Raw genomic sequence first — 144179 nt, forward strand, 5'->3', positions numbered from 1 at the left:
TTTTAGTCTGTTGTGTAAAATGGGAAAATAAGCAAAAACTTGATAATCCAGTTTATGAAGCAAAATCAGTTTTGCAGTTTTCCATGATCCAACTGAACACTGGCAACATTAATTTTACATATAAGGCATCACATAATTTAAAGTATAATTTTTCAGAACAATTTATTTTAACAAAATAATGAGTGAGTTTGGTGACATGTAAGACCAATGCACAAAGTCTTTTGGTAAGACTGTGTATAAATTTGAATGTGCTATTGAAATTACTCTCATAGTTGTGTGCAAAAATCTAGATTTGCTTGTTCTTTTTTGAAGTCTCCTGTGCTTTCAGCATTTGAATTTCATGACCTGAAATCAAGAAGGTGGTTATTGTTTACACAAAGAAATATAATGAACCAGTGTTAAAAGATGATGTTAACATAAATGGTATGCAGAAAAAATATGGATATTTACCCCAAATTCTTGTACTCAGATATTCACCAAATGTATATGTCACCAGTGTCCATACATATATTAGGAGTACTAAGGAAATACGAAGTGGCCAGGTAGATGTTATAAATATTGGGTAGAGCCATACTCCATCAAAGTAGTATGTTGAAAAGAAGCTGAAATTATGAAAGATAATAGTTTAATTTTGTCTGTGAATAATGATTTATGGAGTGATCATGTGTTTCATGCTGGATTACGTCTCACATTTTTAGAAGTATAGTTTTAAGAACCACATCCAGCAGAGGAATATTCAAAATTCAGAGGAATATTCAGAATTCAGAAAATAGTAAAAATTGTATGTTAATTAATTTATTATTATATCCAGGTCCTCGTCATATTGGCTATTGACAAACAGTAATTCACATGTAATGGTAATCAGGAGTTTATCTTTGTTGGTAAATTGCAGAGAACCATGGACAATAATTGGTTGTGCAAGGGGCAGTGACTTTCTCAAGGGAAACTTAACACAACTGATAATGTTGCACATGACAGCAAATAGCCTTGGTTGTTAGACCAGCAACTGCTTTCACACAGAGTTCATAAAATTTGTTTGGAGCTTTTGCTAGTATTCCACAGTGGTATTTTTTTTTTTTCAAACATCGTAACAAGTCCAGTCGAAGTGAGGAGGCTTAGAGATTTTATCCAGTATAAGGAATAATTATTATGAAAAAATTCATTTTTTCTTGCTGTCAGTGAGTTTCAAATATTATCAGAGGGTGAAAGAAGTTGCAATTTGCCATTGGACTAATTCTACTCATTGATATGACTTTTTTTAAAGCTGGAGATAGAGTGAATGAATACTGTAGAAGGATCACCCACTATGGTCATTAAAACTCAGTTACCAGAAAGTTATTCATATGTTTAAAGATCTGAATAATTAAACTTACAAATTTAGAAATTAGTGTACATTATTATAATATTAACAGAAAGGAAATGTAGTAAAGTTGTATAGCCAAGAACCTCACTAATATTTTGTTATGGAATAATGAACATCATGGTGTTGCTTGTACTGTCGTCATTGGCTGATACTCGTATCCGAGTTTTCATTTCTCTCCTGAGATTTCCTTTGTCACGGTTCAGGCGTGGAAGTGTCGTTGATGGCTTAGCAATCCAATCCTAGTGTGGAACAGGCAGCCACAGACATTACAGCTGATGGAAGGTGGAGGACGTGGCTGAGCCTGGAGGAGTTTACGTCTCTGGCGTTTGTCATTCTCCATTCTTCGACGTTCCAGCTCAAAGTTTTGAAGAGCATTTGAGGTAACTGAGCGCCAGCGACTTTGGCCTTCTGCTATTGTGGACCAGTTACTCGGATCGATGTTCAAGTTTTTCAGATTTTTCTTGTACTGATCCTTATAATGTTTGAGAGGGGCACCTCGTGGCCTTTTACCTGTGCTCACTTCGCTGTACAGCATTTGGCATGGAAGTCTGTCATTTTTCATCCGCTGGACATGTCCAACCCATCTGAGTTGATGCCCAATGATAAGAGCTTCCATGTTATACATTTTTGCTTTCTCAAGAACAGCCGTGTTGGATATGAAGTCGTCCCATTTCAGGTTCATGATATGTTTTAGCTTCTGTTGATTGAAGCGTTCTAGTTTCTTCAGATCACAGCGATATAATGTCCAAGTTTCACAAACATATAGCAGGGTGGAAATGATACAGCTTTGTACACCATCAGTTTGGTGTACAGTGTTAGGTCTTTATTCAGGAAGACAAGCTTTGCAAGACGTCCAAATGCTACATGGGCAGCACATAATCTATTCTCCACATCTTTCCCAGATGAGCAGTTAGATGACAGTATGCTTCACAGGTAGAGGAAATGGTCCACATGAACATCATGGTGTTAATTGTACTGTAATAATATAGAAAACAGAGATTTATTTAAGATGCAGCAGCTCAAAAATAAGTTGTCAGGAATTAATAGAAATTAATGGAGAGTCTTCGGACACAAGTACATCAAAACTGATGCTTTGCAGATAATGAAGATTGAGAAATTGCATACATGGAGACAGGTCCTATTGCACTATTGGAATCATACCCATCCATTTCCTCAAATTATAGCTCTAGAATTTGTTCACTGTTAGGGTATTAAAAATAGCAATTCATGTGATATAATCTATGCCCTATTGGTGTCAGATTGATGAATCTGTGTGGCATAGGATCATGAAAATACTATACAGACATACCTGTGTTACCATTAGTGTGTGGTCATGTACTGTACGCTGGAAAATATTTCTGAATTCCTTGCTATGCAACAATCATCAAAAGGGCTTCAGACATACAGGTGGTTATCATCACTGACCAATAGCCTCATTATCTTCAAGGAACTATGTCCATCTTAATGACAATATGGTTTCATTCAAATGCTTTCCAGCATGCTCTTTCTTGACACCATTAAAAACAGAAGTGACAAAGAATAGAAGTCTAGTATCAGGAAATAAGTCACCACTTCTCATTATGCTGTTCACTTAAAAATACTTTTTGTGTACATGCTGAATATAGTGGTATTACTATCTCAGCCTGGAAGGTGTACAATGGGGCCCTTGTATTTGCTTGAGCTTGTTGGTGTATCAAATGGTCTCTTTCAGCCACCTGCTACCAATGTCCAGAACTTTCTCATTATGTACCCTTGCCCTCATATAACCAACCACAGTTCTGAATCTATCAGAGCAACTGGTAAAAATTAAGTGGCAACACATAACTATTTGTAGTATCGTTCCCAGAACCGATCGTGGTCCTCTGGTATGAAGCCGAGTGGAAGGCTTAAACCAGAGGCTCAGACGATTCTGCGGAGATCTGGGGTGCAAATTTCTCAACCTCTGTTATCAGGTGGAGAAATATAGGGTCCCCCAGAATAGGTCACGCGTGCACTACACGCCGGAAGTGGCTACAAGGGTAGCGGAGTATGTGTGGCGTGTACATGTGGGTTTTTTAGGTTAGAGAATTCCCTCCCTAGGCACAACAAGATGCCTCCTGAGACGCGGCAAGGTAGGAGTAGGCAAAATGCAATAGGGAATAACAATATTAATGTGCTAATAGTAAACTGCAGGAGCGTCTATAGAAAGGTCCCGGAACTGCTCTCATTAATAAACGGTCACAATGCCCATATAGTACTAGGAACAGAAAGTTGGCTGAATCCAGACGTAAACAGTAATGAAATCCTAAACTCAGACTGGAACGCTTACTGCAGAGACAGGCTGGACGGTGAAGGGGGAGGCGTGTTTATAGCGATAAGAAGTGCAATAGTATCGAAGGAAATTGACAGAGATCCGAAATGTGAAATAATTTGGGTGAAGGTCACGGTTAAAGCAGGCTCAGACATGGTAATTGGATGTCTCTATAGGCCCCCTGCCTCAGCAGCTGCTGTGGCTGAGCACCTGAAGGATAATTTGGAAAATATTTTGAGTAGATTTCCCCACCATTTTATAGTTCTGGGTGGAGATTTTAATTTGCCGGATATAGATTGGGAGACTCAAATGTTCATAATGGGTGGCAGGGACAAAAAATCCAGTGAGATTTTTTCAAGTGCTTTATCTGAAAACTACCTTGAGCAGTTAAACAGAGAACTGACTTGTGGTGATAACATATTAGACCTTCTAGTGACAAACAGACCTGAACTATTTGAATCAGTTAACGCAGAACAGGGAATCAGCGATCATAAAGCGGTTACTGCATCGATGATTTCAGCCGTAAATAGAAATATTAAAAAAGGTAGGAAGATTTTTCTGTTTAGCAAAAGTGACAAAAAGCAGATTACAGGGTACCTGACGGCTCAATGCAAAAGTTTTGTCTCAAGTACAGATAGTGTTGAGGATCAGTGGACAAAGTACAAAACCATCGTACAATATGTGTTAGATGAGTATGTGCCAAGCAAGATCATAAGAGATGTAAAAGAGCCACCGTGGTACAACAACCAAGTTAGAAAACTGCTTTGGAAGGAAAGGGAACTTAACAGCAAACATAAACATAGCCAAAGCCTTGCAAACAAACAAAAATTACGCGAAGCGAAATGTAGTGGGAGGAGGGCTATGTGAGAGGCATTCAATGAATTCAAAAGTAATGTTCTATGTGCTGACTTGGCAGAAATCCTACGAAATTTTGGTCTTATGTCAAAGCGGTAGCTGGATCAAAACAACATGTCCAGACAATCTGTGACCAAAATGGTACTGAAACAGAGGATGACAGACTAAAGGCCGAAATACTAAATGTCTTTTTCCAAAGCTGTTTCACAGATAAAGACTGCACTGTAGTTCCTTCTCTAGATTGTCATACAGATGACAAAATGGTAGATATCTAAATAGACGACAGAGGGATAGAGGAACAATTAAAATCGCTCAAAAGAGGAAAGGCCACTGGACCTGATGGGATACCAGTTCGATTTAACACAGAGTATGTGAAGGAACTTGCCCCCCTTCTTGCAGTCGTGTGCCATAGGTCTCTAGAAGAGCGTAGCATTCCAAACGATTGGAAAAGAGCACAGGTCATCCCCGTTTTCAAGAAGGGACGTCGAACTGATGTGCCGAACTATAGACCTATATCTCTAATGTCGATCAGTTGTAGAATTTTGGAACACGTATTATGTTCGAGTATAATGACTTTTCTGGAGACTGGAAATCTACTCAGTAGGAATCAGCATAGATTTTGAAATAGATGATCGTGTGAAACCCAGCTCGCGCTATTCATCCACGAGGCTCAGAGGGCCATAGACACAGGTTCCCAGGTAGATGCCGTGTATCTTGACTTCCGCGAGGCGTTTGATACAGTTCCTCACAGTAATTTAAGGAACAAAGTAAGAGTATATGGACTATCAGACCAATTGTGTGATTCGATTGAAGAGTTCCTAGATAACAGAACGCAGCATGCCATTCTCATTGGAGAGAAGTCTTCCGAAGTGAGAGGGAATGGCAATTGAATCTCAATGTAGACAAGTGTAATGTGCTGCAAATAGATAGAAAGATAGGTCCCATATCATTTAGCTACAAAATAGCAGGTCAGCAACTGGAAGCAGTTAAGTCCATTAACTATATGGGAGTACGCATTAGGAGTGATTTAAAATGGAATGATCATATAAAGTTGATCGTTGGTAAAGCAGATGCCAGACTGAGATTCATGGGAAGAATCCTAAGGAAAAGCAATCTGTAAACAAAGGCAGTAGAATACAGTATGCTTGTTCGCCCACTGCTTGAATACTGCTCAGCAGTGTGGGATCCATACCAGATATGGTTGATAGAAGAGATAAAGCAGATCCAATGGAGAGCAGCGCGCTTCATTACTGGATCATTTAGTAATCACGAGAGCGTTACGAAGATGATAGATAAACTCCAGTAGAAGACTCTGCAGGAGAGACGCTCAGTAGCTCGGTACGGGCTTTTGTTGAAGTTTCGAGAACATACCTTCACCGAGGAGTCAAGCAGAATATTGCTCCCTCCTACATATATCTCGCGAAGAGACCATGAGGATAAAATCAGAGAGATTAGAGGCCACACAGAGGGATACTGACAATCCTTCTTTCCACGAACAATACGAGACTGGAATAGAAGTGAGAACTGATAGAGGTACTCAAGGTACCCTCCACCACACACCATCAGGTGGCTTGCGTAGTATGGATGTAGATGTAGATGTAGATGAAATATGATCAGCTGTATCATATAGCCTAAATGATGTATTTGCCACCCTTTAAACACAGTTAAACAGTTGAACACTTGTTACCATCAATGTATACTCAGATTCCAGAATGAGATTACTTGGTAGTACTCTTCACAAATTGAAGCAGAGCTTGCACTTATTCTTATCAACCTTGGTGTCAGCACATTCAGTGTGCAACTCTCGAACATTCCAAGAAATCTAATGGAAAAAAGGAATATTAGGGTTTAGAAATCTAATGGAGTATGAAATTCAAGGACAGTTAATCACTAAATTTAAAAACAACTATAAAACAGGGACACTATGATCTTTTATGCACAATGCAGTGCCTTAGTGTTAGTATAAATTCATAAAATTAGTGTTTAAAGTTAAAGACAGGTGCAAAATTCTTTCCACAGGAATAATTAGTATTCATCATTCAAAGATAATAGAGTTGGAAAATGCAGCAATCAGAAAGGTTAGGTTAATACAGAGGAAAGATAATAATTGTGATATCCAATTTCAGAATTGTTGTGAATACAGTTGTCATTGGGATTTTTTTATTATAAATTAAACATAAGAATGAAATTGGCTAACATGTTACTATATTGTTATAGTTACAAAATGTATTGTTTTATAAAAATGAGAATAGAACGATCAAAACACACCATTTGGGAGCATATTGCAGGGCACCAACTGTGTACTCATCTCCTTCAAGTGAGCAAATCCACTATTACAGATCATTGCATTTCAATGGGCCCTTTGATGAATTATAGCAATGTTAAATTTGTGGGTCATAAACCAATTCTGGGAGGCTACCATTAAGGAGTTGGTGGAAATTTGACTGTCAGAATATCGTATCATCACTGGTGGTTTCAAGGTGGATACTACATGAAATGTTGCCAGTAGACAGCTCCATTTTCTGTGTAATTTGAATTTATTTATTAGTTCAGTGAATAAGAATTAGCAATCTGATACTGAAACTGTGAGCTTTCACCAAGGGTTATGACTGAATCAACCTCCTCAAGTAACCCATGAGAACACCACGCATTTGTTGGTTGGAGCTTAATAAAGAAGCTCAATGTATTTTCATGAGTTTACAACTAAAGATGACCTGAAGACTGGACCAAAATACCAGATGGTATTCTTTGGATTCTGGCAGTTTTCCCAAGTTTGCAGAGCTATTACTATGCTGGGAAAGATTTAAATGTCTCGTATATCCTGAGCACTGAAAAGCAAGTCTCAGCATGTTCAACTAATCTGGTGCCATTCAGCCTTTTTCTCTGATACTTAAAGATAAAGCCTGTGTGCCAGTTAGGACAATTCTAGGTGATTTAAACCATCACATTGTCACAAGATGTGAAACAATGTCAATAGAAACTCTCCAGTCTACCCAGTTGTACCCACATGAGTGACTCCAAATACATATTGTAGATGACAGCTGGAATATTAAGCACCTGCTGAATTTATTTTAGGAAAGTGTTCACCACCACTTTTTATTATCAACTGAAGACATAAAATCTGTATATAAGTCCCTGACTGTATTTGGCACTTTGTTCATAATTGTCCATTTGATCACACATTATTATTCTCTAATATTATATTATATATTGTTTTATGTAACTTATGCTGCATATTAATATGTAATAATGTGTGATTAACACACACACAAATGCAAAGTTGCATTTGTGTGTGTGTGTGTGTGTGTGTGTGTGTGTGTGTGTGTGTGTGTGTGTCTGTTTTTGACAAAGGCCAACAAACTTATTTTGTGGTAGTCTTTTTGTTGTACCTATCTGTGTCTCAGCATCTCCGCTATATGCGCTCTATGGTGAGTAGCAACTATCCTTCTCATCAAATGGTTACATTCCATCCTGAACTTTCCATTGTTTGATTTTAAACTTGTTAAACTTTTAGTCCATTGGAAGTTATTACTTAGGAAACTTTATAACTATAGTTCTTGTTGTAAATGTGCATTTAGTTTGAGATTCTCTGTTTCATAGCTCAGACTGCAAGAAAAGAAAACAGTCACCACATATAATACAGTGCTGGTGAGTTGTTGCTAGAAGCCTTATTCCTGTTTTCCAGTTGTAATGTCATATAAAGTAATGTAGTCACTGTGTTGATTAGTTTTAAATCAGTAGACTGTCCCTCGATTCTTTAAGGAATTGAACTCTCACTTATAAAACATCTTGAATCCTCTGACAACTTTGCAAATGAGTAAATGTGTTAAATATTTGACATTTAGTATGTAAGTGAGAAAAAGTTTAGAACAGGTTTGAAATTATGTTTAAACTTTGTTGTAAGTTTTAAACCAGTTGACTGCCCCCCCCCCCCCCCACCCCCACCCCCCCCTCCCATTTTCAATACACTGAATGGCTGTAGTCTGGTTAATTTGCACTCTGGTTTAAGCTAAAGCTAGTTTTTCACAACATCTCAATATTGTCATGTCTCTTGAACTCTGTGTTGTATAATGATATAATTTTGTAGATACGTTCAGTGGTATATAAGGTTATTGTTATAAAATGTGTTGCAAATAGAGTTGATAAAAGAAATTATAAATTAAAATGTCATGCTTGATGCTGAAATTGTACTGCAAAAATGGCAGAAATATTGTAAAATCAAACAATGGAAAATCCAGGATGGAATGCAACAATATAATGAAAAGTATAGTTGCTACTCACCATATAGTAAAGATGCTGAAGACACAACAAAAAGTGATTCAACATCTCCGGTATATGGTGAGTAGAAATATTGTAAGTGATAAGCTGTCTTCCTTTTATTAGTTTGTGGGAATGCCAGTGAGGAAAAGTTTTGTAAAGATATGAAATTATCATTGGAAGTCACTAAATGCTCTCTGTGACAAATACTGGATTAATATATTGTGGCTAATTTGCACGCCATGAGTTCCACTACATTAAGTCCTGTACACAATTTCTAACTGTGATATTTGTCTTATTGTGTTAAACCTTTAACATCGGCTTATTGCTCTTAATAAGTAGGTCATGATAACAGTAAAATAAACAAATAAACACCATCCCAAAAGGCTTTGAAGGCCCAACAGTACTGCCGTGTCATCCTCAACCCTTAGGAGTCATTGGATCCATATACAGAGGAGCATGTGGTCAGCACACCACTTTCCCAACCTTCGTCAGTTTTCACGACCGGCATCACTACTTCTCAGTCAAGTAGCTCCTCAATTAGTGTCACAAGGGCTGAGAGCACCCAGCTTGCCAACAGCACTCGGTAGACCCAGACGGTGACCCATCCAAGTGCAAGCCGAGCTAAACAGTGCTTAACTTCGGTGATCTGACGAGAACTGGTGTTACCATTGTTGCAAGGCCATTGACAAATTCATTCAGTAGTTATATGAAATTTTTGTTGCCAATTACATAGGCAACCTGCAACTGGGACCATGCGCCATGAGCCAGGGTAACAACTTGGTATCACAGATTACCCTTCCTGCTAGCATGTCTAACTTTTAATTAGGATTGAAGGTGAAGCTGTGTGGAGACAACATCAGAAAAGTGTGACCTATTGTATTACATGAACTTCCACATGAGACAGCAATTCATTTGATGTCCAAAAAAAGAAATCCTATTGTCTAAATACTGTAATTACACTGATTAGACAGGTAAGATTTTGGAGAGTGATACGCAATTGAACTCTTCTCTATCATATGAGTAGAAATAGGAAAATAATTACTGCATTTATATCTAAAAAAAATTAAATTGAAAAATATGCTTCTCTTAATATTTCTAAACCAAGAAATTAAATGTTTTTCATGAGGACTTTTGTTATGATTCATCTGGATAATAACTGAATAATGGCATCTTCAACAGTTATATTTATGGTTAATAACTTAGGTGGCTTATCTTGTATATTGCACTTGTATATATATGAGGGAGACAACCAAGGAATGCAGAGGAATGGAGGGAATGTGTGGTAGTGACTAAAAACAAAAGGGACATTTATTAGATATCATAACTCTATTCATCTACATCTACATACATAGTCTCCAAACAACTGTGAAGTGCATCATAGAGGGTATTTCCTATTACAACACTTATTAGATCTTCATACCATTCATTTTGCATATGGAATGCAGGAAAAATGATTGTTTAAATATGTCTCTGTCTGGTGTAATTAGTCCAACCTTATCTGTACAGTGAGATGCATTGGTGTGGTTTTGTGTGTGTGTGTGTGGGGGGGGGGGGGGGGTAATAAATTTCTATGTTCCTCAATTAATGTTGCTTTCATATTTTGTAAGTATGTTACCTTGGGGTAGATGGTGTCTGTCTTCAAACAGCTGCCAGTATCTCTGTGACCCCGTACCATGGGTCAAACAAACCTGTTGCCACTTCTGCTGTCCTGTGTACATGTTCAATGTCCACTGTTTGGGCTATCTGATATGGATCCCACATGCTTGAGTAATATTCAAGGATGGGCCAGAGTGAATGTTTTGTGAGCAGTCTTGTTTGTACACTGATTGCATTTTCCCAGTAGACTACCTATGAACCAAAGCTTGGTATCATTATGAATTAACTGATTCAGTTGTGACTTACTGCTATTGTAGTCACAAGTGTTCACACAGATGCCTTTATAGACTCAAGGCAACAAACATGGAACTGTCTAGCAGCTGCAGAAGGAGCCTGTTGAACATGCAGTAAGTTCCATTGCAGAACACTGAAAGCACACTGGTCACACTGGGAATTGCTGTGGAATGCCACTCTGTGAGACAGGCCATGAGTGTGTTCTAGTATAGTGTTCTGAACAGCTCACTGTCCTGGTTTCACCCACTCACTTGATATTAATGGTAGTGGGGTATTGAGCTGCAATAAAATGCAGCTGATCACAGAAACTTCCCTGTTTCTTGATGGGCATGTGTCGCACTGGGATGAAGTTCAGCCAGAGACTGCATTGCGGCATAGTGGCTTGCACAACTTGAATAGGATGTGCGGCATGTCTAGAAAGGAAAGGTATAATTACAATGCGTTTGGAAGAAGCATCTATTTATCACAATTGGCCCCACTGCTGTTTCCTCTGTTAACTGCATGACAAGCCACTATTCACTAAACATCAGCAGTAGAGCTGCTGTTGAGTGTGAGTACAAAATGCTGCCAGGTGCAAAGTTGGTACTGAGATTCATCTTCCATGCTTCAAAGGGAAAAATTATTCTCCATATCAATTCTGTTTACACTGGGAATGCTGTGACTTTATAATAGCAAATGGCATCATGAATAAGGGAGACCAACCTATGATAGTAAGGTGAAAATTTCCCCGGCCTGCCAGAAAGATGGCTTTAAAATCAAAGAAATATTTCTGTGATGAATTTGCACTATAATGTAAGTGTAGTGTCAATTTGATCTTACTATAGTCCAATCAAGGCACTCGACTTCATGCCCGAACTGTTTGCCATCATCAAACTTCCACAATGATTTGTCAGTTCACTTCCAGTTCCTTGTCCATCTCTCTTTCTTGGTGTGCTCACATCTTGAATCCTGGGTCTGACCCTTTTATTTCATATTTCATCACACATCATAACCACACCAAAAACTACATACACACACATCGATGCTAACAAAATTCAACACTGTCCAAACACTAATAGATCCTTTCATACAAGATGCAATTCAGCATAACATATACAGTTATTATAATCACAGAGATCAGCTACATCAGATAAGCTTTGTACGACATTGGGTGAAGATGAATTTTTGAAGGTCACAGTTATTGTTGCAACTGGGTCACCATAGTCGTAAGTATAACAACTTAACATTGTATACTGGCGTAACAATAAACCTGCAGTGTAGAAGGTTGCAGGTTGCAATTCTTTTTATTTATAATTCTAATCTGAAACTGTGATTATTATTTTTATTTGGTTAACTGTTTAAATGTATTTTTTTTATTTCTAGTGCTTTGCCATGCTCTTTTTATCATTGTATTGACTTTTTTATTTTCTCTTATTTTTCTTCCTACTATTATGTTTTCATTTGGAATCTGCTAGTGTCACTTATAATATACAACCTATTGCCAAGCACAACTGCTCATCAGTTGGTAACATGGCAGCTCATATAGCCAGTGTGAGGATGGTTTCAGGTAACCAGTGACAGAGAAATATTCCAGTTTGCTTCTAGAGTTAGTACTGAAGTTTTCTGTTGTGAGTTTGCTTGTAGTGGAAATTGCTGTGTACAATACAGTTGTGATTTTAGTTCTGCTGCATATTGTTGACTGCTGTTATCTCAGAGGCATTGCACATTACAAGGTCATGCTTAAGTTAGAACATGAGTTTAAAATGAGGGCTACAAAACTCATCATTTGCTGTGGTTCAGTCAATGGGCACTTAAAATCAGCTGTTGAGAGAGCATATCACATTTCTGTCATATATTGTGAGAGCTGTCTCCAACATTGCTCCACATTACACATTAACAGCATTTGTGAAATGAGTGGCCATGTTTTTGTGTTGCCTATAACTGAGTGGTAGCCAAAAGCTGATGTGGAAACACTGCAGTGGCAAGTGACAGATGTCAACTATCAAGTAATTTTAATTGGTAGTTATGTTTGCACAGCTTTTTAAAGTAACAGTGTTGTGTGTACTTCATTGATATGGATAAACTGGAGTAGGCCTACTGTACAATCATAAAATTCTGTATTATTTATAAGTTGTCCAAATAGACCTCCCCATGAGTCAGATCCATGGCCTGGGATGGCTTGTGTGCCTCAGTGACATAGATAGCCTTAAGGTAGTTGTAACCCCAAGAGACCAAACAAATGTGGTTCCTGAAGAGGGACAGCAGCCTATCTAGTAGTTGCAAGGATGACTGACTGATCTGACCTTGTAACATTAGCCAACATGGCCTTCTTATGCTTGTACTTTGAACAGCTGAAAGCAAAGGGAAACTACAGCTGTTGTACTACTTGAAGGTTAAATGATGGCCTCCTCTAGGGTAAAGCGTTCTGGAGGTAAAAAAGTCCCCCATTTGGATCTCCATGTAGGACTACTCAGGGGGATGTTGTCATCACGCAAAACAAAATTGGCATTCTACAGCTCAGGTTGTTGAATGTTAGATCCCTTAATGAGATAGTAAAGCTAGAGAGCTTAAAAACAGAAATGGACAGGTTGAAGTTACTGTAGATACAGTGGAAATTAGTGAAGTGCAGTAGCAGGAAGAACAGGACTTCCGGTCAAGTGAGTAGAGAATTATAAATACAAAATCAAACAGGGATAATTCAGGAGTAAGTCTAATAGTGAATAGGAAAATAGGAATGTGTGTAAGCTTGCAAGTATTAAAAAAAAATAGCTGAAATTGCCAAATTCATAGTGCACCGGGTGGCAGTAGAATGTACACCCCTACTTGTGCTGTAGCAACTGTGCATGCACAACTAGGCACACACACAGCCAAGGTTGGTGGTGCATTTGTAAACAGGAGACATGACAAAACCTGATTGTAATTTGTAAAGGACATTTCAGGTTACTATTTGTTGATAGTTTCTCTGACGCTACAGTACACAGTTGCTATTCTCAGAAATTAGCTACTCAAGTAACATCTATGACAAATTATCAGTTGCTCTTTGGAGTACTGGTAACTACTGACAATACAGATAAAGCTGAATTAATATTTATTGTGCTATGTAGCAATGATGAAATATGAAGAATGTGGTTTCCAGTCAAATTCATCTCTTCTCCTGAGAATGTACATTTGTGTCATTTGTTTGTTGATTTCCTTGACATTCATTTAAATGATATTGACATTTCATTTGGAATTGTAGGTATGTTAGAAGAAACAGGAAATAACTGTGATGATTCCATGAATTGTGATTTGGACAATGTCAGTTGTGCCAGTAACAGTTCTGAAAAAGAATACCTAGCCTAAAAAACATGTACTGCAGCAGCCCTCAGCAACAAGGAAAAAGCAGTAAATAGCAAAGTTTCCCATTGTGGCTCTAACAAGATAGAGCTTGTTAAATGGAGGAGGGAGAAAACACTTGAAGTTATACAATGTGCAAAGGTGTTCTCATTTTGTAAAATCAGAGCACGAATTGTACAAATGGAAGAATGAATTACATGAAATAAAAAATATGTGCAAAATGGGAATCTGAAAATGTCTGAATGAAAAACTGTTTGAAAGAGGCTGTGCACCATTACCGATGGAGACCTACGAGACTGGGCCTCCAAATTACATCTGATACAGGCATTGTTAATTTCCAGGCTTCATCAACCTGGCTCCACAGATTCAAGAAATCATACAGAATAGGAATTCACAAAATTACCAAAATTGTGTCACGCAAACATGTACAGCAGCTGCCAGTGATAGACAATGTTATAGAGAAATTGATAGCTAACATGAAGACAAAACTTACTGTTATTCCCACAACTGCTATTTATAATGCTGATCAGTCAGGTTTCATGAAAGAACTGCATGCACACTGCTCTTTATTATTTTAGGGTGAAAAAAAAGACAGAGTTGGTTGCCAAATCAATGAAAGCAATGAAACATTCTTATACGATAATGACAGTGATAAGTATGAGTGGTTTCTGCAGCTGTATATCTGTCTTCAAGAACCGCAAAGCAAATTAGGTCCAAAAATAAAAAATTGACTGTTTAGTTGCAAAAATCTCGTAATCAATGTATCAAAATCTGGAAAAATGGGAAAGAATAATTTGCAACATTTTGTTCAAAATGTATTCCTACCAGCTGCAGAAACTAATTCATTGCTTTTGTTAGATTCATGGTCTGGACATAACGACATCTCTGTTTTTGTGGTGGATGATGAAGAATCTGTAGATGTAATGTGGATTCTGCCTGGAACTACTAGTGCGATTCAACCTCTCGATAATGAAATTTTTCGACAGTGGAAAGCATTTTTCAGGAAATTAACAGATAAGATAATTTCTGATACCTCTCCTCATTTCAGGTTTATCAGTGGGACAGTATTCTTAAGCTCCAGTCATTTGTACATTACCAATTTTCTTTGCCATGTTTAAGAATTTGATCAAGTATGACTGATATGCCGCAGTCGATACACCAGTTCCCGTGAAATCACCGATGTTAAGCACTGTCGGGCGTGGTCAGCACTTGGATGGGTGATCCTCCAGGCCACCATGCACTGTTGCCATTTTTTGGGGTGCATTCAGCCTTGTGATGCCAATTGAGTAGCTACTCGACTGAATAGTAGCGGCTTCGGTCAACTATACCATCATAATGACCGGGAGAGCAGTGTACTGACCCCATGCCCCTCCTATCCGCATCCTCCACTGAGGATGACAAGGCAGTTGGATGGTTCCGGTAGGCCGCTCGTGGCCTGAAGATGGAGTATGTTTATGACTGATATGCAGCACAATATGCAGAACAATGGCCGGGATCATTTCTGACTCCATTCCAGTTCTGTTTAAGTAAAACTAGTGGTTACCATGAAGTGCCTGACTGCTTCAATTTTGCCTTTGTTCAATGTGTCTGTTGCAAGAAAAATGTTACCATTCAAAAGACATCACATTTTTGTGCCTACTACAGGGAATAAACAAACAACAGTTTGACTGATAGTCTAATGTACAACACTCAAACATTATTATAAGGAATGGCCTACGAAGTTACAACTTCTCATTGATGGAAGTCATCTGTGACATCAGACACTGCCACGATTTTATTTCCTCTGGTAGCCCCTTTTACCAGAATTACATGTGCAAGAATTGAACTGTCAATATCAAGTTGTTGTTGTTGTTGTTTTGGTCTTCAGTCCTGAGACTGGTTTGATGCAGCTATCCATGCTACTCTATCCTGTGCAAGCTTCTTCATCTCCCAGTACCTACTGCAGCCTACATCCTTCTGATCTGCTTAGTGTATTCATCTCTTGGTCTCCCTCTACGATTTTTACCCTCCACCCTGCCCTCCAATACTAAATTTGTGATCCCTTGATGCCTCAGAACATGTCCTACCAACCGGTCCCTTCTTCTTCCCAATTCTATTCAATACCTCCTCATTAGTTTTGTGATCTACCCATCTAATCCTCAGCATTCTTCTGTAGCACCACATTTCGAAAGCTTCTATTCTCTTCTTGACTAAACTATTTATCATCCATGATTCACGTCCATACATGGAAGTACTCGATGTTAACAAATTTCTCTTCTTCAGAAACGCTTTCCTCACCATTGCCAGTCTACATTTTATATCCTCTCTACTTCAACCATCATGTTATTTTGCTCCCCAAATAGCAAAACTCCTTTACTACTTTAAGTGTCTCATTTCCTAATCTAATTCCCTCACCATCACTCGACTTAATTCAACTACATTCCATTATCCTCGTTTTGCTTTTGTTGATGTTCATCTTATATCCTCCTTTCAAGACACTGTCCATTCCGTTCAACTGCTCTTCCAGGTCCTTTGCTGTCTCTGACAGAACTACTATGTCATTGGTGAACCTCAAAGTTTTTATTTCTTCTCCATGGATCTTAATACCTACTCCGAACTTTTCTTTTGTTTCCTTTACTGCTTGCTCAATATACAGATTGAATAGCATTGGGGAGAGGCTACAACCCTGTCTCACTCCCTTCCCAACCACTGCTTCCCTTTCATACCCCTTGACTCTTATAACTACCATCTGGTTTCTATACAAATTGTAAATAGCCTTTTGCTCCCTGTATTTTATCCCTGCCACCTTCAGAATTTGAAAGAGAGTATTCCAGTCAACATTGTCAAAAGCTTTCTCTAAGTCTAAAAATGCTAGAAACATAGTTTTGCCTTTCCTTAATCTTTCTTCTAAGATAAGTCATAGGGTCAGTATTGCCTCACATGCTCCAACATTTTTACAGAATCCAAACTGATCTTCCCCGAGGTCGGCTTCTACCAGTTTTTCCATTCGTCTGTAAAGCACTCGCATTAGTATTTTGCAGCTGTGACTTATTAAACTGATAGTTCAGTAACTTTCACATCTGTCAACACCTGCTTTCTTTGGGATTGGAGATATTATATTTTTCTTGAAGTCAGAGGGAATTTCGCCTGTCTCATACATCTTGCTCACCAGATGGTAGAGTTTTGTCAGGACTGGCTCTCCCAAGGCTGTCAGTAGTTCTAATGGAATGTTGCCTACTTCCAGGGCCTTGTTTGGCTTAGGTCTTTCAGTGCTCTGTCAAACTCTTCATGCAGTGTCATATCTCCCATTTCATCTTCATCTACATCCTCTTCCATTTCCACAATATTGTCCTCTAGAACATCGCCTCTGTATAGACCCTCTATATACTCCTTCCACCTTTCTGCTTTCCCTTCTTTGCTTAGAACTGTGTTTCCATCTGAGCTCTTGATATTCATGCAAGTGATTCTCTTTTCTCCAAAGGTCTCTCTAATTTTCCTGTAGGCAGTATCTATCTTACCCCTCGTGAGAAAAGCCTCTACATCCTTACATTTGTCCTCTAGCCATCCCTGCTTATCCATTTTGCACTTCCTGTTGATCTCATTTTTGAGACATTTGTGTTCCTTTTTGCCTGCTTCATTTACTGCATTTTTATATTTTCTCCTTTCATAAATTAAATTCAATATATCTCCTGCTACCCAAGGATTTCTACTAGTCCTCGTCTTTTACCTACTTGATCCTCTGCTGCCTTCACTACTTCATCCCTCAGAGCTACCCATTCTTCTTCTACTGTATTTATTTCCCCATTCCTGTCATCATTCCCTTATGCTCTCCTTGAAACTCTGTACAACCTCTGGTTTAGTCAGTTTATCTAGGTCCCATCTCCTTAAATTCACACCTTTTTGCAGTTTCACCAGTTTTAATCTACAGTTCATAACCAATAGATTGTGGCCAGAGTCCACATCTGCCCCTAGAAATGTCCTAAAATTTAAAACCTGGTTCCTAAATCTCTGTTTTATCATTATGTAATCTACCTGAAACCTTCTAGTATCTCCAGGGTTCTTCCATGTATACAACTTTCTTTCAGGATTCTTGAACCAAGTATTAGCTATGATTAAGTCATGCTCTGTGCAAAATTCTACCAGGCGGCTTCCTCTTTCATTTCTTAGCCCCAATCCATATTCACCTACTACGTTTCCTGCTCTTCCTTTTCCTACTGTCGAATTCCAGTCACCAACGACAATTAAATTTTCATCTCCCTTCACTATCTGAATAATTTCTTTTATCTCATTATACATTTCATCAATTTCTTCATCATCTGCAGAGCTAGTTGTCATATAAGCTTGTACTACTGTAGTAGGTGTGGGCTTCGTGTCTTCCTTGGCCACAATAATGCGTTCACTATGCTGTTTGTAGTAGCTTACCTGCACTCCTATTTTCCTATTCATTATTAAACCTACTCCTGCATTACCCCTATTTGATTTTGTGTTTATAACCCTTTATTCACCTGACTAAAAGTCTTGTTCCTCCTGCCACCCACTATATCTAACTTTAACCTATCCATTTCCCTTTTTAAATTTTCTAACCTACCTGTCCAATTAAGGTATCTGACTTTCCATACTCCGATCCGTAGAACACCAGTTTCCTTTCTCCTGATAATGACATCCTCTGAGTAGTCCCTGCCCAGAGATCTGAATGGGGGACTATTTTACCTCCGGAATATTTTACCCAAGAGGACGCCATCATCATTTAACCATACAGTAAAGCTGCACGCCCTGGGAAAAATTATGGCTGTAGTTTCCCCTTGCTTTCACCGTTCGCAGTACCAGCACAGCAAGGCCGTTTTGGTTAGTGTTACAAGGTCAGATCAGTCTGTCATCCAGACTGTTGCCCCTGCAACTACTGAAAAGGCTGCTGCCCCTCTTTGTCGGCCTCTCAACAGAAACCCTCCATGGTGGTTGCACCTGTGGTACAGCTATCTGTATCACTGAGGCACGCAAGCCTCCCCACCAACAGCAAGGTCCATGGTTCATGGGGGGGGGGATATCAAGTTACTAAAAAAAAGTGTATAATTTAAGCCAGGTTTTCACCAGAGAAAACAAACTAACAAACATGAGCAAAAGAGAATTGTGTCTGGTGTACCCGGTAGGCCTCTTGCAGGTCTTTCAACTGGATGCCACTGCAGCCACTTACACATCCATAACCTTCCCCAGTTACATAATTGGAAAATGTATACCTGTATTTTAACGTGGAATCCAAATTTCATGTCTTTCATAGCCACTCCAACATCTGTGAGAATGAATGCTTGGTTAAAAATCAGAGTGAAAAAGTTGTGGTCTGAATGGTATTTGAACCCATGCTCTCTGGATCATGAAAAGCACTCTTTGCCACTGGACCATTTTTGTCTAAAAGAGATTATGACCATTAGGCCTTACATGCGTAATGTGTCACCTCTTGAGATGATGCCCTATGTGGGTAATTAATCTTCTGTTTATAAATTTCCCCTCATTGGTAATGAGAAGCCATGGAAAAATGGCAGCCGACATACAAGGAAAATTTTGGACCAGTGCTAAGGAGAGATTTAGATGCAATTCTGTGTAAAGTGCATGATCTCCACACATGTCATGTTTCCATACAAGTTGAGACACTTAAATTCTTCCTCCCCTGTGCCATTTTGCATGCTCCATCAAGAACAGTGCACTTGCCATGCAAAAAAATCCTCACTGAATAGCAAAGTTTCACACTGTGGCTCTAACCAGATAGAGTTGTATCCTTCATAGGCAACATTTGCTACCTCGTGTTCTCTCCCTTTTCCTCTAGCATAAATGAATGTACCCATATACAAGTGAATAGTCGTGAATTTTCTGCAGATGTTCATTTGAATGTATTCACTTCCATTCACTCCATTGTAAGTCAGACTTTAGGTGCTTAAAATTGGTGTCTGTGAACTTTGGATAATTCTGCTCAAGCAGTGCTGTGTGAATGATTTGCCGAGTTGCGTGCTAGGTGGGCAGAGCTGTACAAATGCTGCTAGAAGCTGTTCTTTGAGCAAAAAAAATGTGTAACTTCAAATTTTTTTAAAAAATACTTGCAGTGCCTCTTAGCAGCTAAAATTTTGTCAGTGCACTTCTTTCGTTGTCTTCTTCCTGTGTATAAAATTTCAGGGTAGCTTTCAACATTTCTTATTGGACCATTTCCTTGTCAGTGTATCATTAACTCCAGAAGGATTCATTGGGTGGAGTACAGTAAAAGACATGCACTGTCCTTAGATTCAGTCAGTTTCCTGCGCATCTGAAAAAAAAAGCTTCAGAGTACAAGTTCCAGTTCCACTGTGACTTTTATGGCCTGCCAAAGAAACATAAAGAAGACCTTCCACTTCATCCATTTATAAGGAGTATGGGAGCCCCAATACACAATCCAGCAAAACATTTGGCTTCTCTTTTCAGCCTTTTGGTAAGGAAATATGAACACCATACTCAAAATTCAGAAGCTTTTACATGGCAACTGAAGAACCTTCATCTCAAACCACAAATACATTACCAAGTTTCAGTGTTGTGTCTTTATTCACACAAGTGCCGCTGGTGGATTCAGTACAACTCATAGGAGGAGGAGGAGATTAGTGTTTAATTTCCTGTTGACAACAAGGTCATTAGAGATGGATCATAAACTCAGATTAGGGAGGGACAAGGAAGGAAATTGGGTGTGCCCTTTCAAAGGAACCATCTCGGCATTTGCTTGAAGTGATTTAGGGAAATCATGGAAAACCTAGATCAGGGTGACCAGATGTGGGTTTGAACTGTCATCCACCCGAAAAGAAGTCCAGTGTGCCAAACACTGTGCTACCTCACTTGGTCTGCTCATAGGGACTAAGCTGAAAGGAGACATCTTACATCTTTTCATACATGTGCTTAATTTGACTTATTTTGTATTTGACAGTCAATATTTTGAGTAAACTGATGGTTTTCCTGTGTGTAGATCACTGTCTACCAGAGTAGGTAAACTTTATGTCGAAAACTCCGAGGACAAAGTACTTCAGTCAGCAGTTTTGAAACCTAAATGCTTTCAGAGATAAGCAGGAAATATTTTTGTATTAAGGCTACAAGGAACAGTAATGCTTCCTTCATTTTTGGAATATCTTAAAACTCCCTCTGTACAACAATCTTCTTCACTATGGAAGTGGAGAAAAATGGAGACCCATTTCTTGATGACATGGTTCTTATGAAAGAAGATGACTCCTTGGATCACAGTGTGTTTCATAAACCAACACACACCAACCTATATCTATGAGCTACAAGGGTCATCAACACCCCAATGCAGTGATGTATTATAGAATCTTGTTCATAGGCTAGAACTGTCTCAGATCCAGAGAGGTTATCAGCAGAGCTTAACCATCTGGACTCTGTTTTTTTGTTTTGTTTAAATGGATATACTGATAAGCATATTCAAATTGCATTTTGACCAGCATGCACTAAACCTCAAGAGCAGCCAGAAGACATGGAAAACTCCACAAAGATGGTTTTTCTGTTTTTGTACCTTATGTTGATGGCATCTGCTTTAAGATCAGCAGCAATGCTTCCTTCATTTTTTTTAAATATCTTAACTCCCTCCACACAACGTTCTGCTTCACCATGGAAGTAGAGAAAAATGAAGACCCCTATCTAGATGTCATGTTTCGTAGAAAAGAAAATGGCTCCTTGGGTCACAGTGTGTTCCAGGAAACAACACACACTGACGTATATATATATATATATATATATATATCTATGAGCTACAAGCTGTCATCAAGTATCCCTACACAGTGGTGTACTATGAACTCTTGTTCTTAGGGATAGAGCTATCTCAGGTCCAGAGAGCTTGTCAGCAGAGCTTAGCTGTCTCTAATCTGTGTTTGTTTGAAACAGATACTCTGATAAGCATATTTGAAATATATTTTGACTAGCCATGTACCGAACCTCAAGAGTAGCCAGAAGAAGTGGGGAACTTCACAAGGATGATTTTTCAAACTTATGTTTATGGCATGTCCTTTAAGATCAGCAGCTGTTTGGCATGAATGCAAATGATGCTGGGTTCTGTTAAAGATGATCTAGGTCTTGTGATGTTAAACTGCTTCTTTATTATTATACTGATTGGTAAGGTACAGTTTGCTTGGGAACTACAATTTACTAGTGTCCATATTTTCCCATCTTGCTATTTTTTCACACTTGAAAATATTTATGGAACAGACTTTGTTTCTCAAACTGCTGCAGTTATTGCTGGATGTTAAGAGTACAAGAGCACCAAAATTCTTGAAATAAATATGATGTTTCTCATAAACAATATTTTTTTTATTGTACTGTCATTTATATCTACATCTACATATACACTCCGCTAGCCACCAAGCAGTGTGTGGTGGAGGGCACTATTCCTGCCAAAGCCAGTGGTAAGAACACTTTCCCCTTGGGTTGGTGTCAATCCTCGTCTGTCCTGGTTGTCAGTCTAGGGTGTAGTGCATGATCCATCTCTCTGTTGGAATACCCATTCTTCTTGAAGGTCGCTCTATGGTGTTCAATCTCACCATCTAAGTGAGCTAGTTCACATATTTTGTGTGCCCTGTCTACTAATGTTTTAATCACCCCTCTTTTATGTCTTGGTTGGTGGTTAGAATCTTTCTGCAGATAATGATCAGTGTGTGTGTGTGTCTTTTCTGAAAACCTTATGACCCAATGATCTGTCCTCTCATTTGATTACAGACACATCTAAGAAGTTCAGATGACCACCGATTTCCTTTTCCATAGTGAATTGAATTCTTGGATTAATACTATTCAGATGTAACAGGAAGGCATCCAGTTCCTTTTCCCCATGGGTCCATATAACAAATGTATTGTCTACATAACGATACCATCTCTCTGGTCTTTTTCTAGCTGTTTGCAGTGCACATTGTTCAAAGTTCTCCATGAACAAGGTAGCCACAACTGGACTGAGAGGACTTCCCATAGCCACCCCATCAATCTGTTCATAAAAAAACATTATTATACCAAAAATAAGTTGTAAGGCAATGTCTGAATAATGCAAAAATATCACTAGGAACAATGCCCGCTATACATGTGATCGCTTCATTCACTGGGATCATGGAAAACGACACCACATTAAAACTGACCAGGATATTATTAGTGCTCACACTAATTTCCTTAATAATATCAATGAAATGTTATGAATTTTACATGACTGTCAGTTCCACTAACATGAGATTTCAGCAGTGAGGCAAGGTGTCCAGCTAATTCATGAGTGGGAGACCCTATTGCGCTAACTATAGGTCTCAAAGATATCAGTGGTTTATGGACCTTGGATAACCCATAGAGTCTGGGCGAGTAAGCTTCTGATTTAAAGAGTTGCTTCTTGTTGAGTGAAGAGAGGGAAGACGCTTTCACCAATTGATGGGTCATTTTCAAAATCTTCGATGTCGGATCCTTCTGAAGTTGTTTGTAATTGTTGGGATCCACAATGTCCATGATTTTTTTCCTGATAATCTTTACTCTTCATTATGACAGTAGCATTGCCCTTATCTGCAGAAAGCACGATGATGTTTTCATCTGCATTGATGTCCCTCAGTGCCTTCCTTTGTGCCTGTGATAGATTACTGTTAGGTAGCTTACATGTGTGCAAAATTCTAGCTGTTTCCATTCTTATAACATCAGTGGACTGAAGTGACACCTGATGGATACCTGCCTCAACATTAGCCACAATATCTTCCGTACTGAAACTTCATCTGCAGTCAAGACTTTGTCTGACACGTTAATAACTGTCTGAGAATTATCCTCTCTTGTGCCTCCTGATGTGTTCTTCTGTAAGCTATCAAACTTCCTCTTTTGTCTAATCACTGATATTTCTGCGCTTAATTCCATAGTTCCAAATGTAAGGTTGTCAATCTTATTCCAATCATCATACTGCATGGTATTACTAATGATAATATGAAGCTGAAATAGCTTACTATTGGCTTCTGCCAGTGCTCGCCGCACCAGGTGAATCCTCTCTCGTAACACTGCTGTTTCCATATGGCTGTAAATTCGATGAGCTTGTGCTGAACAGAACATCCTCTTCACTTGCAGAAATTTTGGAACAGTTGACGTGTCCCTGCAGCATAACAGGAAGGTGAGCGAACACAGTTGTTGTGACTTCTTCTTGTGCATGCTCTTGAACCGTTGAACCGATGCTGACATATCCTCCCCGTAGAGGTGTTTGATCATAGAATGAAGGCTTTCACGGCAGGTGTTGTCATCACTTAACACTTCCGGGCTGAGATGCTGTGGTCCATACCATGAAAATAAAAGAATGTTTAAGATCCATAAAAGATAAACGACATCCTCTAGCTACACCAGGTGTCTATAAAATTCCGTGCAGTTGTGGAAAGGTCTATATAGGCACAACAAAAAGAAGCATCAACACCCGTCTAGGTGAACATAAAAGGAACTGCTGCCTCAGACATATTGATAAATCGGCTGTAGTGGATTATGTGTTTCAGGAAGGTGATCATGAAATAAAGTTTAGTGAGACAACCATCATAGCAAAGACATTGCATTGTTGTGCATGAATGTACAGAGAGGCTATTGAGATTGCCAAACACTGCAATAATTTTAATAGAAAAGATGAAGGCATTAAGCTGGATAAGATATGGATGTTAACATTACAGCAACAGCGTGACAATCAATTAATTTCAAATGAGCAAGTTGGCAATATCAGAGATTATAGCACAGCCAACGTCACATGATTGACGGTGGCACCCTCTGGATGGATTATGTATACGGCACTCACTCGCGCTCTCATTGCAGGTGAAACATCAGGGGAGAGTTTTATGCATGGACCACGGCATCTCAGTGCAGAATTGTTAAGTGATGACTACACCTGCCATCATAGCCTTCATTCTATGGTCCCACATTCTGTTTCTTGAAACCCGCTTGTCCCTTGGAGTTACTCCAAAAGTCCTATCACTGAAAGTCCCCATTTCTGGATGCAATCCTATCCTATGCCAAGATCTTCTACAGTTTCCAATATAGCAATCTCTTGCTCTTACCTGGATAATCTGTGACCTATATGCCTCATCAGCAATTTTCCACTCTACCAGACATCTCTCCTACAAAATCCTGTAGTTATTTGACCCTCATGTTTCCTAGAATCATATCATCTGCCAAGCCAACTTCAAACTGCAACAACATGCCAACTTCTCCTAAACTACCTGTATGGTGTTATTTCCCTTCCTGTACTTCTGCAGCTCCCTAAACAGCCACACCATCAACCACCACTCCTCTCCTACAAACCGAGTTTGGCCAACCTTCTTAACATTCCACAGCCTTCACCACTGGCTCCCAGACCAAGAATAACCCATAATACCAAAAAAGTCACAACTGCACAGTGTCCTCAACATCTCATCTAAAGCACTCTCCCATCCTGAATTATCTATATTATCTAAGGGCCTCACTTCCAGCCCTAAACCTGCATTTGATCATACTACTTTGGTGAAGGACCTCCTTTCCTTCAAATGTAATATCCATTGGAAATATCACTGTGCAACCAAACCCCAAAACCTTTCAAGCCTGACATTAAACGCTGCATTGAACAGTTCACACCACGATCTCAACTTGATCCACCACCACTACCTCAGAATCATCCCTTACAAGCCTTTCGAGAATTCCTCACGTCCAGCATTGACTCACAACCCTTCCTCACGTCCCTACAACATGACTCTAACCTGTCCTCTGCAGAACTCCCTAAAAGCTGATGACTCCATCATTATCCTCCCAGCAGACAAAGGATCTATCACTGTAGAACTTGACCAAAAAGGAGTATGTTAGTGAAGGCCTACGTCAGTTGTCTGACACCTCCACATACAGCATCTGCCATCAAGATTGCATCCCTGTGATTCAAACTGACTTGCAGTCCCTCCTTAAAACCTCAGGGCCCTCACAAGGACTAACACCTTAATCCATTGAACTTCTCACCCCAACCAAACCACGCACCCCCACCTTTTAGCTTCTTCCTAAGCTCCACAAATCCAATCATCCTGACCATACCATACTTGCTGGCTTCAAGTCACCCACCAAATGTATATCTGCCTTAGTTGATCAACACCTGCAACCCATAGTACAAGAACTCCCAAAGATACCAAGCATTTCCTAGGTTGTCTGAAATCTGTGACTGTCCCACTCCCAACACACACATTGCTTGCCTCCATTGATGCCATATCCCTCTGTACCAACATCCCCAATGTATATGACTCGTCTGCTGCTGAACATTTCCTCAGTCAGCACCCACCTGATTCCAAACCTATGACATCCTTCCTACTCACCTTAATCAACTTTATACTTACCAACAATTACTTCACCCTTGAGGAGCAGACATACAAACAGATCAAGGGTATGACCATGGGAACTAGAATGGCTCCTTCCTGCGCCAACCATTTCATGGGTTGCTTGGAAGGGGCTTTCCTGGGATCCATCTGTGTTCAGTCTCTGGTTTGGTTGAGATACATTGATGACATCTTTATCATATGGTCTCATGGTGAGGCCGACCTGCTAAGATTTCTGGAATCTCGGAATACCCTCTCCCAATTAAATTTCACATGTCCTAATCCGAATCCCATGCCACTTCCCTTGATGTTGATCTTGTCCTCACCAAAGGCCAGTTACACACATCCATCTACATTAAACCTACCAACAAACAACAATATTTACATTTTGACAGTTGCCATCCTCTCCATGTCAAACATTCCCTCCCATACAGCCTTGCCATCTGAGGCAAACATATTTATTCGGATGCAGACTCCTTACAGCAATACACCACCATTCTTACCTCTGCCTTCACTGCATATAATTACACCCCCAGTCTAGTTAAATGCAGATTTTCCAGGCCATCACTTCCAATCGAGATATTTTTGATCCCTCCACAAAACAACTTCACAGCACTCCATTGGTGACTCAGTATTATCCTGGTCTGGAATGTGTTAATCAGCTATGTCAACAGTGCCATGATTTCTAAAATCATGCCCTGAAATGAGATCCATTCTGTTTGAAATTTTTCCAACCACACCTAGAATAGCTTTTCATCACCCTCCCAATCTCTGCAATATTCTTGTCAGACACTATGCTCCTTCTGCACCCATCTCCCTACCCAATGGCTCCTACCCGTGTGACCATCCCTGCTTCAAGACTTGCCCTATGCACCCTCCTACCACCACCTTAATAGAATGAGTGAGAAGAGTCTAGTTTTTAGAGGCAAGCCGCCACCCTCTATAAGCTCCATCGGGATGCTGTCAGGTCCAGGAGCCTTCCCAGGTTTCACACTCTTGAGTGCCTTGCAGAATTCTTGAAAAGTTGGAGGATCAGCCATCCAGGGTTGTGGAGGGTGCTGTGGGACATTTTTGAGAAAATCTCCAGCGGCAGTAGAAGGGCGGTTTAATAGTGAGCTGAAGTGCTCTTTCCAACGATTTAAGATGTCCTGACTTTCAGTAAGAATGGTGGAGTTGACAGCAGCTTTCAGTGTGCCTGATGAGGAGCGGATAGGTCCATACAGCTCTTTAATACCAGCGTAGAAGCCACGCAGGTTCCTTGCATCGGAAAGATTTTGGAGTTCTGTGGCTTTCTGTTGCCACCATTTGTTCTTGATTGCTTGTATTTCACTTTGACATTTCTGCTTGAGTTCTTGAAAGCGTGCTTTCTTTTCAGGGCAGAACGGATCTTGAGCAAGGGACACATAAGCATCCCGCTTCACATTGATGATGGTTTGGATTTCTCCATGGTTGTCATCAAACCAGTCACTTCTTTTCCGTGCACTAAAACCAACATTCTCAGCAGTTTCTTTGATGATGTTCTTTAATGTGGTCCATTCTTGTTCGACGTCATCTGTGGTTGCTGGAGCTTTGTTAAGTTGTTCAGACAGTATGTCATGGAAGTGTGAGTAAACGTTTTTGTTGTTCAGGTTGCTTATATTGAATTTTCTGCGTGGTGGGTTTGAAAAGTGGGATCGTGGCTTGCGATACTTTGGTACTCTCAAACGGCTGACTAAAAGTCTATGGTCAGTCCAGCACTCATCGATGTTTAGTACTGCTTTTGTGATGAGAATGTCTTTCTTGTCACGCTGTCGAGTAATAACGTAGGCTATAAGATGCCAATGTTTGGAGCGTGGGTGCATCCATGTGGTCTTACAATAGTTAGGCAAGTGGAATTGGGTATTGGAGATGAAAAGCTCATGCTCAGCACATCTACATCTACATCTACATCCATACTCCGCAAGCCACCTGCATTACAGTTTCCAACCCCTTGTTTACCCATGACGTCTCTCCAAAAACGGTTGTCCCTTCCCACTCTGGCCTTGAAATCACCAAGTAAAATTAATTTATCTTGAATGGGTATCTTAGAGAGAGTACTGTTCAATTGGTGGTAGAACTGATTCTTTGTGTCTTCATCACTGTCTAAAGTAGGAGCATATGTAGAGATGAAGGTGATGAAACTGTCTGAACCAATGGGTACTCTAAGAGCCATCAGTCTTTCATTAATTGAGACAGGTGTAAGTCGAAGATCTTTCACTATTTTCGTTTTTATGGCAAATCCTGCACCATGGATGCATGGTTCTCCTGCATCCTTTCCCTTCCAGAAGATGGTGTACCCTGAACGTACCTCACTAATGTGTCCCTCACCTGAGAGTCTTGTCTCACTCAAGGCAGCTATGTCTATACCTAGCCGGGCTAGTTCTTGGGTGATAAGAGCGGTTCTTCTCTGTGGCCTGTAATTGTTCACGTCCAGGAGGGTCCTGACATTCCATGTCCCTATTGTCATAACCATTTCATTCTTCTTTTGTTTACGTCCACAGTATAAGGAGTGACATACTGGGTGCGGAATCCCAGCCCGGTTCAAGTGTGACTTCCAATGTTTACCCCACATTTTCTAGGGCCTTCCCCATTCAGGATGGGCAGCGGTCATCCTAAATAGGTCTGCTCAGTCGCAGATGCAGGACCAGATTCCTGAGTAGTCACACGGGTTCTCAGGAAGGTGATCATCACACACCTGCCGCCAATGTGCAGGTCCAGACTAGTAGCTTCCAGCCTCACTTAGAGCCTGCTACAATCGTCCTTATCCCATCGCCATTGGTCTTTAGAGAAAATGACTGGAGAAACTGCCATTTGTGTGAATTTGTTTAAGGTGGATTACAGCTTGTGAGGATGTGACCCACACACTATGATTCTGGAACAATTCATCACGGCACATATGTATGTGACATGTGACTTCAGGTACCAGAACTGCAACGAACTGCCACAAGCTCAATGATGGCTGAGCGGTGCCTTCACAGCCAGTTCGTATGGCATGACCTCTCCCGCCTCCACAATCGTTGAAAACCTGGGATATAAGATCCTTCTTCTGCTCGCTTTGCCATTGGGTCGAAGGGTAGATAATAGATACTAGAGAGGAAAGTGAAAGACACCGTTGGGCCTCGGAAACCTAATACCTTTGGGGTCGAAGAAACCAAGAGTTGGCCAAGGGAGGCCGGATAGGAAAGGAAACAGGAGAAGACTGACACAAGTAAGTGGAAATAATGCCAGGCTTAGCTAAGGGCCCGTGTGGTTGCCAACCACACACTCCCCAGATGGGAGCCCCCTGCGGGGGCATATAATAAGCATAATTTGTTGAAATGTAAGAATTAATGTTTGATTTTTGGCCTGGAAGGTAATTCATTAAATAATATGTATGCTGAGGATTGTGTACATTTGTCTGAAAAAATAAAAAATTGCGTAAACTCCCACTTTTGCAAAAATGTGGAACGGAGAGTAGCTTAAACTTAAAACATTATTTTGTTGTTGCCATAAACTGTATTCATTATGTGCAAAATAACAAAATTCCACAAAAACAGTTTTTTCTTTTTTGAGACAAGTTGTGCATATTATTATTATTATTATTTTATTGTTATTGTTATTATTGTGGGTGGCAGTGGCTGCAGTTTAAATATACTGATAAGCATTAATGTTATAAGCAGATGCTGTTAATTTCACACTCTCACATTTATCTGACACTAAAAATTTGTGAACACCCAAAATGCATATTAACGAGCCGCCACTGTTTGAATTTACCTGATTATAGAGCTTACAATAGGTGTAACACAGTCAGCCTACTCCAGTTAATGTCTAATGTCAGAAATGTACATGTTCAGATATATTTAATGTGTGGCTGTTGGCTATTAAATGTGAGTTACTGGGTTGTGAGTTGAATCTGAGGCTGTATTTCATTTTATGCTGGTGTAACATGCTGTAATTTCCCACAGTTCTGAAGATGCTTGCATGTGATGAGTGAAACAAGTCAATAATGGAATGTTGTATAAAACTTGTGGCTGCTCCAAAATATTAATATTACCGTTATGTTAAATTTCTATGCAGTTGAGCTATCAAAATATTATTAAATAACAGAGTAATTAAAATTGTAGCATGATCAGAATCTAGTAACTAAAAATCATAAATGATTACTAAAAATGTTTGTTATTAAGAAACAGAAGTTTTCATGTAGCACTTACCATATAGCATAAGCAACTTGACTTGCTGTGATTCCCCAAACAGCCTTCCGCCGTGAAATAGTATACCAGTTAGATGTTATAAACATTTCAGTAAATACACTCACACTGCTAACTGTATGGAGGCCATGGTTTAACCAAACAGAAAAACACTGATCCAAAATTTTAGGAAATACCAGTTCACGGTCTATTAAATATATACTCCAAAATACCAATGATATAGCCTGTGTAAGAAGAAATGATTGTATAAAAAAGTGTCTCACTTCTACCTACTCACATTAGAAGATGTTTTGCATTCATCCCAGTTCCCAGAACTCCTGAAGCTAGATGTTGACTGTGGATATTGTATCACAGACACAGTCCCTTTGATTGTTCAGAGATGTCACTAAACCTGCTGAATATGTAAACAACCATGCATGAGCAGCACCTATTAGATGGAGGGGTTCCAACAGCTGATCAGTTCCAGTCATTCCACCAGGAAGGAGGTACACGGCTCATGTTGTCTGTAGTTCAACCATGCCTAGATGGTCAATACCACAGTTTGATCATGTCCACATTGTTACTTTATGCCAGGAAGGGCTCTAAACAAGGGAAGTGTCCAGGCTTCTCGGAGTGAACCAAAGCAAAGTTGTTTGGACACAGAGGAGATACAGAGAGACAAGAACTGTCAGTGACATGCCTCACTCAGGCTGCCCAAGGGCCACTACTGCATTGGATGACAGCTATCTATGGATTATGGCTCAGAGGAACCTGACAGCAATGCCACCATGTTGAATAATGCTTTTCGTGCAGTCACAGGACATCGTGTTATGATTCAAACTGTGCATAATAGACTGCATGATGTGCAACTTCACTCCCGACATCCATGGTGAGGCCCATATTTACAACCATGACACAATGCAGTGTGGTACAGATGGACACAAGAACATGGTGAATGGACTTGCTCAGAATTGGCATCACGTTCTCTTCACTGATGAGTGTCGCATATGCCTTCAACCAGACAATTGTCAGAGATGTGCTTGGAAGCAACCCGGTTAGGCTGAACACCTTGATTACAGTGTTGTCCAGCGAGTGCAGCAACGTGGAGGTTTCCTGCATTTTTTGGGGTGGCATTATGTGGGGCCAATGTACGCAGCTGGTGGTCATGGAAGGCGCAATAATGGCTGTATGATAAGTAAATGCCTCCCTCCGACCAATAGTGCAACCATATTGGCAGCAGATTGGCGAGGCATTTGTCTTCATGGCCAATGATTCACACCCCCATCATGCACATATTGTGAATGACTTCCTTCAGGATAACGACATCGCTCAACTACAGTGGCCATCATGTTCTCCATACATGAACAATATAAACATGCCTGGGATAGATTGAAAGGGGCTGTTTATGGACGACATGACCCACCAACCATTTTGATGAGCTGTGATGAATCACTATTGAGGAGTGGGACAATCTGGACCAACAGTGCCTTGATGAACTTGTGGACAGTATGCCACAATGAATACAGGCTTGCATCAATGGAAGAAACTGTGCTACTGGGTATTAGAGTTACCGATGTGTACAGCAATCTTGACCACCACCTCTGAAGTTCTCACTGTATGGTGGTACAACATGCAATGTGTGGTTTTCATGAGCAATAAAAAGGGCAGAAACGATGTTTATGTTAATCTCTATTCAAATTTTCTGTACAGGTTCTGGAACTCTCAGAACCGAGGTGATGCAAAACTTTTTTTGATGTTTGTATCTGCAGTTGTGTATGGGACTACCATATCTCTCAAAAGTGACATAGTTTTCCCATCATTGTTATGTAATCTTAAAATATTCATTGAATTACACATTTTTATGTCAGTCACTTATATCATAGGATAATGTAAAGTTCTCCTGAAAGATCTTCCTACATTAGATAAGAGGGTAAACAAAAACTGAGGTTAGCATCTGTATAATCAAGTGTCATGTAGTTCCTGCTCAAGATGATTGAAGAAAATATTTAAAACCAAAGTATCAACATTTTCAGCATATAATAATTCAGTAAGAACTTATTCAGTTGTTGAATTTAAAGAGATATGATTTATAGCAACTGGTCTGCACCATTTTCAAATTTATCTTCACGCCTTTCCTGCACCAGGCTAATAATATAACTCAAGTAACTCTATGCCTAAATAAAATTCATGGCTTAATACCAGAATATCTGCTTTGATTCTTGGGTTAGTCCATTCATGAACCATGGACCTTGCCATAGTGGGGTAACTTAACATGACTCAGTGACACATGAAGACCAAACTAACATATGGTTCCTTAAGAGAGGCAGCAGCTCTTCCAGTAGATGCAGGGCAATCATCTGATGACTGACTTACCTGTCCTAATAACATTAATCAACATGACTTTGTTAAGTTGTAGTGTGAACTGCTGGAAGAAAGGGAAAATTACAGCTGTTGTATTCCCAGAGACATGCAGTTTACCTATATGGATCAATGGTGACGACATCTTCTTGAGTAAAATGTTCCAGAAGTAAAACACTCCCCGATTCGAAACTGTGGGAGGATCTTGTCATTAGGAAAAATTCTGATGTTCTATGGGTCAGGTCATGGATTGTTAGATTCTTGATCAGTTAGATACATTATAGAATCTAAAAAGGGAATGGGATAAGTTGAAGTTAGATGTAGTGACAATTATTGTAGTGCAGTGCCAGGAAGAACAGAACTTCTGGTCCATTGAGTACAGTGGTTTCAGTGTATAATCAGATATGGGTAATGCATAAGTAGGACTATTCATGAATAAGAACATAGGACTGTGAATGAACTACTGTGAAAGGGAAAGTGAAGACATTGTCATATCTAAGATAGATAAAAAGCCAAAGCCCACTACAATAGTACAAATATATATGGCCACTGTCTCAGTAGCTGATGAAGAGGTACAAATAATAATGCATGATGAGATAAAAGAAATCTGTCAATTGGAATGTGATGGAGGGCTTTAATTAAATAGTAAGAAAAGGAATTATTCATCATTTGTCTTTACAGCTCTTCCAGTAGCCATGTTGCACACAGAATTGCTCGACATCAGGCCCACCTGTTACTCAAACAACTATTTATACATATACATAAACCCAAACATATTCAGCACCTTTGTATGAAACAAAATTACATTTATAGATAAAGTGATTTGTCAACTCACAAGCCAAACTCAGAGTAACGCCATTTAATTGTGGATGACAAGCTACCAATACCCAATAATGTATAAAGGGTCCTATGTAACCAAGTAATGTGGAAAAAATAGAGCAAATGACAACAAACAAAAACTGTTTTGGGGCCTAATTTCATTATAATAATTTTTTACGTTTTATAGAACTGAATAAACAAAACATACTGATGCGGGCACAAAGGTGCTGAAACATCTTTGAGTTTATCTAAAAAATACAGTTGCTTACATAACAGGCAGATCTTACATCCAATAATTTAGGGAAAGATAGAGAAGGAAAAATAGAAGGAGAGCATGGACTGAGGAAACACAGGGAAAGAGTAAGCCACCAGATAAAAGTTTCATCTGAACACAATTTAATGATTATAATCACTTGAATTAAGTCTCATGAAAGAAGGTTGTACACAGGGAAGAGACTGGGACACATCAGAAGATTTCAGATAGGTCATATACCATAATGATAGGAGAGAGATTTGGAAACCTGATTCTACCATGTTATTCTTATGTTTTGTAGCATGGGGGTTTTCATTATATGTAACAAAAAATATTAATGGGTAAATGTACTGGAATGTTAGTGTAAAAATTCCAAGATCCTTAAAGAAACCTCTGAAAGATAAGTGGTTCTGTACTTTAAACACTGTAATAAAAAAATGATATTTTCTCCAAGTTTTCAATTGCTAGTAAGCTACAGAATCACTTCTCGAGAAACTCAACTTACGTTGAGTCATTCATCATGTTCCATAGATTCCATCAATATGGATAATTTTCCGAGATGTGGAACAGATAAAGGTACAAAAATTGAACTAAACTCACAAACAAGTCCTGCTTAACTGCAAGTTATATCAATAGTGCCAATATGCAAGCCATGAATATTTTTTTAAAAAATCTTGTAGAACAATGAAGTTAAAACAGTAATGACACATTTTTTGTACTTCAAATCTTTACATACAGCAGAGTCCTGCTGATCTGAACCCCAGTAATCCGATCGTTTGGTTAATCTGAACATGAAAAATGTTAGTCTAAGTATGGAAAACTGGGTGGTAAACTGCTGTACATACACATTATTTTAATTTACACAGTACAGTAAACATTTATTAGAAAAATTGGCAAGAAAACATTAGGTTTAAACAATGCATAACAATGAAAGAAAAGCTGTCAAACTTACTTAAATACAGCAGATATTTTATACCTACTTTTTAGATAACAAAAACTCAGTCATTGATTTTTGGCGTAATAAAGACAGTCTGTTATAAGATGTATAGTTGCGCTATCATCTCATAAACATCAAATCAGAGGGTGTAGCAGTGGGCTGTTGTTCCAAATAGTGAAGTGGAAGGTCAAGGGCGTCTGCTGCATCAACGTGTGGCACCAGCTCACCTTTGTCGCTTTCAAGTTTATTGTCACCTCCATCACAGGAGTCCACTTCTTCCTAGTCTTGAGTCACAGCAGCAACTAAATCAGTGTCAGTAAGGTTCTCCTCTACACATGCCCCATTCACTGCCATCCACTCATTTACACCTCCTACACTAATGTCTTCACATCCAGAGATTGTCTGTTTTATTTGTCATAGATTTTCGTCTTCATTTTCAACTAGGTTGTCCTGAAATTCGATAGATGTCCACAGTTTTCTCCACAATTTTCTCCACAATGTTCTCAGAGTATTTTCTGAAATATTCTGTCATGCTTCAGTGGCCCAATAAACAACATCCTTCACGTTGGTATTTTTATTTTGTCCACTAAAGGAATGCGATCATCTTGGATCAGCATTCTTAAAAATTGTTTTCTGTAAGTCAGTTTTAATGTTTGCAATACGCCCTTGTCCATCAGCTGTAGAAGTGGTGTAACATTCGGCGGCAAAAACTTCGCCACAATTTCTCCATCACATAATTCCTTAGTGCTGGGGTGACATGGCACGTTATCAATCGAAAGGATTGGTTGGGGAGACAAATGACTTTCCTTAGTAAACCTTCAAATGGAGGGAACAAACTGGTCATGAAACTATTCTTTGAACAGCTTACCATCCATCCATGCATTCTTCTGGTTGTGATAATATAGAGGCAGGGATGTCATGTTGCAGTTTTTAAAAGCTCTGGGCCTAGCAGATTTGCTGATCAGCATTAAAGGCAGCTTGTAATTACCAGCAGCATTGCTGCATGCTAATAAAGCCACACAATTTTTGCACATTTTAAAACCAGGAGCATTGATGCCAGGCTTTTTATGCCATCAAATTAAGTCCAGTCTCATCAGCGTTATAAATTTTTTGGGGAGAATACTTTCACTCTCTTATCATTTTTTCAAACTCACCCAAGTATTCCTTCACTGCATCATGATCAGAAGAAAGCTCCTATCCAGTAATTGTTAGCTAACGAATTCCATGACATTTTTTGAATCTGTCCAACCATCCCGTACTTGCTCTAAAAGACTCATCACCATTCATTAATTCTTTCAGGTAAGCAGCCTTCTCCTGAAAAAGTTCTCCACTCAAAGGAGTTTCCATTTCTTTCCTGCATAAACCAAAGGAAAAGGCCTTCATCCACTTTATCATACTGGGACTGTTTCAAAGTCTGCTGAATTTCGAATGTTTTACCTGGAGATGTTGCACAGGACTGTTCAAGCTTCACTCGGTTCTTCTTCCAATCACAAATGGTTGCTTTACCAACACCCAGTTCCATTGCCAATTTAGATACATTCTCGCCATTGTCTATCTGCTTCAAAGCATTCAGTTTTTCTTTGAGAGTTAACATTGTATGTTTCATTTGACTCATGACAAAAATGTATACACCACTACACCTGAATGAATACAATACAACTGTTAAATGTATCAGCAATCAAGAACTAGCATAACCAAGTGCTTTGCGAGCCAACTGTCAGCACACCGACCTCAGACACTATAAAAGTATCCACAATGCTCAACACTAAGGGCAGGGAGTGAAAGTGAGTCATTGTTCACACACTTGTTCCCATTTGTTACCATTGTGTTCCTACTTATCTGCTTGGTATAGTTCATTCTAGAAACTTATCACCATAATTCTGGCTAATCTGAACAAATCGGTAATCCGAACAAGGTTCAGTCCCAATTACTTCGGATTAATGGGACTCTACTGAACTCTGATAAATAAATCAGACTATTTAATTTTGTTGCAAAAATTGCATTTTCATTGGCAGTAAGAGATAAGTAATTATATTTTTGTATTACGCAGGGCCTGTTTGAGGTCCAAGTGACACAAGCCACTGCTTGGGGGCCAAACTGAGAAGAGCACTAGAGGTGCCACAATTGTAAGATTTCTACACAGGGTGTATCACAATTAGTGGCAGCTGCTTCGGTGCAAAGCTGAAAGGCAAGGCAAGATTTGTATACAGTATGTATCACAATTAATAGCAAAAACCAACATGGGTGAGAATGTACAAAGGAAAAGAAAGGAGAGGGGCATCAAATGGCAAGTCACTTGTTTGGAAAAATATTCTCAAACTGGCCTGTGTGTGTTTTTACTCAAAATCTTTAGGTATTATGATAAATAATTTTGTTTTGGTACAAATATCATATTTTTGAGAAACTGAAAACTTTCCTCTCTGTATGGAACTTTGTCCACCATTGTCTTTGCCTCTGTTGTACGTTTACATTTCATATTTGGAGTATTATGAAGTCATCTTTTTGTATTACAAAAGTATGCAATTTAGGTGTTACACCACATGATCTAGTCAAAACACATTATATTTAGTATGATCAAACAATGGAAACCTCAGGTAGGAATATCAGCAATGTGGGAAAAGATTGATTGCTACTTACTGTAAAGGTGACATGTTAAGTTGCAGACAGGCACAATTAAAAGACACTTACTCAAAGCTTTTGGCCACAGTCTTCATCAGCAAAACAGAAACACACACCATTTGTACACACAAGCAAGTGCACCTCAGACACACATGACAGTCAACTCTAGCATCCCAGGCCAGAATATAACTATCAGGTGGAATGCAAGCAACAATCTGGGAGGGCAAATCAGAAACACACACCATTCATACACACAAGCAAGTATACCCCATACACACATGACTACCATCTCTAGTGTCTCAGGCCAGAATGCAACTATCATGTGGAATGCAAGCAGCAATCTGGGAGCGGCAAGGAAGGGGAAGGGGTAGTAGCGTATGGGTGGCGAGAGAGACAAACACTGTCTGGCAGAGTCTGCAAGGACTAGAATACCAACAGGTGCAGCATGAGGAGGTTGTGGGGTAGAGAGGTGGGGATAAAAGGAGAGGAGTGGGAAAAGATGGGTGGCTGGGTTGGCAGACAGGGGAGCAAGCAAATAGGGTAAGAGACAAGATTTCTGAGGAGATGATGAGGCAGAGGGGGTGGAAAAAGTTGGGTGGAGGGTGTAGGGACAGTATCTTACCAAAGGTTGAGGCCAGGATACCTACAGGAATGGAGATTGTTTTCTAAGGATAACTTCCATCTGCGCAGTTCAGAAAAGCTTGTGGTTGAGGGGAGGATCCAGGTAGTTAAGCAGCCACTGAAGTCAAGCATGTTATGTTCAACCACATTTTATGCCACAGGGTGGTCTACTTTGTTCTCAGCCACAGTTCAGTGGTGGCTGTTCATCTTGGTGGACAGATGGTTGGTAGTCATACAATATGAAAGGCTGTGCAATGATTGCAGCAGAACTGATAAATGTTATGGCTGCTTTCACAGTTGGTCAGGCCTCTGATGGGGTAGGATAAAAATGTGACAGGACTGGAATGAGAAGTGCTGGGTCAGTGGATTGGGCAGGTCTTACACCTGGGCTTTCCACAGGCATATGATTCTTTTGGGGAGGGGTTGGGATTGGGAGTGGCATGGGGATGGACTAGATATTGTGGAGGTTGGGTAGGCATTTGAACACCTCTTTAGGAGGGGTGAGAAGTATCTCAGACAGAAAGTTCCTTATTTCAGGGTAAAGCAAGATGATTGGTAATCAAAGCCCTGGCGAAGGATGTGGTTCAGTTTTTCCAGTCCAGGGTGGTACTGGATGACAAGGGAGACACTCCTTTGTGGCTGGTTTTTGGGGGTGGTGGGAGGACTGCGGTTGTGAGGGGAAATGGCATGGGAGAGCATTTTGCAGGCTATGTCTTGAGGATAGTGCCTGTCCTTGAAGGCATTGGTGAGACCTTCAGCATACTGAGCAAGGGTGTTCTTGGTACTGCAGATATGCCATCCCTGGATACAATTGTTTCGTATCTTAAATTTTATTGTTGACATATAAACAAATATAAACCCTGTAATAATTGTAAACACTTGGAAGATGAAATGCTACTATTCTTAAAGGATCTATTTGGTTCTAGTTGGAAACATGTTAGCAAAGCAATGTAATTAACAAAGCAAAGCAAAGCAAAGCAAAGTAATTAACAGTTTTGTCAAAAGTATTGTTTGTGTAACTTGTATATATGGTATTTCCATGATTTAAACAAATAATTTGGCTTAATCCTTGTAGTAGGAGAAACTGAAAAAAGAATCAATTTTTTCAAAGTATTCAGTTAATTTAATGAATTAAGTTTTAACTGTAAGTTCTGTAAATTTAACTTTGAACAATGTGTAGTTTCAGCACCTATTATTGTGAGGACATATAAGGGCACAATTTTTGACCCAGACACAGTCAGTCCATGGCTGAGTTTAAGACGAGAAACCCTGTGTGAGTTAGAATAACAACAATGCTTCAACTTAACTATGAAATAAGTGTTATACAATTAGGCCATGTGTTAAAACAATGACTGTGTCTGCTCCATACGTACCTTTCTATTCTTCAAGAACTGTGAACTTTGTGGTTAGGTTTTTACTGCTCATAGATGTTCAGTAGGAAACTAATGTAGCAGTTTGTGGATGTTTGCCAGAAAACTATTAATGAGTCTTATCGAAAGCTAAACAATAGTGCACTGGCCATTTTAAATGTGTATATGCGGGTTGTGAAAAGTGAAAGTAAACAACTGTGAAACGTAAATGTGCACCTGTTGGCTACATTATTTACACTTCCACCCCCTATTTTTTCTGATACCGAGGACAACAAATGAAGAAATAAAAGAAGATGACATCATCACAATGTACAATAAACTGCCACCATGGGGCATCCAGGATTGTTGGATTTGTGGCTTTGGGGAGCATGTAGAAGGTTGGTGTGTGGGTTGTCATAGGGATGAGGAGGGAAAACTATTCAGGGGAGATGATGTGGGAAGGGTGTAAGGCCTTAAGCAGAGATTGGAATTTTTGTTGGACCTCTGGAAAAGTTTATAGGTGGAGAAGTCAGACAATTGGCATAGACCATCTGCCAGGTAGTCACCGTGATTCAGCACTACAGTGGTGGATCTTTGTCTGCAGATAGCTGATGATTAGGTCAGAATTAGTTTTTAGGTTGTGTGTGGCTGTTCTTTCTTGTACTGAAAGATTGGTGTTTCAAAGAAGGAACATGGGGAAGGATGGTGAGGCTAAGTTGGATGTAAAGAATTCCTGGAAGGTGACCAATGGTTGGTTAGGATAATGGGGGAGGATAATGGTTGGCTGATGGTACGAATGGAAGAGGCAGTGTTCAATGTTGCTATTAGGATGGGTTTGGTTGGAGGGATTGGCACTATTCCTGGCACAATGGACCCTTGCTCAATCTTTCTGCATCAATTTAGAAAAGTATTCCTTTGTCTGGCTAATACCCAGTCCCACATCCTGTTTCTCAAATACTGCCTAAACCATGGAATCCCCTGAAATGGCCTAAACATAAAGATTCCTTTCTCTGGATCCCACCCCCCTTTCACAATGGCCTACACTTCTTCATATTCTACCAATCCCTGGGTCTCACAAACGTGGTGCTGCAAGCACACATATTCATGGCACAGGCATCCCAGAATCACCTTTGCTCCCTCTGCAAGGTACTATTACTCTGCAATCTCTACTCCGTACATCACATCTCCGAAATTGAATCCCTTTCTCTCTAGCACCTGGAGGAGCATTCCAGACACCACCTTCATTAGTTATTCAACCTGCTGACATCCTACTGCTACCTCAGTCACCACTATCCAACTCTTATCATATCCACAACGTTCCTCCTCGTCTGCCCCTCATAGCAGCTAAATCCGGCCTAGCTGACCTTTTCAACACACCATGTTACCAAAACTCCCTACCAATGCTCCACCAAATCCAGAGCTAAAACATTCCCAAAACACTGTTGTTAATCTTTCCACCAAATCGTCAGCTGCAGAGAAGTTTCAGTCCTATTCAAAGGCCTTGCGTTTAGCCCTACACCCAAATTTAACCGTGCTAGACTTGTCAAAGACCTACTCTCCTTCTCCCAATCCCTGCAATGGAAGCACATATTTGCTGCCAATTCCTCCAATGAAAACCACCCTAATTACAACATTGAATCCTGCCTCTTCCAGTATGTACCACCATCCAACAGTGATCCTGCCTCCCCCCCCCCCCCCCCCCTCCCACTCACGCACCCTGCTAACCATCTACTGGTATCTTCCAGAAAATTCTAACCTCACCAACCTTCCCTAGGCCATTTCTCAGAACACCAACGTTTCAGTACAAGAAAGAACAGCCATACACAACCTCAAAACAAATTCTGACCTAATCATTCTACCTGCAGACAAAGATTCTACCACTGCTGTGATGAATCACAGTGACTAGCTTGCAGAAGGCCTCTACCAATTGTCTGACTCCTACACCTATAAACTTGGTGAGACTGATCACAGCCCAGAAGTCCAACAAAATCTCCAATCTCTGGTTAAGGGCTTAAGGCTTCAGGCTCTTGCCAGAACATCTTCCCTGAGTCCATTTCACTCCTCACCCCTATGACATCCCACACACCCATCTTATACATGCTCCCCAAAATCCACAGACCCAACAGTCCTGAACGCACCACTGTGGTTTGTTGTTGTGCCCCCATTGAAAGAATATCAGCCCTCATTGACCAACACCTCCAGTCAGTCGCCCATAATATAGCCTCCCACATCAAAGACACCAACCACTTTCTTCACCGATTCTCCACCATCCCCACCCCTTTACCTCTTTGATATCTGCTTGTCACTTTTGATGCCACCTCCCGATACACCAAAATCCATCATGCCCTTGGTCTTACCACTATTGAGACCTACCTTTCCCAAAGTCCTTCAGACTCCAAACCAACTACCTGGTTCCTCATACATCTTACTTACTTTACCCTAATCCACAACTACTTCACATTTGAAGGGAAGTTGTATAAACAAATCGATGTCACAGCCATGGGCAACTACATGGCACCCTCCTATGCCAACCTTTTTATTTGACATCTAGAGGAAACCTACCTAGCCTCCCAAAAACAACTACCTAGTCTGGTTCAGGTTCATTTATGATATTTTCATGATCTGGACCCAGGGCCAAGACACCCTGTCATCATTCCTTTGCAAACTCAATATCTTCTTTCACATGCACTTCAAGTGTTCCTCCTCAATCCAGTGTGCCAGCTTCCTAGATGTTGACCTCTTTCTCTCTGATATGCACCTCAGTCCACCCACAGTCACCAACAATACCTGCATTTTGACAGCTGTCATCCATTTCACACCAATAATCCCTCCCACATAGCCTGGCTACCCAGGGATGGCACATCTGCAGAGACTAAAACTTGCTTTCTCGGTATGCTGAGGGTCTCACCAAAACCTTCATAGACAGGCACTTTTCCTCAGACCTAGACCGCAAATGGATCACCTATGCCATTTCCCCTCAAAGCCATCAAAATCCAGCCACAATGGAGTGTCCCCTTCAACCCCCAGCACCACCTGTGATTGGAACAACTAAACCAAATCCTTCACCAGGTCTCTGATTACCTATTATCATGCCCTGAAATGAGAGACACCATACCCAAGCTAATTCCCACCCATCCTAAATGGTATTCTGTTGTCCACCCAACCTCCACAACATCCTAATCCATCCCTATGGAACTCCCAATCCCAACCTTACACTGCAAGGATCGTATCACTGTGGAAGACCCGGCTGCAAAACCTGCCCAATCCACCCACCCAGCACTTCATATTTCAGTCCTGTTACAGGTTTATCTTACCCCATCAGGAGCCAGGCCACTTGTGAAAGCAGCCATGTCATTTACCACATCTGCTGCAATCCCTGCACACCAGGATCAACAGCCACCACCAAACTGTGGCCAAGAACAAAGTAGACCATTGTGTGGCACAAAATGCAGGTGAACATAACACACTTGATTTCAATGGCTGCTTCTCTACCCAAGCCATTTGGATCCTTCCCTCCACCACCAGCTTTTCTGAACTGATCAGATGGGAGTTATCCTTACAACACATTCTCCATTCCTGTAACTATCCTGGCCTCAACCTTTGTTAACATACTGTCCCCACACCCTCCACCCAACAGTTTCCACCACCTATGTCCTATTATCTCTTCCTCATTCTCACCTCCCACCCTGTATATTTGCATTCCTCTGCCAATGCATCCACCTCTACTCTCAGTTTTTGTTTCTTTTATCCCCCACCTCCCTGCCCCACAACCTACTGAAATCCTAGTGGGCAGCTGATTGGTAGTAATACCAATATGAAAGGTTGTGCAATGATTGCAGCAGAACTGGTAAATGACATGGCTTCTTTCACAGTTGGTCAGGCACCTGATGGGGGTAGGATAAACCTGTGACAGGACTGGACTGGGAAGTTCTGGGTCAGTGGATTGGACAGGTCTTACACCTGGGCCTTCCACAGGCATATGATTCTTTTGGGTAGGGGTTGGGATTGGGAGTGGCATGCGAATGGACTAGATGTTGTCGAGGTTGGGTGGGCATTGGAACACCTCTTCAGGAGGGGTGGGAAGTATCTCAGACAGAATGTCCCCTATTTCAGGGTAAGGCAAGATGATTGGTAATCAAAGCCCTCACAAAGTATGTGGTTCAGTTTTCTAGTCCAGGGTGGTACTGGATGACATCTGAGACACTCCTTTGTGGCTGGTTTTTGGGGGTGGTGAGAGGATTGGGGTTGTGAGGGGAAATGGCACAGGAGAGCATTTTGCAGGCTATGTCTTGAGGATAGTGCCCGTCTATGAAGGCCTTGATGAGATCTTCAGCATAGTGATCAAGGGAGCTTAGTCACTGCAGATACAGCGTCTGTTGGTAGTCTGGCTATTTGGGAGGGACTTTTAGGTGTAAAAAGGATCACAGCTTTCAAAATGCAGGTGGTGTTGTTGGTTGGTGGATGTAATGTGACTGGAGCCATCAGAGAGGAGGAGGTCAACATCTATGGAGGTGGCACACTGGGTTGAGGATGACCACATGAAGCAGATGTGAGAGGTGTTGAGGTTGTGAAGAAATGAAGATGGGGTGTCTCGGCCCTGGGTCCACATCGTTAAGAAACCATCAATGAACCTGAACTAGAGTAGGAATCAAGTGTTCTGGGAGGGTAGGAAGGTCTCCTGTAGATGGCCCTTAAAAAGGTTGGCATAGGAGGGTGCCATGCTGGTGCCCGTGGCTTTACTGTGGATTAGTTTATGCACCTTCCATTCAAGTGAGAAGTAATTGTGGGTTAGGATAACGTTAGTAAGGTGTATGAGAAATGAGATTGTGGATATGGATTCTGAAGGACAATGGGAAGACCATGGGCATGAGTAATACTGGTGTATAGGGAGGTGGCAGTAACAGTGACGAGTAGGGATCCAAGAAGTAAAGTGCTGGGGATGGTGGAGAGTAGTGAAGGAAGTGGTTGGTGTCTTTCATGTGGGAGGCTAGATTATGGGCAATTGGTTGGAGGTGTTGGTCAATGAATGCTGAAATTCTTTCAGTGGAGGTTGTGACGAAGCAAGCTGGGATATTTTTACTTCCCCTGTTGTTTTGCCATCTGCCTCCTTAAAATACATTTTTTTACTTTTAACTGATTACCATTAACATATGCGAGTATAATCTGTTTTAAAGAATATAACACCAGATGTAATTTTGTGCTTAGTATTAAGTATGTAATTGATTTTCTAATTTATTTAGTCTATTCCTAGTTAGTAACTTTCATCATAGGGTGAAATCAACAATTGTTTTGTTACTTAAATTCTATTGTTGACATATAAACAAATATAAACTCCGTAATAATTGTAAACACTTGGAAGACGAAATGCTAGTATTCTAAAAGGATCTTTTACTGAAACTGTGCCTTTTGGAGTCTAGTCCCTGCACATTCCACCAGATAGCATTTGTCTCACTCCCCACTCGGTACTTTCACCTCCCTGCGCTCAACATCCTGACACTGCACCTGTTGGGGTCTAGTTCCTGTGCACTCCACCAGACAGCATTCATCTCTCTCCCCACCCATACACTACTATCCCTTCCCCTTCCCCTTCCCCTTCCCCTTCCCCTTCCCCTTCCCCTTCCCCTTCCCCTTCCCCTTCCCCTTCCCCTTCCCCTTCCCCTTCCCCTTCCCCCTTCCATGTGTGCGTGAGGTGTGCTAGCTTGTGTGTGTGTGTGTGTGTGTGTGTGTGTGTGTGTGTGTGTGTGTGTGTGTGTGTTGGGGGGGGGGGGGGGGGAGGCTGTGGCTGTAACCTACATGTGAGTGTCTTTTAACCGTGTCTGCAACTTGATGGGTCTTCTTTATGGGAACTAGCAATCTATCTTTGCGTACATTGTAGAAATTCATAGAGGTATACCTATCGCTGTAGATGAAAGTGTAACCTAATTTAAATTCCCTAACATGAAATGTATGTGTATGGGAGAGGTATTAAGCAACATTCCTCTAATGAAGCATTTGGCCCAGATCTCTAGTATACTTTATGATAGAAACTGGACTGAAATTTATTACAGGGTTTAGGTATCTGTTATCTGTTTGTAATAATATAACTAATTTCATTGAAAACATGTTAGTTAAAGAAAAAAACGCAAAATGACAACATAACCAAAATGGAGGTTATGTATATTTCTGTGCAGGCAAAAATTAATTCAATCAGCTGTCATACATGACAATGGGTAAAGCATTGCGCTATCTACTGATGAAAATAAATTTCAGAAATACAGTTTTCAGAAGAAACTTTTGAATGTGTGAAACTTTGATTATAAATTTGAACTTTAATTTAAAAAACAAAAAATATTTATTATTTATTTTGTTGTAAGTTCTGTTGAATCTGATAGCAATGGAGTTGCAAGGATATGGAATGAGTCAGTATTTTTAGTGTTAACAATACAGCAGCCGAAAATTTCAACTCCTGGAAATTGAAATAAGAACACCGTGAATTCATTGTCCTAGGAAGGGGAAACTTTATTGACACATTCCTGGGGTCAGATACATCACATGATCACACTGACAGAACCACAGGCACATAGACACAGGCAACAGAGCATGCACAATGTCGGCACTAGTACAGTGTATATCCACCTTTTGCAGCAATGCAGGCTGCTATTCTCCCATGGAGACGATCGTAGAGATGCTGGATGTAGTCCTGTGGAACGGCTTGCCATGCCATTTCCACCTGGCGCCTCAGTTGGACCAGCGTTCGTGCTGGACGTGCAGACCGCGTGAGATGACGCTTCATCCAGTCCCAAACATGCTCAATGGGGGACAGATCCGGAGATCTTGCTGGCCAGGGTAGTTGACTTACACCTTCTAGAGCACGTTGGGTGGCACGGGATACATGTGGACGTGCATTGTCCTGTTGGAACAGCAAGTTCCCTTGCCGGTCTAGGAATGGTAGAACGATGGGTTCGATGACGGTTTGGATGTACTGTGCACTATTAAGTGTCCCCTCGACGATCACCAGTGGTGTACGGCCAGTGTAGGAGATCGCCCCCCACACCATGATGCCGGGTGTTGGCCCTGTGTGCCTCGGTCGTATGCAGTCCTGATTGTGGCGCTCACCTGCACGGCGCCAAACACGCATACGACCATCATTGGCACCAAGGCAGAAGCGACTCTCATCGCTGAAGACGACACGTCTCCATTCGTCCCTCCATTCACGCCTGTCGCGACACCACTGGAGGCGGGCTGCACGATGTTGGGGCATGAGCGGAAGACGGCCTAACGGTGTGCGGGACCGTAGCCCAGCTTCATGGAGACGGTTGCGAATGGTCCTCGCCGATACCCCAGGAGCAACAGTGTCCCTAATTTGCTGGGAAGTGGCGGTGCGGTCCCCTACGGCACTGCGTAGGATCCTACGGTCTTGGCGTGCATCCGTGCGTCGCTGCGGTCCGGTCCCAGGTCGACGGGCATGTGCACCTTCCGCCGACCACTGGCGACAACATCGATGTACTGTGGAGACCTCACGCCCCACGTGTTGAGCAATTCGGCGGTACGTCCACCCGGCCTCCCGCATGCCCACTATACGCCCTCGCTCAAAGTCCATCAACTGCACATACGGTTCACGTCCACGCTGTCGCGGCATGCTACCAGTGTTAAAGACTGCGATGGAGCTCCGTATGCCACGGCAAACTGGCTGACACTGACGGCGGCGGTGCACAAATGCTGCGCAGCTAGCGCCATTCGACGGCCAACACCGCGGTTCCTGGTGTGTCCCCTGTGCCGTGCGTGTGATCATTGCTTGTACAGCCCTCTTGCAGTGTCCGGAGCAAGTATGGTGGGTCTGACACACCGGTGTCAATGTGTTCTTTTTTTCCATTTCCAGGAGTGTAGTTAATTCATGACAAGACTTATAGTAACAACATGGAACACCAGAAGAAATAAAAACATATTGCATACATCAGAATTAATACTTATGTGTACTCATTCAGATTAACAATATCAAAGTATTTGAGCAACAATGTAACACTACAGCAACATATAGTTTACATTTATGCCTACATTGAATGGCTAACTCAGTTTTGTAATAAAAACTTGCCCCTATGCACTAAAAAATTCATTAATTGAATAGAATGACTTTTGTATTAGGTATTTCTTCAGTTTGCTCTTGAACTTTGGTGTTCCAGGAGCCAGACTTTTGATGACACTGGATAAATTTTGATGTCTGTATAATTTACTCCTTTCTATACAAGGGTATAGTTTGAGCGGTTGCTATGAAAGTTCTCTTTTGACAGTGTCTTGTTACCATGATATTCACTATCTGTTTTGAAGAGAGAGTGGTTTTTATTAATGAAACATACAAGGGAGTATATTTACTGAGATATCATTGTAAATGCCTGTAGGTCCCTAAACAGATTCCTGCATGAGTGGCTTGGTTGCACACCACTCATGATGGGTATAGCTCTCTTCTGTGCAATAAAAACTTCTTGCCAAAGTCTGGTTGCCCCAAGAGATGATTCCGTAAGCCAGAAGTGCATGGAAATATCCTAAATAAGCAGCTCTTATGGCCTCCTTGTGTGAGGTTGATGCAATCATACATAAGGCAAATGTTGCAGAATGTAGGCTTTTTTCTACACTCAGTAACTTAGCTGAGTTGATTACTTTATGTGTTGTCCATTACATCCTATATTTATATCCCCCAGTTCTTTATGTGCTATGTGAAACTGCACATAATGAGCTTTTCAATATTTAGAGAGAGTCCACTACATTTAAAACATTTCAGAATGTCATCAGATGCATTGTTCACAGATGTTTCCTGGTTGTTTGTTGCTTTGTCAGCTAGAATCATCAGCAAATATGGTAAACTTGCTCACTGATGTGGTGCAGTGTAGGAGGTTATTTATAAATATAAGTAATAGAAAGGGTTGCAATACTGAGCCTTGAGGCACTGTCTGTAAAGTAGGATTTAATCCATGTCCGCATTATTACAATTAAACCATAATAGTCTTCTTTATTTAGCAGAATTTCATGGTTGACACAGTCAAAAGCCTTGAATAGATCTCATAGGATTCCATCTGGTGCCACTTTTCTGCTAAGAGATTCAAGAATTTGATTGGTGAAACAGAAAATAGCATCATCAATTGATAGGCTTTGCCAGAAACCAAAGTAACATTGACTGAGAATGTTATGGCTGTTCATGTGATTAACAATTCTCCTGAATACCAGTTGCTCAAGGACCCTCAAAAAACTTGTTAGCAGGGATATTGGGTGGTAGTTTGTTACATCAGTTTTTTCACCTTTCTTGAAAAATGGTTTCACTCAGGTATATTTTAATCTAAATGGAACAATACCTTGTTTTAGGGATTCATTAAAAATGTAACACTAGACTGTATTTATATAGCCATGATGGTATTTAAGCATCTTAGCTGAAATATTACCAACCCCACCACAGTTTCTTGACTTTATCTCTCTGATTGTCTTATTGATCTCACTAATTGTTATGGATGTTATCTGTATCTGGCAAACTCTGGCATTGTTAAATTTACACACAAGGGCTATTGCATCCTCTCTGAGCCTTCACAGCCAATTTTTTCAGCAGCTGTTAAAAAAAGTTTATTGAAGATATTAGCAATTTCCTCATTATTTTTTACAATATTTCCATCCTGAATTAATTCTATGTCAGTCCTGTACTCTACTTTTTTTTAACATTATTCCTTTTTATAACTTTCCAGATAGTTTTTGCTGTGTTATTTGAGTTATCAGTTTCTAATACTAAATAATAGGTTCTAAAATATATACTATTTAGTGAAATTTATGTATTATTTAGAAAATAATTCTAATTAAAAACATGTATATTCTAGAAGGTTCTGGGTCAGCCAGTTAGCTTGTAAATAGGTTAAAAGTCACTGCTGGTTTAGACAATTACACACTTTTGATGTATTAAGATATTCAAATGTTATTTAGCAGTTCAGATGTTAGATTGTGGGAGGTTTATTCACTCTGTCATTCTTAACCCATTTGTGTACAATGATGAGTGCAGCCATTATAGTGCTGTTGACACAACATGCGACTCTTCTGTAGCTCGCTGCTTTCTGTAATAGTTCTGTAGCCGTACCGTTAGATGGCAGTAGTTGTACATTTTTGAAATTGAGGCCCACGTTTGAGCTTCAAGCATTTAGTCAGTATCTTAGTACATTTCCCCTCTCATGTATTTCTTGTGTAAAAACCATTCCCTTTTTGAAATGAGCAGCATGTATCATAACTATGACACTAATGTAAAAAATGATCTACATCTTGAACAAAAGAATCTAAGTATTGTACAAAAAGGAGTACAATACTCTTGCATAAAAATATTCAATGCTCTCCCTCAGGCAATAAAAATGTCAGTTACTGATCCACCTACTTTTAAAGATCAACTTAAACAATATCTTCTGAGTGAAACCAATTACTCACTGGACAAATTTATGTATGAGAATATGTGAACTGATTTTGATCCATTGTAAGTCTGTTCAATGTAATTTGTAACTTTTTACAAAAAACAATTCTTGTAAACATTTTTTTCTATGTAATATATTATTCGTTGTACAACCTATTATTATAAACAAATGTCTCAAATCTATGTAAATGACCCATTCTACACCCAAGTGATTTATCGCTAATGGGTCTACAGAACACGAATGAGATAAATAAATTAATTAATAAATTCATGGGTTCAGTAAGTGGCAACATATCAGATGCCCATGAAGCAGAATCTGAATCTTTCGAATAATAGTGCAGGCTACAACACTACATATGATACTTATAGTATAGTGAATAGTGGGTCATCAAGTGAAGAAAAAAGTGGCATTCTGGGAACAACAGGGAAACTGGAAGAATGCAGCAAAGCACAGTGATGCAAGAAATATGTGCCAATGCAACAGCAAGGCACACTATGAACTATTCAAAGGTGATTTGTTGGGACTCAGACAATGAAGCTAATTGTCATAAAACTAATATTTGCACTGTGAAATCTGAGACAAAATCCTAAGGAACTCCCAAGTCTAAATGAATCTCTAACAATGATTTTTTTAACTCTATTACAAGAGAATCAAATTTACACTGCAAAAGCTGGAAGCTGAGGACTTATTCCAGTGAAAATATTGCTGACTCAGAAAGTGTAAAGTTTTTATGATCAAGGGGATAATGAGGAAATTGGTTTTGGTTGTAACATATGCAGAAGTTGCCTTTCATATGGACAAACGTTTCATGATGTCCCATATAGAACTAATGGAAATGAAGTCCCATGCTTCTTAACAGAGTGTAGGGGAACGATGCAGGAGACCCACACCGCCATACTAGGCCAGGCCCTAATGGATGTAGTTTTCTGTTGCCTTCCTCTGAGCATAATGGGGGTGAATGATGATGATGATGACACAACATCCAGGCACCTAAGGGCAGGTGAAAATCCCTGACTTTGGCGGGAATCAAACCCGGGACCCCATGCTGGGGAAGCAAGAATGCTACCAAGAGACCATGAGCAACAGACATACAGAACTAAACTGTGTGAATATTGTATGAAAAACAGTTCATGGTGTACCACAAAAAAAATTGAAGTTTGTGTAAATGGTTATGTTGTTATAGGTTCTTAGACAAGCCTTTTTCTTCTTGTTTGCCAAATAATCATCTATATATGAGAAACATAAACATGCATTGAAAATAATCATATACCGATGACAAATCTGTTCTCAAAAAATAATATGTATTAAACATGCAGCTGATTCAGTTGTTATAAAGAGTATTGTCAAATTTTTTTCTGATGTGTATTTTCATTGTGTTGATTTTTTGAATAAATGTCCACATTTAAAACAACAAATAGTGTTTCAATCAGTACAATAACAAATTTGGGATTATAGGCATTGAAATTGAAATGGACTGCAAATGGTCTACAAGAGACCCAGAAAAGATAAGTACAACATTTTAGTATTTGTAATTATTTCTTCCCAGTTATAATTATATGGTGCAACATGACTCGTGATATAACTCATTGTAAAGATGACTCATGATATGTTAAGTTGCAGACAGGTGCAATGAAAAGCCACTTACACTACGATTCTGCCAAAGCCTTCATCAGCAAAGGAAGCACGCACACACATTCACTCACACAAGCAAGAACACGTTATGCCCACATGACTGCCATCTTTGGCAGCTCAGACCAAAATGCAGCTGTCATGTAGAACAGTAGCAGCTATCTAGAGAGCATGGGGAAGGGAAAAGGATAGCAAGGTACAGATGGGGTCAGACAATAGCACTGTCTGGTGGAGGGTGTAGGGACTAGACTGCCAGTAGGTGCAACCCCAGAAGGCTCTGTGGCGGGGAGGTGGGGAGGGGCGAAACAGGGAGCATGAAAGGAGGGGAAAGATGGGTGGTGCACAAAGAGAGTGGGAAACAAGAACAGGGAGGAGGTGATTGGACAGAGAGGGTGGAAACTGTTGGGTGGAGGGTGGAGGGCAGTAGATTAACATAGTTGAAGTCTGGGAAGATTTTTTGAGCAGAGAATGTGTTGTACGGATAAGTCACATCAGTGCAATTCAGAAAAGGTGGTGGTGGAAGGGAGGATCCAGACGACTTGAGTAGTGAAGTAGCCATTGAAATGAAGCACGTTATGTTCCACTGTATGTTGTGCCACAGGGTGGTCTACTTTGCTCTTGGCCACAGTTTAGCAATGGCTGTTCTTGCTGGTGGACAGCTGGTTGATAGCCATACCAATATAAAAAACAGAGCTGTTATATGTGATGGCTGCTTTCACAGGTGGCCCAGCCTTGATTGAGTGGATGAGCTGTTGGCATGACTGGAGTAGGAAGTGCAGGGTGGGTAGATTGGGTATGTCTTGCAACTGGTCTTCAACAGGAGTATGATCCCTTTGGTGAGGGGTTGGGATTGGGAGTGGCATAGGGACAGACTATGATGTTTTGAAGGTTGGGTAGGTGAAGAAATACCACTTTATGAGGACTGGGAAGAATCTTGGGTAGGCATGATGCTAGGTAATCAAAGCCCTGACAGAGGATATGGTTCAGTTGCTCCAGCCTGGGGTCATACTGGGTGAGTAATGAAGGAGGCACTCCTTTGTAGCTGGTTGTTGCAAGTGGTGGGAGGATTGGGTGTTTCAAGGTAAATGGCATGGGGGATCTGTTTGTGGACTGGGTCTGGGGGATAATACTTGTCTGTGAAGGCATTGGTGAGATCCTAGGCATACTGAAAAGGGAGTTCTTGCTACTGTAGATAAGCTGTCCACAGATGGTCAGGCTGTATGAGAGGGATTTTTTGGTGTGAAAGGAATGACAGCTGTCAAAATGCATTTCTTGCTGATAGTTGGTGGGTTTAATGTGGACAGAGCTGTGGATGGACCTGTCAGAGTGGAGGAAGATGGCAAGCTGGGTTGAGGAACACCAGCTGATGCAGATGGGAGAGAAGGGGTTGAGGTTGTGAAGGAATGAAGATAGGGTGTCTTGGTCCCAAGTCCAGGTCATGAAGGTATCATAAATGAACATGAAACAAACAAGGGGTTTGGCTTTTTGGGAAGTTAGGAAGGTCTCCCCCATAAGATCCATAAATAGGTTGGCATAGGAGGGTGCCATGCAGGTGCCCATGGTTGAGCCATGGATTTGTTTGTTACCTTCCCTTCAGTTGAGAAGTACTTGTGTGTTAGGATGAAGTTAATAAGGTATATGAAGAATGATGCAATGGGCTTGAAGTCTGAAGGATGTTGCGAAAGGTAGTGTTCAATAGCGGTAAAACCACAAGGACGAGGGCTGTTGATGTATAGGAAAGCAGCGTCAGCAGTGATGAGTAGGGATCTAAGACGTAAAGGGGTGGGGATCATGAAGAATCAGTGAAGAAAGTGGTCAGTATCTTTGATTTGGGAGGTTAAGCTATGAGCAGTTGGTTGGAGGTGTTGGTCAATGAATGCCAAAATTCGTTCAGCGTGGGCACAATAACCAACAACATTGGGGGGGGGGGGGGGGGGGGAGGGTCCTGGATTGTTGGGCACGTGGGTTTTGGGGAGCATGTAGAGGATGGGCATCCAGGGTGTTGTAGGGGTGAGGAGGGAAATGGATTCAGGGGACAGGTTGAATGAAGGGCCTAAGGTTTTAAGCAGGGGTTAGAGGTTATGATGGACTTCTGGGATGGACTCACTCTGGCAGAGTTTATAGTTGGAGGGATTATATAATTGGCTGAGGCCTTCCATCAGGTACTCACTATGATTCATAACAACAGTCACATTCCCAAACTATGGCCAAGAGCAAAGTAGACTACCCTATGGCACAACATGCAGCATAATACAGTAAGATTGAGGTCAATGGCTGCTTCACTTCACAAGCCATCTGGATTCTCCCTTCCACCACCAACTTTTCTGAACTGTGCTGATGGGAGCTGTCCTTACAACACATTCTCCAGTCTCAAAACTCTCTCAACCTCTACATATGGCAAACTATTGCCCTCAACCATCCACCCAACATTTTCTAACCCCTTTGTTCTATCACCTCTTCCCTATTCTCATCTCTCACCTTCTTTGTGTGCCGCTCTCTGCCAGTGCACCTGCTCATCTTTCCCCTTTCCTACGCTTCTTCTTTCTCACTCCGTGTTTCCCCACTCACCACCAACCTGCTCCTCAGCCTCCCAGGCTGCTTCTGTTGGCAGTCTGGCACCTCCATACTCTGCCAGACAGTGCTCTTCTCTCTGCCCATCTGTACCCTGCTATCCCTTCCCCTTCCCTGCCCTCTCCAAATTACTGCTTCTGTTCTACATGATAGTTGCATTCTGATCCGAGCTGCCAGAGATGGCAGTCATGTGTGCGTAATGTGTGCTTGCGTGTTTAAATGAATACCTACATGTTTCCTTTGCTGATAAAAGCTTTGGCAGAATGCTAATGTGTAATTGTCTTCTTGTTGTGACTGTCTGTCAGCCAATGTGTCATCTTTATGGTGACTAGCAATGTATCTTTTCCTTAAATTGTTGGTATTCCAACCTGGAGTTCTCATTGTTTGATTTAATGTTAGCAACAAGTTTCACCAAAAATGCAATACATTATTTAATGTTGAGTTTTGTGGCTATGACTACTTGGGAAGGAATATGTTACAGTTGTGGTAGCTTGTCAGTATGAAATATTATGATTGGGTTACTTGTAACTGGGACAGAGATATATTACAACTACAGTGGATATAATGACAGGATGTCGACAGGTACTATAGCTGAGGAAATTCACTACTATTCAGCTTTTTTTATTTGAAAGGAAAATGTATAAATTCAAGAATTTTTCATTTGGACCAAGTATTTCTGTATGCACATTTATATGATAGGCCACAACATATGTTCTACTGTAAGAATTGATAATGTATTACTCTTTCCTTGTTACAAAGAATGCTAATCTAATTACATGAAAAGAACATTGCTATCTAGGTACCAAAGTCCATTTTTCCCACCAACAGGTAAAATTTTTGGAAGGTTTAGATAAGGTATCCACATTTAGTTGAGGTGCTCATGAAACAATCATATCTAGAGAAAAGGGGAAATATTAAGGAATGCTGGGAAACTTAAGATGTTAGACAGTTATGTTCCTTTTTATGATTGGTTGATAATTATATAAGTTTTTGAAGGGAGAAGTAATGAATTATGCTAGAAATAATACTTTTGAAACAAGGATCACATTGGGAATGGGATGAAGGCCAGTCGCAAACACATCAGGCAGTTAACTAGAATTTTGGATGAATATCACATAAATTATGTGATGACAGAGAAATAATTACTTTTGATTTTCTGGAGACTGCATAAATTCAAACATTTAATAGACTGTTTGGAAATTATAATTTATACTGACCACAAGGCAGTCTCCTTTTCAACAGGTAACAGATTGTTATTAGTGATGTTATCTGATGGGTTCTGTTCATTGAAGTATTCCAACAGAAATTAAGTACTGGTATGTTAAATGATATTATAAATGTAGTGCCAGATGCACTGTCACATTTTCATATAGGAAAGCAAAGCAACTGTTGATCAAAAGACCCAGGGGCCATTTTTAGGTTGGATCTTATGTAACAGAGAAGACTAGTCATAAAAGTAAAGAGCTTGCAACCATCATAAAGAAAAGAATAAGTAAGATCATTTATGACATACAAAATAACACTAGAGGTTTTGAAGAAGAAAGCTAAGTTGTTTTGCAACAGTTAATGACTTATTGTTCCAGAAAGTGACAAGTGTTACATAAAATTTCTGAATTTCATGTATCTAGAAAGGATGTTATACTCTTAATGTGACCTCTGCATGAAGGATGTGGCCATTATGTTATACAGGCCCTATATTTTCTACAGATGTGCATATGACACATGTCATTATTTTATCATTTTGAAAATTTGAATAAACAAGTAAAAGCTATTACAAGAACTTGCGAACTGTACCGGAGAATGAAATTTTCATGACCAGTCACATATTAAAGGATGCACCCTATAATCCCAAAGAGCATTAATAACCTAGCTGCAGTAGATATTACTGTATCATGTCGAAGAAGATGAAGTTGTGTGTCATATAATTCTAGTGTTGACAGACTTTTGTTCTAAATGTAAATTAGAACACTTGTTCTGCACTTATTTTGCAGACAGATTTACTTGGTGGCCACATGTGGTACATGAATTTTAGAGGATCTCAAATGAGCTTCCTGATTTCATCAGTAATTAGAAACAATGAAATGAAAATTAGTAGGTGAACCTTTACTAAAACTCTGTAAGTGCCAAAGTGTGTAGAGGCCCTCACAGGTAATATAAAGTCATATATATAAAGAAATACAGAAGAGCATTTGCACCAACATCTACATCTACTTCCACTTCCTTCACCTCTACCTGTTCCTTTGGGAATGTTTCTTGTCAAGAAAGATTGCTGATAATCCCCCATATGGACTTGAACCTCTATAATTTTATTCTCATGGTCTTTTCATGATATATTTATTGGAAGAAGTAATATAGTGTTAACTCTTCTAGGAATATACGCTCTCAGAATTTTAACAGTAAACCACAGCATGATATACACTCCTGGAAATGGAAAAAAGAACACATTGACACCGGTGTGTCAGACCCACCATACTTGCTCCGGACACTGCGAGAGGGCTGTACAAGCAATGATCACAGGCACGACACAGCGGACACACCAGGAACCGCGGTGTTGGCCGTCGAATGGCGCTAGCTGCGCAGCATTTGTGCACCGCCGCCGTCAGTGTCAGCCAGTTTGCCGTGGCATACGGAGCTCCATCGCAGTCTTTAACACTGGTAGCATGCCGCGACAGCGTGGACGTGAACCGTCTGTGCAGTTGACGGACTTTGAGCGAGGGCATATAGTGGGCATGCGGGAGGCCGGGTGGACGTACCGCCGAATTGCTCAACACGTGGGGCGTGAGGTCTCCACAGTACATCGATGTTGTCGCCAGTGGTCGGCGGAAGGTGCACGTGCCCGTCGACCTGGGACCGGACCGCAGCGACGCACGGATGCACGCCAAGACCGTAGGATCCTACGCAGTGCCGTAGGGGACCGCACCGCCACTTCCCAGCAAATTAGGGACACAGTTGCTCCTGGGGTATCGGCGAGGACCATTCGCAACCGTCTCCATGAAGCTGGGCTACGGGCCCGCACACCGTTAGGCCGTCTTCCGCTCACGCCCCAACATCGTGCAGTTCGCCTCCAGTGGTGTCGCAACAGGCGTGAATGGAGGGACGAATGGAGACATTTCGTCTTCAGCGATGAGAGTCGCTTCTGCCTTGGTGCCAATGATGGTCGTATGCGTGTTTGGCGCCGTGCAGGTGAGCGCCACAATCAGGACTGCATACGACCGAGGCACACAGGGCTAACACCTGGCATCATGGTGTGGGGAGCGATCTCCTACACTGGCCGTACACCACTGGTGATCATCGAGGGGACACTGAATAGTGCACAGTACATCCGAACCGTCATCGAACCCATCGTTCTACCATTCCTAGACCGGCAAGGGAACTTGCTGTTCCAACAGGACAATGCACGTCCACATGTATCCCGTGCCACCCAACGTGCTCTAGAAGGTGTAAGTCAACTACCCTGGCCAGCAAGATCTCCGGATCTGTCCCCCATTGAGCATGTTTGGGACTGGATGAAGCGTCGTCTCACGCGGTCTGCACGTCCAGCACGAACGCTGGTCCAACTGAGGCGCCAGGTGGAAATGGCATGGCAAGCCATTCCACAGGACTACATCCAGCATCTCTACGATCGTCTCCATGGGAGAATAGCAGCCTGCATTGCTGCGAAAGGTGGATATACACTGTACTAGTGCCGACATTGTGCATGCTCTGTTGCCTGTGTGTATGTGCCTGTGGTTCTGTCAGTGTGATCATGTGATGTATCTGACCCCAGGAATGTGTCAATAAAGTTTCCCCTTCCTGGGACAATGAATTCACGGTGTTCTTATTTCAATTTCCAGGAGTGTAGAATGCCTCTCTTGTAGCATCTGTCACCAGAGATGGTTGGTCATTTATGTGAAATTTTTGTGCTTCTAAATAAACCTACGACAATATGTAGTGCACTTCTTTGGATCTTTTCTGTTTCTGCTAGCATTCTTGCCTGGTATGTATCCCATGCCAGCATCAGCGAGCGATGTTGAAGTTTTGGTTGAGTGGTGAATTTGTAAAAGTTACCTCCTTTGTTGATCAACTACATTTCCTGAGGATTCTTTCAGTGAATCTCAGTCTGGCTTCTGGCTTTCCTATAGTTAGTTTTGTGGTAATTAAACTTTAAATTGTTCGATATACATATTCCCAGATATTTTATAGAAGAAATAGATCCCAGTGTAACTACTCAATAATGGGTCTTTCTGTCTATATACATGAAGTACATTACATCCATTTATGTTGAGGTTCAATTGAAATTCTCTGCAGCAAGTGTTGATCCACTGCAGGTCTTCCTACATTTTGTTGTAGTATTCTAGCATTGCGACTTCTCTGTATAAAGTGCTACCACATGTGAAAAGCCTCATGGAACTTCCAGCAATGCCTACTGTATCACATATATATATGAGGGTGGTTTGAAAAGTTCTCGGAATCACCATGAGAGGTCAGTGCTAGCACAATCAGTTGTTCACCTGTTATTCACTGGACTGTTGCCTGTAAACATGTGCCACATCAATGCTCTTAGAAGAGAGCTGTTTGTGGTGATGTGGATCTATTGTTGTTCCCGCGTAGTGATTTGCAAAGATGGAAAAAATTGAGATTCAGGCAGCGATTAAGTACTTTGTAAAGAAAGGTATGAAAGCAAAGGACATTCATGCCAATTTCCAGAATACACAGGGGACTCTGCTCCTTCACATTCAACTGTTGCCAGGTGGACAAATTAATTTAAATTTGGTTGCGAGAGCTTAAATGATGATCTATGCAATGGTCAGCCAAGACATGTCACTAACTCAGAAATCATTGCAAAAGTGCACAAAATGGCCATGGAAGATTGCCGATGAAAATGCATAAAATTGCTCATTCTTGCCAGATATCATCTGAAAGGGTATGTCACATTTTAACTGAAGAATTGAAATGAAAAAATTATGTGTAAGATGGGTGTTCATGAGAATGGACATTTCAGAACAATGTTTGGCCCATTTGAGGAGAAACAAACAAGGATTTTTGTGCCAGTTTGTGACCACAGATGACACTTTGGTGCACTACTATACCCAGAGAGAGAGGGGGAAAAAACAGTGGAAACATGCTAATTCACCACCACCAAAGAAAGCAAAGACAGTTCCTTCAGCGGGAAAGGTCATGGCATCAGTGTTCTGGGATGGGAAGGGGATTCTGTATGTAGATTATCTCCCCACTGGGTGAACAATTACTGAAGAATACCATCTAACTTCATGGAAAAATTGCAACAAAAGGTATGCGAAAAAAAGGCCAGGTTTAGCAAGGCAGAAAGTCATCTTGCGTTAAGACAATGGCGCCCACACACACATGCCATCGCTAAGGCAAAATTACACAAACTATGGTATGAATTGTTGCCACACCCATCTTATTCACCTGATATGGTTCCATCAGACTTCTATCTCATCCAAAAACTGAACATTTTTCTTGGTGGATGAAGATTCACTTCAAACGAAGAACTGATAGCTGGAGTTGACAACTATTTTGCAGGCCTGGAGGAAACTCATTTTTGAGATGGGATCAAGGCACTGGAACATTGTTGGACCAAGTGCATTAACCTACAAGGAAACTACATTAAAAAATAAAAAAAAATTCAGTGATGTAAGTACTTTTTGTCTATTCCATTCCAAGAACTTTTCAAACCACCCGCATATATTGTGAAAAGCAATGGAACTATAACACTGTCTTGGGGTATGCCTGAAGTTACTTTTAGGTATGAAGAATTCTCTACATTGAGAATGACATACTGTGCTCTGTTTCTTAAAAACTCTTCAGTCTAATCAGACAGTTGGTCTAATGTTCCACATGCTCAGGGGCAGTACAAGTCTGCATCAAATGCATTTTAGAAGTTACAGGACATGGCATCTACTTGGGCACCTGTATCTACTGCTTTCTGGGTCTCGTGGATGAACAGAGTGGGCTGTGTTTCACAAGACTGCTGTTTTCAGAACCTATGTTGATTCCTAAGAGGAGATTTCACTCACCAGAAATGCCATAATATGTGAGCATAAAACGTTTCAGAATTCTACAACAGATCTACATCAGAGATACAGCCCTATACTTCAGTGCTTCTGTTGAATGACCCCTTTTGAAAACAGGAATGACCTGTGCTTTTTTTGCAATCACCAGGAACACTTTGCTCTCCAAAGGCATATGGTATAGTGGTGCTAGGAAAGGGGAAAGCTCTTTTGCATACTCTGTGTAGAGTCAGATTGATATCCTACCAAGTTCGGTGGCCCTCCCTTTGTTGAGAGATTTCAGTTGCTTTTCTATCTCATGGTTACTTACTTAAATCCCAGCATTTTGTAATTCTTGCAACAATTTAAAGGAGCTACTGCAGTGCAATCTTCTTCTGTGAAACAGTTTTTGAAGAAGACATTTAGTATTTTGGCCTTTTCTGTCACACACTCCATTTCACTGACATTATGTCATAGAGTGGACAAATTCCTTCAGTCTGTTTACTGATTTAACATAGAACTAAAATCTCTTAGGATTTTCTGTCAAGTTGATAGCCAGAATTTGACTTTCAGATTGATTGAACACTTCATGCATGGCTCTCCTTACACTAATTTTGGCCTCATTTAATTTGTTGTTTGTCTGTGATGCTTTGGCTACATTTAAATTTGTGGTGAAACTCACTTTCCTTTTGTAGCAGAACATAGTTGTCAAACCATGGTGGGCCTTCTCCATTTCTCACAACTTTGCAAACACACAAAATTTTTCAGTCTTGATTGCACTTTATTATTTCTGACATAAATTACGTGTTTTGGCTAACTGCTGTCATCAGATCTGTCATGAGACAGAAAACATAAATATGGGATGTACAGTCCTTTGCACAAATTACAAAAATATTTTTGTAAGAAAAAAATAGTCACAGGATGCATGTTATTTCATGAGATTACAAAATGAGAAGTGCTTGCAATTAATAGGGTACAAATACAATAACACAGATTCACAATACACATCAAACTACATGAATTCATGGTGTCTGTTCTTTCAGACATATCATAAGGTGGCGCTGAAAATACCATAATAGTGTAATCTATTTGATATATGACAGAAAAATGGAAACATGAATAAAATTTAAATTAGATTAAAAATATAATTTCCTTTTATTATTAATGTGTTAAGTAAACATTAAAAATGACAAATTCATATGCGTTGATACATGTGCATCTGTATGGCTCATGTGTGATTTTAACAAACTTAGTGTGAGACAAGAGTAACAAAACAGTAAAAGAGCTTAGAGTAAAATATTGAAGCTTCAAATGCATCACTACAGACCAAACAGAGAAATCATGGAGCACTAAACAAACAATCAGCAAATGATATAGTAAAAAGCAATGATAAAATTGTAGGTCAAATATTCCAAGGCAACCAGTGCATAACCTATGTGGATCCAATAAAAAATAATGTGAGGGTGGCGCAGTTGGTTTGTTAAAGTACTCAAATGTATTTTAAATGTGATCTTGCTCAAGCATTTGATTGTGCAGGTAAAAAAAATTTAATAAGCACACAAAAATTGTAGGCATTAAAAACACTCCACTTCCATAGTGGTTGTCTTATCTTAACAATTCAAAGCACAGGGACACATTAGCAAATGATAACAAACTAATAAGACTAATTTCAGAATAAGGAAACATTAAATATAATGTTCCTCAGTAAATAAAGCAAAGCAGTAAGAAAGTCATGTAAAACAGATAACCGTACATCTTTTTAATGATTTTAGAATTCTTACACTCACTTCAGAACATACCTTAATGGTTTTGTTGCTGATAATAAAAAGGAGTTTGCGAAACCATATCACTCCAAATGAAACTTAAGAACATAGCACACCAGCCACCATTCTTTCTACAAATTATCTGATATCTAGATTCAGGGATTGAAAACTTCTGTTAGCTACAAGGCAAGTTATACAATTTTGTTATACAGCTATGTGGCAAGTAGAAATATACTGTAAATAATACTCAGAATTTACAGATGTAAAAAATACTTTCTTTAAAAAATACCAGTGTAACCAAGTAAACATAACCTGCTAATAGTACATAAACTGTTGCTATGAAGTAAAACTGAAGATGCAGGAGCATTAAGAAATATACTGATAGTTTATAGTTAATACAGTAAACAGCTTATGTTTATATGATTTTTTTTTCTCTCTTTCTTGATGGGGTATATGGAATGCAATGAATGAATGGGTCTTTGGCACTTGGCTCACTTTTGTTCTTGGTGTACATAAACGGGGCACTGGAAGATCCTTCAAAAACTGTATTTGCTGATGACACACTGAATGATAAAGGACCCAAACACATCCAGACCAAACACAGCCAATAGAATGATGGATAAGGCATACAACTAATTCTTAACAAACACGAAGTATTCACATTATAAAATTCTAAGCACATAACAATTATTTACAGTAACCAGAAATACAAACAAATGGATTCATATTGTATGAGGCTGCATGTATAGAGTGTCTAGGTGTCCAGATGGATAATAAACTGAAGTGGTTGCAGCAAGTGCATAAGTTAACCAAAAAACCAGCACTGCCTGTTCTGGACTTAAAAAATCTCTCTCACTGTGTTGATATGCAGTCAGTATTGCAAACTTCCACTCAGTACCGTCACAGTCTAATATAACAGTCATGACACTTTGTCTGGATTTTGTTACCTATTGCACCAGCAGCACGCCAAGCGACCAGTAAGTTAAAATGTTGAGTTTGCCGTGATCGTGAAAGCGAAAGCAAATAGTAGTTGTTTATTTTGGTTTGTACAATGGTTTTTACAAATGGGAGCATAGCGCAATAAATTGTAGTACCAACAAGAAGAAGATTTTAGGTTTCGAAAGGACCCTGAGAGGTATATACCATCATGTTGCTAAACTGAATTGTCAGGATTTGCTTGCAAATTTCATGATATGTTAGGCTGTGGTACTGTCCTATGGCATAGTCTTCTGAGGTATGTAGATAAGGTCAAAAATATTCTACCTAAATGTGCAGTAAGCAAATTTTGTGCAGTTGATAGTAGAAGATCTTTCACAAGCCTCTTCAGGCACTGAGAAATTCTTGCAGAACCAATACACTCACTCCATAATGAAATTTGTGGTTAAAAATAAGATGAGTTTAGGATTACTGGTAACAATTTAATTCACACTTACAACAGTAAGAATAAAGATAGTTTCGATGTAGAGACTGCATCACTCTTTATAATTTCATATTCTTTTACAAAGGTTCATTTGCTGCTGATATGAAGCAGGAAACTGGATATCCTTTGATATTTAAAACATGTACACTTATACCCCAGAATCAAATAAAATTTACTTCAATTCAGTTCAATGGCTTACACTGCAATATGTGCTTGATTTAGGGAATAATTAGTGAAATAAAAATAAATAAGTGATTTTTTCAAAATGTAATTCTGTCAGTTCTTTACCTTTCATTTCACTTTGTTTAGTAATCATATCAGAAATGGAGCCTTGTTATAAAGGAGAATTCTAGTGAACACGCTCAACTACTGAAATATATAAAGAATAGAGAGAACTAAAAACTGAAGTACCGATTAAATCTCTTGCACTTCCTGACTGATCGAAATTTGACAGCTTTTCATCACCAGTATGCAGTAGGAAATATCACATTCATACAAACTAAACTACATTTTTACAAATTTATACTTACAGGAGATAATGGAAATACAAAGGCCTGGAAGATATAACTGTTGAGTTTCCTTATATAGTGATTCATTTGTTGCAAATGATTACTTGACTTCAGTTCTAGTGTATCTTGCAAAATACACACAGTGTAATAAAATGCCTGCATTGCCTGGAAGAAAAGCAGAAACTAACTTTGAGACATATGCTATAATATTATTGTAGAACTAAATATGTTATACAGCTTGTTTTAAGTCATGAAAACTATCAGTATAAGGAGTTCTTTAGTTTCAACAATAATTATAGAAATGAGGGAAATATAAATCAAATGGCAGATTTTATTTAAAATTATACATACCTCATAATTATTTTAATGTAAGACTTGTGTAAATATTGCAAATAGTTCTCCTGTTATAGAACGTAAAAGAAGAAACTTACATTGAACAAAAATATTATCATAGCTGTAACTTCTAGAAAAGGGTGGGAATAATAATCTCAAGTTAAAAAAATTACAGGGACAGAGAGATGCTAATGGATCTGAGAGCTAGGAATAATTTCTTCACTTTGAAATGTAGGCTATCTATTGGCAGTACTGGAATTTCTCCCCCTGAATGTGTGTGTTTGCTTCCCAGCCATTCTGTCTCTTTTTGTAGGTATCTCAAGTGAATTTTCCTTTTATCACAAAAAAGCTAAGAAAGGCCATAAGCAATCAAACAGAATTAACAAAGGAACTTACAAAATTCCACATTGTTAAAAATCTTCCTTGAAATCTTTCAAGGCGCTGAATCCAGGGATTATTTATCTTTCTCACACAGATTACAGCATCAGCTAAATAATAAATTACCAAAGCATGATGCAAAACTGTACCTAAATGAAAAATTAAGCGTAATGTATTAATTTTATCTCCTGCCATTTTATGTGAATGCTGCATAGGGAAGTGTTGTTCCTTGCAAGAATTTGATTAAAAATACTGAAACAGCCACTTTGTCGATTTCTTAGCAACATTAGCACATAAGAATGAAGGACAGATTCTTGTGTTTTTCTGCCTAAATGCATCAGTTGCACTATTTACACAACACTGCCACGTCCAAGCAGTATCTTAAAAAGAAAACAGGCAAGTTCATCTCTCCTGAGCAACAACATTTCATGACCTTGAAAGAGCTTGCTTCGAGTGCTCCCTATACAGCTCAGTCTGTTATTTAGATGGGATACTTACGCACTTACTAAGTATTTAGAAACACACTTTACTTTTATTCCATTCCTCTTTCTTATAATTATTTTGGTGAAGTGTAGAATTGAGTTATAAACTAAACAATATGGATATGCCTTATGCAGCCACAGTACAAGGGTTCTGGGTGGGGTTCTCTGTTGTGGTATAAGGATCTTCAGTGGCTTCCTCCAGCATAAAGGAGGAAATGAGGAATCACTATAATATTAAAGAAAAATTAACAACACTTTGCGAAAATTATCTAATTATTTACATTCAAAGACTCAAAATATCTCTTATCTGAGTAACAGTTGCCAATTCTTTGGCACACAGATAGGGCATTGTTCAATTATAAATGCTCTTGTGATCATGTGAATCTAGCAAAAAGAGATAAACTGCTTACACTCAATATAACTGAAAAGCTGCAACTTTTTTCAGTGTACAGAGTTAACGCTTACTTTTACTATGTTAATTTTACTTGAGTAGGCACAATTAAATGCTTAGTTGTTAATGCAGTTCCCAGTAAACACTTCATTTTGTTGATGGTTGCCTTGATTTGTACAAAATCAGTGAAGGTTTACTTTTATCACAGTATGTGAATAAATAAATAAATAATGAATGAATTATTTAATAGAAAATAATGAATGAATTATTTAATTAACTATCCAGAAATTATTTTTACAGGTTAATGAAAGACATGAGAGTTTTTATCCTGGCCAACTTAATATACGTAATTTGATTTGTTAAACATTATATTTCTAGTTTTTTTTTAATAGCAGTACTAATAACATGTTCAGAACCTTTTACTATGAGAATAAAGGTCTTTGATTGATTGAAAATATTATACTCAAAATATTTCGTGTAGACCTTGCCAGTTGTTCTCCACAAAACATGAAATGCTTTAAACAATTACTTAATCTCCCTTCATCATCAAAACATGTGCTTCCTCTTCCTCATGAGACCTGAGTGACTTGTGTCACATTTCTAACCTTTGCCAAGTTACATCTCTTCCATTTCATTCTTTTATACACTGATTAACCAAAACTTTATGACCACTGTCTATCATGATATTGTATTCCACCTTCTAACATTGTGGGTATGTGACTCAATAAGGAAAGTATATAAGTGTAGCAGAAACAAATGTGTAATTATTTTAGTGATGTTACAGTCTACAATTGTGGAAACCCACTCTCATAAAAGACTTTGACAGAGGGTAAATTGTTATAGACCGGTGCCTGGAAAAGAGCATCTTTGAAACAGTGATGTTGGTTGGCTATTTGCACGCTACTGCCTTGAACATCTATGGAAAGTGGTTGAAGGATGGTGAAATAACAAGTAGGTGCAACATGTTGGACATCCACTCCTTATCACAGCATATTGAGGTCAGAGACATGAGCACTCTGGAAATCAGTATAGGTGACAGTCTGTGGCAGAACTAATAACAGAGTGCAATGCTGGTACAAGCACAATTGTTTTGGGGCACTCCATTTAGTTGGCACGGTTAAAAAAAAGAGCTCTGTGATAGATGGTCGCTATGTGTTCTTATGTTGAGCCAATGACTTCAACAATTATGATTGCACTAGGCATAGGGTCATTGAGATCAAACTATGGATCAGTGAAAATGTGTTGCCTGGTCAAACAAATCATATTTCTTGTTAAACCAGGTCAATAATCATGTCCAGATATGCTGTTATCTACGCAACTGATTATTGAAATACACACTACACCATGGATGCTGACTGGTAAGGGCAGTATATGCTGTGGGTGTCTTTACCTAAGTTTCCAAGGGATCTGTGGTAGTAATCAAAGGTACCTTGGCTGCTGTTTGTATGTGTGTCTCTGTGTGTGTATGTGTTTCTTTTCCCCTTAATTTTCAACACTTGGCTGTAGCATCACATCTCAGATGCTTCATTCTCTTCTTTTCTGGTCTTCCCACAGTCCATGTTTCACTACCATACAATGCTGTGGTCTAAACATACATTCTAAGAAATTTCCTCCTTAAATTAAGGCCTATGGTTGACAATAGTAGACTTATCTAGTCCAAGAATGCCCTTTCTGCCAGTGTTAGTCTGCTTTTTATCTCCTCCTTGCTCTGTCTATTATGGGTTATTTCCTTCCCAAGGTAGCAGAATTCCTTAACTTTGCAAACTTCTCATTACTTTCATCTGTCTTCAGTACTCTCAGTCTGTATACAGCACTTATTAGACTGTTCATTTCATTCAACATATCCTGTAAATCTTCTTCAGTATCACTGAAGCTAGAAATGTCATCAGAAGATCTCATCACTAATATTCTTTCACCTTGAGTTTTAACCCCACCCTTGAACCTTTCTTTCATTTCAACCAGTGCTTCTTTGATGTATAGATTGATCAGTAGGGGCAAAAGACTGTATCCCTGTCTTACACCCTTTTTAATCCAAACTCTTTGTTGTTGGTCTTCCAGTCTTATTGTTCTCTCTTGGTTCTTGTACATATTGTCTGCTACCCATCTTTCCCTGTAACTTACCCCTGTTTTTCGTGTAATTTCAAACATCTTGCACCATTTGAATTGTTGAACACTTTTTGCATGCCAACAGATCCTATGACTACATCTACTTTTTCCTTCGATCTTGCTTCTATTGTCAACTGCAACATAAGAACTGCCTCTTTGGTGCCTTTCCCTTTCCTACATTCAAACAGATCATCATGCTAGAGATCTCCAATTTTCTTTTCATTCTTCTTATTATTATTCCCCCCCACCCAAGAACCATGGACCTTGCCATTGGTGGGGAGACTTGCGTGCCTCAGCAACCAGAATGGAGGGGTATCTGTTGAGAGGCCAAACAAATGTGTGGTTCCTGAAGAGGGGCAGCAGCCTTTTCAGTAGTTGCAGGGGCAACAGTCTGGATGATTGACTGATCTGGCCTTGTAACACTAACCAAAACAGCCTTGCTGTGTTGGTACTGCGAACCGTTGAAAGCAAGGGGAAACTACGGCCGTAATTTTTCCCGAGGGCATGCAGCTTTACTGTATGATTAAACGACGATGGCGTCTTCTTGGGTAAAATATTACAGAGGTAAAATAGTTCCCCATTCAGATCTCCAGGAGGGGACTACTCAATAGGACGTCGTAATCAGGAGAAAGAAAACTGGCGTTCTACAGATCGGAGCATGGAATGTCAGATCCCTTAATCAGGCAGGTAGGGTAGAAAATTTAAAAAGGGAAATGGATAGGTTAAAGTTAGATATAGTGGGAATTAGTGAAATTCGATGATGGGAGGAACAAGACTTTTGGTCAGGTGAATACAGGGTTATAAATACAAAATCAAATAGGGGTAATGCAGGAGTCGGTTTAATAATGAATAAAAAAAATAGGAGTGCAGGTAAGCTACTACAAACAGCATAGTGAATGCATTATTGTGGCCAAGATAGACACAAAGCCCACACCTACTACAGTAGTACAAGTTTATATGCCAACATGCTCTGCAGATGACAAAGAAATTGAAGAAATGTATGATGAAATAAAAGAAATTATTCAGATAGTGAAGGGAGACAAAAATTTAATAGTCATGGATGACTGGAATTCGGTAGTAGCAAAAGGGAGAGAAGGAAACGTAGTAGGTGAATATGGATTGGGGGTAAGAAATGAAAGAGGAAGCCGCGATAGAATTTTGCACAGAGCATAACTTAATCATAGCTAACACTTGGTTCAAGAATCATAAAAGAAGGTTGTATACATGGAAGAAGCCTGGAGATACTGACAGGTTTCAGATAGATTACATAATGGTAAGACAGAGATTTAGGAACCAGGTTTTAAATTGTAAGACATTTCCAGGGGCAGATGTGGACTCTGATCACAATCTATTGGTTATGAACTGTAGATTAAAACTGAAGAAACTGCGAAAAGGTGGGAATTTAAGGAGATGGGACCTGGATAAACTGACTAAACCAGAGGCTGTACAGAGCTTCAAGTAGAGCATAAGGGAACAATTGACAGGGTTGGGGGAAAGAAATACAGTGACGAAGAATGGGTAGCTTTGAGAGATGAAGTAGTGAAGGCAGCAGAGGACCTAGTAGGTAAAAAGACAAGGGCTAGTAGAAATCCTTGGGTAACAGAAGAAATACTGAATTTAATGGATGAAAAGAGAAAATATAAAAATGCAGTAAATGAAGCAGGCAAAAAGGAATACAAACGTCTCAAAAATGAGATCGACAGGAAGCGCAAAATGGCTAAGCAGGGATGGCTAGAGGACAAATGTAAGGATGTAGAGGCTTATCTCACTAGGGGTAAGATAGATACTGCCTACAGGAAAATTAAAGAGACCTTTAGAAAAAAGAGAACCACTTGTATGAATATCAACAGCTCAGATGGAAACTCAGTTCTAAGCAAAGAAGGGAAAGCAGAAAGGTGGAAGGAGTGTATAGAGTGCCTATACAAGGGCAATGTACTTGAGGACAATATTATGGAAATGGAAGAGGATGTAGATGAAGATGAAATGGGAGATACGATACTGCGTGAAGAGTTTGACAGAGCACTGAAAGACCTGAGTCGAAACAAGGCCCCGGGAGTAGACAACATTCCATTAAAACTACTGACGGCCTTGGGAGAGCCAGTCCTGACAAAACTGTACCATCTGGTGAGCAAGATGTATGAGACAGGCGAAATACCCTCAGACTTCAAGAAGAATATAATAATTCCGATCCCAAAGAAAGCATGTGCTGACAGATGTGAAAATTACCGAACAATCACTTTAATAAGTCACGGATGCAACATACTAATGCGTATTCTCTACAGACGAATGGAAAAACTGATAGAAGCTGACCTCGGAGAAGATCAGTTTGATTCCGTAGAAATATTGGAACATGTAAGGCAATACTGACCCTATGACTTACCTTAGAAGCTAGATTAAGGAAAGGCAAACCTATGTTTCTAACATTTGTAGACTTAGAAAAAGCTTTTGACAATGTTGACTGGAATACTCTCTTTCAAATTCTAAAGGTAGCAGGGGTAAAATACAGGGAGTGAAAGGCTATTTACAATTTGTACGGAAACCAGATGGCAATTATAAGAGACAAGGGGCATGAAAGGGAAGCAGTGGTTGGGAAGGGAGTGAGACAGGGTTGTAGCCTATTGCTGATGTTATTCAATCTGTATATTGAGCAAGCAGTGAAGGAAACAAAAGAAAAATTCAGAGTAGGTATTAAAATCCATGGAGAAGAAATAAAAACTTTGAGGTTCGCCGATGGCATTGTAATTCTGTCAGAGACAGCAAAGGACTTGGAAGAGCAGTTGAGTGGAATGGACAGTGTCATGAAAGGAGGGTATAAGATGAACATCAATAAAAGCAAAACGAGGATAATGGAATGTAGTCAAATTAAATCAGGTGATGCTGAGGGAATTAGATTAGGAAATGAGACACTTAAAGTAGTAAAGGAGTTTTGCTATTTGGGGAGCAAAATAACTAATGATGGTCGAAGTAGAGATGATATAAAATGTAGACTGGCAATGGCAAGGAAAGCATTTCTGAAGAAGAGAAATTTGTTAACATTGAGTATTGATTTAAGTGTCAGGAAGTCGTTTCTTAAAGTATTTGTCTGGAGCATAGCCATGTATGGAAGTGAAACATGGACGATAACTAGTTTGGACGAGAAGAGAATAGAAGCTTTCGAAATGTGGTGCTACAGAAGAATGCTGAAGATTAGATGGGTAGATCATATAACTAATGAGGAGGTATTGAATAGGATTGGGGAGAAGAGATGTTTGTGGCACAACTTAACCAGAAGAAGGGATCGGTTGGTAGGACATGTTCTGAGGCATCAAGGGATCACCAATTTAGTATTGGAGGGCAGCGTGGAGTGTAAAAATCGTGGAGGGAGACCAAGGGATGAATACACTAAACAGATTCAGAAGGATGTAGGTTGCAGTAGGTACTGGGAGATGAAGAAGCTTGCACAGGATAGAGTGGCATGGAGAGCTGCATCAAACCAGTCTTAGGACCGAAGACCACAACAACAACAACATATTATTATTCTAGTCAGCAACTTTGATGCATGAATTTTTAAGCTGACTGTGCAGTAATTCTCACACCTGTTGGCTGTTGCTATCGTCAGAATTGTGTGGATAATGTTCTTCCTGAAATCTGATGGTACATCACCAGTCTCATAAATTCTACAAACCAAGTTAAATAGTCATTTTGTTGCCACTTCCCCCAATGATTTTAGAAATTCCAGTTTAATTTTATCTATCCCTTCTGCCATATTTGATTTTAAATCATCCAATGCCCTTTGAAATTCTGATTCCAATAATGGATCCTGTATTTCTTCCCTGCCGACTCCTGTTTCTTCTTCCATCACATCATCAGAGAAGTCCTCCCCCTCACAGAAATCTTCAATGTGCTCTTTCCACATATCCATTCTCTTCTCCACATTTAACAATGGAATTCCTATGGCACTGTTAATGCTCTTAATGTTACTATCCTTGCTTTTAATTTCACCAATGGTTTTTTTTACTTATCTATATACTGAGTCAGACCTTCTGACCAACATTTTTCATGATGTCATTTCACCTTAGCTTCCCTGCACTTCCTATTTATTTCATTCTTAAGTGACTTGCGTTTCTGTATTCCTCACTTTTCCTGGACATTTTTGTGTTTCTTTCTTTCATCAATTAACTGAAGTATTTCTTCTTTTACCCGTGGTTACCTTCTTTGTACCTATGGTTTTCTTTTCAGCTTCTGTGACTGACCTCTTCATTATACTTTATCTATAGCCTCATAGAGCTCAGAGCATTTCTTTTCATTCCTCAGCACTTCTACTATGTCCCACTTCTTTGTGCATTAATTCTTCCTGACTAGTCTCTTAAACTTCAGCCTACTCTTCATTATTACTAAATTGTGATATGAATCTATATCTACTACTCTGCATAAATTACAATCCAATATCTGATTTCAGAATCTGTTCCTGACCAAGATGAAATCTAATTGGAATCTTGCCATATGCCCTGGCCTTTTCAAAGTATGTCTCCTCCACTCAGGATTTTTGAACAAAATGTTCACCATTACTAGTTGAAATTTATTGCAGAACTCAGCTAGTATTTCTCCTCTCCCATTCATCCTGTCAGGCCCAATTTGTGCTGTAACCCTTTCTTCTATTCCTTCTCCTACAACAACATTCAAATCCCCTATCAGTGTTAGATTTTCACTTCCCCTTACAGATGGAACAGCCCATTCAGTACCCTTGTAGATTGTCACTATCTCATCATATTCTGTTTGTGATTTTAGTATGTACACCTGAACTATTGTTGTCGGTGTTGGTTCACTGTTGTTTCTGATGAGGGCAACCCTATCACTGAACTGTTCACAGTAACTCACCCTCTGCCCTGCCACTCTATTCATAATGAATCCTATTCCCATTATACCATTTTATGCTGCTGTTGATGCTACCCTATACTCATCTGACCAAAAATTCTTGTCTGTGGACTATGTGAACATTATTTTGGACTGCCTGCACCCTTTCATGTTTGATGTCTTCCCTATGGCAATGCCTTCTTCCAGCAGGATAACTGTCTCTGTCTATGTCCAAAGACCAGAATGATGATGTAGAGGTTTGAAGGGCATGATAGTGATCTCATGTTGACATTTAGGCCACAAAATTTGCTTGATCTGAATGCAATGGAATATATTGGGGATGCCACCAGGGGACAGCCCGTCATCCACAAATGACTGGCCTGAAATTTATGGAAAATGTATGACCTGTGCATGGGCATGTCATACCACATACCTCTGGAAACGTATTAAGGACATGTCAAATCTGTGCTATGCACAATGTCACTGTATTGCATTCAAAAGGTTGACCAACATGATTAAACAGGTGGTCATAACATGTCTATTGGTAGTACTTAGATTTTGACTCGCAGAAGCTAAGAAGTGACCTGCAGTTCCGTGACCTCGCAATTTTAAAACAATTATTTTGTCAGTGTTAGATTGAATAAGTCATTTGTCTCATTACAATATCAGTTATGCCAATTTCTGCTGGAGTTATAGGCAAATGTCACCTACAGTTAGGAAAGCATCATCAGCTATGATTTTGTAAATAATTTTGGTTAATTTTGCATAGTATTTGGTATCTGGGATATGTATTCTTTCTTAAGAAGGGAATAAAATATGAAAGGTTATGTAAAATCAGACAATGGAGATTCCAGGTGGGAATAACAACAATGTAGGAAAAGATAGATTGCTAATTACCATAAAAAAGAGACATCAAGTTGTACACAGGCACGATTAAAAACACTCACATGTAGCTTTTGGCCACAGCCTTCATCAGTAAAGACACACACACACACACACACACACACACACACACACACACACACACACACAAGCAAGCACACCTTAACACAAGCAAGCACATCTCATGCACACATGACCCCCAACTCCAGCATCTCAGATCAGAATGCAACATCATGTGGGATGTAAGCAGCAATCTGGAAGGGATGGTGAAATGGAAGGGGAAGGGGAAGGGGAATGGGAAGGGGAAGGGAAAGGGATAGTAGTGTATGGGTGGGGAGAGAGACAAATGCTGTGGAGTGCACACAGGCTATATTTCAACAGGCAAAGCGTCAGGAGGTTGTGGGGCAGGGAGGTGGGGAAAAAAGGAACAAAAAGTGAGATGAGAAAAGATGAGTGGATGTATTGGCAGAGGGCTCCAAATAAATAGGGTGGGAAACTAGAATGGGGAGGAGATGATAGAACATAGGGTGTGGAAATTGTTGGGCAGAGGGTGTGGGGACAGTATATTACAGTAGGTTGAGGCCAGGATAATTACAGGAACAAAGAATGCATTGGAAGGATAACTTCCGCTGCACAGTTCAGAAGAACTGGTGGTGGAAGGAAGGATTGAGATGGCTTGGGTTCTGAAGCAGCTATTGAAATCAAGTGTGTCACATTCAGCTGCATGCTGTGCCACAGGGTGATCTACTTTGCTTTGGCCACAGTTTGGCAGTGGCCATTCTTCCTGGTGGACAGCTGGATGGTAGTCATACCAACATAAAAAGCTGTGCTGTGATTGCAGTAAAGCTGGTAAATGACATGGCTGCTTTCAAGGTGGCCCGACCCCTGATGAGGTAGGATAAATCTGTGACAGGACTGGAATAGGAAGTGCTGGGTGACATGATTTGGTAGGGTTTGCACCTGGGTCTTCCACAGGGATATGATCCTTCTAGCAAGGGGTTGGTATTGGGTGTGTCATAGGGATGGACTAGGATGTTGTGGAGATTGGGTGGGTGATGAAACACCTTTTTAGGAGGGGTGGGAATTATCTTGGGTAGGATGTCCCTCATTTCAGGGCATGAAGATAAGTAACAAATGTCTGCAAAAAAATATTTTTTGAAAGTTGTTTGGAATCTGACAACAGACTTTTATATACTTTTCAGCACTGATTTCAAAAATGCAATTCATTTTTTTCTATAATGTCAGGTGTTCTCACAAAAAAGGGAGTAATTTTGGGTATAATAACAAAATTTAAGCAATTTATCACATTTTTCCCAACGTTATAAAATTATATTTTATTTTTAAATCATGTTCTAAACTACATTTACAGTACACTTCCATTTCTATTTAAGCTCAGAAGTCCTTATAATAACGCTTTTGCTTTCTGTCTAAGCTTCTTTTATTGCTTTTCCGACTCTGGACTCATTGAGGATCATCTCCTTCTATCATCCAGCAGTAGTCTGCAATAATTCTGATGTGCCATCTTCCTAGATATCTTCTTTCCATCGTAACAATCTCTGTCTTCTTCACTATCACCTTGCTGAGCCAATCATCTATATCATCCAAAGAATCTGGAGGAGAGGGTATTGCTACTTCAGGCACATGAGGAACAGGTCGAATGGCTGAGTGAATTTAGGGTAAGAAATATCCTTTTTGTTTTTCAGATTGAAACCTCATACATTGCAAGAACAAAAACAGCAGTCATCACTATGATTTTTGGGCTCCCTCCAAACCATTGGTATTCCAAAACGTAAGGACTGCTTTTTACAGTGAAACCAATGCCTCAGATCTTCAACACACACTGAACAAACTTTGTGGGGGGCCCAAGGTTTATCTTGATTGCCTAAATTTATATCCAAATAGGTGAAATATACTTTTTCAACAAAATTGGAAATGTTTCTTTGCTGCTTTTTAATGGTATAGTTACCACAAATGTAGCAGAAGCAATCTGGCCAGTTTAGACATCCTCTGGTAGCCATTGTACATTGTCCATAAAACAACTTCACAACACAAGAAAACAGTCACTAATTTAAAGCACTAGTAACAACAACATGTGAACAGAACAGAGTGAAGAGGTACTGTGAACTGAAGGACAATAGTAGAAGCTCACTGCTTGGTGATGGCGGGGGAAGGGACATGTATATCTAGTATGAAAACGGCTAAATAACAGTTTATGGAGATCCTAAAAACCAAAATTCAAACTCACTAGACTGCTGAAATATCAACAAATGCTAAAACTAGACAAGCAGTTTGTGAATAACTGTATGCAATGAATTTTTTCACTATTTTTCCCAAAATCATTATTGAAAACACTATAAAAATCACTTAATAAATTTGAAGCAATTTTTATATTGCAGACCTGTGTAATCAAAGTCCTGGCAAAGGATGTGGTTCAGTTGTTCCAGTCCAGTGGGTGATGAAGGGGACACTCTTTTGTGGCTGTTTTTTGTGTGTGTTGGTAGGATCGGGGTTGTGAGGGGAAATGGCATGGGAGATCTGTTTGCAGGCTAGGTCTGTGGCTTAGTGCCTGTATGTGAAGGCCTTGGTGAGACCCTCAGCATACTGTGCAAGGGAGTTTTTGTCACTGCAAGTATGCCATACCTGGGGAGCCAGGCTATATGGGAGAGATTCTTTGGTGTGAAAAGGATGAAAGCTGTCAAAATGCTGGTGCTGTTTATGGTTGGTGGGTTTAATGTTGACAGAGGCATGAACAGAGCCATCAGAGAGGAGGAAGTCAACATCTAGGAAGGTGGCTCACTAGGCTGAGGAGGACCTGGTGAAGTGAATGTGAGAGAAGGTGCTGAGGTTGTGAAGGAACAAAGATAGGGTTCTTGGCCCGGAGTCCATATCATTAAGATATCATCAATGAATCTGAACCAGACAACGGGTTTGGTGTTTTGGGAGGCTAGGAACATTTCCTCTAGATGGCTAGTTAAGATGGCAGACATTGGCTTCTAGTTTGTCACATAACGCCACCTCCCCTCTTTTTTTCTTACATCCATGCTGCATATTCTCCAGTGATGAACTTACCTTGATGCATGTAGTTGCTCATCAGTGCAGTGTATTGTAAATAAATTGCTTATAGTGTAAGGTATTTGTTTCAGAAAATTGTGTGTAGCACCTAATAGATGAAATAAAATTAATTCAAGTTAAATTGGTTGTTTGTAACAAATGCATTGTTTGTATGTGCATAGATAATTAACATACAATGATGATATTGTTGTTTGCAAATTTATAGAGATGAAATGTCATTTTTATTCAAAAGTTTTTATGAGCATTACGTACACTCACCAGGTCAGTTGTCTTTTCTATGGCTTGAGTGGCACTTTCGGAGTGCAGGCAGCTAGCGGCAAATACCACATAAAAAATACATTCAGTTGTCTGTTACTTATTTATGCAGTAGCAAGATAGGTATTGATCTATGGTATGTGCCTTTTTCTTTTTAATTCTGCATGCAAAGAACAAGTAATTACCTTTGCATAAGTTCCTCAAGGGAAATGAAATGCAAGTAAAAATTGTCATTTTAATAGTTTGGTTATGCATGGTTGCTTTAGAGATTCAGGCTCTCCCATTTTAAGAACAGCTATTAACAAATGACAAATTTTGTCTTGTCTAGGTGAAACATTACTACATATTGTCAATAGTAAGTATTGTTCACATTGTGGTGAAAAGTAAGATTTCACAATTTTGTATTTCAATTAGAAATCAATGCTTGGACTAAAGTCAGTATCAGACATTTATCTGTCTGGCAAAATCTGACTATACTGTAGTGCATCTCTCTTGTAGTGATAACTTTCAAAAAAATGCATGCTAAGTTAATCACCTTGGCGACAGTGACAGATAGGATGGCCAAATCTGCCAGCAATCAGTGCCTGAACACTGGAATAATTCCATTTATGCAAGATTATTGGCATTAATATCCTGAGTTTCCAGTCACAGTTAGTTGCTTGACAGGTCTCCAGTATGCCTGTTTTTTTCCTACGAGAGAGACTCAAATATTTGCTTATGAAGCGGGAGCGGCAGCTTACGACTCCGTCCCCCCACCTCCGTGGCGGCCAGCGCCTCCCGCACCCGCATCGGATGCCGACCTGCACCAGCTAGTGCAAAACTTGACCGCACAGGTGGCAGCTCTCTCGACGCAAGTCGACCGGTTGGCGCGCTCGCAGCAAGAGGGCAGCACGCGCCGCAGCGGCAGCAGACCGGGCGACAGGTGGCGTGGCTCGCGCAGCCGGCAACGCAGCAACAGCCGCTCCAACGGTACCCCGCCGACGTCACACCACGCACAAAGCGGCTACTGCTGGTACCACGCCCGCTTCGGCAACGAAGCAACCAGATGCCGCGCTCCTTGCTCGCACCCAAACGCCAGCTGCGACCGGACCTAGGCGCACCCGGCTGCAATATGATATCGAAGCGTCTGTTTGTTGCGGAACGGGGGGCAGGCGTGAGGTACCTCGTCGACACGGGTTCGGACCTCTCGATCTTCCCCCGTTCTATGTTACGAGACCACAGGCGGGCCGAGGCACTCTGCCTTACAGCGGCGAACAATTCCGCCATTAAAACTTACGGCACACACAGCCGCAATATAGATATAGGCCTACGGCGCACGTTCTCGTGGACTTTTACCGTGGCCGACGTCAATGAGCCGATCCTGGGCGCAGACTTTCTCGGCCACTACGGGCTACTAGCCGACATTGCAAACGGCCAGCTCATCGACGCCACGACTAAGTTAAAGATAGCGGGACAGCGCCAGCAGGCTGCATACTACAGCGTTAAACCCGTGAAGTGCCCCGGACCGTACGCTGACATTCTTGAACAATTCCCCGACCTCACCCGCCCAGCCGGTGCACCGAGAGACATCAAACATTCGACGGTGCACCACATAATAACCACACCCGGACCCCCCACATCGTGTCGCCCACGTCGACTCGCGCCGGACAGACTCGCAGCAGCAAAGGCAGAGTTCGAGGCCATGCTGCGGCAAGGCATCGTGCGACCATCGAGCAGCCCATGGTCATCGGCGTTGCATTTAGTGCCCAAGAAAGACAATTTGTGGCGCCCCTGTGGGGACTATCACGCCCTTAATTCGCGAACGGTGCCGGACCGCTACCCAGTCCCACACCTTCAAGACTTCAGCTACGCCTTGGCGGGCTGCGCGGTGTTCAGCAAGATTGACTGCGCAAAGGCGTACACCCAAATTCCGGTGGCGCCCGAAGACATCGAAAATACAGCCATCGTAACGCCCTTTGGGCTTTTCGAAAGCCTGTTTATGACTTTCGGTCTTCGGAATGCTGCCCAGACTTGGCAGCGGTTCCTGGACGGCGTCTTGCGAGGCTTGCCATTTTGCTTCGCGTACCTCGATGACATCTTGGTGTATTCCAAATCGCCCGAACTCCACCGCCGCCACTTAACGACCATCTTTCAGCGCCTGAGTGAAGCCAACATCGTCATTAACCCCGCTAAATGCGAGTTCGGCGTGACGGAAATTGAGTTCCTTGGCCATTTAATTACGCCCACCGGATCGACACCGCTACCGGAGAAAGTGAAGGCAATACAGAACATGCCGCGTCCGCAGACGCACAAAGAATTACGACGTTACCTCGGCATGTTGAACTTTTATCGTCGACACCTGCCCAACGCCGCAGCAGTGCAAGAGCCGCTGACTAAGGCGTTACAAGGTCCTACCTCAAAAGGAAAGACCCTCGTGAATTGGACAGACGCAATGGAGCAGAGCTTCACGGACTCAAAAAGGAATCTCGTGGAAGCGACGCTGCTCGCGCACCCGGTACATGACGCAGACTTAGCTGTAGTCGTGGACGCCAGCCAGGCCGCCATCGGCGCGGCGTTACAACAGCGCGTCGGCGGGAGTTGGCAGCCTCTCGGTTTTTTCTCTAAAAAGCTTTCCGATTCGCAATGTGCTTGGAGCGCTTATGACCGAGAGTTGCTTGCGGTGTACGTGGCGGTGAAATACTTCCAACCGTCCATAGAAGCCCGACAGTTCATCATTTTCACCGATCACAAACCCATTACCCACGCGTTCGAGAACAACCACACTAAGTGTTCACCGCGCCAACTCCAGCAGTTAGAGTACGTGTCGCAATTCACGACTGACATTCGACACATTTCGGGGATAGACAATATCGTCGCCGATTGTTTGTCCCGAGCGTGTGCCGTTATTTCACCCCCTGTGAACTTTGAGGACGTGGCCCAAGTACAGGAGAGTGACGAAGAACTGCACCGCTTCCGTCACGACACTTCCAGCGGCCTGCAACTGGAGCTGGTGCCTGTCCCAGGCTCCGCACGGAAGATTTGGTGTGACACCTCAACCGGCACGGACCGACCGTTCCTCCCGGGGAAATTCCGGCGCAGTGCCTTCGACCGTGTCCACGGACTGTCACACCCCGGCACCAACACCACTGTGACGCTCGTGGCTGCGCGTTTCGTCTGGCCCGGGCTTCGGAAGGACTGTTGCGAATGGGCGCGCACTTGCACCGCATGTCAGCGCGCCAAAGTCGGGAGGCACACCCACGCACCTGTGGGCACCTTCCCGGACGCGACACGCCGATTTGCGCACGTTCACGTGGACCTCGTCGGCCCGCTTCCTCTCTCACAAGGCAAGCGGTACCTCCTCACTATGGTGGACCGCTTCACTCGCTGGCCGGAAGCAACGCCCGTCGCGGACGTCACAGCCGAGACCGTCGCCACCGCATTCGTCGACACCTGGGTGGCACGCTTCGGATGTCCCAGTCACGTGACAACTGATCGCGGCCGCCAGTTTGACTGCGCGTTGTTCACGCACGTCGCCAGACTGTGTGGCACCCGGTTACACAGGACAACCAGCTACCATCCGGCGTCGAATGGCATGGTCGAACGGTTCCACAGGACCCTCAAAGCCGCTCTAACCTGCCACGACACCTCATGGCCAGAGGCGCTCCCACTGGTGCTGCTCGGCCTGCGAGTCACGCCGAAGGAGGAGATCGGCGCGTCACCTGCCGACCTCGTTTACGGGCAATCTCTGACAATCCCGGGCGATTTTGTCGAAGATGTAAGACTCCCACGTGACGCCGTGGCAACCACTCTGGCGGAACGTCTGCGCAGTCACATGGCCGGCCTCCGAGCGCACGCACCGACGCGGCACGGCACCGGGAAGATATTCGTCCACGCCGACCTGCAGCGCTGCACGCACGTCATGTTGCATACCGACGCAGTACGGCCACCTCTCCGACCGCCCTACAGTGGACCGCACCGCGTGATCGCCCGAGGAGACAAAACGCTGGTCCTCGAGTGCAACGGAAAGCCGTCGACAGTGTCAGTCGACCGCGTCAAACCGGCCTACGTCTTGCCCGCTCCATCAGCCACGCATTTCTTCGACCCGGCAGAAGATCTGATCACGGACGACACGCCCTCTGCCAGCGGTCAGACGGAACCCGCACCCGGAGTCGCCGGTGACGCACAGCCGCAGCCTGCTGTCATCGCGCCGCCACGTGCGCCTCCCTCCACCACGCCCAGGCAGCTGGTACGGCCGCCCGGACCGCGCCCACCACAGGCGCACCGGTCGCCCCCACCACAGCCGCCAGCGGACTACGTCACGCGCGCCGGCCGCCGCGTCCGATTCAAACGGTCGTGCTGCGTCGCCAGCGCGCCACGACACCCAAACCGGCAATCACGCGCCCGAGCCACCGAACGCCGTCAGAATTCGGCGCCCACGAGCCGCCGTCCGCTGTAGAGACCCGACCTCCAGCTGCAAGTGCCTTCGGCCGGTAACTCCAGTCGAGCGTTCGTCACAGCTCCTGGACCCGCGTTCGCGTCTTTTGCCTCCGCCGCGTCGGGCGTTGAGGCCGGATCGGCACCCGCGCCTGCTTACCTCATTCGCTTCTCCGTCGAGCTCCGGACATCGCGCACCACACTGCCCGGCTTGTCCGTAGTAGCTCCCGGACCCGCGTTCGAGTTCCGACGGTACCGCACTCGCGCAAGCGCCTTCGAGACGTCGCCACCAATGACCTGCAACGCGCGCCTTCACGCGCATCGCTACGGACAGTCGCAGCCAGTGCCTGCTGCCGCTGTCACTAGCCGCCAGCGCGAGGACACGCCCACCGCACGCTCGCCGGTCCGGCGCGCTGACGTCACGGGCCGCCGCCCTTCCGACGCCGACCGACCCCCGCCAAAGCTGCCGCACTGCCATCACGCAGTGCACGAACTTTTAAACACACGCACGCCACCGAACGATCGCCGCGTTTTCGCAGCTACGGAGCTCCTCTCTCCAAGGGGGGATCTGTGTGGCTGCAGCACCGTCCAACGCACGAAGGGCTGAACTACGGCACTGCCGACACAAGTAGGGGCAGCTGTACCGTTATGCGGAATTTCGGCAACGGTGCGTCGCACACCGGACCGCACGGGAACAAAGCTGCCACCAGTGCGAGCTAGTCGACGCGACGCGACACACGTCTCCCCAGTTCTTCCGCCGCGGACCACGTGCGTCGAGTCAACGTGACTCCGCCGTAAATGCGTACGCGCGGTCGTAAACACAGTCGCTGTTAAATTGTCTTTCGCTTCTTCGCAGACGTTACGGCGCCTCCGGTCGCGCCAAGAGCAGGACATTCTGTGACGCGGCCTTTTGTCTCGCTCGGTCCACGCGGTCGCACCACGGCTCGTCACTGGAGTGTGCACCCTCCGGGATCGGTGACCGAGCCGTGCCGCCAGTGCAACGCGCCTATATAGGCGGACATTAGCGAAGTATATTATTTGTCATTTATTGTAACGGCAGGAAAATTAAATGTGTCCTGTCCAGAAACCGCTTTAGTCATTTATCGCCACAAAGCCTCTCCCATGAGCACAGTGCGTGGGCGCGGTGATAAATGCCGGTTCACTGCACATGAGCGACTGTAAGCGGGGATACAACACGTTCGGAGTCGTAAGCTGCCGCAGCCACGGTGCTAGGCGCCGTTGTCAGCGCGTCGTGCACCGTGTCGGCCAAGTTAGCGACGGCGTCCAGCTGCATCTCCGTCTGTGCGGCTATCACTGCCTGCACCTGAGCTGGGAGGCTGTGCACCCAGATTGTGCGCAACAGCGAATCTGGCGCCGTATCGGACTGCGCGAGGCTCCGCAAGTGGCGCAGGAATTGCGAGGGCCTCCGATCGCTGCATTCCTCTTGCCGCAGCAGTTGGTGCACACGCTGTTCCTCTGACGACGAAATCCGCCGGATCAGCTCTTCCTTGAGCCGTTTGTAGCTCGACTGCGTCGGTGGGGCGGTGATTATATCCCGCACTTCGGCCGCATAGTTCTGGTCCAGCTGGCTCACCACGTGCCCGAATTTCGCCAGGTCGCAGGTCACGTGGTTGCTCATAAATACCGCCTCAACCTGGCTGAACCACATCACGGGGTCGCGCGGCCAAAAGGGAGGCAGCCTGATCAATGCCCGTCCAGCGCTTGTTGGCGTTCCGGCGGTCGTAGAAGGCGTCGGTGTGGCGGGGATTTGCGCGCTAACGTTGTCCTGAGCTGTCTGCGGCTGCGCGGCGTCCGCGCGTGTAGTCCGTGCCTGTAGCTCATTCTCTAGCCTCGTGTTGCGTGCGGTCTTTCGCAACTCCTCTAGTGTCGCCATCTTAGTTCAGAGTCGAATCCTCGTACAAGAGGAAAGCACACAGTGAAAATAACACAAGGGAAACACACGAAAAGAAAAAAATAACACTAAGCAGTCTGCGATCAAAATATACGCACACAAAAACAATACAAAAAAAGTTAGTTAAAAAAAAAATTACTACGGAGCACTGTTCGGCGCGGGCGTATGCGCGCAAGCCTACTTGCGGTTCCACGTCTCTCGTACCGACGAACGTTTGTCACCACGTGTTTTTTAGCCTCAGATCACGTCGGGGTCACCAGTGAAGCGGGAACATGTTGTATCCCCGCTTACAGTCGCTCATGTGCAGTGAACCGGCATTTATCACCGCGCCCACGCACTGTGCTCATGGGAGAGGCTTTGTGGCGATAAATGACTAAAGCGGTTTCTGGACAGGACACATTTATTTTTCCTGCCGTTACAATAAATGACAAATAATATACTTCGCTAATGTCCGCCTATATAGGCGCGTTGCACTGGCGGCACGGCTCGGTCACCGATCCCGGAGGGTGCACACTCCAGTGACGAGCCGTGGCGCGACCGCGTGGACCGAGCGAGACAAAAGGCCGCGTCACAGAATGTCCTGCTCTTGGCGCGACCGGAGGCACCGTAACGTCCGCGAAGAAGCGAAAGACAATTTAACGGCGACTGCATTTACGACCGCGCGTACGCATTTACGGCGGAGTCACGTTGACTCGACGCACGTGGTCCGCGGTGGAAGAACTGGGGAGACGTGTGTCGCGTCACGTCGACTAGCTCGCACTGGTGGCAGCTTTGTTCCCGTGCGGTCCGGTGTGCGACGCACCGTTGCCGAAATTCCGCATAACGGTACAGCTGCCCCTACTTGTGTCGGCAGTGCCGTAGTTCAGCCCTTCGTGCGTTGGACGGTGCTGCCGCCACACTTACTATGCAAGGATTCTGCCAAATTATCAGGGTGAGCTCTGTACCTTCCAAACCTGATTTTATTCAAGCCATTATGCAAAAGTATAACTATTCATGCAACAAGTGGGTTTAATTTTCAATTTCATCTTTTAAAATTTCATTGTTAAAGTATGATAATGCAACATACAGACTTGGTGAGAAGAATTCATATTTTGATGTTTGGAAAGTTAGATTGACACATGTGCATGCATCCTTGCACAGGCAGAGTGCTGACACATGAATCAAGGCTCTGTGATGTCACACAGCAGCAATTTTGCTGTTTTGATGTCATGGAGTCACACACTTTTACAATCTGGCACTGTTCACAACATCAAGCATAGTGGTGATGGAACTTTTTGACTCATATTTTCACCAATAATCCTTATAGAGAAGGGAGAAAAGCATTTAATGACTAACCTGTATGTGATTCTACAGTCTGATGACCTGTAGTGACACATTCGTAGTTCTGCTGTCTCCGTGCTGACAGAAGTAAACTTACACTGACAGACTTGCCATTGTTCTATTTGTTTTTTGTAAATAGGCACATGGGTCATAAAGGCATTAATGTGATGAAGAACTTAAGCAGTCCTTACGAATTATTTCAGTCTCGTATCAAGTAATCTGAATAAATGTGTAATCAGCAGTTATAAATGTTGAATTTGGCTGTGTTATACCATACATAAGTATCATTAAAAGCTCACCTGTTGCAATATAAATCACTTAGTTAAAACATTTGTAGCTGACTATCAGATAGAACTGCAATGTACATAAAGTAATTGAACAAAGTATAAAATACTGGTGTAATGATGTACAGATGTTTCATTTAAGTATGTAGCTCTTGGCCTACTCATAATATTGTGATACAATGAAATATTTGTAAACTCATAAGTGTTGCAGGTTGTTTATTGTTAACACTCATAACTGTGATTACAGTATAATGGTGTGGTTTCCATTCTCAGATAGCTTCAACATATTGTTACATAGCAGTTAACTGAGAATGGATTTTAGACTCAAATGTACCACAATATCAAATATGTAAGCTGAATGTCACGTCCTCCTGTAGGAAGGCTAACTCGACAAAATTCAGCAGTTATTCTGCAAAAGTGTTCAAGGTGTAGCACAAGAAGTGGTTTCCAATAAACCCTTTAACAGAGTGTAATTTGTAGTCTCTGAATGCATTTAATGTTCAGATGCAACTTGCAGGTATGTATTCCTGAGATGGTTCTTGGTAAGCATTTAAGAAACCTTTTACAACATGTTACACCTGTTTCTTGTGGAAATAATACTGTGTGAATAAATACTTCCTATACACCTCACAGAGGCGTTTTGTCTTACATAACTTATCGATGCAATGACCTTGTAATTATTTAGCCTTTTATACATGAAGTATCCTCATCCATGACCAGGAACAACTGGTTGACAAATAGTAGTCTGTGCAACTTAGAGATTCTATTTAAAAAGCTCAGCTGTACTTTCATATTTTTCTGTGATTTGCATAATTTTTTCACGACTGCAAAAGTAGTTATTATGACTCCCATTTAACATTTATCTCAATTTCCAATTGTTAATTACAAAATTATTTCTCTTTTCTCTGGATGCTAATTCTCAAAACTATGACATATACAGTTATTCAAAAAAGTGTTGCATACTTTGAGAGCTGATGGTACTCATCGAAACAAGAAAAATAAGTCTAATAAATGTGGGTCCAGAAATGCATGCTTTCTGAGATAAGGCCAATAAATGTGAGTCCAGAAATGCATATTTTCTGCTATAAACATGTGTTTACAGGCAGTGTTCAATGTGGCATCCATTTGTGACAATGCACTCCTCTGCCCTCTGGCATAAGGAATGATGCACCCTTTGAAGTACCCAGTTGTTGTCATACCTGCTGGTGCACATTGCAGACGTGACCCTGTAGTGATTGTGCATTGTTGATTGCCATGGCATAGACCAACCTTCAAGTGTTATCATAATCAAATGCCTAGGCAACTGAGCTCTGGGAAGTGGGCAGGTTAAATTGTGGGGCCCTTGACAAATCCAGTGGTCCAGAAACGTCTGCATCAGATGTTAGCGCACATTACGATGAAAGTGTGCTGGTGTGCCATCACACATGAATCACATTTGTATTTGTTGCAGCAGTGGCACAGTCTCCAGCAAGGTACGTAATCCATTAACAAGAAAATCTAGAAAATGCACCACAGTTAACCTTTGTGGTAGCACGTATGGCCTTATTAATCTATCGTTATGTACACTGGCCCAGGCATTGATTCAGAATTTGTGTTGATTCCCTTTCTCCTGAACTGCTTGGGAATTTACATATGCCTGTGCATGCTGGTTATGAAAATTCACAACACCATCCCTTGTGAACCATGCCTCATCAGTAAATAATAACTTGGATGAGAACTGTGGATCTGTGGCACATTTGTGCAACAGCCATTGACAGAACAACCATCTGCCTTAGGGCCTGAATGCAATGAAGTATGCCCCAGATAATAGAGTGAAACACATCTTCTGCTGCTAATCATTGCATGCTGGTCCCAGGGGTCTCCTCCACCGAATGTAGCACAAGGTCCTCCATGTTAGGCATGTGGATTGTTTGGAGCCTTCCACTGTCAGTCTTCCAAGGTGCAAAGGTAACTGTGTCCCTCAGATGCTGGAAAAGTCTGCTGAAGAGCTTATCAGAGGGCACTCTGTACTGTGGATATTTTTCAGTGCAGAGGGCGTGGACTCATGGGCTACCTCCATTTGCTAAACCATAGCAGAATATGATATCCACCACTTCATTTGTCGAGTAGTAGGCTTCCATTGCTGACAAGTTGTGGAAGCGAGAAAATGTGAACTATAGCATTTGTAAGTGCAAACAGTGCAATAACTGTAAAAACGTAAATGAGTCTGTGTTTGCAACAAGGTAAAACATCATGATTCATACCCAGGGTTGACAGCACTGTACAATAAGGCACACAAAGATGCCGAAAACCAATGTAGCCTACAACATGACTTGAATCACACAACTGGCTGCAGGTCACCTAATGGTGGGTAGAGTACTGTGAGTAAGACATCATAATACCTCATCAGTGCATTTGATGGAGTGCCAATGCAATGACTGTTGCTAATATTTGCAACCAAGTGTTGCAAAGCCCATCCTATAAGCAACTGTTTATTTCAGAAAGTATGCATTTCCAGGCCCATGTTTGTTGGACTTATTTTTCTTTTTTTGATAAGCACTACCACTTCACAAAGTATTCGATACCTTCTTTTGAACACCCTGTATATAACAAGACACAAATGCGAACACATATGAACAGCACAAGCAGGGCGCAGCAATGCGTCTCCTTGGCAGTTGTCTTCATCCTCTCAGTATGTTTCCTAAATAAAACTTCCATTAAACTTCATTCAGCAATAACCTCGATGTTTTTGCTTGGTTATGGAATGTATTTTTTTTTTTATAGAAGGAGAGACAGGTGGATCTAATTGAGACACCACAGTTGATCCATGATATGGCTTTAACAGGTAGAATGTACAATGATAGTATGAACAGATAATTATATTTCAGTACTTACCTGAGAAGTTATCCATAAGAGTTGGTAAGGGTCCTCATAAGGAGGAGTTAACTTCTTGGTTCGCCCTTTCGTCACCACAGGATTTAGAAGCAATACTGTATTGCTGGGCTTGTACTAAGGAAGCGTAGTGCCTATGTTTCTGTTTTCCAACTGCTTTTGTGTGGCTTTGGAATTACTGTGTTTATCCTGTTTCAAAATGGCTTTGATTTGAGGTAGTGGGTTAGCCTTTTTGTGTCACCTATATTGATTCCAAAGTGTAATTTGTTGATTTCAGAACGTGAATTCATGGGTCTCCTATAAATGGCTTCATATGGGGAATATTCCATTACCTCATGGACATGACTGTTGATGCCTACAGGTCTGTCACAATTTAAGTGTGTTTTCGATGCATAATGTGATAACATTTGCACAATAGTTTTGTGCACAAGCTCCGGGTACCTGTTGGCTTTACAGTAAAAGGGCATAGTTCATCATCCTTTGATTCATAGCATTTTGAAAACTTGTGCAACAATGACGACATGAAATTTCAGCCTTGGGTGGTGAGTATTGCTTGGGATCTTCCAAATGGCAATACAAAGTGACTAACAAAGGTGCAAGCAACAGTTTCAGCAGACACATCTGCAAGTGGTATCAAAATAAAGTACCTTGAAAAGTGCTCAATAACTGACAATATGTATTTACTATTCTTGATGCTCTGTGAAAATGGGCCACAGATTTTCAGGGCCACAGTATTAAATACTTTTGATGCTTCTGGTAATGTTTGTAAAGGAACTTTAGTCCTTAGTGGAAGTGCTGTTTGCACCTGAGGCAGACAATTTTGTATATACTTCCAAACATCAGTTTGTTTACGTCTCCACCAGTAATTTGAGGCTATTCTTACATTTGTGGCTTGTCGTCCATTATGGCAGGCCTGTATACTGTCACGACACTGTGCCATTACTTGTTGCAATTCTTTAGGTATTACTACTATATTACCCAATGGAGTCAGTAATCTCCACCCACCTTTCTATGTCCATCTATTGTCCACATTAGTCTTTTATGAAGATTCGAGAGAAGCAAAGATTACAATAAACTTTCTCTTTTACTTAGCTTATCATGTAGAGTTGGCTCCAGTTCTTCTTGTCTAGGGATGTGATTCTTGAAGCTGAAAATGTTACATTTCAGGTTCTCACAGTTGGATTGATAAACAGATTTGAAGATTGTTATTGAAGAATTTTTGTTTTTACGCTAATCTATTTTCTCACATTTTAGTATATCATACAGTCTTCTGATTTTTCACATTAACAAAGCTGAAATTTCATTGTTTGCACAAAATACAAAAAACATCTGATCACATCAGAGGCATGCTTATGACACACACACTCTGCGGAAATAACTATATCCCAAAGGGCTTACAATTTTTCTTGACAAATGAATTTCTGTTAATTTTGATTATTATTTCATAGATGAATCCAGAAATAAATATAGTAACCAGTATAGGATTGCTTGATTAATAATAGAAATTTTAAGCATACCATTAATTCATAATTTCAAATGTTTCTAAAAAAAATAATTTCAACTGGAAATTCAGAACTAGTACTTATCAATTATAACATCCAGACTAAAACATTTTATAAAGTAATTCATTTTCATAAATTTTAGTTTGAAATATAACACACTGTGTACAAAATCATATGTTAGTTTTCAGAAAAGCAACTGAGATAATATTCACCTGTCCACAATTCCAAAAATAATACTGGTATTGACAACTACTGTTGATAATGCTAGAGGAGCTACAAGTCTTGTGGTATCGTATACCATCGTCTGTAACAGAATCAGAAAATGGTGCATACCGGTGGCATTCTACATCTCCCTCTTCGGGATTCTTTCAGTTCTTCTGTGGGAACATCATCCGTTTGCACAACTCTAATTTTTCTGCTAAGCATGTCAGCATGTCCATGTAAATGACCAACTTTGTGCCCGACTGTATAATCATACTCAGATGATTTTAATGTGCACTTGGTCAAATGATTTCTGGGGTCCTTTAAATTCAACATCCACATTGGCTTGGAGTGATCTGTAACTACAGCAAATTGGCATCCATATGACTATCACTTAAACCAATTTATGCCAAAAATAAGAGCTAACAACTCTTTCTTGATACTGCTGTAGTTAAATTCTGCAGAATTCATTTGCCTGGAAACACAACCTTCTGGTCTTTCCTCACCATCTATTTCCTGGCTTGAAATGGCCTCAACCATGTATCGGAAGGGTGAACAGTTTTTCAAAGGTTGGGTATACTACTAGGGGCAAACTAGTCAATACATTTCTAATTTTTCTCATTGCTGCCTCACACTCCTCTGTCCATTCAAACACTGTACCTTTCCTTAATAGATTTGTCAATGATTTGCTATTGTAGCCTAATCTTATAAAAATCGACAATAATAATTGGCTAAGTTGAGAAAAGATTGTAGCTCTATAACATTTTTTGGCACTGGAAAATTATCCACTGTTTCAGTTAGCCTAGGATATGACTTAACTCTTTTTGGACTAATGACATGTCCGAGGTACTGAACCTGTGACCGCACAAAAGAACATTTTTTTAAACTTTAAACTTAAGTTTGCATTTTTAAATCAAGATATCACATTTTTTAATCTCTCAGCATGCTCTTCAGTTGTTTTTGTAGAAATTAGAATATCACTGAGATACACAAGACACATAGTAGGTTTTAAACCTCTTAATAACAAGTTGGCAAATCTTTTTTAAAGTGCCAGGTGCATTTCTTTGACCAACTGGCATGAGCGAGAATTCATACAGTCCAGGCAGAACCACAAAAGCAGTTTTTGGTCTATCTTGTGGTGCAATATCAAAAACACATGTGCAGGGTGGTAAAGTATTTGCTGTTTCCTAATCTGTCTAAAGTCTCGTCAACACATGGCAGGGTGTAGGAATCAGGTGTGGTAACCTGGTTTACTGTCCTCATATCGACACATATACGATAGGTTTTCTTCCCATTGATTGATTTTTTAGGCACAACGGTGACAGGAACATCTCTAGCAATTCGTCTCATTAATGAACATATGTCACACTTCACTGGCATGTGCAGACGCATTTACAAATCTCCTCACTTCCTTGCATAATAGAGAAAGTCTAACTGCTTCATACAAGGAGGTGGAGGAAGTTACCTTTACCTCACTCCCTACTTGTGGATTGATTCCATGTATGAATACTTTGATAGCTCTTGCTTCAGCTTCTTCAATTAACACTTTGTTAGGTGTATTGTCTCTTCTTAGGGTGTAGGTGTAACAAGATAATGCCCTATTCCTGTCTGCAAATCCCTCCCTGCATTACTGTCTATGGGCGGACAGCAGATCAGGTAAAAGCTAACCCCATGCATGTCAGAGTAGTGCTCTGCAAATCCCTTTGCCAAGAATTCAAAAGTGGGTACTTCCCACAACACATCTACTCACTCAATATAAGTTTACTCATCACCTGGAAGCTCCAACTTGTTGACATTTAATGAAAAATGATCTGGCCATGCACATGTACATCCCACATCATAGATGTTTTTAAAGAAAATGTTATTACATTTTTGCCTGGTTTTCCAGCAATAGGAGGTACAAAAGTTGTGGCTATATCTAGTATTAGTTTTTCAGGTTCAGCCTTAGGGGCCCTTGAAGGTCCTGGAGTTGCCACATTTTCAGCAGCTCTGGCTTGATGTTCACAAGTCATCACATTAAGCCACTCCTATAACTCTATTTTTTCAAGTGTCAGGGTGCTTATCTGCTGTTACAGAAAACTGATTCAATCAAGCTCTTCTGTGGCAACAGATGCAGCATTGGGAGCTGATTTGCTCCTCTCCACTGTTTGGCAAGGTTGTAAATCAGGCATGGTTACAAAACTTGGATTGAGACTGAACAGTTGCACACAAAAAGAGGTCTCACTCTATTCTAGGTGACAAATATATCCCTTTGTTGGAAGTTCTACAGAGTTGTCAACTAGCACAATACACTTCAGCAACACTTACATCACATGGAAATGGTGGTGGTGGTGGGGGCAGCAGGGGTGGTGGCAGCAGCAACCTCAGCAGTGACATCAGAGCAGTGGTGCTGGTGGCATTGGCGACAGCGATGGGAGAGGCGGCGGCAGCATTGGAGGTAGCCTGGGGAGGCTCACTGTGTCCATCGAAGCAATGCTGCCTGCAGCAGTCCAGCAACTGCCAGTGGCTAAAACTCTGCTTGGATTGGACGGTGGTGGCACGTGGGTTACAGCATGGTCAGCATCATTACTTAGCCATCCTGGGTGACTGATGTGACAGGTGCGCTTGGCATGCAAACTTGTGTGCAAGCACACTAGGCATGCGTCCAGTGCTAGCAGACATGTAACCCATGGCAAGGTCCCCCTGAATAGGTCAGGCGTGCACTACACGCAGGAAGCAGCTACAAGGGTAGCGGAGTACGTGTGGAGTGCACCTATGGATTTTTAGGGTAGAGAATTCCCTCCCTAGGCCCGACAAGATGCCTCCTGAGATGCGACAAGGTAGTAGTAGGCAATACGCAACAGGGAATAACAATATTAATGTGGTGATAGTAAACTGCAGGAGCATCTATAGAAAGGTCAAAGAACTGCTCTCATTAATAAACAGTCACAATGCCCACATAGTACTAGGGACAGAAAGTTGGCTGAAACCAGATGTAAACAATAATGAAATTCTAAACTCAGATTAGAATGTATAACACAGAGACAGACTGGACAGTGAAGGGGGAGGCATGTTTATAGCGATAAAAAGTGAAATAGTATCGAAGGAAATTGAAGAAGATCTGAAATGCGAAATAATTTGGGTGAAGGTCATGGTTAAAGTGGGCTCAAACGTGGTAATTGGATGTCTCTATAGGCCCCCTGGCTCACCAACTGTTGTGGCAGAGCACCTGAAAGAAAATTTGGAAACTGTTTTGAGTAGATTTTCCAACCATGTTATAGTTCTGGGTGGAGATTTTAATTTGCCAGCTATAGACTGGGAGACTCAAACATTTATAATGGGTGGCAGGGACAAAGAATCCAGTGAAATTTTTTCAAGTACATTATCTAAAAACTACCTTGAGCAGTTAAACAGAGAACCAACTCATGGCGATAACATATTAGACCTTCTGGTGACAAACAGACCAGAACTACTTAAAACAGTTAGCGCAGAACAGGGAATCAGCGATCATAAAGCGGTTACTGCATCAATGATTTCAGCCATAAATGGAAATATTAAACAAGGTAGGAAGATTTTTCTGTTTAGCAAAAGGGACAAAAAGCAGATTTCAGAGTACTTGATGGCTCAACACAAAAGTTTTGTCTCAAGTACAGATAGTGTTGAGGATCAGTGGACAAAGTTCAAAACCATCATACAATATGCATTAGATGAGTATGCGCCAAGCAAGATCATAAGAGATGGAAAAGAGCCACTGTGGTACAACAACCGAGTTAGAAAACTGCTGCGGAAGCAATGGGAACTTCACAGCAAACATAAACATAGCCAAACCCCTGCACACAAACAAAAATTACATGAAGCAAAATGTAGTGTGAGGAGGGATATGCAAGAGGCATTCAATGAATTCGAAAGTAAAGTGCTATGTACTGACTTGGCAGAAAATCCTAAGAAATTTTGGTCTTATGTCAAAGCAGTAGGTGGATCAAAACAAAATGTCCAGACACTCTGTGACCAAAATGGTATTGAAACAGAGGATAACAGACTAAAGGGTGAAATACTAAATGTCTTTTTCCAAAGCTGTTTCACAAAGGAAGACTGCATGGTAGTTTCTTCTCTGTTCAAAAATGGTAAATATCCAAATAGATGACAGAGGGATAGAAAAACAATTAAAATTGCTCAAAAGAGGAAAGGCTGCTGGACCTGATGGGATACCAGTTCAATTTTACACAGAGTACATGAAGGAACTTGCCCCCCTTCTTGCAGTGGTGTTCCGTAGGTCTCTAGAAGAGCATAGAATTCCAAAGGATTGGAAAAGGGCACAGGTCATTCCCATTTTCAAGAAGGGATGTCGAACAGATGTGCAGAACTATAGACCTATATCTCTAACATCGATCAGTTGTAGAATTTTGGAACACATATTATGTTCGGGTATAATGACTTTTCTGGAGACTAGAAATCTACTCTGTAGGAACCAGCATGGGTTTAAAAAAAGATGATCATGTGAAACCCAGCTCGCGCCATTCGTCCATGAGACTCAGAGGGCCATAGACATGGGTTCCCAGGTAGATGTCATGTTTCTTGACTTCCACAAGGTGTTCGATACAGTACCACACAGTCGTTTAATGAACAAAGTAAGAGCATATGGACTATCAGACCAATTGTGTGATTGGATTGAAGAGTTCCTAGATAACAGAATGCAGCATGTCATTCTCAATGAAGAGAAGTCTTCCGAAGTAAGAGGGATTTCAGGTGTTCTGCAGGAGAGTGTCATTTGACCATTGCTATTCACAATATACATATATGACCTTGTGGATAACATCGGAAGTTCACTGAGGCTTTTTGCGGATGATGCTGTAGTATATTGAGAGGTTGTAACAATGTAAAATTGTACTGAAATGCAGGAGGATCTGCAACAAATTGATGCATGGTGCAGGGAATGGCAATTGAATCTCAATGTAGACAAGTGTAATGTGCTGCAAATACATAGAAAGAAAGATCCTTTATCATTTAGCTACAATATATCAGGTCAGCAACTGGAAGCAGTTAATTCCATAAATTATCTGGGAGTAGGCATTAGGAGTGATTTAAAATGGAATGATCATATAAAGTTGATCATCGGTTAAGCAGATGCCAGACTGAGATTCATTGGAAGAATCCTAAGGAAATGCAATCCGTAAACAAAGGAAGTAAGTTACAGTACACTTGTTCGCCCACTGCTTGAATATCCGTACCAGATAGGGTTGATAGAAGAGATAGAGAAGATCCAATGGAGAGCAGCACACTTTGTTACAGGATCATTTAGTAATTGTGAAAGTGTTACGGAAATGATAGATAAACTCCAGTGGAAGACTCTGCAGGAGAGACGCTCAGTGGCTCAGTATGGGCTTTTGTTAAAGTTTTGAGAACATACCTTCACCGAGGAGTCAAGCAGAATATTGCTCCCTCCTACATATATCTTGCGAAGAGACCATGAGGATAAAATCAGAGAGACTAGAGCCCACACACAGGCATACCGACAATCTTTCTTTCCACGAACAATACGAGACTGGAGTAGAAGGGAGAACCGATAGAGGTACTCAAAGTACCCTCCGCCACACACCGTCAGGTGGCTTGCGGAGTATGGATGTAGATGTAGATGTAGAAGGCATCGCTGGGCACATGCGTGTCACCAGCACATGTGAATGGACAGGAAAAGGTTGAGTAGACCTAACGGTGGTGATACCATTACAGGACACCACTTGTGCTTATCATGATGGGTTAAGGAGTGTAAGTGGATGTACAGGACTGATCCTGTTCACTGTAGCATATACAGGAAGAATGAAAAAGAGGGTTGCCAAAAAATAGAAATTAGTTCTCTTTTTCCTGTTCTAAAATGGAACATGCTCAGAAGTCATCATTTTGCATGTGTAGTACTGCAAGTGAGAAAAGAACAAAGGGACGTAGGCCTTAAACTGTTTTAGCTACTCTTCAGTGCTGGCCATGGACCAACATTCTACAATACTTACATTTTATAGTATTAAATTTTATAACTGGGGCATTCTTTTATGGATATCCTGCATAAAATAAAGAGCAAGTGTGAATATTGTAAAATTGAAAGGTAGACAGTGTTAGAGAGAAATGTTGCACTTGGTAAAAAATGTCTATAAAATACAACTCAAGGAAATTCAATTAATTTAACGATTTAAATATTAATGTAAAGGCATATTGCATTGACCACAGCTTTTACATACTTACTTCAGCAAGTTAAAAGTAAATGTTTCTGTGTATGTAATGAAAAATGAATAATTTGCAATATGTTGAGTGTCACTTAAAATAGCATTTGAATATTTACCTAAGGATTCACTGAGAAAACTTTACAAGAAAATGTAAAATGAAAATTACTTGACTTGTAAATATTTCCATCTTTTTGTATGAAAGCACTGGCAGGTCGATAATTTTTATAATTTTTCCCACGTGGAATGTTTCCTTCTATTATATTGTTTCCATCTTTTTGTATGGAGAAGTAATATGTCCTGATAGACACATGTCCAATATTTAACTATTTCAGTTGTATGTGCAATATTTGTTGGATAGAATAAAAATACTACACCAACAAGTCTATGGAAGAAAACTGTTGTATCTCTTATTTCCACCTCTCCACATTTGTACATTCATAACATAAGTTGCTTCTTAAATCCAATAAAATCCACAACAATAACAGCAAGGATACCTTAAGAATTAACAAAGTAATCACATATTAAATTTGAAATATCAGAAATGGAACTGGTCAATTACTGCTACAATTTTGTGTCATTTGTAAAGTTGTTCACAATAATAAAATTGTGTTTGGAACTCTATCTGTGTTTCTTTTGTTTTGACAAATCCTTTGCTTTCATCTTCTGTATTTCATGGCCTGCAAACAATATCCAAGTTATTCTCAACATTGTTTACAGGTTACTTATATAAAGAAAATGTAGACATTATTTGCATAAATATGTTAAACAAGCTGGATAGTTACCCCATATTTGCGAATTCAGATATTCACCAAACAAAGACATCAGTATCCATGCTATAAATATTACAGCTGAGAAACAAATACGCTGGGTCCAGTCCAAAACTCCATATATTGGATAGAGCCATCTTCCATCATAGTAGTATGTAGAGAAAAAGCTGAAATTTTGAAAGAGACATGTATATTGCCCCTGCATAAGTAATTATTTATTAGAGATCATTGTTCCTGAGAATATTGCATAGCCATGTTCTCATGCAGACTGGAACACCATAAGCATGAAACGAAATGTAAATGGCTGATAAGTCACAAATATGTCTTACTGAATTTAAATATTTGTTGTAAACCTACGAAATGATTCAGATAAGAACACACCACTGGTAAAGATCGCACCCAGTTTAGCTTTTATTATAGGTTTCATCATTCACACCTAAGCAAAAAGGATGTAGGAGCATTCAGTGATCATAAAAAGATTTTCATTACAGAAAAGTGATGAATTTGTTAAAGGTTTCACTTCAGCACAATGATTCGTACTACAATATTCTCTGATGAGCCAAAACATTATGACCACTGCACACCGTGAGGTTGAATGGCTCCTAGTGGTGTTGTGGGCACATGATCCAGTAAGGAAAGAATTTAAGTGGCAGAGAGATGAATGGGCAGTCATTATAATGAATATATGGGCCGAAATGCAGAAATTCACTGATATAAGTGGTTTTGACAAAGGGCACATTGTTGTGGCGCTGCAGCTGGAAATGAGAATCTCTGAAATGGTGAAGCTTGTCTGGTGTTTGTATAATACTATCATGAGCACCTATGGAAAGTGGTTGGAGGGTGGTGGTACAACGCATAGGCTGTATGATACTGGACATCCACGACTCATCACAAAACATATAGGTCGGAGGATCCACACCTGTGTAATCCAGGATAGACAGTGATCTGAGGCAGATCTGACAACAGAGTACAATGTTGGTGCAGCACACCATTCAAACACCATTGTTGAATCTCGAGCTCTGCATCAGTCAACCCCTCCATGTTCATGTGTTGACCTAACAACATTATCAATTACAAATGCAGTGGGCTCTGCATCACTGAGGTTTCACTGTGGATCAATACAAATGTGTCACCTGCTGAGTCAATCACACTTGTTGTTACACCAGGTCAATGGCTGGATCCTTACACACCACCATCCAGGTGAATGGCTGCTTGAAATGTAAACTGCGCCACAGATGCAGGCTGGTGAGAGCCCTTAATCAAAGCTTGAGTAGATCCCAGCTTTTAATCCAGGCACTCACACCATTAGAGCTGCTTACCAACTTGCATTGCAAACAGTACAATGAGTAAATGTCTGCAACTTTCAAGACTTAAATCAAATAGAACTCACATAAAAAGTGACTGAGTGCTAAATCACAATACTGACTTGAAGTCTTTGCTGCCACATGGTCTGCAAGTGATATGGTCTTGTTGACCTCAGGCTCTTGGTTTTAAAAGCTCTCAGTCCTGTACTGAGAGTGCTGCTCAGACTCAAAAATACATTCGTGTCGCACTAAATGCTTTGGGCCCTGACACACAAATTTTTCATGGATAGCATTCTTGAAAACTGTACTGATATGTTCTAGCTCTTGGAACATCAGTATTTCATCCTGGTGGATGAATATTGGAAAAACAGTCTGTGGATGCAAGTGGTTCAGATGTTCCACCTTGAATGTTTTCGTGATCCAGTGTTGTTGCTGGGAATACAGAAATGTCTGTCCCAGACACATCAATGATGTTTGTTGCAATCCATTATGAAGATGCAGTGAGATGATTCAGCCTCCTCACTGTGTGCCACGCTGAACAAGTCACATACTAGTTTTCCTTCTGAGTGTTGGCAGACTGTTGAGAAATAAATGAACATGGCAATGTGCACTTCTCTGCAGTCTGTTTGAAATTATGACACCAGCAGATAGAATGTTTCTGTGCAAGTTACAGTGATTTTGTTTTGAAATGCTTCCTGATAATGTCCCAGTTTGTAGTTTCTAAATCGGTGTCATTGGTTCCGAAAGCTGTTTCTCCAGTTGGAAAATTCTGTCATTGTGATTATATACAGACTGACTGGGCATTGTGATCCCTTCATTTCATCAGCCATAAAAGGCACTGTTTCAAGAATTTCACCTTGCAAATTGGTGCATGGATAGAATGCACATTGGGTGGTAGTTGCTGAAGATATATATTTCTTAAAAAAAAAGAAGAAAAAAAAATTAGGTTACTTGCATTCCTGCAGGAGCCCACACCTCCCTGGCTTTATCTCTGTGACAAGTGACTGTTCATATCGGTAAACATAAAGACTATACTGTATGTGTTGATTTGGGGAGTTTGCTTTGTGTTGTTTAGCTGTTCAATTTTGCGTATTTGATGAATTTTCCTCATACCTGTTTTACATGTTTGGTTTGTGGATATCAATATGCCCAGTTTGAGCAATTGAGTGTTTAAGAAAAGGCACAATGAGTGGAAGAAGAAATCTTTTGTTGTTTTGAAGGGAGATGCTGCTCAGACTGCTTCACCGCCTACTCCAAATGAATGTGATAGAACTTCTTCCAGCAAGAAACTTTGTGACCACAAAGAAAAATTTGAAAACTATGAAAGTGACAGTAATGATGTGAATGAAATAATTAACATTTCCTTGCTCTCTAATATTTTGAAACAAAACATATTACACCAAGTTTGCAAAGGAAGAGAACTGGAATTGAAAATAACTTCACACATTGGTTTGGCATGTAAAATGTTATTGAAGTGTAACAAATGCACCGCAGAAGTTTCTTTTTCCTATTCTAACAGCATTTTTCATAGTGGTAATAGTGGAAAGAAGGTGTATGATATAAATGTTAGGCTAGTGTATGGCTTGCATTGCATTGGCAAGGGCAGTGCTGCAGGGACAATGTTATGTGGAATTATGAACTTGCCAAAACCACCAACCAAGTTTGGATTTTATAATGAATTGGTGGGATCTTCTGCTGAAGATATTGCTCAAGCAACAATGAAGAAATCAGTTGATGAAGCTGTGACAGATAGTGGGAATTGTAGAGATTTATCTGTTGCTTTAGATGGATGATGGCAACATAGAGGTCATAAATCTCTAAATGGAGTTATGACAGCTACCAGTGGAGACAGTTGCAAAGTAATTGATGTTGCTATTCTCTCAAAACATTGTAGATTTAAGGGCAATACCAAGGACAAACATAGTGAAAGTTGTGAAGCAAACTTTCACGGCACGAGTGGAGCGATGGAAGTAGAGGGAGGGAAAGCAATTTTTTCCAGATCACAGGAGTGGTATAATGTATGATACACTAGCTATCTAGGAGATGGTGATTCTAAAGGATATAAAGCTGTAGAGGAACTCAAACCTTATGGGAATGACATTCACATTAAAAAACAGGAGTGCATTTGACATGTGCAGAGGTGCATGGAGGCTCGATTCAGAGATTTATCACAGCCAAGTTTATTGGTAAAGTGTTTACATGGGAAAACACAAAATCCAATTGAAAGTGTAAGTAATTTAATTTGGATTAGGATTCCCAAAATGTGTTTGTACAGATAAAAACATTGCAATTTGGAGTGTATGATGGAGTGGCAACATACAATGAAGGAAACATTAACAAATCTGATGTGCTGAAACGTTTAGGTCTCCAACCAGGACACAACACCATTTCAACAATGCGCCTAATTGATGAAGAGAGACTAAGAGGTGCAGGAGGAAGAGACAAAAGCCTACAACATGCAGAAAAAGGGAAATAAATACCATCGAAAGGGAAACTAACACTGGAAAAAGAAGAGGATGCTGATAATCGATGATATGGGGCAGGAATGTATTAAAAAACCTTGGAAGCCATTTCCCATAACTTTAAACTTTTCATATTTGAGGAACATTTCCTCAAAAACTGCTCACAGTATATCAATGAAATTTATACACAATATTGTTTACTTCTTTTCCTTCATTTTTATAAGAAATTGTAAAAAAAAAGTGTAATTGAAGAGTTATAGAAGAAAAAGTGCAAAGTTTTACAGAAAAAAATAAGCAGCTACTTAAAAAAATTGTAAAACAAAAACCAATAAATATTTCTTAACATGGCACTATAATTTTGTAGAGAAATATTCACTGAACATGTAGTGCAAATTTCAGAGCAATATGTTTAATGGTTTTAGAAAAAATGTTCCTTCTACACTCCTGGAAATGGAAAAAAGAACACATCGACACCGGTGTGTCAGACCAACCATACTTGCTCCGGACACTGCGAGAGGGCTGTACAAGCAATGATCACACGCACGGCACAGCAGACACACCAGGAACCGCGGTGTTGGCCGTCCAATGGCGCTAGCTGCGCAGCATTTGTGCACCGCCGCCGTCAGTGTCATCCAGTTTGCCGTGGCATACGGAGCTCCATCGCAGTCTTTAACACTGGTAACATGCCGCGACAGCGTGGACGTGAACCGTATGTGCAGTTGACGGACTTTGAGCGAGGGTGTATAGTGGGCATGCGGGAGGCCGGGTGGACGTACCGCCGAATTGCTCAACACGTGGGGCGTGAGGTCTCCACAGTACATCGATGTTGTCGCCAGTGGTCGGCGGAAGGTGCACGTGCCCGTCGACCTGGGACCGGACCGCAGCGACGCACGGATGCACGCCAAGACCTTAGGATCCTACGCAGTGCCGTAGGGGACTGCACCGCCACTTCCCAGCAAATTAGGGACACTGTTGCTCCTGGGGTATGGGCGAGGACCATTCGCAACCGTCTCCATGAAGCTGGGCTACGGTCCCGCACACCGTTAGGCCGTCTTCCGCTCACGCCCCAACATCGTGCAGCCCGCCTCCAGTGGTGTCGCGACAGGCGTGAATGGAGGGACGAATGGAGACGTGTCGTGTTCAGCGATGAGAGTCGCTTCTGCCTTGGTGCCAATGATGGTCGTATGCGTGTTTGGCGCCGTGCAGGTGAGCGCCACAATCAGGACTGCATACGACCGAGGCACACAGGGCCAACACCCGGCATCATGGTGTGGGGAGCGATCTCCTACACTGGCCGTACACCACTGGTGATCATCGAGGGGACACTGAATAGTGCACGGTACATTCAAACCGTTATCGAACCCATCGTTCTACCATTCCTAGACCGGCAAGGGGACTTGCTGTTCCAACAGGACAATGCACGTCCGCATGTATCCCGTGCTACCCAACGTGCTCTAGAAGGTGTAAGTCAACTACCCTGGCCAGCAAGATCTCCGGATCTGTCCCCCATTGAGCATGTTTGGGACTGGATGAAGCGTCGTCTCACGCGGTCTGCACGTCCAGCACGAACGCTGGTCCAACTGAGGCGCCAGGTGGAAATGGCATGGCAAGCCGTTCCACAGGACTACATCCAGCATCTCTACGATCGTCTCCATGGGAGAATAGCAGCCTGCATTGCTGCGAAAGGTGGATATACACTGTACTAGTGCCGACATTGTGCATGCTCTGTTGCCTGTGTCTATGTGCCTGTGGTTCTGTCAGTGTGATCATGTGATGTATCTGACCCCAGGAATGTGTCAATAAAGTTTCCCCTTCCTGGGACAATGAATTCACGGTGTTCTTATTTCAATTTCCAGGAGTGTATTATCTAAAATTAACATGGAGGAGATGGATTGTTCCGGCTCCCCTTAACACTACCTGCAATCATTCGAATGGCGTTATTTATTTGGACATCTATCTCTTAGACTTATGAGCACAATATTCAGCAGCTAAGAAGACAAGACCCAGAGCAGAAGAACAAAGTTGGATGCTGATATTCCTCAGGTTGTACCACATAACTTTTGAATTATGTTGTTTCTCGTTTTCAGTTTTTTGGCTGTTTTTGTTAGATGCTCTCTGAAATGCAGAGTTCTATCATGGGTTACCCCCAGGTGCTTTGGTGGTTTATTATGAGTTAGTGTAGTTTTTGATTTCTTCTGGAAAGTTAATTACTTAGGTGGAAGCAGGAAACCTTCATTTTTGTGGCATATGCTTGGGGCCAACATTTGCAAAAGCACTATCCACTACATCTAGGTCCTCCATTGGGGTTTCTTCTGATTGGTGAATTGAGGAATGCCTTGTTGCAGGTCCCTGTCATCAGCGTAACCAAACTTCCTTGATTTTGTTTTTTTGTCATGCCTGCATTGTATAAATTGAAGAAAAGTAGAGCAAGAACTGATCCCTGTGGTAGAGAGATTTTTAATTTTCGTCGTGAGTGGATACTGGATACCGTGACCACTTGGAAAAGTCAGTTGTTTAGCATACTGTCAATTAGGTGAGTGAGCAGATAAAAAAAGTGATCAGATGCTTATTATCTAGAAAACATGGGAAATCATTTACATAACATAAAGAAACAAGTGGTTGATAGGAACAGTCTCATTAAGTATGATTCATTCCTGTAGGGAAACTCATTATAATTCAGTTACATACCATACACCATAAGCCACCGTAATTGCTGCAATACCATACACAGTAGTCCGTCGTGACGCAGGATACCAGTGAAATGTTATTAACATCTCAGTAAATGCAGCAACAGTAATATTTGTGTGCAGTGCATGATTTAACCAAAGAGGCAAAAAGGCGTCCAGTGCTTTAGGCAATATGAGTTCACGATCTATTGAATATATAGTCCAGAATACCAATGTCACAATCTGTAGAAGAAGAAATTAAAATATTGAACATTGATTGCTGTTTTCTTTTCACTGCTGTGCTATTCAGCAGATATTGTTTTTCATAAAATTGAAAAACTGAAGTGCCACTTAATTACTTATGTACATGAAACACTGTACAAATCAACTCTGACAGTTACATAAATTTCTTATAGTCTAATGACAATAATACTTTTAACACTGAAGAATGACCACATTACTAAAAATACACCCACAGTTAATTAATCTGTAAGAATTTCTAGAAACTTTCATTTGATATCAACATCATGGTTGCTTTAAGAATCTCACAACAAAGTAGTTAGTTTTTGTTAAGCAGTTGCCCTGTTATTGGGTACTGTCTATAGTTGGAGGAAACTAATTTTGGTGATTACAAGATCACTGTATGTATACTTATCTTCACTATAGTGTAGTTCCTATATTATTTTAAATCACTATATAAAATCTCATCCTCTGAAACATCATATTCCAATAAATGATTACACTTAAGAAATTTAGTTAAGTGTGTTACACAATAAAGTTCATTTTATCTACAAATAATGCCCCTGTTTGTCTCCTAAAAATATCTGGAAACTATTGAACAAACTTTCCTCAGTAAAACAATCAAAACTGACTGGCTTTAAGGCAGAAAGACATAAAAAGCAGGTTGATACATTTTAAATTTGTTTTCTTAATCATTTTCCATTCATTAATCTTAATAATTGTTACATTATAATAAATGTATTGTGCCTTTTACAGTCCTTATTAGGTTTCTCAGACATTTTATTTCTCACAAGATGCTTGATACATAATGCAAGACCTGCAATATAAGCAAAATATATTTTCTTTCATCTGCAACAACTGGTTCTGTCACTATGAAAAAGATCTTAGGTCATTATATTGCTAATGTTTGCCTTGGCATCTAATATGTGTGTGTGGAAATGACAAACCATCAAAGTCACAATCACAGATAGCACAGATAATGATGTGAATGTATTTATTGAAAATTTGAAGTAGCAATAAAAAATTTAAAATAAGAGTCTGTGTATAATGATTTCAGTATAGAAATTGTAAACAAGGATTAGCAATGTGCAACTAATATTTTGAATATTGTATCAACGTCAAATTTATATCATACTAACTAACATGTGCCCACATTCTGACAAGGAGGTAGACGACCTGTACTAAGAATTTTAAAAACTGATAAATGACAACAGCCTCCACTAAAAAGAAAATTGTAACACAAGTAAGTAAAAAAATGTGGACAACTTTCCTACATAGATACCTCAGGCAGTTACAGCTAACTATACTTTATTGAATCATCCATACAGAGATGTGACTTACATTGAACATGACTCAGAACAAACTGCAGTCTTTGGTCAAGTCACAGATATTTCAGTTATAATAATGTCAGCTATGTGCATCACACAGAGTGTCCTCACAGAGACACCCTCCTCCTCCTGGAGTGCAGAGCACTGAATGGAAGATGAGAGTGGGGTTTGCAACTGCTGAAATGGTGGGTACAGATAAGTATGAGGGGTTACCCGAAAAAGACTGGAATAACATTGCCATGTGCCGAGTTTGTGTAGTATGCATTTCTGCTGCTAGGTGTGTGTAGCACAACTCATTTCCAGCAGTGCCATCTGTGTTGTCAGCCAGGTTTGTTCTGTTCATCTGCAGTGATTGTTTTTGCTAGCACTGCTTTGTTCTTGTTTCATCTTTTATGATGGCAAGTTTAGGGGAACAACATGCAGCTGTGAATCTTTGCTTAATACTCAGTAAAAATGCTACTGAAACTGTTTTAATCTTGAAAACATCTTACCAAGATAGCACTATGGGAAAAACTCAAGTGTATGACTGGTTTGCTCAATTTAAAAATGGTGACATGTCGATTGATGGCAAACCTTGTTCTTGACATCTGCCAGCTGCCCAAATCCATGAATGTGAGAGCTTGTGCTCACAGAGCAATTTAAGAAGTTTGTGAAACAGTGTTCATCAAAAGAGATCTGATTTGCGGCAGACACAAAACTGGTTTTTCCACCACAACAATGCACCTGCACACAGCCATCTCTGTTAGACAGTTTTTGGCTAAAAATGGCATGGTTCTGCTGCCCCATGCACCTCATTCACCTGGCCTGGCTCCATGAGACATTTTCTTATTTCCACACACGAAAAGTGGCATGAAAGGACACTAGTTTAACAACATTGAAGAAGTCAAGAAGAAAATGAGGAGGAGCTTTCAGCCATTTCTAACTATGACTAAGAAATGTTTCGAACGGTGGAAGCAAAGGTGGGAGTAATTTTTTTTTTTTTTACGGGGAGGGGGGGGGGGGAGGGGGGAGGGGAGGAGGGGGAGGGGGGGTGCATAGCCCTTCATAGGGTTGGTCATGACACAGCTGGTACTTGACACAACCGTGCCATTTCACAAAGTGATGCAGCACAGATGCGCATGACCAATTGTGCTGTGGCTGATACTTTCACAAAACATGACTGAGCTGGTTCTCGAAGTCATGGTGGGCATGGTATGAGTGTGGAACAAGTGGTAGTACAGTTGTAGCTTCCATGGGGATTGTCCAATGTGTCTGCACGGGATGGTAATGGTGAGAGCAGAGACACAGGGGTGGGATATCGGTGGCTAAGATGTCAAGATTTAGCAGCCACACATCCCAGAGAGACTTTGGTCTGATCAAAGAAACAGCATATATTGAGGGGAAGTGTGACCAACATGAGGTGGTAATTTATTTGCCAGGGTGAACTCCCATGGTTGTGGTCTTGCAGAGGCCATCCATGTCAGAGCGTGGGCACTGGGAGACAAGAAGGCAGGGTACCAACACCTTTCAGATTGTAGTTGAAGTCAGTTGAAATGGAATATGCAATTGCAGAGTCCAGCATTGTCAAGCTGAACTTACGTCAAGAAGATGCGCTGAAGACGCCAGTGATGGCTGAAAGTGAACTGCTGGAACTGGTCGAAAAGCAATCATGTTGCATGCAGTTCCTCTTATGTGTGTAGGGATTGGATGTAGTATGACATCAGGTGGGTGTGACTAGTCAGTGAGACTGCGAATTATGGCAAATATGTCCTCAACTAGATATTGTGCAGCAACAATGCAACCAACATGCAACCATTGTGCATCACAATTCCCAATGTTCAACCAGAAGCACAATGCTAAATCATACAGTGCTTCACAACCAACCTTCCAATGAATTGTTCTAGTGAGTTGTGACAGTCACACTCATCAGTGCAGTGAATGAACAAACAATATCAATGCCAAGCAATGGAGTCCTACCATGGACTTACTGTGTGACTTTGACACCATCATCCCTTCTCGTGTGGTACATATTAAGCATTGATCTCATGATATCTCATATATATGACCACTTTCCATGAAAAATGTGTCTACCACACCATGTGATCCAAATTTCGAATTGGTACCACCAGAGCCCCCAAGCAATCACATGGTTTGCTGACAGGTACCAACCGCACCATGTGCAGCAATGGGACCTTCAACTACCTTATCCCCCCACATGCTTTTTGGCAGCAGAAGTAATCAAACACTGATTTAAACCCTTCATGATTTGGTGTTCAATCAAAGCTTGCAGTATTTTGCTCAGATCAAGCCTTCACATGATTCGCCATTGTCGATAGCATCCTCGGTGTCCATAACATCATGAGTGATGCAGCCACATCATGCCTCTAACCAATACGGGAGATGTGATTAGTGATATCATCTTGCCAACTCCACAGAAAATAAATATTGAACAGTGAGATCAACACTCCTGCAACATTGCTCCAGAATGCTGGAAGAACAATTACACATGTAACCATAATGAACATTTAATGAACGATATGCTGTAGCAACTGTGGCAGCAGTTATGAACTTCAGTCGGCCTACAACTACTATCTGATTGTACATTGTGGACATCGTGGGTAGCCAATCTCCCACCCCAGTTTCAAGTTGTCATGATGGTGATGGTATTTGGTTCATGGGGGGCATGGTTATCAGCACCCATACAAATTCCCAACCGTTTCGCTGTCCAGTCTTGCCACTTCCCGGAATAACGAGGAAATGCAAATACCAAGTCCCCAAGTGGCAAAAATTTGTAACCCAGCTGTGAATCATAACTGGCACCCCATGATCCAGAGGCAGCAATGCTAGCCACTAGACCATGAGCTGCAGACCACTGCTTGGAGCCAGCACCACATGTCCCACTGTGCACTGCTTCCAGCACTTGCCAAACTGATCACACCGCACACAACGAATGCTGACTGCGACATCACAGCCCCCACCCAGAACAGTGACCACCATCCATCTGAGAAAACAAAACAAACAAGTGATAATCATGCTGCACTGGTTGCTGACCTGCACTGCTGCTAGTATCACGAACAATTCAGTGATGCTACCTACCACTGTCATATGCCCTGTCACAGCCCAGCTGATTTGGGTGGCTCGCAGTAGGCACACTGAATTGCAACACTGACTCAAGTCACCTTGTTTCATGAATCAAGGGTTCACCATGCACCACATCTTCCAGGAATACCAGCAGGCTCTACATCCTTGACATAATCAGACAACAATACTATTTGATCATCTTCTGCTCAGACATTAGTGCAGCACCTCGGACCACCAACACCTCAGCCTACAGTTCAACAGTTGTCCAACTTGGTGTGGTGAGCTATTCTACCCTTACTGTTTACAGCTCGGAAACATGCTCATTGAACCTTAACTTCGAAATAACTTTTACATGGAATTTTCAAATTCCAGAAGTTACCAAACCAGTTTTTGGAGCTGATTTCCTCCATTATTACAGTCTACTACCAGGTTTAACCAAAGGCATGCTCATCCAGTATGACATTGGCCATGTAGTCTCCAGTGTCATCAGCCATGCCCTCCTTCAGCAGCAACACAATGTCTCCACATCCCTCCCTACTGAAGAATGACACAGTCCCAATACAGATGAACAATATCATTGCCTCCTTGACCTTGTCACCTCACTTGAACAAATTCAACAAAACCATTATATCAAAGAAAGCTTAGAATCTCTTCACCTGAAAATGGATAAAATTAAGCTTTGATACTTAATACAAACAGTGTTTGATGAGCTCACCAAAGTGTGTCTTCGATGACTCCACCATGCCGACACCACACAGCCCCAACGCGCCTCTACCCACCTCGCTGTGAATGCCACTGTCTATGCTACCTTCAGATTTCAATGAGGTCAGTAACGTGCTCACCACATGTGCACGTCCAACCCCTCCCCTATCCTATCCATTCTGCATCTGCAGTCACCCACAGGCCATTTATATGTGACTTTCCCCCACTGTGGGGTCACAAACAGTACATTACATTGAATCTTTATCATACAAAGGCCCCTCGTTCAGCACAGACCATGTCAGATCACACCTGATAAGCTTTGCATAGTGAAGACAGTGGTTGATGAACTTTTAAAGCAGGAATAGCTGGAGCCTTGGACAGGCCATAGCCTTCACTCATCAAATTAGCACTGAAAAAAGATGGTGTTCTGTGCTTATGTGGTGATTACAGAATCCTTAATGCACACAGTATCTTTGACAGTTACCCAATACCTAACATAAAGGACTTTAAGCACTATCCTGCAGATGTGTCTGTCTTTAGTATGTTAGACTATAAGCATGCTTATCACCAAATACTGATACACACAGATGACATTCAGAAGATAGCAATCATTACCCTGTTTGGCCTGTTTGAATATCTTTTTATCAGGATGTATATGTGAAAAAAAAAATCCTGAATTTTTCCTTGATTTCCTGTTTAAAAATAAACTTTTTTTCAGGTGAAAATACACTATATTCCCAGTGAAAGCAGTTTTTTTTTCATGTTAACTAACAATATACTTTCCTTCAGAGCAGTAAATTTTATCACTCTTTTGAATGATGAAGATTTTATACATGGGCACAGAACTTCCCAGCACTTTGGGAAATGAAACCCAGCAAAAAATAACACATTTTGCAAAGATATTCAATGTGCAGCAACCTTCACACTGCGTATTTACATATTACAAAAGCATAAATATGAATTCCACCAAGTATAGCACAATGGCTTCTGAAGTACTGAAATCGAGATTGCATCATGCTTTTATCAGCCAATCATAGCTCATGTCACATTATCCTGCCAACCAATGACAGCATATATTCAGAGCTTAGGACATGTGATGTAGTCAGACAATAGCAACATCATTGTTGCTTAGCACAAACACACAAATAGAAAAACTTTGTAGTTAAATTAGTAGTTAAATTAATATACATACACAGCCTAGACATGAGAATGATTCTCAAATAGCATTCTCCTTGTATTCCACTTGTGCTATTCATACCTGGATGACATTCTCATTTTCTTGCAATATAATGACACCCAAAAAGCCCAACCTTCGCTCAGTCCAATCTCACCAGTTTCATTAATGGTGATGAAATGATGAGGACAACACAAACAACCAGTCACCAAACAAGTTCTTGATGTGACTTCCACGAACAGGGTTGTTATCAAGGATGAAAAACTTGGGCTGTGACAAACTGAAGTTATTTTTCTGGGTTACATGGTTTCCAGCACTGGCATCCCCCCAATGACACAATGAACCAAACTGATCCATCAATTACTTTCTTCCCAGGACTACCATGAATTACACTGATTCCTGGGAATGATAAATTTTTACCAGTTTTAACTACCTTAAGCATCTATCATGCAGACCCCATTGATGGAAGCACTCAAAGGCAAAAACACTAACAGCAAACAGAAGCTGCTATGGGTTACTGACATCCAGACAGCCTTTGTAAAATAAAAGACTGCCTTACTCAGATGACAACTCTGATGCATCCGCTCCCTTACACACAGTTATCAATAACTGCAGATGTAAGTGACTTGGCAATCAGAACAGTCTTTCAACATGTAATGCCTCTTGTGACTACAGATGTCACTATGTGCATGTCTTCATGGCAGTTGTTAGTAGTTCTGTGTTATTCTCTGTGCAGTGACTTATGAACAAAGTTATTCTACAGGGTGTTACAAAAAGGTATCGCCAAACTTTCAGGAAACATTCCTTACACACAAATAAAGAAAAGATGTTATGTGGACATATGTCCGGAAACACTTAATTTCCATGTTAGAGCTCATTTTAGTTTCATCAGTATGTATTGTACTTCCTCCATTCACCGCCAGTTGGCCCAATTGAAGGAAGGTAATGTTGACTTCGGTGCTTATGTTGACATGCAACTCATTGCTCTACAGTACTAGCATCATGCACATCAGTACGTAGCATCAACAGGTTAGTGTACATCACGAACATGGTTTTGCAGTCAGTGCAATGTTTACAAATGCGGGGTTGGCAGATGCCCATTTGATGTATGGATTAGCATGGGGCAATAGCCGTGGAGCGGTACGTTTGTATCGATACAGATTTCCAGAACGAAGGTGTCCCGACAGGAAGACGTTTGAAGCAATTCATCGGCATCTTAGGGAGCACAGAACATTCCAGCCTATGACTCGTGACTGGGGAAGACCTAGAATGACGAGGACACCTGCAATGGATGAGGCAATTCTTCGTGCAGTTGACGATAACCCTAATGTCAGCATCAGAGAAGTTGCTGCTGTACATGGTAACGTTGACCATGTAACTGTATGGAGAGTGCTACGGGAGAGCCAGTTGTTTCCGTACCATGTACAGTGTGTGCGGGCACGATCAGCAGCTGATTGGCCTCCACGGGTGTACTTCTGCGAGTGGTTCATCTAACAATGTGTCAATCCTCATTTCAGTGCAAATGTTCTCTTTACGGATGAGGCTTCATTCCAACGTGATCAAATTGTAAATTTTCACAATCAACATGTGTGGGGCTAATGAGAATCCACATGCAATTGTGCAATCACGTCATCAATACAGATTTTCTGTGAACGTTTGGGCAGGCATTGTTGGTGATGTCTTATACTCTACCTGTGCTGCTAGAACTTTATGACACAACATGTGGTTCACGCATGATGGAGCTCCTGCACATTTCAGTCGAAGTGTTCGTACGCTTCTCAACAATAGATTCAGTGACCGATGGATTGGTAGAGGCGGACCAATTCCATGGCCTCCACGCTCTCCTGACCTCAACCCTCTTGACTTTCATTTATGGGGGCATTTGAAAGCTCTTGTCTATGCAACCCCGGTACCAAATGTAGAGACTCTTCGTGCTCATATTGTGGACGGCTGTGATACAATACGTCATTCTCCAGGGCTGCATCAGTGCATCAGGGATACCATGCGACAGAGGGTGAATGCATGTATCCTCGCTAACAGAGGACATTTTGAACATTTCCTGTAACAAAGTGTTTGAAGTCACGCTGGTACGTTCTGTTGCTGTGTGTTTCCATTCCATGATTAATGTGATTTGAAGAGAAGTAATAAAATGGGCTCTAACATGGAAAGTAAGTGTTTCCGGACACATGTCCACATAACATATTTTCTTTCTTTGTGTGTGAGGAATGTTTCCTGAAAGTTTGGCCATACCTTTTTGTAACACCCTGTATAATTATGTCATGCCTGTATTGTTGAACCACATTCCATCAGGTTATAGGCTCAGATTATGGTTCAGGTTATGTGATAAAAAAAATGGCATTTTTCAATTAGATGAAAACTCCAATACCTGGAGAATACAATTCAAAGCAGAACTCATTAAAAAGTAGATGAATATACACGCCTGGAAATTGAAATAAGAACACCGTGAATTCATTGTCCCAGGAAGGGGAAACTTTATTGACACATTCCTGGGGTCAGATACATCACATGATCACACTGACAGAACCACAGGCACATAGACACAGGCAACAGAGCATGCACAATGTCGGCACTAGTACAGTGTATATCCACCTTTCGCAGCAATGCAGGCTGCTATTCTCCCATGGAGACGATCGTAGAGATGCTGGATGTAGTCCTGTGGAACGGCTTGCCATGCCATTTCCACCTGGCGCCTCAGTTGGACCAGCGTTCGTGCTGGACGTGCAGACCGCGTGAGACGACGCTTCATCCAGTCCCAAACATGCTCAATGGGGGACAGATCTGGAGATCTTGCTGGCTTACACCTTCTAGAGCACGTTGGGTGGCACGGGATACATGCGGACGTGCATTGTCCTGTTGGAACAGCAAGTTCCCTTGCCGGTCTAGGAATGGTAGAACGATGGGTTCGATGACGGTTTGAATGTACTGTGCACTATTCAGTGTCCCCTCGACGATCACCAGTGGTGTACAGCCAGTGTAGGAGATCGCTTCCCACACCATGATGCCGGGTGTTGGCCCTTTGTGCCTCGGTCGTATGCAGTCCTGATTGTGGCGCTCACCTGCACGGCGCCAAACACGCATACGACCATCATTGGCACCAAGGCAGAAGCGACTCTCATCGCTGAAGACGACACGTCTCCATTCATCCCTCCATTCACGCCTGTCGCGACATCACTGGAGGCGGGCTGCACGATGTTGGGGCGTGAGCGGAAGACGGCCTAACGGTGTGCGGGACCGTAGCCCAGCTTCATGGAGACGGTTGCGAATGGTCCTCGTCGATACCCCAGGAGCAACAGTGTCCCTAATTTGCTGGGAAGTGGCGGTGCAGTCCCCTACGGCACTGCGTGGGATCCTACGGTCTTCGCGTGCATCCGTGCGTCACTGTGGTCCGGTCCCAGGTTGACGGGCACGTGCACCTTCTGCCGACCACTGGCGACAACATCGATGTACTGTGGAGACCTCACGCCCCACGTGTTGAGCAATTCGGCGGTACGTCCACCCGGCCTCCCGCATGCCCTCTATACGCCCTCGCTCAAAGTCCGTCAACTGCACATACGGTTCACATCCACGCTGTCGCAGCATGCTACCAGTGTTAAAGACTGCGATGGAGCTCCTGGAGCTCCGTATGCCACGGCAAACTGGCTGACACTGATGGTGGCGGTGCACAAATGCTGCGCAGCTAGCGCCATTCGACGGCCAACACCACAGTTCCTGGTGTGTCCGCTGTGCCGTGCGTGTGATCATTGCTTGTACAGCCCTCTCGCAGTGTCCGGAGCAAGTATGGTGGGTCTGACGCACCGGTGTCAATGTGTTCTTTTTTCCATTTCCAGGAGTGTACATATCTGAGGACATAATGCAAATTGCAGTACTTGATGAACATGAAGTGCTCACCACTGTGGAAGCTGCATACAAAGCAAGAGTAGCAGCAGACAGGAAAGCAAAAGCAGAATTGTTTTTATCCAAGAACTGAAGCAAGTAAAAAACTACATCACAGCAAGTATGGCTTAGACTCACATCAGTCTATGCACTCAAAGGAACTACTTACACAGCAATGCTGCGCATAGGCTTTACAATTCACAAACTTCAACCTAGTGATGATGTGACACAATATCTAACTGAATTCTTTAATGTTGAGGACAAGTTACGTACAAGCACTGGATGTTGACAAAAAAGGTGATCTTTTGTCAATACTGCCACTCTGGAGTCTTCCTGATAGCTACAACAATATTAGATGTGGTACTGAATACTGTGACAATACACCACATGTTACAACAGTAAAAGTACAAATCTTGGAAGAAAACAATGCAAAGATTCGAAAGACAGTGAACGTGTGAGTGTCTTTCTTAAATTGCATAAACATTTAGTGAACAAGCCAAAAAGTGCTGTGAGTAATAGTGATAAACCAGAACAAAAATCAACGTAAAAACAAAACAGGGAAAATCAGCATATAAATGCACATTCTGTAACAATTAGGGAAGCAAAGATGCTGAGTGCTGCTTCAAGAAGAAGTACACAATGCAACAAAGATTGTTGCTGTTTCTTACGAATGAGGCTGGTCCAGAGTGTTGTGACTCTAGCATTTTTTGGTGAAATAGGCAGTGGTTGCACATCGCACATGTGCAATGATCTAAAAACATTCACACATGTGATAGAAATGCAAGAGAATTTAATGCTTGCATACAGCATCACTACACTAGTATCAGTCAACATTGACATACACTTCATAACCACTGCCAGTAGTGTCAGCTCCATAATCCTGAAAAACATTTCATACATGCCAAAACTGTTAGTATTAAATAAAGTGGACAAAACTCACACAGGAACATTTGAGAAAACTTATGCAGTTATGTGAGATACAAATGTTACGGTCAGAGTGATCACAAAGAGAGCAGGTAATTTGTTTTATGAACAAGAAAATGGTCCAAAGTCATGCATCATTGCTAAGCCAAAAGCTACAAAAAGATATGAAAATTTGGCATGCTCAATTTGACTACTAGAACTCATGAGATATGATCAAAATGCTCAAAAGTGAGTAGGTGATAGTTTGAAATTCAGTAATTTCTGTCTCAATAAATGCTTTACATGTGTTAAAGGAAAAAGTCACTGGCCCTCTGTTCACCAAATGAGAAGGAAACAAAAAACAAACTACTGGAACTGACCCTCTATGATGTCTCTGGGCCATTGAGAGAAACATCTCAAAGTGGAGCATGTGGCCTTTATAGACAACCATAGCACAAGATGTCAATCATTTCCTTTGGCATAAATGAGAAGTTGCCAACAAATTTATTGAATTCAAAAATGTGTTTTTGGAAAGCATTATTTAAATCATAAATTCTTTCAGCCAGATAATGGTCAGGAGCACTGCAATGAAAGAATGGACTTCATCTTCAAAGCAGCAGGAATTCTGTTATGTCTGACAGTTACATACACACTATAGTGGAATGGTATTGCCAAACAAAAGAACCTTCATTGGTCAAAATGACTCATTGCATGCTGCTCAAGTCAGGATTACTGTCATCATTTTTAGCCAAAGCCATCAACACAGCTAACTACATCTGAAATAGTAGCTTCACTAAGGGACAGTCTGATGGAGCTTCTTATGTGAAGTAGGTGAAGAGGAAAACCTGACCTATCTCATCTTCATACATTTGCAGAAAAGTTTGTTATCCTGAATTAATCACAAAACAAAGCAAAGTTTGATCCTAGAGGCAAAGAAGGGATTTTTGTAGGATATTCCAACTGTTTGAAAGCCTGTCATGTGGACACCAACAGATCCCAGGATTCACATATCAAGAGATGTGTCGTTCCTTGATCATGACAGTTTTGAGCCCAAACAAACCTATATAGAGTTTTATTAAGATGAACCAGATCATCACCAAAGAGGAGGAATCAACATGAATTCTACTAGAGAAGATTTCAGTTGAGATACAAACACTGAACCAGAGCCATTGTCAGCTGACAAACCATTCTACAGCTTATAAGATGACAGGCTTCCAGTCACTATATGCCAAGAATTCAATCTGGATTATGACTTTTCATGTGATGAAGACTATAATTCTTCAAGTGCTACTCTTGCTCAACAGTCTGTGTTAGGTGTGGATCCATCAAATGCTTCAATACATGATGGTAACTTCATTTTGAATGCAACAGAGGTCAATGCAGTGATACATGGCCATTAAGAGTGGTTTGAGCTACACATGATAAAACCAGGTCACTAGTGAAAATGATACCTGGAACATTGTAGACAGGCCAAGTAATTAAGAATGATTGACTGTAGGATTGTTTTGAGGAATAAATACAAAAGTCATGGATCACTGCTGAGGAGAAAAGCAAGAATAGTTGCACAAGGAGAATAGTTGCACAAGGATTCAAACAATGGCCAGGAGTAGATTTTGTGGAAACATTCTCTCCAGTTGCAAGAACTGAATCATTTTGACTCCCCATGACTCTGACAGTCAAATTTGACAAAGTGTGTGAACTTAGAAAAGTCATTTGTGAGCTGCACCAATCTGACCAACAATGTTATGCTAAGTTGAATGAAACCCTAAAATCAATTGAATTGTGAGCCACAGATTCAGTTCCATGTATCTTTGTAGCCAGTGTTGGAAAACATGCAGCCTACATACTCATTTATGTTGATGACATCATAATTGCTTCAACACACCTGGAAAGCATGATACAAATCAAGTTATCTATCGATTTTATGTCAAGGTTCTTGGTGCCATAAGATGCTTCTGCACATCTAAATAAATCAATTTGTTGTCAAAATTACATTATGTCAAAGTGGCTATATCAGAGAAGTTTTATACTGATTCAAAATCAAGGACTTCAAGCCAGTAAGGATTCCTTTGGCACAGGGAGCAAGTTGGACACAATAGCTATGAATATAGAATATGGTGCTCATCATCCATTGAGAAAACTGTTTGGAGCATTGATGTACATTGCCATTGGTACTCAATTAGTAAGCTAAGGCAGTACAATAACACAACCATAATTTCATTCACTGGCAAGTGATTAAGCAAATCCTCAGATACCTCAAAGGATCCAAAGATGAGAAACTGATATATATCAAGGACAAGGAAGGAATCTTCAATTTTGCACACGCTGATTGCGGAAGTTCCGATACTGATAGGAAGCCACATGCAGGTTACAACTTCACCTTATCCAGATGAGCAGTCAAATGATGCACATGCAAGTAGATAGCCATTGCTTTTTCATAACTGAAACTGAGGAAATGAGCCTCACTGAATCAGTAAAAGAAGCAGTTCACCTATCAACATTCATGAACAAATTGGGTTTACAAAAACTCTTAGACATCACCCTGTTCAATGACAATTAGTCAGCTGGAAAATTAGTATGTAACTCAGTTTTTTGGTCAAAGATAAAGCATATCTACATAAAATATCATTTCATATGTCACACCCTACAAGAGCATCAACTGAAAATGGAATATCAGCCAACAGAAGATATGATGGCAGATGCACTGATGAAGGTTCTTCCTGCACCAAAGTGTGAGAAATGTGTTGAAGGTCTTGGACTTCAATCCTAGAATCACAAACTTAAGACACAATTCTTAACTTAGAGCTGTCTGTAAACATAGAAGAGATGCACTGAGATTCAAATTTTACTGCCATGTAATATCTTTGGCATCTATAGATGTTACGAAATGATTGTTTGCAACTCAGCTGTTAGTAGTTCAGCATTATTTTCTGTGTAGTGAGTTACAAATTAAGATGTTCTGTAATTTAGTATTGTACCTGTATTGTCAAATCATATCCCAACAAAACATGTGGTGAGAGTGAATTGTGATTTATTTGTCTTGTAGCTCTTTGATTCAGCTACAGGAGACAAGTCAAAATATTTGTAGTGAAAGTTTAACATAAGTGGACAACTGATGCTAATAATAAAATTACTTCGATAGTAATAGATTTTCGTAAAAAAAAAAAAAAAAAAAAAAAAAAAAAAAAAAAAAAAAAACTAATATCACCATGCTCAAATTATCACTGTACATGAATAATGGCACCATAAAGTTTTATGACTTGAATTTCCCATTTAAGTCTGCTAGTCATCTAAATCATATGGTTCTTAGCAGAAAGGTTTCATTGAACATTTGAAGAAGAGTTACTACTATTAGGTTGGTCCACAAGTTCAAAGCATTTTTATTTTGCATGTTGGTATACTAGTTGCTATGGGTTTATTTATTGATTGTCATTTTTTATATGTAGTTCACTACTGGTATTTGAGTTTACACTTTGTCATTTTGTCATCTGCAGATAGGGGTTGGAGCTGTGGATGCTAGAAAATGGAGTGCCAAGTGGTGAAGTTGGAACATTACTGACTTACTTTTGAGTTCAGTAGATGGGTGATGGCAGCACAGGTGCCAGAAAGATTTGTGCCATGTATGAGAATAATGCCATTGAACAGAGCATGGCATGGCAAGAAAATGGTTTTCTCATTTTAAGGAGGATCATTTTGACGTTAGTAACTCTCCATGTTCAGAAAATCTTCAGGGTTTGATGAAGACTGTTGAAACACATTAATCCACAGTGATCCATGTCAGTGTAACCACGAACTGGCAAATGTGATGAACTGTGATCATTCCACCAACATGTGACATTTGCATTCAATAGAGAAGGTTCAAAAATAAGGTGTATGGGTATTGCATGCTCTAAGCCAAAATCACAAAAATCAACAGGTGGCCATATGTGCATCTCTGCTTGCTTGTTATCAATTGGATCATGAACAGCACTGACCATTCCTATACTGTGCCATTGCTGATGATGATAAATGGTGTCTTTGCACTAAAATGATGAAAAGAAAGGAATGGATGAGCCCAAATGAAGTAGAAACTCCCCATACAAAGATCTGCATACATCCACAAAAGATAATGTTGTGCATCTGGTGAAAAAGTGACAGCGTGGTGTACTACAAATTGCTTCCCTGAGGTGTAACCATCAGTACTAACAGTTATTGTCAACAACTGAGGTGTCTTGCAGATGCAATCCAAGAACAGCGACCAGGAAGGCTGCATGATGTGATGCTAGTCCACGATTACGCTGACCTGCATTCGGCTAGACTAACAAAAAGCACTGTACAGGAGTTGGGTGGGATATCATTCTACACCCACCATATTCACCTGATTTTTTGCTCTCAGGTTTTCACCTTTTATACTATCTATCAAGTGACATTCAAGGAACTTCATTTCCAGACGAAAATGCACTCCAAACATGGCTCAATGAGTTCTTTGCCTCAAAACCTCAAAACCATGTGATTTCTACACTCACAGAACTGAAAAGTTATGCTAGCATTGGCAGACTGTTTTAAATGCTGAAGGAGGATATATTATTGATATATTTATTTTCTCATGAAGTTTTCTGTAACTTATTCACTGCAGCCCCCCATGAGACATGGACCTTGCCATTGGTGGGGAGGCTTGCATGCCTCAGCAATACAGATGGCCGTATCAGTTTAATAAGTCACAGCTCCAAATACTAACACGAATTCTTTACAGATGAATGGAAAAACTGGTAGATGCCGACCTCGAGGAAGATCAGTTTGGATTCTGTAGAAATATTGGAATACGTGGGGCAATACTGATCTTATGACTTATCTTAGAAGAAAGATTAAGGAAAGGCAAACCTATGTTTCTAGCATTTGTAGACTTAGAGAAAGCTATTGACAATGTTGACTGGAATACTCTCTTTCAAATTCTAAAGGTGGCACGGGTAAAATACAGGGAGTGAAAGGCTATTTACAATTTGTACAGAAAACAGATGGCAGTAATGACAGTTGAGGGGCATGGAAGGGAAGCAGTGGTTGGGAAGGGAGTGTATATTAACAAGCAGTAAAGGAAACAAAAGAAAAATTCTGAGTAGGTATTAAAATCCATGGAGAAGAAATAAAAACTTTCAGGTTTGCTGATGACATTGTAATTCTGTCAGAGACAGCAAAGGACTTGGAAAAGCAATTGAACGGAATGGAAAGTGTCTTGAAAGGAGGATATAAGATGAACAACAACAAAAGCAAAACGAGGATAATGGAAAGAAGTCGAATTAAGTCGGGTGATGCTGAGGGTATTAGATTAGGAAATGAGACACTTAAAGTAGTAAAGGAGTTTTGCTATTTGGGGAGTAAAATAACTGATGATGGTCGAAGTAGAGCAGATATAAAATGTAGACTGTCAATGGCAAGGAAAGCGTTTCTGAAGAAGAGAAATTTGTTAACATCGAGTATAGATTTAAGTGTCAGGAAGTTGTTTCTGAAAGTATCTGTATGGAAGTGAAACTTGGACGATAAATAGTTTGGACAAGAAGAGAATAGAAGCTTTCAACATGTGGTGCTACAGAAGAATGCTGAAGATTAGATTAGATGGGTAGATCACATAACTAATGAGGAAATGTTGAATAGAATTGGGGAGAAGAGAAGTTTGTGGCACAACCTGACGGGAAGAAGGGACCGGTTGGTAGGACATGTTTTGAGGTTTCAGGGGATCACAAATTAAGTTCAAAAATTGGTTCAAATGGCTCTGAGCACTATGGGACTCAACATCTTAGGTCATAAGTCCCCTAGAACTTAGAACTACTTAAACCTAACTAACCTAAGGACATCACACACACCCATGCCCGAGGCAGGATTCGAACCTGCGACCGTAGCAGTCCAGCGGTTCCGGACTGCAGCGCCAGAACCGCACGGCCACCGCGGCCGTCACAAATTAAGTATTGGAGGGCAGTGTGGAGGATAAAAGTCATAGAGGGAGACCAAGAGATGAATACACTAAGCAGATTCAGAAAGATGTAGGTTGCAGTAAGTACTGGGAGATGAAGAAGCTTGCACAGGATATAGTAGCATGGAAGCTGCATCAAACCAGTCTCAGGACTGAAGACCACAACAACATCCACTGCAGTTCAAAAGGAACAATGATGTACATAACTGCAATAACAGAAGAGAAAATGGTATTCATTAGAAAGAATAATTTGTAATTTGTGAATGCAAACTGCATGGACTTCCTTTCTTATTTATGGAGTGGCAGTGATGTATTTTGTGTTTGTGTCTAGTGAAATTACTGATACACACATCTAGGGTGACCAACGTTTAAAAGAAAATAAGGGAGATACTTATATCCTTGACAAAAAATTAAGGAGATTAAGAGCATTACGAAATTGCACAAAAACCCAAAGCAGTGTTTGTAAAAGGTAACTAATTACACATCACACATACTTGCACATATTTTGTGACAGATTTTGCCTCAGTCAGTAGTTTTATATCATTTGTAACAAATTCAAAGAATTCACTGCATGAGTAAGGAAAATGCATGGCAACTTGCCATTCAGATTTGATCAGCTTTGTACTATTTCTATTTCTCACATATGTCCACTTATTATTCATAAGAGAAAATACTCTCTCATTGTGAGAATTTCTTCCTGTTGTACTCATAATCTACCAACTTACTCAAGTTTTCAAATTTCACATTATTTGATTTCAAAATTGTAAAAACTTTTATCCATTTCTGGCTAACACTACTCTCTAAAGAGGCAACATATTTAAGTGCATCATAAGAACTACAAAATTCCTCACGTAATTCATCATCATTCACACTATCCAGTTTGACACATTCCACAACTTCATATGTGTCATTGAATTCTCTTTTTTAGACATAGCAGAGTTAAACAATTTAAACTGTCATAAAATTTGTTAACTAAGTAAGAATTTAAATAATCATAGAATTCAGTGAAGTTCTTCTCACTAGTAGATGTCAAACTTGATAGAAAAACTGTAGCTAACAATTTATGAGTACCACTACCAAAAATCTATCTTCCTTTCTCTGTCTATCTTTACTAATTAGTAACTGTACAGCTTCATAGGATTCCATAATATCATAATCGGTATTCTCTAAATGCTTTGCTTTTTGAATGAAAACATTTCCTGTATTCACAAATGAATTAATAGAAGCCTGAACCATTGTGTCTACTTCTGTACTTTCATTGCAAAAATACTTTTTCAAAACTTTAGGACAGTCTGAATCATCTTTGCTTTTAAAATAGCTTTTTATAGGCTCCCAGGTTTTTAAAAGGCTTTTTACAACAGGTGTGAGAGATAACCATGTCAGAGGATTTCAATGCATTCAACATGAACAAATTCAAAAAATGGTTTTAACATTTCCATTCATTTGACAGAACTGGAAAAATGACTACATGTTTTTTATACTAACACTTCAGCATCTACATATTGCAAACAACTGCATGCAAGTTTCATGGCATTATGAAGTTCATGTTTGAAACAACTGGCTTTGAGGATTTTTTCATTCTCATTACTTAACAGTTTTACGACTGAAGGATCGTTGCCATAATTTATATTGGCACCAGAAACACAGTATGATGATATATTACTGACATTCAAATTATTTGATTTCAGGGAGTTTTTTTAACAACCTATGGACATCCATTGCAGTTTCATCTGCCTATTCTATAAAATCCAACAATTTGTTTTGAATTCCACTAAAGAGGTCAAAATATCATATTAGAACTGGAAACATTTTCCTGTTTGTATGATAGGAGGCATCTGTTGCTAAGGAAAAAAATGTGCTACACTTTTTGAGGTCATTTAAAACTTCCAAAAAATTGTTCACACTTCTTGGGGCCAATACGTTCATTGTGATCATTTCAGCCTTAGTTCACCCATAATTTATTTATTCCTTTTTGACACATTACAATTACTGCACACATTTTATGAAAGCTTGATTGCACAGTCCAAGCTCCTATGGCTTAGCTTGTGTTGTGCTGTGTGGTAGACTAGTGAAGATTCACCAGCAATGGTTTTCACATTGTCATTAGTTAGACATGTGAGGAGAGCTGAAGAAAGTAGTTATTTTGGATGAATTAGTGACATCATTTGCTTTGCTCTTGTGACCCACAAGCATATACAAGACGTTAACTCAGAAAATTGTCAATTTCTAATTACTATGTGCTGAACAGTAGGAAATATTTTATTTAGAATACACAGTAATAATTTATTACCTGAAGTATTCATGTGCTGTACACAATCTTGTCACCTTGAGCAATGCTAAGCTCATGTTTTCTGATAGATCAGCTTGCTTTACAAGCATTTGACCATGCTGGTCCAATCCAGGAATATAAAGTTTCCCACTTTGTAAGGTATGTACACAAATACTTTGTTTTCTTTTTTGGTGGCGTTTCAGCTTTTTCCTTACTGCCCATCTCAAAATCTTGAACAATGATTCACAGTCAGCACTGGCACTGAAATGAAGTCATATCTTACCATCAAGAGTTGGTTGACCATTTTTAAGATAATCAATAGATATAATGTTGATACAAAACTAGTGGTCTCTGCTCTCCAACGTTTCAATGAATTCTGACCATGTGCGTAAAATTTGAATGCTTAAAAACATTTGTACATATGTTTTGAAAAATTAAAAACTGTAGAAAAACGCCCAATGAGCCTGAAAATGTGGGAGCTGGGAGATTATGAAAACATATGTACAAATACAGGAGATCCCAGGAAATACAGGAGAGTTGGTCGCCCTACATGTATGTGACCTTTCTTTTTATCTTTGTTATAGCCTTTTAAGGTCATTGATTTTCAATACCTCCTTGATGGAACATTCTTGTATGCTTTAATTTGTGAATGAGACATATCATCATCTATGCAGCTTACCTAACACATAACTGGTGATCAAGATTACAAACCTTTGTGCCTTCCTGCAAACCAGTATCTGCAACAAATGGTTAAATGTGTACTGAGACAATGGACGACTACAACAGTTTATTTTATGCCACCATCAACAAAACCAACAAACTTGAGAACGACACTGGGTTTTGGAACTTGCTCTCCCGTCTATTATGAACATAAACCCTGTGCAGTGCAATGAAAACAGTGATAATTTTGCAATGAGTCCACAGTATTATGAACATTCCTGATGAAGTGGAATGTGATGTTAAGCCAGACTTAAAACCTCTGTTCATAATTTGAAATTCATCTGTATTGTGAGAACATGCACTGAGAGCCTCTATAACAGAGCTGCAAATGCAAGCAAGATGGCCAGTTCTACACTACAATCCAGTGAATTTTCCTTCTAAAAGTGAGGGTGTGCTTATATCAGGCACAGGAAATTTAATGGTACTGGTAATCTCATCTACACTGCAGCTGCAGTTCAGAGGTCACCAGTAGGATCTACATTACACTCAAGTTACCTACAACAGTTGCCATGGCAGCATCAGTAGACCATCTGGATAAACCTGACCAGTGCCTACTAAGTTGGGTTGTGCAGACATCACACCACAATGCCTGCTGAGCATTTATAAGGAAATCTGAAGCTTATGTAACAGAGTGGAAACACTGGCTACACATGTGGCGCGCACAGCAGCAATGATGGGGCATCCATAGTGAACTCAAGGCCCAGTTCAACCACAGTATCACCACATCAAGAACTACAGCAATAAGGGAACAATGCCCTCAGCATATGCTGGTACCACAGCTGCATTTGCCAACATACTGTTAAGTATACCCCATTGTGCAGTTACACAAACAGCAAACACAAAATGAGTCACGCATGACAGATCACACATCAGATACATAGTGCTGCCAGCACAATAACATGTTTACAGAATGTCAATGAACATTTGAAGGAAATGTGGTCCATGGTAGCAGTTAAGTGGCTGCAAACTATCCTCAACAGCCACTTCCACATGCATGTTCTATTCCATAAAAAGAATTTATATATAAGACAGGTGTACAGGCATAGTGTATCTCATACAAACTAGTTATGATAACAGAATGCTGCCTGAAGCTACATAAAGGACAACAAACAGGGCCTTCAAACACAGCTGAGACCAGCTAATGACTCTGAACTCAACACCTATAGCCACCTTGGTTTCTCCAACCCTTTCACATGTTCATTTACAATCACTGATGTCACTGAATCTGTTTTGGATGCTGACTTTCCCACACACTTTTTGCTAGCATTTGACCTGGAGAGAAGACACTTACTGAACACAATTGGCAACACGAAATATCCAGGATCAGAGGTCACCCTACTTATAGTGTATTAGAGAGAATTGAGAAGGTTTACACCTCTAACAGATATGTCATAGTTCCTTCAGGGTTTTTGTGCACATATACATGACAACATGGACCTTCTGCATGATGATCAAATGCCATGATTTATAGGCTAAATTAGGCACTATGATGGTGAAGTGTGATCATGTAACATGAGGAAAAAATACTTATTTACAGCAAAACCCAGGACCTGAAAATAAAATTATCTGTCACGAATAGAGAATTAGTGACAGCCAAGGCTGAGATCACGTGGTTGATATGTGAAAACGCTTCTTCACAGTTGGCTGCCTGAGAGATGTGTATTAAAACTATTGAGTGAGTTACAGATACAGGCCCACTGCAGTGTTATCAAACACAATAAGGCACATCTCCTACACACTTTTTGAGGAGATGTTACAGACTGTGATCATTCATCAGTCCACCATCACATGGTCTCTGCTCCTGCATCTTTTCTGCAAGAAAGATGGCTTATGGAGGCTATGTGATGATTACCATGCATTAATTACACAAATGATTTCAGACAGGACTTCACATGTACACTAGCTAGGTCAAAGGTCTTCAGCATCCTTGAGTGTCAAAAAGCATATAACCAAATACTAGCAGTGACTAGTGAAATCCCAACGACTGTGGTGATCATGTCATTTAGTTTATTTGCATTTTCATTCATGCCTTTTGGCCTCAAAAATGCTGCACAGGTATGCTGATGTTTGGTGGATGAGGTATTCATAGGACTACTTATCTTCACACATATAAGTCACTCTGATGTATTTCTCTAATAAACAGCATGTGTGCAATGTGCATCATAGTTTGTTTAACAATGGAATACTTTTAAATGAGGACAAATGTGTCATTGGAAAGACTGAGATGATTTTCCTTACCCATACCATTTTGGCTGATGGTATTCCCCACTGAGAGAAAAGACTGCAACAGTACAATCCCTGATGAAACTAGAAGGTTACCAGTAATTGAGATTACTTCTTGGTATGGTAAACTGTAACAACAGGTGTACAGACACCTCTCACAGATGTGCTTGTGCACTGTAGCATCACAGTACAGCAACCTAAACTGGAGAAGGTGCTCTGCCATCTCTGGGCAAGCTTAAGCCATGCAGTACTTCTTATTGAACCTGTGTCTCGTTCTAGCGTGACTATAGTCATGGACTTGAGTTAGTCAACAATCAGCACAGCACTCCACCAATAGGTAGACAAACACTGACAACCACCCAATTCTTTCTCCAAAAGATCCCAGCCAGCCCAGAAAGAGTGGAGTTCATACAATAGGGAACTTTTGCTCGTATATGAGTCAGTCAGAGACATCCAACATCAAATTGGGGCTCATATACTGATATTTTTGCAGACCACAAGGCAATTACTTTCAGTTTTGAGAACTTTAGTAGCAAGTGCTCACCCAGACAGTTCCAACATGAGCCAGTTACACAACAAACATTCACTGTGTAAAAGGTGCTGAGAATGTAGTGACTGACTACTTCTCTTGAATCTGTGGCATGGTGTGACTATAGATTACATAGAGTTCACTACAGAGGAGGCTCTGGATCCAAAGTTACAAAAGCTGTTGAAGAACCCATCTGCAAGACAATATCTCAATCAGATTCCTGTACCAGATTCAAAGTTAAAACTGTGGGATGACATCTCCCAGAACAAACCACACCCACATGTTTCATAGAAATTCTGCAAGACAGTCTTCAACAGGATCCACAATCTATCCCATCCTGGTGGCCAACCATACAATTAAGCTGGTTACAGGCTGCTTTGTGTAGCCTTCTATGAAGGAGTGCACACATACATTGCCACATTTCTGCATCCCATGCCAGTTGAGTAAAGTGAGCCATCATGTAAATGCTGACAGCAGTAAATTCCAGAATGTACCAGCTGGATTTGGCCACATTCACACTGACTTTATCAGCCCTCTTCCATCCTTGGATTGATGCAGGTAATTATTCCCAGCTGTAGACAGTTATACACAGTGGGCAGAGGTAAACCCCACTTACTGATATCTCACATGAAACAACTGCAAAAACATTATTTGTACACGGGTTGTACATTTTGGGTACCCATTCCACATTACAGCTGATTCTGGCTGCCAGTTTGAATGCACCATGTTCCAGGAGCTAGCCAAATTGTATGACTTCCAATGTCATCATGCAACAAGCTACCACCTCGCTATAGCGGCAGTTATAAAAACAGGAACCTCAAGGTCATCTCACCATCCTACATCATTGCCTGTTAGTGATAATTTCAAATGTTAGTAATGTCTATTTTTAGACTAGAATATGATGGTGTACTTCCCAAAAGAAAATTCTTGCCAGCTGCTATGAAGAAAGGATTACAAGAAATTTTGAAGAAAAGTACATTTTACTTTAACCTGTGGAAAAAAAGAGGACCACAGACATATTTGGCTGAAAATGAGATGTGAACATTCTCAAAGTATATACATGGATTTGATACATATTTTATCATGACAATGTAAAAGTGTTCTGAATAAAAAATAAAATACTGTAGGAGGAGTGAAACTGTTCAAACTGTGTAATGAAAAATGTCGTTGCTGCCAAACTGGTGTTCTGTTGGACCTCGTAGAAACTTCCAGCGAGAAAGTTGTTAAGAAAACTAGAAAATTTTGGCAATAACATGGACATCATTACTGTATTGTGTCACATATGAATGCATTTTTTTATGAGAGACTCTGTGCACAGCAGCATGCAAGAACCTTTACGCTGGTGCCAGGATTTCAGTTCCAACTGCTCACCTTAATATAAACGAGACCCTCTGTCACTGCACCCATGTTGCCAATATACACTATACAAAAACAACTGTAGGTACTTTGAGCCCAATATTTCAGTTGAAGTCGAGCAAAGTATATATTTGCATGTGGTTTTGTAAAACCCAAGTTTTTTGAAGTGTACTACAAGACTACTGTCATCAGCACACACTACATACAGTTTACACAAAACTTCATTGTTGAGGGTGCAGTGTCTCTGCATTCCATTACATATTTTTGTCCATCACTACACTTTCTGAATCAAAAACGAAGTGAGCTGAGCAGTGTTCAGTCATCTGCCAGCTATGGCTCACATTGGCACCAACAACACCTGTCGCATGGGTTCTGAGCCATCCTCAGTAAACACAGGTGGCTGGCAGAGGTGGTGAAGATTGCTAGCCTCACACATGGAGGTCGCCTTTGGTTTGGAACCTAGTGGAGGCTCTCAAGCAAAGCCTTCATTGACTCTGTGACAGGCCAAGGGCTGGAGATTTCTAAAACTGCATTATCATGTTGGGTTTGTAGAATTACCCTTGATAGTTCAGGGGTGCACCACACAAAGGAAGCACCTATTCGGGTAGCAGAGTACTTGTGGAGTGTACAGTCGTGTACAAAAAGAGCGAGACCCCTCGCCTTTTCGTTATTCTGATCTGCATAGCTTTAAAGTCTGCTACACAGCATAAAAGGCAAGGTGACAAAGTGCTACCAACATACTATGCACAGGCATGAAATTGAAAAACTATCTGAACTTTGTCAGACTGTTTTCAGTCATGTGTAAGACTATATTAATGGTGATTAGCGTGTTAAACACAACATATAAATATAAGATATAAATGAAATAAGAAATGCTGATTAGTATGAGCTGTACTAATAAAACTGAATTTCAGCTTATCAAGATAACATAACTGTTTTAGTAAGACAAAGTACCCCAGATCATTACAAATTAGCAAAATATTATGCCCATTTAGCCGCAAAATGATCTGTTTCACCATTCAGACCAGTCATAATGGATTACTATTGCTGACCTACCATGGAAGTGTGCAAATTTAGCACTTCATGAAGATTCATAATGAAATTCAGTTAAAAATCATTCAGTGCCACACTTAAATCAGTTCAGTTATTGACAGAAGCGGAAAAAGTGGGCAGTAACAAGAATGAAAATCTAAAAGATTTTCATATTTACATCCAGAGGGTGCCTGTACAGAATAAAGGTAGCAATAAAACCTATTGGGGGCCCAAGAAGTTTTTAAATTGCTTTATTGATAGTCTATCTGCCTCCATTGAGATTAGAACTGAAAACAAACCAGATCTCCCTTGCAGTAGCAAATACCTTTCACTATGCTAGCAGACAACCCAGGCAAACAGCCCTCTATTATTATGCCAGACATGAAGAAGCCGGCAATTTCGCAATGAAAATGGCAAAAAGATCTGCGGTTTCTGTTGCATAGAGCTTTCTGGACTCAAAAACAAGAATTTTCTACCTTTGCGTCACTGCTTATGTGACAATTATTTGGGATTTTACCGAAATAACAAAATACTGTTATTAGCAAGTAAATTAAGTAGGATAATTCTGCACCACCCCAGGAAATAAACAGCTACATAGCTGCCAAACATATACTACAATGTTTTGAATTCTCCATTAGACTCACCACAGCCAGAAAACGTTCATTAGCCAAAGTGCTTCTTAAGCTAGCTTGCAATGGGAATGCTCACACTTCTAAAATGCAGTGGTATCTGGGATCTGAATTACCATGTGTAGAGGCAAATGGATTTTATTTCTGTTCCTGTAAATGTGATTTGGATCGAAAGCTTAGCTACGAGTAATATGCTGATGTATCGACTGCAACTAGAGCATTTCTAATAAAGACTAGGGGGAATTATTTATGTGGCCCCCATCTTCAGTCACTGTCATAGCTACTTTCGTTGCTAGGATTTTGTCACCTAAGTCGGTAAAAATGGAACCCTACTAGTCTCACTTTCTTGACAGTCCATCTATCTACCCAATCCTTAAAACCTGTTTACCTCAAGTGCGTGTAGACATAATAAGTGAGAATGTATCGCACTTCCTGTGGTATATGATCCCTTGGTGGTGTAAAAAAGTGAGCTTCTACATCAACCCAATCTAAAGATATGGCCGTTTATGTAAAGAAAATTGACACAAAAAGTCAAAAAATGGCTCTAAGAACTATGTGACCAAGCTGCTTAGGTCATCAGTCCCCTAGACCTAGAATTACTTAAATCTACCTAACCTAAGGACATCACACACATCCATGATCAAGGTAGGATTGCATCCTGTGACTGAAGCAGGCGCGCAGTTCGTGACTGAAGCACTGAGAACCACTTGGCCACCGCATCCGGCGAATCCCTTTTCACCTCATGTATAATGATAGTATGTGCTGTCTAGTGAGGATAAAGTGTATTCACCAGCAACTCAGATCATTTGTTCATGGAACATTTATGAATCTACATTCAAATTTTCTTTGAAGTCATCTGAAATATCCACATATAAACACCCTAGGAACGTTGTATGCAATATCCACTTCTGAAGATGCTGGCAGTACCATAACAAGTAGTTAAGAATTTATTGTTATTGGTCCATGCAAGACATTTTATTTCAGTATCAATTTAACACACATAGGTGTTTGTCTATATCTGAAAGTAATGAACAAATAGTAAATAAACAGCAAACAACTTCGATGTTCAAATCAAATGTAACTCACATGTTGCAATTACAACTTAATTTCATTGTTACATCTACATGACTACATCTACAGGATTTCTTTGCAATCCAGACTTACATGTCGGGCATAGGGTTCATCGAACAAACTTCAGACTATTTCTCTACCATCCCACTCTTTAACAGCGTGCTGGAAAAAGGATCACTTAAATCTTTTCTTATGAGCCCTGAATTACATTATTACTATGATCATTTATTCCTGTGTAAGTTGCCGAGGAAATATGTTTTGGCACTCAGAACAGATGTTGGTGATTTAAATTTCATGAAAATATCTCACGACAATGAAAAACGCTTTTGTTTTCATGACTGTCACCCCAACTCACATGTCAAATCTGGGACTCTCTCTCACCTACTTCATGACATTACAAATCTTGTTCCTGTTCCTTGGACATTTTTGGCATGTACGGTCAATCACATCTGTCAAGGATACCATACCATGCAGGAATACTACAGCAGTGAATGGACAAACATAGTGTAGGCAGTGTTTTCAGTAGACCCGTTGCATATTCTTAGTGTGCAGCCAATACAACACAGTCTTTCATTTGCCTTCCCCACAAAAGTAAGTTGGCGATCGTTCCAGTTTAAGTTTTACTGGGTATTGAGATGAATTGACAGTATTTTGAGTTTCATTTTGTCATATAACCAAAAGTTAATTATTGTTACTGGATGCAGCATTCATCTTTAATGTATTCCCCATTCAACAGAGTACTCTCCTCGTACACCACACATAACTGTTTCAAAGTATTAAATTGTTACTGGTGTTACCAAGTTGCAATGGTCATCTAAACTTGCCATTTTGAATCAAAGGAAAATATTATAGTGAAATATGGCAACTAAGAAGTGGACTATCCAAATGAACAAACATTTCTTGTTCAAGTCATTGCAGTAGGTCTACTCCACAGTAACATAAATTAGCAGCAAAGTCCATTAGTGGATCGTTGTCAGGAAAACCAGCCCTCATAAGGCAAACTGTCACTACAAGAATGAAAGTTTCCAAGCCTGTCAATGAGTAGTCAAGGAAAGTGGACACATTATGTCTACTGAATCGCAACGCATGCCACTTATAAGGAGACCGGCTTAACCTTGATGAAACTACACTCAGCGAAAGAGGGGACAAAATAAGTGAACACGTGTCTCGGCTTATCTGCATACACTTGAGTGCTTCTGAGAAAATGACAGTCAAAGTTTTCAATGGACTGTTGCTATAATGTAGATACCTTTTAGTGTGTAAGGATTCAATGGACGCAGTGGCTCTGTGGCTACCGTCGCTGCTTCAGAACTTTGCGTTGCGAGTTTGAAACCTGGCTGTTCCTTTGTTTCACCCCTCACTCTCTGAATTAACTATGAAAGTAGCCACTGAGTTTCCACTTCAATTGCATTTTCAAGCGCAAAAGGTATCTACACTATAGCAACAAGGCGTTGATAACTTTGACCATCATTTTCTCAGAAACGGTCATGTCTGCAGATAAGCTGAAACACACGTTCACTTATTTTGTCCTCTCCTTCACTGAGCAAAGTTTCCAGACAATCAGCATATGGCACCTGGCGAGTTCCCTCGTTAGTTAAGCTGCTACTTACACCTGCCAAGAACTATGTATGCCTCAGAGTAAACTGTGCCACTTGGAAACATGGCAAGTGAGGATACACACATTTTTCTTCTTATAAGGCAACCTTCTACAGCTAAAATTCATGGAGTGTTCTCCAGGTTGCCTCAGATATTTCAGAAATGTTTATTGCATTAGGCCTGCTGGATATTAATAATGTAAACATTTCATTTCATGTGATATTTATCAGGATAAGACATGACAAGAGCGGACCAGTCCCTTCTGAGAAGAATTACAGATTCTAAGTTGCTCTACATTGTAACAACAAAGGTACGGGCTTGCAATCTCTCATTTATGCCATCGATTTCTGTGTTACACATACTTGGCCATTGTTTTGTGGTTGCAGTTGTGGAGGAGGCAGTCTGTTGAATCAGTTAGTCAATGCTAAATGGCCCATCTGGCTGAGGCAGACAAGGGCGCTATAATAGCACTCCATGCAGAGGGATTTTCAAATGGCTATATAGCAAGAACTATGGGTCTTCACAAGTTGACGGTAGCCAGGTGAATTAGACGAAAGGAAGAGGGTGGTAACCTGAATGGAAGCCTCATGGCCATCACTGTAAAACAACAGCAGCTCAGGATTAGCAGATATGCCATTTCAGCGAGAACCATTCATTTGCCAACACACGACAAATTCAGCAGACTTTGGGTCTCAATGTTAGAAATAAGACCAACACTCATCATCTAAGGGAAGGTGGACTGAGAGCAAGAAGCCCTGCTGTGAAAGAGACATTGACTGTTTCCCACAGAGAAGCCCGCCTTGGTTTTGCTGCTGAAAATGTCAACAAACCTCCACAGTTTTGGAGGTGGGTGATTTGCACAGACAAAAAAGTTTTCTCTATGGCATCAACCAGACAAGTACTTGTTTACTGGCCAAAAGGTGTTAGGTATAATCCAAAATATATTTACAGTTGTCGAAGGATTGGCAGGGAGTCGGTATCAGTAAGGGCATGGATATCAGCTGAAGGGTGTGGGCTCCTGTGGGAAGTTGAAGGAAGACTCGATATGTGCAAATACATATCAGTTCTGGTGAACGTGATGTTGCGTTCTGTGACAGCAAGATTTGGCAATGATCAGATCATGTTCCAACAAGATCGCTCTCCTATTCATATGGCATGTGTGGTCAAGAGGTGGTTTGACGACCATAATTACTGTAAAGGAAAGGCCACCTAAAGTAGCTGACATGAATCCCTTTGAGAATATTTTGGGCAGAAATTGTCAGAGTAATACGGGAAAAGGGCCAGCCACCGTCAACTCGACGACAGCTTTCTGATGTGATTCATGACACTTGGAATGAGTTACTTGAATCTCCTAGTTATGTGGATAGAGTTGTGGGCTAAATGCCCAACAGACTTCAAGCCATTTTGGAAGCCAAAGGAGGTTACACGTGATACTAAGCAGCATCAGCAGAGGTGTTTTTTTTTTTTTCCACTCAGTCCTTAACCAATCAGTTGCAACAGATTTTTTATCTTTTTTTATTTTTTTTTACAAACATGTATTTTGAATAACTTAATTTGCTAAGAGAAGAAATACTCACCTTATATTTCCTGCAGTCTCAAAAAAATACATGACACATGTGTATATGCAAGAAGGGTAAAAAGCAATTCAGCAAGTATGCAAAATATTGAGGAGAAGCTTGCCGATGAAGGCGTAATTGGAGAGCGAAGGTTGGGCTAGGAGGAGAGGTAAGGAGGCCCAAAAAAGAAGAGAAAAATCAAATATGCAATAGACTTCAAGTCGTTGTCGCAGCAGAAGGTGGTTGGTATATGCGATTTGGAGCAATAGTAGAAGAATAGTTTTATTTACTGATTTTTGAGGCTTTATTTTGTGACAGCTAAACAGTGCTGCTTCATGAGACCCACTATTTGTCCACATGTTGCTAAACATCAGAGGTGTAAAAAATGTTGAGAGGTACCAAAGTTCTCCTGAACAGTAATGTGTTTTACACAAGAAGATGTTTTTCAGTTCATTTCATTTTAACCATTCACAGTAAGCTTTGAGATTCCAATCTATGATTTCATTTTATTATTATGTATCTTTTCTTCAGTAAAAGTGGGCGGTAGTAAGCTTCAAGATATAAAGAATAACAGGAAGTTTTTAATTTGTGGAATAGCATATTTAACAGTTAATATTTTCAGCAAATCTGTAGTTGTAGGACATATTAAGAAGCAAGTCAAAAATGGCATTGTGGAAAGATCAAGTTGGTCTCTAAAGGGTGACAATGGTCAAATAGCAAATAAAAAACTATGGGTAAAAACTATTGTTGATGGTGAGGAGCCATAATCGATATGCCACTATTCTGTAATTTATTTCTGAAGTTTATCATCAATCCTAGGATTGAAACCGATACTCTGTTTTATATAAAGAATATAACCTTTAAAATTTACTTAGCAGTGCAGAATATTAATACAAACCCACCGCCTTTAATTTTATCCTCACGGATGACATTGAGACAGTAAATAACAAGAGGAATAACAAAACACTCAGACTCAATATAGAGAATTCAAGTGTCCAGTGGATTCAAAAGTTTGCTATAATAGTGAATAACTGCTTTCACTGACCCCTTCATGCCTACGTTTTCTGTCAGACAATGTTTGAAACTAGGACTAGCAAGGTAAAACATTTTTCCACAAATTGTCAAATTGGAAGCCGAAGACCAAGTTACATACATTACGATGACAACAAATGTTTTCCAAGTGGACTGTTCACTGTAGGCATCCAACGCATTTATTGTGTGTTACATACACAATATACAAACTGGCAATGTCACCAACACACAATACCACGAATCTATGAAACAACTGTAGCAAAACAGGGCATCCTCAATGTCCATGTGATGGATAAGATGACTAATTTGCAACATAAATGTCAATGTAAGCAGCAATTTCTGTTGGAACATGCTTCCTGGACCAAATAACATACATTTCCTACATCTTCAGTGCAAATCATGTAGCAAATGTAGTTTAAAGGACATAAAAATATCAAGTGGATTTACTAACACAGTTATGAACCACTTAAGAACATAATTCGATGGTCACATAGTTTTCAACCATATTATACGGTGTAGCTGTTGTCCTTTAGGCTAGCAGCAGGAAGAAACATTCGCTCAGCTGATGTGCTGAGATAGCTAGCACTGGCAAAGCTCACGCTTCGACGATGCCACAGCATCATCTGCCACCACCTCCTGAGAAACAAAATACCTCAAGTATAAGCCAATGTGTTGTATTTGCATATCTGTGACTATGACTTGGGGCTAAAGTGTGGTTATGGATAGTGGGATGCTCAGATTGCGAATCTAACACAATAAATCATGATAAAGGGAAATGAATTAGGTGTCCTTCATCTTCTGTAACATCAAATTCATTTTAGTTATTATATTTTAAATGAACTGTACAGAAAATCATTCACCAGAAGTAAATAACTTTTTATCAACGCCAGATGATATTAACAGCTTGCTGGCATGGGTTAGCCGTGCGTTCAACGGTGTCATATTGCGGACTGCGCGACTGCTTCTGCCCGCAGTTCGAATCCTTCCCTGGGCCTGGATGTGTGTTAGGTTACGTATGTTTAAGTAGTTCTCAGTCTAGGGGACTGATGACCTAAGCAGTTTGGTCGCATAGTTCTTAGAGCCATTTTTTGACCTTTCGTATAAATTTTCTTTACATAAACGGCCGTATCTTTAGATTGCATTGACATAGGTTTTATTGCTACCTTTATTCTGTACAGGTGCCCTGTGGATGTAAATATGAAAATCTTGTAGAATTTCATACTTGTTACTGCCTACTTTTTCTACTTCTGTCAATAATTGAAATGAGTGGCACTGAATGATTTTTAACTGAATTTCATTATGAATCTTCACGCATTGCTAAATTTGCCAACTTCCATGATAGGTGAGCAAGGGTAATCAAGTATGACTGGTCTGAACGTTGACACAGACCATTTCGCGTCTGAATGCACATAATATTTTGTTTATTCATAATGATCTGTGGTACTTTGTCTTATTAAAACAGTTATGTCATCTTGATAAGCTGAAATTCAGTTTTATTAGTGCAGATCATATTAATTAGCATTTCTTCTTTCAATTATATCTTATAGTTATATGTTGTGTTTAGCATGCTAATCAGCATTAATATAGTCTTACACTTGATTGAAAACAGTCTGACATAGTTTGGATAGTTTTTCAATTTCGTGCCTGTGCATAGTATGTTGGTAGCACTTTGTTGCCTTGCCTGTTATGCTGTGTAGCAGACTTTAAAGCTGTGCAGATCGGCATAACGAAAAGTAGACCAGTCTCACTTGTTTTGTCCATGACTGTACATGAGGTTTTTTTTAGGCCAGACAGTAGTTTGAAATGCTTTGTTGAACACTTGCCAGTCAATATGCAGCAAGGGAAGTCAAATGGCGTTAAGAATAAAGACACTTTGACTGTCAAACTGTTATCAGTAACCTGTCAAATGATTCATAACAAAGTTCCTGGACTCACTGCCCTCCATGATAGTTCTTGTGCTCATGTTATTCTTTGAGCTGAGAGCTGGCTGAAACCTGAAGTGGAAAGCTCTGGGATATTTAGCAATATATGTCTGAAAGAGAGATTAGAGCCCATAAGAGGGGAGTGTTCATTGCTCTATTGAGGTCAATGTGAAGCTATCTGAGTGTGTATAACAGATGTAGGTGAAACCAAGTTAATTGCTGTATGTTTTTACTGGCCACCCAATTCTGATGTGACACTTCTAAAGTCATTCAAAGAAAGTCAGTAGCACACAAATACTCAGATCATGCAATACTAGTAGGAGGCAACTTTAACCTACTGAGTATGGACCAGGATGTCTATGGATATAATGAGGGGAGGGGGGGTACAGTACAGAGAGACAGTCATGCAAAGTACTTTCGAACATGTTTTCTGAAAACTGTCTTGTGCAGCTAGCTCAGCAGCCCACACACAATGGACATGTCTTGGACCTTTTAGCTACAAATAGACCAGACCTCACTGACAATGTCAGTACAGAAACAGGGATTAGCAATCAGACATCATTATAACAACTATGACTATGAAAGTAAGTCAGTCAAGAAGACTAGGAGAGTGTTTCTACTGGACAGAGAGTGAACTGATGTCATGGACATAGAGGAATTATGGGCAAAGTTGAAGCAGATTGTAAATTGTGGTCTGGAGATTTTTGTGCCTCGTAAGTGGATGAAGGATTGAAAGACTCACCATCATTTAGTAATTTATTTATTTATTTATTTATTTATTTGATTAGCCATCCGTAGACATTTTGCAATGTATGGATGTTGTCAGTTTGGATACAGTGATTTTTGCAGATACATTGACACTTTTATATGCATTTACAGAGTATACAAATACAATGACATTTATCACTTAAATTACATTCAAACAATTAAATATTCACTTATTGTTTAGAAACAGTGTTCCTGAAAATATAGTTTAAGGGTTTTCTGTAACAGTACATGTTGTTAATTTCTTTGATGTCCTGTGAAGCTTGTTATACATTTACAGAATATACAATACAATGTCATTATGTCACTTAAATTACATTCAAACATTTAAATATTCACTTACTGTGTAAAAACAGTGTTCCTGAAAATACAGTTTAAGAGTTTTTCTGAAACAGTACATGCTGTTAATTTCTTTGACTTCCTGTGGCAGCTTGTTATACAATTTTACACCCTGATACAAGAAACTTTTTTGGGTCTTATGCTTGTTTCTCCTATCTAGATGAAGGCAGTGGCTTGTTCTTGTGCTATAGCTGTGTAAAATGCTGTTTGTACTATAATTCACTATATTTTTCTTTATATATACTATAGTGTGGAACATAAATAAACAGGGAACAGTTAGAATACCAAGTATTTTGAATAGTTCTCTGCAGTGAGCCCACTTACTGCTTTTAGTTATAATTCTCACTGCTCTCTTCTGCACTTTAAAAACTGTTTGTAAGTTGAGTACATTATTTCCCCAGAAAATTATCCCATAGCTTATGACTGAATGTACATAGCTAAAATATACAGTTCTTAGACATTCATCGCTGCATACTGAGGAGAGAACTCTAAGTGCGTAACACGTTGTAGATATCTTTTTTGTGAGTTTTTTAACATGTTCACTCCACCTAAGCTGGCTGTCAATATGCAACCCTAGGAATTTTGTGGTGGGCACTTCGTCTACAGAGGTGTTATGTAGCTTTAACTTTAGGGGACTGTTTTTTCTGTTTATTCTAAAGCGTATGCTATTTGTTTTCTTAATATTTAAGGTCACTTTATTCTCTGTAGACCATTTGTAGACATCTTTCAGTGATTCATTACAATTTTCCAACATTTGTGCTGATGTCTCACTGGTGATTATAATATTGCTGTCATCGGCAAACAATATCTTCTCTCCATGTCGGATATATTGTGGAAAGTCATTTATATAAATCAAGAACAACACCGGACCCAGCACACTTCCCTGAGGGACCCCAATATTAATATGCTGTGGATCTGACAGGTGTTTTTCTATGAACTTTGATCTACTGGAGACATGCGAGATCTCTACCCACTGTACTCTATTTTTAAGGTATGAATGGAACCATTTGTTGATTACCCCTCTTACTCCTAGTGCTTCTAACTTAAGTAATAGATTCTGGTGGTCAACTGTATCAAAGGCCTTTGACAGGTCAAGGAATATGCCAGATACATAGTTGCCTTCATCCAGTGCTTCTAGAACCACTTTAGTGAAATGTGCTATTGCCATTTCTGTATCTCTGCCTGGTCTGAAACCAAATTGGTCATTTGAAAGAAGGTTGTATTTGTTTAGATAGCTCATAAGTCTGTTCTTCATTATGGACTCTATTATTTTGGAAAATGATGACAGTAGGGCAATTGGCCTGTAGTTCTCAATGTTTTCTACATCATCTTTTTTGTGTAGAGGTAAAATTTTTGCATGTTTCAGATAATCAGGGAAACAACCGGCTTTGAAAGATTCATTTATGATATTGGCTAGGGGGGCTTTGATACTATTTATGCATTTTTTTCAGCACAGAGATTGGAATTTCATCTAAACCTGCTGAATTTTTGCTCTTTAATTTCCTTACCACATTACATACTTCTTCCTCAGTAGTGGGTAGCAATATCATTGAATTTGATGTATATTCCCGTGTTCGTGGATTATGAGATTTTGAAAAATTTTCCTGTAACTTTGTAGCTATACTACTAAAGTAAGAATTAACAAAGTTTGCTAGTTCTTTTGGGGTACTTGTTAGGTTTTCTTTGTTCCTGATTTGTGTGTTTATTTGCCTTTGTGTTGCTGTTCCTGTCTCTTGTTTCACTATAGTCCATGTAGCTTTACTTTTATTTTTAGCTAGATTTATTAGTCTATCATTGGCCTTTTTTTTTTTGCAACATTGAGCACCTTCCTATAGATTTTTTTGTAGTTTCTGTAGTAATGAAGAAAATCTGGATCACTGTTGTTGTTTTTTATAGAGTTTAGGTATTTAAAAGTTTGGGCAGATTTTCTAATTCCTGTGGTAATCCACTTATTTTTGGTGGATGTTCCAGTAGAACTTAGTGCTTTGGGGAAGGCTTCATCGAATATTATCTTAAACTCCGACATGAATTTGGAGAATTTCTGATTCACATTATTTTCTGAATATACTTCTTCCCATCTTTCATGTCTTAATTGTAAGCAAAATTTTTGTATTGCTGCGTCTGAGTAGACTCTTTTAAACATGTGGAGGTTTACTGGTTTTTCTACAGAAGCTTTTATTTTTATGATTTGGCATAAATGATCTGACAGTCCAAGATTTTTGACAGTTATGACACAGTTTTCCCCACCTATATCTGTAGTTACATGGTCAATGGTAGATGTTGAGTGTTTGGTTATTCTTGTTGCACAATTAACTAAAGAGGACATGCCAAAACTATTCAGAATATTCAGAAAAGTGTTACTGGTTTCATCTACCTTAGCTGTGTTAATGTTTAAGTCACCACACAAGAGTATATTACTTTTCAGGGATGACACTTGTTCTAGGCTTTGCATAAGTTTTGAAAAGAATGTTTCTAAATCACCACTGGGAGAACAGTATACACATAGTACAATTAGTTTTTTGGGCATATCTACAGCTGGTATCTCTACTGCTGACACTTCAAAATGCTTGTCTACACTTAGTAGGATAATATCATTCCTGACTTTAAATGAAATACCACTCTTAACAAAAATACATGATCCTCCACCTTTCATTGAGTTTCTGCAATAAGAACAAGCTAGTACATACGAGGGCAAATTTATGTATTGAATTTCATTGACTTTGCACCAGTGCTCTGTGATGCAGATAACTGGACTGTCTAAGGATTGTAACTCAACTTCTAGCTGTTGCACTTTGCTTTTTATACTCTGAATGTATTGGTGAAGCACTGTTAGAGATTTAATGTTACTTATCTTGGAGGTTTCTTTTTCATCATGCTTGTGACTAAAAAATCTTGCAGATGGGAGGGAGGCACTCTCTTCCGTCTGCTTGTTGCTCCATGTGAGGTTGTGTACTTTTCTGCCACTGCTGGTAAGCTAATACGGATGAGTAAGAAAACAGACCGTGTAATGTTCAGAAACAGCATATGTTGTGTCCTACTTAACACAGTCATGTTGTTTAAATATCTGGGTGTAATACTGCAGAGCAATTTGAAATGGAACAAGCATGTGTGAACTATGGTAGGTAAGGCGAATGGTGAAGTTTTAGGAATTTTAGGAAAGTGCAGTTCATCTGTAATGGAGACCACATATAGGATGCTGTGACCTATTCTCAAATACTGCTCAAGTGTTGGGATCTGTACTGGGTTGGATTAAAGAAAGACATCAAAACAGTTCGAGGCAGGCTGCTAGATTTGTTACCGGTAGGTTCTAACATCACATAAATGTTACAGGGGTGCTTTGGGAACTCAAATGGGCCACCTAATGCCTGAGCCTAAATATTTTTTAGCAGAGTGACAGCTGGAGCCCTCCCATTTCTGGGAAATTGAGGAGGATGGAAGAGCAGGGGTAAGATTGACACATCTGCCCAATGTGTTGTAAAATCTTGTTCAAGAACACTTGTTATTCTACATGATAAATAATTAAGTAATGTGAGTACATATTCAGTCAACTTTGCACACATATATGTTCATATTATTTAATAATACCCTTGTACTGACATTCTGCAGTCATATGCACATCTCAAAAGCAAAATGAGTAAACCTAAGCAACTGAAGAATTATTATGGAATGAAGTTAATGATTTATGATTTACACTTTAATAATGCCAATAATGTTGAAGAATAGCACCCCTCCTGCAAATATACATCTCCTTAACACTCTCAACAGTGGTGTTAGTAATGACACACCCATTAGTCTCATTAATTTACTCTGCATTTGTGAATCACAACATAAAAATGTTCAAAACAAAGAAATCTCTGGCACAAGCTGCTGGTTAGAAACCACACACTTTTATACAAATGAATGAAATATGTTACCAGTATCGCAGCAGTATTTCACAAATCTCTTACTCACTCCACTGTAAAGTTCTTTACACTCAGGCACAAGGTGGTTGCAGTGGGGTAGAGTTAGTGACAAATATTCATGCCATGTGAAATTTAAAACCTGTATAATCAGAAGGTCATAACTACTATCAGAATTATGGGCCAATTTTTGTGTGGAATTGATTATTGGGGCTGATATCTTGCAAGCGTGCTTTCTCCTCCCATAATGTGAGGTCAAGTTGGTGATGATTTGTTGTTAGTTCTGGCATCACTATCCAACACAGCAGAACTTACACAGTTAGTGCTGCAAGTAAAGTACCACTGCTCCAATATCTGTTGCTTACCAGATCCTCTCCAAACTAATCATCATGTGCTTGTGCACAAAGAATTACACAGCTGTTTGCATGTAATGCTGCATATAGACTCAAACAGATTTGCCTCTCCAGCCACCATACCCTGTCCGTTTCTCGATGTTGTATAGAGAACACATTCTGTATAATGTCTCCATTGCACATGTTGAAAATGCATGGATTTTTTCCTCAACTAACCCAGACACCTTGTTGACATCTCATGCTACAAACAATCCATTGGCTCATACTTCCCAGACCCTGAGCAACCCTGTGTCACCAGACTGTGGATACACCTGTATCACAACTGACAGCTTTGCTACCACCATGGCATCTGACCCACACAAGAGCCAGTCATCTAAATATCAAGACATTCCAGGTAATCTGCACTATGGATGGGGAAATGGGAGGGGGGTGGGGGGGAGGGGGGGGGGGTGGAATAAAGGACTGACAGTGATGCATTTTTTGTTTGTGGGAAGTGAAATTATTGATATGCACACATTACATCTCTGGCACAGATTTTTTATCTTTGTTGTAACCTTGTCAGTTCAGTGTCTTCTTGACCAAACATTCTTATAATTAATGAAAGTTAATTCTGAAAGTTTAAAGAATACATATCATTATTTATGTGGCATACCTACCTAACGCACAATGGTATCAAGAATACATTCGCTCAGGTGGTATTTCAGTGTTACGTTTTGTATTACTTGAATAGAATAGAGTATTGTTTAGCATTCCTATCCTTATTTATAACTTTCTCCTACTATTGAGAACTTTACATGTATCAGCAAACATTTTGCTAAGAATTTTGAATCCTAAATGTTTAATTGCAAACTATTTTTATGCAAAAATTTATTGCTTAAGAAAGTATTTTGATTTATGCACAGACCCTAGACTATTACAGTTTTTGTTTCTGTCACAGTTTATTCTCTCGATATATCAGCCACTGATGGATTTGCTGTAGACAGTGCCACTCACTTCAGTCCTAGATGTTTTGTCAAGTTTATTGTCAGACTGAATAGTACCTAATAATGTCACAATAATTCCACAATATTACAAAGATTTCATTAAATATTTGTATTGCCGAAGAGATGGATCAGAAAAATAAAATGTTGGTAATGAAAACACTGATGTTCTCAAAGTAATGCAAATTTCGACATATGCATGTAAAACCATAACAGCTATAAAGAAAGCAAATTTGCATAGGGAAAATCATGGTTTAATAGAATTGATTAAAACCTAATATTAATGGAACTTGTAAAACTATTTATGGAATCTGTGCAGAGGAAATTAATTCTTCAAAATTATACTAGTCATGGATTAGACTTACTTAACAACAAAGAAAGCAAACAAGAATAATAAACTATAGATCTTTCAGTCTTCTATCCATAACACATAAAATTATCCTCAACCCCACAAAAACATAAGATTTTAATCATCAGACTTACTTCAAAGTGGTACTAGCACAGTAGACCACCTGAAAGTTGTGAACAAAACTGTAGGTAAAACAATGTGTATCAATTACTTCTTTGTCTTGGATTCATAGATTGGGAAAAAATATGCTTGCCGAAGTATCAACAAAATGTTTACTAGAGCTCTCAAGAATATATGTCAGTGCTACAGTTTCTATCAGGCCTTACCAGAATAAATGAAAAATCAGAACAGAGAGCTCAACCCGGCAAAGAGATTTGTACTTCCAAAACTATTCTTGACAGTCCTAGAGGAAGTTTTAATTTTCTAAATTCGAAAAAATGACCACCTCAACATATTTTTTATTTGACAATGATCTTTATGAACACACTGATGGCGATGCCAATGAGAAGCCCTCTGTCACCAGTAGTGGTCAATTTAAGAGAAGCTGGACTTTGCAAATTTTAAGCCTGATTTTTTGGAGACATTTTGCGAGACATCTGTGGTTTGTTTCCATGGTAGAACTTATTTATTTATTTGTCCATGAGACCTTGTTGGTACATAGACCATATATAAGATGTTGGAGATCATTACACAGAGTAATGTTTCCATCATTTTAACATCATCAACCTCTTATGGTTACACTACTTATTACTGGTACATTATTTGTATTTGTTCAGTGGTTGCAATTTTTTCTACCCTTTCTGCAGATAAGACTGGTACATTATTATTCATACTGGCACATTACTATCTATCAAAATACTCTTTCAGACTGTAGAAGCAGTGATCAATTAGATACACCTTTACTGTGGCTTTGAACCCTGCTGTGTTGTTTACAGGTTGTATGTTATTTGGTAGTTTCCGGAATATCTTTTTTCCAAGGTTCAGAACTTCATTTTGGTAGAGCTCAGTTTTTTTATGGTGCATACAGAGATTCATTTTCTGCCTTATGTTGTGAGTGTGTACATCTTCATTTTTGAGGAAAGTTGGCATGAATAGTATGAATGGTATGGTTTCAAATATATGAAGGCATAGTAGAGAGAGGATTTGCAGATTTCTGAAGAGTGGCTTGCAAGATTTTGTGCGTTTGGCACACCTTCAATGATTCCCATGATCCTTTTTCAATTCTAAATACCTTGATGGTGTTTGGAGAAGCTCCCCAGAAAATGACTCCATACTTCACGATTGATTGGACAGTTGCATATTTCATATTTTAGGCAGTCTTTGCTACAGCAGCTATCACGGATCCTCATCACATAGCAAAATGTGTTCAATATTTTGCTGAGACTTTCAATATGAATTCCCCCCCCCCCCCTGATATTATCCTGGATCGAGAGCTTGAGAAACTTTGTCAGATCAGCTCCATTTACAGTTTTGTTTGACAACTGGATATTTATAGTTTGTGGAACCTTTTACTTGACATTATGGAAGTTGATTGCTACTATAGTTTTTCCTTCATTTATGATTAACTAATTGTATGTGAACCGTTCTGCTATGGTACCGATTGTCATTGTTATGTTTTCGTGTAGAAAATTTTCTGATTTTGGAGTAATGAGATATCTTGTATTGTCAACAAACTGGTAAGCATTTTGACACAGTATGTTTGCTTATTGGTCATTTACAGATAAGAGGAAAACCCTGACCCAGTCATTAGGTGTGCCTGTGATGCCTAGTTGATTTAATTTCTATAGTAGTGCTTCATGATCTATGATATCAAATGCTTTTGACAAGTCAAGATGCACACCAGTGATATATTCGCCACTGGCAACTTTCTGGTAAATTTTGCATAGGAATTCATAGATAGCACTGTTGGTTAAGTGGTTCTTCCTAAACCTGTGTTGGGCTGTGGGTAGGATTTGATATTTTTCCATAAAGGCCGTAAGTCTTTTGTGG

The 144179-nt window shown here is 40.5% G+C and overlaps 2 protein-coding genes and 1 pseudogene across 2 annotated transcripts in view; all 3 read right to left on the reverse strand.

The window, feature by feature from the left end:
* Nucleotides 1–204: 204 nt before the first annotated feature.
* On the reverse strand, nucleotides 205–90947 carry LOC124594443 (androgen-dependent TFPI-regulating protein-like). The gene is made up of 6 exons (XM_047132818.1): nucleotides 90812–90947; nucleotides 64430–64560; nucleotides 63722–63865; nucleotides 30478–30698; nucleotides 451–602; nucleotides 205–345 (listed from the first exon to the last, which is right to left on the reverse strand). Exons 1-6 carry the CDS (start codon nucleotides 90945–90947, stop codon nucleotides 287–289), a joined length of 843 nt encoding a protein of 280 aa, XP_046988774.1. The 3' UTR covers nucleotides 205–286.
* Nucleotides 9337–9455, reverse strand: LOC124597080 (annotated as a pseudogene).
* A 4554-nt stretch (nucleotides 90948–95501) lies between the features above and the next one.
* Nucleotides 95502–144179, reverse strand: part of LOC124595303 (androgen-dependent TFPI-regulating protein-like) — a 58802-nt gene continuing 10124 nt past the window's right edge. The window contains exons 3-5 of the mRNA XM_047133990.1: nucleotides 102348–102568; nucleotides 95909–96060; nucleotides 95502–95803 (exon numbers count right to left, since the gene is read on the reverse strand). Coding sequence (XP_046989946.1) covers nucleotides 95745–95803; nucleotides 95909–96060; nucleotides 102348–102568 — 432 coding nt within the window. The 3' untranslated portion in view covers nucleotides 95502–95744. The remainder of the gene's footprint in view (nucleotides 95804–95908; nucleotides 96061–102347; nucleotides 102569–144179) is intronic.

The sequence above is a fragment of the Schistocerca americana genome, chromosome 2 (genome assembly GCF_021461395.2).
Source record: "Schistocerca americana isolate TAMUIC-IGC-003095 chromosome 2, iqSchAmer2.1, whole genome shotgun sequence".
In the NCBI taxonomy this organism is placed as follows: domain Eukaryota; kingdom Metazoa; phylum Arthropoda; class Insecta; order Orthoptera; family Acrididae; genus Schistocerca; species Schistocerca americana.

What these genes read in the sequence shown, in the direction of transcription:
- LOC124594443 (XM_047132818.1), bottom strand. Translation starts at nt 90,947, where the DNA reads ATGACTTGTGAACATCAAGCCAGAGCTGCTGAAAATGTGGCAACTCCA. An exon ending in TCCTATTGCTGGAAAACCAG is followed by an intron (nt 64,561 to 90,811) that starts GCAAAAATGTAA and finishes TTTTTCATTTAG; the next exon opens with GTACAGTTTTGCATCATGCT. An exon ending in CAAGTTGCTTATGCTATATG is followed by an intron (nt 603 to 30,477) that starts GTAAGTGCTACA and finishes TCATAATTTCAG; the next exon opens with CTTCTTTTCAACATACTACT.